The sequence below is a fragment of the Antechinus flavipes genome, chromosome 3, assembly GCF_016432865.1.
Source record: "Antechinus flavipes isolate AdamAnt ecotype Samford, QLD, Australia chromosome 3, AdamAnt_v2, whole genome shotgun sequence".
NCBI lineage: Eukaryota > Metazoa > Chordata > Mammalia > Dasyuromorphia > Dasyuridae > Antechinus > Antechinus flavipes.
The window spans coordinates 611,977,060-612,079,483 of NC_067400.1; the positions used below are offsets into that span (position 1 = coordinate 611,977,060).

General features: G+C 56.2%; 12 protein-coding genes across 26 annotated transcripts in view; 5 read left to right on the plus strand and 7 right to left on the minus strand.

Annotated features, from left to right (window-relative positions):
- KIRREL2 (kirre like nephrin family adhesion molecule 2) overlaps positions 1-4,391 on the minus strand; it is a 5,459-nt gene extending 1,068 nt beyond the window's left edge. The window contains exons 1-14 of the mRNA XM_051990864.1: positions 4,343-4,391; positions 3,785-3,934; positions 3,515-3,664; positions 3,122-3,282; positions 2,750-2,900; positions 2,546-2,651; positions 2,284-2,432; positions 1,932-2,059; positions 1,710-1,842; positions 1,514-1,614; positions 1,201-1,420; positions 884-991; positions 664-773; positions 448-531 (exon numbers count right to left, since the gene is read on the minus strand). Of these exons, the coding sequence (XP_051846824.1) occupies positions 448-531; positions 664-773; positions 884-991; positions 1,201-1,420; positions 1,514-1,614; positions 1,710-1,842; positions 1,932-2,059; positions 2,284-2,432; positions 2,546-2,651; positions 2,750-2,900; positions 3,122-3,282; positions 3,515-3,664; positions 3,785-3,934; positions 4,343-4,391 (1,800 nt within the window). The remainder of the gene's footprint in view (positions 1-447; positions 532-663; positions 774-883; positions 992-1,200; positions 1,421-1,513; positions 1,615-1,709; positions 1,843-1,931; positions 2,060-2,283; positions 2,433-2,545; positions 2,652-2,749; positions 2,901-3,121; positions 3,283-3,514; positions 3,665-3,784; positions 3,935-4,342) is intronic.
- Positions 4,392-19,628: 15,237 nt separating this feature from the next.
- Positions 19,629-23,053, plus strand: PRODH2 (proline dehydrogenase 2). Its single transcript, XM_051988964.1, has 10 exons — positions 19,629-19,887; positions 19,996-20,189; positions 20,304-20,439; positions 20,518-20,604; positions 20,690-20,770; positions 20,883-21,050; positions 21,145-21,311; positions 21,419-21,529; positions 22,540-22,625; positions 22,803-23,053. The coding sequence occupies exons 1-10, from the start codon at positions 19,702-19,704 to the stop codon at positions 22,970-22,972; spliced, it is 1,386 nt and encodes a 461-aa protein (XP_051844924.1). The 5' UTR covers positions 19,629-19,701; the 3' UTR covers positions 22,973-23,053.
- A 3,471-nt stretch (positions 23,054-26,524) lies between these two features.
- On the plus strand, positions 26,525-32,679 carry LOC127556067 (inactive serine/threonine-protein kinase TEX14-like). Of its 3 annotated transcripts, none has more exons than XM_051988922.1 (18): positions 26,530-27,327; positions 27,420-27,534; positions 27,657-27,819; positions 28,102-28,265; positions 28,356-28,416; positions 28,494-28,618; positions 29,048-29,146; positions 29,383-29,509; positions 29,752-29,945; positions 30,528-30,685; positions 30,791-30,984; positions 31,060-31,263; positions 31,353-31,508; positions 31,647-31,812; positions 31,907-31,983; positions 32,273-32,322; positions 32,426-32,463; positions 32,573-32,679. In XM_051988922.1, exons 1-18 carry the CDS (start codon positions 27,195-27,197, stop codon positions 32,593-32,595), a joined length of 2,247 nt encoding a protein of 748 aa, XP_051844882.1. In that variant the 5' UTR covers positions 26,530-27,194; the 3' UTR covers positions 32,596-32,679. The 3 variants fall into 3 exon arrangements, with proteins under 3 accessions (XP_051844883.1, XP_051844882.1, XP_051844881.1); XM_051988921.1 differs by having other exon boundaries at positions 26,531-27,327; positions 31,644-31,812; XM_051988923.1 differs by lacking the exon at positions 31,647-31,812 and having other exon boundaries at positions 26,525-27,327.
- A 47-nt stretch (positions 32,680-32,726) lies between these two features.
- Positions 32,727-42,142, minus strand: ARHGAP33 (Rho GTPase activating protein 33). Of its 2 annotated transcripts, none has more exons than XM_051988917.1 (22): positions 41,955-42,142; positions 40,428-40,525; positions 40,189-40,273; positions 39,897-39,977; positions 39,634-39,768; positions 39,447-39,539; positions 39,021-39,143; positions 38,863-38,940; positions 38,715-38,781; positions 38,569-38,634; positions 38,301-38,450; positions 37,837-37,939; positions 37,604-37,748; positions 37,439-37,521; positions 37,147-37,254; positions 36,895-37,040; positions 36,042-36,183; positions 35,816-35,961; positions 35,657-35,722; positions 34,574-35,206; positions 34,058-34,431; positions 32,727-33,950 (listed from the first exon to the last, which is right to left on the minus strand). In XM_051988917.1, exons 1-22 carry the CDS (start codon positions 41,958-41,960, stop codon positions 33,183-33,185), a joined length of 3,696 nt encoding a protein of 1,231 aa, XP_051844877.1. In that variant the 5' UTR covers positions 41,961-42,142; the 3' UTR covers positions 32,727-33,182. The 2 variants fall into 2 exon arrangements, with proteins under 2 accessions (XP_051844877.1, XP_051844875.1); XM_051988915.1 differs by having other exon boundaries at positions 35,657-35,731.
- A 680-nt stretch (positions 42,143-42,822) lies between these two features.
- On the minus strand, positions 42,823-48,359 carry PROSER3 (proline and serine rich 3). The gene is made up of 11 exons (XM_051988924.1): positions 48,248-48,359; positions 47,991-48,108; positions 46,354-46,505; positions 46,167-46,276; positions 45,939-46,036; positions 45,535-45,629; positions 44,875-45,005; positions 44,506-44,660; positions 43,250-44,414; positions 43,082-43,163; positions 42,823-42,936 (listed from the first exon to the last, which is right to left on the minus strand). The coding sequence occupies exons 1-11, from the start codon at positions 48,256-48,258 to the stop codon at positions 42,840-42,842; spliced, it is 2,214 nt and encodes a 737-aa protein (XP_051844884.1). The 5' UTR covers positions 48,259-48,359; the 3' UTR covers positions 42,823-42,839.
- Positions 48,360-49,835: 1,476 nt separating this feature from the next.
- Positions 49,836-51,062, plus strand: HSPB6 (heat shock protein family B (small) member 6). Its single transcript, XM_051988981.1, has 3 exons — positions 49,836-50,086; positions 50,423-50,545; positions 50,683-51,062. The coding sequence occupies exons 1-3, from the start codon at positions 49,874-49,876 to the stop codon at positions 50,875-50,877; spliced, it is 531 nt and encodes a 176-aa protein (XP_051844941.1). The 5' UTR covers positions 49,836-49,873; the 3' UTR covers positions 50,878-51,062.
- A 53-nt stretch (positions 51,063-51,115) lies between these two features.
- Positions 51,116-57,279, minus strand: LIN37 (lin-37 DREAM MuvB core complex component). 11 transcript variants are annotated; one of them, XM_051988948.1, is made up of 15 exons: positions 55,723-57,279; positions 55,280-55,640; positions 54,810-54,905; positions 54,447-54,662; positions 54,197-54,276; positions 53,900-53,974; positions 53,538-53,604; positions 52,867-52,942; positions 52,544-52,594; positions 52,432-52,461; positions 52,116-52,201; positions 51,755-51,921; positions 51,518-51,658; positions 51,314-51,387; positions 51,116-51,231 (listed from the first exon to the last, which is right to left on the minus strand). In XM_051988948.1, the coding sequence occupies exons 2-15, from the start codon at positions 55,311-55,313 to the stop codon at positions 51,150-51,152; spliced, it is 1,275 nt and encodes a 424-aa protein (XP_051844908.1). In that variant the 5' UTR covers positions 55,314-55,640; positions 55,723-57,279; the 3' UTR covers positions 51,116-51,149. The 11 variants fall into 11 exon arrangements, with proteins under 11 accessions (XP_051844908.1, XP_051844910.1, XP_051844907.1 ...); XM_051988950.1 differs by lacking the exon at positions 54,197-54,276 and having other exon boundaries at positions 54,589-54,662; XM_051988947.1 differs by lacking the exon at positions 53,538-53,604 and having other exon boundaries at positions 53,906-53,974; positions 54,124-54,276.
- Positions 57,280-57,380: 101 nt separating this feature from the next.
- Positions 57,381-58,576, minus strand: PSENEN (presenilin enhancer, gamma-secretase subunit). Its single transcript, XM_051988983.1, has 4 exons — positions 58,467-58,576; positions 58,161-58,249; positions 57,790-57,894; positions 57,381-57,640 (listed from the first exon to the last, which is right to left on the minus strand). Exons 2-4 carry the CDS (start codon positions 58,219-58,221, stop codon positions 57,501-57,503), a joined length of 306 nt encoding a protein of 101 aa, XP_051844943.1. The 5' UTR covers positions 58,222-58,249; positions 58,467-58,576; the 3' UTR covers positions 57,381-57,500.
- A 982-nt stretch (positions 58,577-59,558) lies between these two features.
- Positions 59,559-61,121, plus strand: U2AF1L4 (U2 small nuclear RNA auxiliary factor 1 like 4; the record flags this gene model as incomplete). Its single annotated transcript, XM_051990865.1, is given in 5 exon segments — positions 59,559-59,657; positions 59,974-60,072; positions 60,253-60,340; positions 60,343-60,836; positions 60,978-61,121. Coding segments are annotated over 4 exon segments (396 nt in total), but the record flags the coding sequence as incomplete, so codon positions are not given.
- A 448-nt stretch (positions 61,122-61,569) lies between these two features.
- On the plus strand, positions 61,570-63,140 carry IGFLR1 (IGF like family receptor 1). Its single transcript, XM_051988968.1, has 5 exons — positions 61,570-61,865; positions 61,948-62,138; positions 62,248-62,413; positions 62,489-62,653; positions 62,729-63,140. The coding sequence occupies exons 1-5, from the start codon at positions 61,709-61,711 to the stop codon at positions 63,112-63,114; spliced, it is 1,065 nt and encodes a 354-aa protein (XP_051844928.1). The 5' UTR covers positions 61,570-61,708; the 3' UTR covers positions 63,115-63,140.
- A 216-nt stretch (positions 63,141-63,356) lies between these two features.
- On the minus strand, positions 63,357-78,614 carry KMT2B (lysine methyltransferase 2B). Of its 2 annotated transcripts, none has more exons than XM_051988913.1 (37): positions 78,213-78,614; positions 76,974-77,049; positions 74,793-76,831; positions 74,522-74,635; positions 74,254-74,404; positions 73,871-74,150; positions 73,531-73,586; positions 72,930-73,205; positions 72,581-72,675; positions 72,153-72,251; positions 71,762-71,875; positions 71,474-71,620; positions 71,279-71,374; positions 71,063-71,180; positions 70,851-70,964; positions 70,480-70,664; positions 70,316-70,405; positions 70,104-70,208; positions 69,927-70,000; positions 69,717-69,835; positions 69,524-69,615; positions 69,261-69,398; positions 68,818-68,976; positions 68,466-68,586; positions 68,279-68,357; positions 68,022-68,182; positions 67,072-67,299; positions 65,663-66,947; positions 65,455-65,544; positions 65,266-65,375; positions 65,018-65,155; positions 64,870-64,944; positions 64,594-64,771; positions 64,391-64,498; positions 64,210-64,293; positions 63,991-64,120; positions 63,357-63,913 (listed from the first exon to the last, which is right to left on the minus strand). In XM_051988913.1, exons 1-37 carry the CDS (start codon positions 78,612-78,614, stop codon positions 63,638-63,640), a joined length of 8,202 nt encoding a protein of 2,733 aa, XP_051844873.1. In that variant the 3' UTR covers positions 63,357-63,637. The 2 variants fall into 2 exon arrangements, with proteins under 2 accessions (XP_051844873.1, XP_051844872.1); XM_051988912.1 differs by having other exon boundaries at positions 69,524-69,618.
- Positions 78,615-94,522: 15,908 nt separating this feature from the next.
- UPK1A (uroplakin 1A) lies at positions 94,523-97,887 on the minus strand. The gene is made up of 7 exons (XM_051988976.1): positions 97,821-97,887; positions 97,024-97,224; positions 96,675-96,749; positions 96,183-96,290; positions 95,853-96,032; positions 95,072-95,155; positions 94,523-94,845 (listed from the first exon to the last, which is right to left on the minus strand). The coding sequence occupies exons 1-7, from the start codon at positions 97,884-97,886 to the stop codon at positions 94,801-94,803; spliced, it is 759 nt and encodes a 252-aa protein (XP_051844936.1). The 5' UTR covers position 97,887; the 3' UTR covers positions 94,523-94,800.
- Between the last annotated feature and the right edge of the window lie 4,537 nt (positions 97,888-102,424).

Consider the following 102,424-nt stretch of genomic DNA (forward strand, 5'->3'; position numbering starts at 1 on the left):
CGCATGGGCAAGGCCGAAGCCAGCCACCAGAGCCGCCCCCAACACCTTTGAGGGAGACAGGAAAGCTCCCAGAGATAACAGGGAGACTGGGTGGCGGCTGACAGACCAGGAGGAGAAACCCGGGGTGACCCAGAGACAGGAGCCGCAACCAGGAGGTCCCTGAACTAAGGTGGAGAAGCTTCTGGCTGGGGCTGGAAATTGGGGGGAGGGGGCAGGACAACCTTGGCACACTGGAAGGGGAAGCCCGGAGTAGGAGGGCACAGTGGCTGTGCCGGGACAAAGGAGACCAGGGACTGAATGACGGGGTGAGGGGAGCCCAGGGAAGACTGAGATAGACATGGAAAAAGGAAGCCGGGAGGTGACTGAGGGGGCCCAGGGGGAGGAGGAGCCAGAAGTCATAGACAGAGCCCACGGGTTCCAGGCCCCGCCCCTCACGGCCCCGCCCACCTTGGACTCAGGCCCCGCCTCTTCGTCGCCCGCGAGATCGTTCTGCTTGGGGAGGGACGTGCCGGCGGACTCGCTGCTGGGGACCTGGGGGAGGGGTCGGAGCTGTCAGCGGGTGTCCAGGGAGAGGCCCCCGCTAGGCCCCGGGAGCCACCGCCCGCGCCGCCCCTTCCGGCCCCGAGCTCGCGGGGCTCTCTGGCGCGGTGGGGCGCTCCCTACCCGGGCTTCCCGGCCGCTTTCCTCCTCCTCCTCGGGCGCCCGAGGGCTGGAACCGTCGCTGTCGGTGATTTGCACTAGTATGTCCCGCTTGGAGATCCTGGCTCTGGAGCCTGAGGGGGGGGGGGAGAAGGCGGAGTTCGAGGGCGGCACCTCAGAAACAATGGGGGCCTGAGGGGCAGGGATGGGCGGGGGGAGGGGGAAGGGGGGCGACTACACTGACCTCGGCCTCGGCGCCAGCAGCAGTGGGCGCCCCCCGCGATCAGCAGCAGCAGCAAGGCGGCGGCCGCCGCAGCCACTCCGGCCACGATGCGCACCAGGGGCAGTGGGTCTGGGAGGGGACACAGAGGTCAGAGTTAGGGGACAGTTTGGGACCCGGGGGGACCCAGCTCGGCTTGGAGGAGCAAGAAGCCTGGCCGAGGCTGGGTGCAAGGGAAGGGTCCTGGGGGTTCTGGGGTTTGGGGTGCGTCCCTGGGGAGCGGTCTCCAGGGCTGTGGGCGGCCCGGGGGACTTGGGGAATCCGGGGCCCTCCGTGCTCACCACTGCGGGTCAGGCCAGCCCGGGCTCCGGCCTCGCCCAGGCGGTTGCGAGCGCTGCAGTTGAAGTCCCGGATGAAGTCCGGTTCCCGAGTCCCGGAGATGTGCAGCACCGAGACCAGCCCCCGGCGGCCCCCGCGCGGGGCCCCTGGGGCGGGGAATGTCTCCACTAGGAAGCGGCCTCGAGCTCCCGAGGCCAGGGCGCCCTCGCCCCAGGACCAGACCTGGGCGAGAAGACCGAGTGAGGCTAGGCGAGGGGATCGGAGCTGGGGGGTGGGGGGGCCCAAGGTTCTTCGGGGAAGAGGGGAAACCCTTACCACCGCGTCGGGGGCTGGAGAGCCGAGCACTAAACACTCCAGCCGGGCAGGGGCTCCCAGGGCAGCCGGGGGCGAATGCAGAGCAGTCACTGCGGGGGGGCCTGGGAGGGAGGATTCGAGAGCCAATCAGAGACGGCCCCGTCCCTCGCCCTGGCCTATCCCCTCCCTTTCGTCCTGCCCCCCAACCTCTGCTCACCATGCACAGTCAGTGTTGCCTCCCCCAGGCCGCCCCCCACTCCTGAGGGGCCTGGCTCCGCTCGACACTCATAATTTCCTGCATCCCCCGGCCCCACAGCCGCTAGGCGCAACGTGGGCCCCGAGCCCAGGACCTGGGGAGGCATGGGGAAGAGCCATTAGGGGACATGGCAAGGAGGGAAAGAGCTCAACGAGCCCCTCCCCCCAGGCCCGAGTCCATTACCTTCGTCCCCCCATGGCGGGTCCAGGTCACTCTGGGGGGCGGGTTCCCCTTCCAGGTGCAGGTGAAAGAGGCGTCTTCCCCCACATCCACTGCCACTGGCTCAGGTGGGGAGAGGAGGAGGGGGCCGACTGAAGGTTAAAGAGAGACTATTAGTAGGACTCAGGCACCCAGACCTCCCAACCTCCTCCTCCCAGGCACTGGGACTATCCTCCTCCTGCAGATGTATCCCAATCCTATCAGCCGGACCGAGGCCCAGAGACTTCCCCGGGCCTGCAGGAACCCTGGCCAACTCTGGCCACTGCCGCCATCCCCAGCTTCTTTAGGGATCTCCCCTTCCCCTCCCCCCACTCACACTGCACATCCAGTGCTGTGCTCCGGTTGGTACTGCCCACGGCGTTGGTCACCTCGCAGGACACAGGTTCAGTCAGGAAGGAAGCATCAGCTTTTGCCTCCAACAGAGGCCCCCGAGCTCCGGGAAGCACAGATCCCCCTTTCGCCCACCTGGGGGATAGGAAAGGTCAATACTGGAGAGTCTCAAACATGGGGGGAAGGAGGGGCAGGGAGTCCTGGGACAGTCCCATCAGTGGGGGCTGGGAGCATCTGCAGGGGCTCACCTGTAGCCAGTGACTGGGGGATGGGCTGTTGCTCTGCACAGAAAGGTGACCTTCCCACCCTCAGGCACTGTCTGGGGCTCGGCAGACAGAGTCACCACGGGGGGATCTAGGAGATGGGAAGGGATTGAAGTCAGTAAGAAGGCCGTACCCAGCATCCTTTCCCCCAGTCAGTGTGCAGAACCCACAAGTCCAGCTCTCACTTACACTGCAGGCTGAGGGTGACTTCAGTCTGTTTGCCCCTGGGCAGGGCTGGGCTCCGGGCCTGGCAGATGAAGGAGGCGCCATCATCCCGGGCAGAGGGGGTGATTGAGAGAGAGCTCTCCGCTGCTCCCAAGTTCCCGCTGGCCAGCAGGGTCTGGAGGGGATGTGGAAGAAAGGATTAGGGGTAGTGACCTCGCTGACCCGCGTGGAGGGGATGGCTTAGTTTATTTCTGATTGGTCCCTCTGCTCCCTCCTCTGCTCCCTCTTCTCACCATGACCTCCAAACTTTTGCAAAAGTCTCTATGGGGAATTATTTTCCATTCTCTGACCTCCCTATGCTGTGAAGTAAGAGACGGCTCCAGATTCTAGTCTGACCTGGCTGTAGCTGGCTCCCTCCAGACGAACACCGTCCCGAAACCAGAGCAGCTCAGGGGTGGGGCGAGCGCCACCTCGGGTCCGGCAGGTCAGGTTCCCAGGAACCCCAGCAACTAGAGCCACAGTTGGAGCCCCTAGCACCTCGGGTGCTTCTGGGGGAACTGAGGACAGAAGAACAGTGAACCTTCATCTCATCAGAGACCCCAGCCTCGGCCTAGCAAGATCAGGAATAGTCGGGGAACAGTGCAGGCAGAAACTTCTTGAGTGACATATGGGGTGGGGGACAGTCCTTGAATCCCTCAGGACAAACACACGAATTGGGGGTGGGGTGGGGCTGGACATTTGAGTGGGGCCAAATGCCAGAGTCCAGCTGGAAAAGGGGTCAGGAATTACCAAGAACTTGGAGCCGAGCCGGCCGCGAGCGAAGGGCAGCCTGGGTAGCCTGGCACTCATAGGAGGCTTCATCCCCAAGTTCAACTGGCCCAATGTGCAGATCATGGTGGCCACTGGCCCTGTCTCCTGCGATCCAGTATCGGGACCACCCTGGGGAAGGCACAGAATAAAAGGGGCAGGGTTCCTATGTGGAAATCCCAGCCCAGGCTTCCTTAATCTCCCTAGCAGAGATGTTCAAGCCCCTAAAGTCGCTCCCGAGGTGGTCCTCACCAGGCAGATCCCGTTCACCCCCTAGGGCTAAGCCATCCTTTGTCCACTGAACCAAGCCGTGGTAGCCGCTGAGCGCGCAGGGGAGGATGGCCTCCTCCCCCAGGACAACCTCTAGGTCCTCTGGTTGCTGTGTGAAGTGGGGAGCGTGGCCTGGCGGGGGAGGAGAGAGGAGTCAGAGCTCAGAGAAGCTGAGAAACCCAGCGAGGCTTGGGAATGCCCAGAGCGCCCCCGAAGGTAGGGGTGGGAGCACAGCTGGAGTCCCGGGGTCTGGGATCCTCCCGCCAGCAGCTTCCTTTGTCCCCAGTCTCTCCGACGAGTTTTTCCGGAAGGTGACAGAATTCCAGCCCACCAGGACTAAAGCGTCCGGACTCGGCGCCTCCCTTTTATCCTGGAATCCTGGCAGCCTGAGGCGACAAGGAAACTCGTTTCTGTCCTTCCCTCCCCGAGCCTTGCTCTGAGGGTCTCTCCCACCCCACCAGAAGGGAAAGAACATATGGGGAAACTGAGGCACTGGCCCTCCTCCGGGCTCCTCCTATCCCATTCCGTCCTGTCCCGTACCTGCACTGCAGCCGAGGAGGAAGAAGAGAAGCGCGCCCAGTGGAAGCATCTTCGTGTTCTCGAGCCCCCCTCAAGTCCTCAAACTTTCTGAGCTAATCGCAGCCCCCCCAAAACGCGCGGCCGCCCACGCCTCTGCTCACTCTGGCCCTGCTCTGCCTCCCCCTTAGCCCCCAAGGCTGACTCCGTGACCCCTCGGGCTCAAGCGCCTGGAAGCTCCGCTCTCCGGCTTCCTCCTGCCGGGCTCTCGGCTCGCCTGCCGCTCGCTAAGTCCCCGGGGGCTGGGCCTGGCTCCACACTTAGGCAGCCCTGCTCGGCCCCGCCCCCAGCCGGGCACGCCCCCTCCTCATTGAGAAAACGCTCCTCGAGACGAAAATTAAAGAGTGGGGGCTGAGGAGGGAGAGCTTGGGGAGGGAGATGGGGAGGGGGGAGGGGGAGCCACCTGTCGGGAGGGAGGGCAAGGGGAGCCGTGGCCAGGGGACAGAGGGGAGGGTCCCCACGCAGGACTGGGTTTTAGGGCACCGAACGCCGGGCTCTCGGGTTGGCGCGTGGCCGCTCTTCCGGGCCCGGGGGGAGGAGTTCGTTCAGTTAGTGGAACAAACTCGCTCAGGCAGGGCCCTGGGGCTCGGAAGCCGAGTCTCCAGGGCTCCCCAAGTGGAAAAGGAGATATAAATGTTGCGCTCCTCGGGGACCCAGCCGAGCAGGGGACCGCTGGGACGCGGGGCTATTTTTACCTTGAGAGCAAGGTCAGAGCAGGGTCAGCGGTTTGGGGGGACACTGAGTCTCGGCGATGGGGGGCCTCCCCGGCGCCAGCCTCCCCCGAGCTGCCAGTCTAATCATGGGGACTACAGGACAAGGCTCTCGCTACTAAATTCTGCCGAACCTTTTTTTTTTTTTTTAATCGGGAGCCAGGAATCCCGTCCCCCAGACCCCTTTGGGGCCCTTTCTCAGTCATCCACAGGACTAAGCCGCCCGCCGCTTGTCTCTGGCGGCCGCCCCCCAATCCCTCCACCGCGAGATCCCAGACAGTCCGGTCCCCACACTTCCCTCTGCCTCTTCACTGCCTCCCGGTCACCCGGGAGACACAAGAGAAGTGGGAGGGGCCGGAGACCAGGAGGCTGGGAACCGAGCAGCTTGTCCTGACGCTTCAATGAGGGTCCCAGCCGCGCGTTCCCACGAGGGCCAAAGAGGTCCAGGGGCAGCTGGGACAAGCAGGTGGGAGGAAGGGCGCACATCCCTGAGAAATGCCCGCTTCCCACAATCTGCGAACAGAAGACCAGACACCTGGGTCCCCAGGAAGAGGGAAACGTGGGGTGGGACGGATGCCTCGGACGCTGGGGCAGCGGAGGGGGATGAGGTGGGGGTCTGGACACCTGGGGAGGTTCTGAAGGAGGGTGGGGAGGGGACCGAAAGCCTGGGTCTCTGAGGAGAGACCCAGGCACTCACATGGGAGTGGGGAGGGGGCAAGGGGGCAGATGCCCCAGGCTCGACTCTGAGAGACGCCATGTCCTGCAGGGTCAGAAATCCGGCCTTAAATCACCCGGCTTCATTGGATTTAGCCACCAATCCAGATGCCTATCTCAGTAGTACCCCCCCCCCAGCACGCTGCCCGAGGATTTGGGGATCAGCAGACACTAGACATCTGGCTGGATGCCTTGGTTCCCGAGCTAGCAGGGGCTGGGGAAAGGAGGGCGGTGCAGAGGCTGGAGTAAGGAAACTTGTGAACCAATCTCCCCAGATGCTTTCGCTCCCTGCCCCCCACGATGGAGATGGAAAGAGGGAGCGTCTGGGATGAGGCCCTAGGGAGCCAAGTCAGGAAATAAGCCGTTGCTGGGCAAAGGGAAGGAAAATAAAAGTGCTGGGGGTGGAGAAGTGAAGGGCGGTGGTGAGATGTGATGCAAATCAAAGATGATGAGATTCCTGGCTAAAAGCAAGTATCCCAGACCTCTCTGCTTCTAAGACCCCTGTTCTAGAACCAAACTACCTTAAGATCTATTGATCTGATCCCCTAGTTCCAAATCCTAGTCCTCCAATCAAACTCCCAAGTCCCCAATACCTTTATGCCCCTTCCTACCACCCAGTGACCCTGGGGGGAGCCTCCATTTTCCACTTTGGGAGCTTGGATTCTTGCCCTTTAACAGCTCACACAACAGCCCCAAGAGCCCCTGGATTCTTTAGAGCTGGCTTCCCTGAAGAGCGAGGCTTAGTGTGACTACAAGACATAAGCAAGGGAAAGGGAACGAGGATTCTGGGAGAGATCCAGAGAGAGCACATTAAGAGGGCAAAAATTCTAAAAGAATCAAACATTTGAGACGGAAATCTGAAGGAGCAGTTTGACAGAGGGAAAGTGACATGGAAGGTTTAGAGAGCTGGAAACTGGGGCTCCCTCTAAAAACAATCTTCTCTCAACAGGGGGTGCTAAAAACCTGGGGAGAAAGTGTTCAGGGACGTGGTGGGAGGAAATTGCCAGAAGGGGGTAATGGGGGTGCCCAGAGTGATGTGATTGTGTGAGTAAATCTCTGGGAGCTAAAATGAGAGCAGAAGAGGCTTATCCCTTACAAGGGACCAGCATATGGTCCAGGAATTAGAGGATGTGGGTAAGGGGAGAGACAGAGGGACTGCAAGAAGCAGTAATATTCATTAGTTAATAGTTAACATTTATTAAACTCAGAGACCTGAAAAAACTCCCCATTGACCAGGAAGGGACCTGTCAATCACCCTTTTACCCCCTAAGCCCACCACAGGCCTAGAGATCCCATAACACTTTGTGATGCCAGTTGAGGTCAGGGAACACAAACTAATACATCTATGATCCCTAAGGAAGTTTACCCTAGGTACTGTGAGAACCACAGATCCCTTTCTATAGCCTAGATGGAACTCAGAAATACAAGATTTCCCGAGTCCCCATTGGGCCCAGGAGACCCCACAAAAAGACAGCTGATGGTCTTACCTATGATACAACAACCATGTGAGACCAAAAGGATCTTATAAACACCAAAGTGATAAACATATATAGTAGGGGGTGCAAAATGCCAGCCAAGCAGCCTAGGTGCTCAGTGGGAACTCAGCAATTCCACGGTAAGTCATCTGTGAACCCCCCAGAAATCTCACAGGAAACAATGGAGGAAGCCCCATCTTGTCCCAAAGATGTCATCATAATACTGCTGGAAGTCCAGCAATCACCCAGAAAAGCCACAAAACTGTCAACTGGGGTCAAATCCTCTATAATAATAGCACCCACTGGGGGGACAGCCGAGTCCTAAATCATTCAGAGTAATACATTTGTAAGCCCACTGGGAAATCGAGAATCCCATAATAATATCCCTGGGAGATACCAACCGGACCCCAGAGGTTCTAGAATAATTCCCATGAATCAATGAAAAAAGCATTTATAGAGTGATTACTGTGTGCCAGGACTTGTGCTAAGCATTAGAGGTAATAGATACAAGACAAGATACTTGCCCTTGTCAAGTGTTTACAACACATAAAGGGGAGGTGTGAGAAAATAAATGCTCAAGTGATAGGATTCCCAGACAAAACTAAAAAGAATTCCTGCTTTCAAAGAGCTTACATTCTCCTGGGCAAGAGAACAACTTGTAAACGAAAACTGTTTACAGTGAATAACAATTTGAGAGGAGAAAGAGTACAACTATTAGGAGACTGGAAAAACTTTCCAAAGGAGATGGAAAACACTCAGAAGCTGGACCTTGGAGCTCAATATTCTGAAAGACTTGGGGGAGGAGGAAATACATTCTATGTATTGGGGACAACCTGGGTAAAAACATGGAGGTGAGGTGAGAGATTAAAATCTGCGTTTTGGAAAACAAGTAAGCCAGCTTGGCTATAACAAAAATCATGTGAAGGGAGTTGAGGTGCAATGGCTCTGACAAGGACCCTGTAGGGTCAAGCACCTTTGTGAACCTCCTATATATTAAAGGATCCTATCAGAAATCCCAGAATATTGGACCAAAGACAACAAAACTAGTTTTTTGTTTTAAGGTTCCTCATCCCTCCCCCTGTTTTTAAATGGGGAAATGGGGGACGAGGATTGGCAATAATGATGGCAAAAAAGAAAATGCCCCTCAAGTATTTTTAATGCACAAATGAGAGTGGGAGAAAATTCATCAGTAAGTACAGACAAACAGGAAAATTTTGAAAAATAATATGTTGGAGGCAGCTAGGTGGCACAGTGGATAGAGCACCAATCTTGAAATCAGGAGGACTTGAGTTCAAATCTGGTCTCAGACATTTAACTCTTCCTCGCTGTGTGACCCTGGGCAAGTCACTTGACCCCAATTGCCTCGGCAAAAAAAATAATATGTTGGATTTATACTTTTTAAAAAGTGATCATTGGTTAATTACAATTAGCTAGACTTAGCCTTTTAAAAAAGCCTTTTAATGTAAACTAACGTTTTCAAATACAATTTTTTTGTATTCTGCTTGCATACATGTAAGTGCTCTGTGTTTAAATTCTGAAAAAAAAGTCCAAAAAATTGACAGCTGTGTGGAGGATTGGAGAAGTGAGAAAGTGATGACCGACTAATTAGAATGCTATTGCTATAGTTCAGGTGAAAGGTGAAAAGGATCTGAATTACAGTGCTGACTACTGAGTTAAGAAAACTGATGAGAGATATCTCATGTGGAGGTAAAATCCACAGAATTTGGAAACTGGATATGGGAATAGAGGGAGAGGAAGAGTTGAGGGTTCCAAAGTTCTATGACCTGAAAAATAATGGTTCCCTCAAGAGAGATGGGACATATAGGGAGGGGAGTAAGTTTAGGGAAAAAAAGATAAAAGAGGCAGGAGGTAGAAGAGTCTGTGGGGATAGCTAGATGGAGATGGCAAGCAGGCAATTGGTTATGGAGGACTAGCACACAGAGGGAAATTAAGGTCTGAATATTTAGGAATCTTTGGAGAGAGATAACTGACCCTGTGAGTCGATGAGATCTCCAAAGAAGAATGTGTGGAGAAGGAAAAAGGGGGGGGGCTCAAGAAAGGGCTTTGGAATTTTTGTACAAACAAAACTAATGCAGACAAGATTAAGAAGGGTAGCAATAAACTGGGAAAACATTTTTACAGTCAAAGGTTCTGATAAAGGCCTCATTTCCAAAATATATAAAGAACTGACTAATTTATAAGAAATCAAGCCGTTCTTCAATTGATAAATGGTCAAAGATATAAACAGACAATTCTCAAGACTAAGAATTTGAAACTATTTCTAGCCATATGAAAATATGCTCCAAGTCATTATTAATCAGGGAAATGCAAATTAAGACAACTCTGAGATACCACTACACACCTGTCAAATTGGCTAGAATGACAGGGAAAGATAATGCGGAATGTTGGAGGGGATGTGGGAAAACTGGGACACTGATACATTGTTGGTGGAGTTGTGAACACATCCAGCCATTCTGGAGAGCAATTTGGAACTATGCTCAAAAAGTTATCAAACTGTGCATACCCTTTGATCCAGCAGTGTTACTACTGGGCTTATACCCCAAAGAGATACTAAAGAAGGGAAAGGGACCTGTACGTGCCAAAATGTTTGTGGCAGCCCTGTTTGTAGTGGCTAGGGCTAGAATTTGGAAAATGAATGGATGCCCATCAATTGGAGAATGGTTGGATAAATTGTGGTATATGAACGTTATGGAATATTATTGTTCTGTAAGAAATGACCAGCAGGATGAGTACAGAGAGGACTGGCGAGAATTACATGAACTGATGCTGAGTGAAATGAGCAGAACCAGGAGATCATTATATACCTCAACAACGATACTGTTTGAGTATGTATTCTGATGGAAGTGGATCTCTTCGATAAAGAGCAAATCTAACTCAGTTTCAATGGATAAATGATGGACAGAAGCAGCTACACCCAAAGAAAGAACACTGGGAAATGAATATAAACTGCTTACATTTTTGTTTTTCCTCCCGGGTTATTTTTACCTTCTGAATCCAATTCTCCTATGCAACAAGAGAACTGTTCGGTTCTGCAAACATATATTGTATCTAGGATACACTGTGACATATTTAACTTGTATAGGACTGCTTGCCATCTAGGGGAAGGGGTGAAGGGAGGGAGGGGAAGAGTCGGAATAGAAGTGAGTGCAAGGGATTATATTGTTGTAAAAAAAATTACCCAGACATGGGCTCTGTCAATAAAAAGTTATAATAACAAAAAAATTAAGGCCTTTAGGTTACATCCATTTATAGGTGATAGGATATGAATGATGATCCAGCAAAGGGGATAAAAAGAAGAGGTCAAATAGGGAGAACTAAGATCAGTATTAGAAAAATCTTGGGAGTAAATATATCCAAGGAGGTTTGGTCAGCAGTATCACATATCCCCAAATCGATAGGGAATAAGAAAAAGTCATTGTATTTAACAATTAGGAGATATGGAGGACTAAAACTAGGAGAATATGGAGGGCTAAAAAACTAAGAAGTTTTAGTTTAGTGGTGGAGAAGGGAGCCCTTTTTTATTGTTGTTCAATCCTGTCCACTCCATGACCCCATCTGACTTTCGTGGCAAAGATACTGGGGTGGTTTGCCATTTCCTTCTCCAGATCATTTACAATTGAGGAAACTGAGTCAAACAGGGTTACGGCACTTGCCCAGGATCACATAGCCAGGAGGTGTCTGAGGCCAATTTTGAACTCAGGAAAATCAGTCTTCCTGATTCTAGGTCTGCCATTCTATCCACTGTGCCAGCCATTTCTGCCAAAGCCATTTATTGAATGCTGGGTACTGCTAAGTGCTTTACAAATATTGCCTAATTTGATCTTCACAACAATCTTGCAAAGTAAATGCTATTCTGATCCTCGTTTAACAATCAACTAAGGTAGAGGTTAAACAACTAGGCTGTTGCCTAGGATCACACAGATAACAATTAGTGTTATGGAAATTATGAAGGATAAGAAGTAAGATTTAAGAAGCCCCTTCTGGGTAGAAGTAGTGGTCGATGACATGGAACTATGAAACTTGGCTTGACCTTTGGGTCCTGTTTTTTCGTATCAGCTTAGATCAATGAGTATGGTAGCAACGTGTTGACCTATTTGTAGATTTGCTAGTGGGTTTAGTCTATGGAAGATATGTGTAAAATATCCTAGTATGTTTGAGAAGTTATGTGTATGGATTAAGGATTTGATTGGTATTTTGTTTGTTATTATATCAAGTTCTGTGGCGATTACAATTCCTAGTATGGTTACGATTAGGGCTGAGTTTTGTTAAGGTGGGCATGGTTATTTTAGTTTGCAAAGGGTCAAGAAGTGAGTAGGATATGAAGAAGGAATATAAGCTATTTTTCCTAAGACTGGCATTGAAAAAAGAAGTATGGAAGCCGATAATTTGAGGGGATTGCAGGACTAAGTGAAAAACCATTGGTGTCGTGACAAATATAGAAATATGTTTAAACGAACTGCACAGATTTAACATATCAGATTGCTTGCTGTCTTGGGGAGGAGGAAGATGAGGGAGAAAAATTTGGAACACAAAGTCTTTTAAAAAATGAAATGTTGATATTTAACATGTATTGGACTACCTGTCAAGATGATTGGGGGGGGGGGGAGAAGGGGAAAATTTGCAATAAAAGGTTACATAAGGGTCAATGTCAGGAAAATTACTCATGCATATGTTTTGTAAATAAAAAGCTTTAATAAAAAAGGAATGTTGAAAATTACCTTTACATATATTTGCGAAAATCAAAAAAGTATTGAAAATTTTAAAAAAGAGAAAAAAATTGAACACTGTTGGCATCTTCTCATTGCCTCTGGGATAAGATGCAAAATTTAAGGCTCTTGATAGTTTGTCTTCAGGGAAGGTAATGTAGTGAGATGGAAAGAATATTGTATTTGGAGTCAGGAGAGTTAGGTTCAAGTTCTAGATCAACTATTACTGTGATGTTGAATTTGTCAATTAAAATGAATTTTTAAAAGCATTTATTAAACAGTTATGATGTGCAGTGCTCTGAGGATACAAATAGAAAAAAAGACAAGAGCTTCTATTCTAATGGTATCACAACATATATATAAGGTTTCCATTTTGAATCAAATGGAAAGGTCCCATAATCCTTAGGGTGCAGCAGCAAATTGGAAATTTAAATAAAGGTGGCATTTCATACCATTTCTGATAAAAACCAAGTTTCGATTTGGCAGTGTCTGGGACTTGGGTAGCAAGCATTTCCTTTGCAGTCTTCACTTGCGGGGGGAGCAGCTGCTAGACTTCAGCTCCGAGGGATAGCCAGCTAGAACGATGGCTGAGAGCACTGTGCTAGAAGCGATACTATTGCCAATAGTCCCAGGTCAGGGTCCTGGGGTTTGAGGGGACATGGCAGTCAAGGTTTGACTTGGCACAAGCTATCATCTGTCTCTCCCTTGGGGCAAGTAACAATCTTTTTACAAAATCACTAAATCTGAAAGTTGGAAAGAAATTCAGGGGTCATCTAGGCTATCAAGAAAATAATAGCTGTTATAATAGCTGACAAGTGGTTGTCTGAGGCCTGTTTGAAGGCCTCGAAAGCAGAGGAACCTATCACTTCTTCAGGGAGGTCATTCTACTTTTGAACATCTTCACTCATTAGGCATTTTTTTTTTATGATTATAAAGAGGACTGGGCCTGTTTTTTCCTGATGTATCAGGAGACTCTCCCCTGAACCAGTATGTAATTCAAAGTGAATGGGGATGTAATGGGCAAGTGGCGTAAGGACCCAGTCTTTACAAGCATGTGCAGAATGCTCAGGTGATGCAATTCCCACATGGACTTTGGAGCATGTACAGACATTCTATAACTAGTTCTGGTCTGCTGACCTCATGGTGAAAAAGAGCCTCTTCAATTGGCCACAGCTTCCTAGCCAGAAACGGGGATGTATTTAAAATAGATTAGTTCAACTCATTTCTTTTTTCAACATCTCCCTGTTGGAATTTCCAGCCTGCTGGTTCCAAGGAGAAAAAAGAAACAGTGCTAATGTAAGGGGATGTGCCAAGGGCTCTACCCAGCTAATGTTGACCTATGGTCAGTAAATACACGTTCTGAGTTCTGTGGAAGAATATTAAAAACCTTTTCCATTCAAATGAAAATATTCATAATGTTTTTTCCAAGCTAAAAACTCGTTTCTCTTTTAAGATCCCATTAAAAGGACCCTAAGGTAACAGACCAAAGTCTAGGAAATAGATAAAAAGCTTTAATCAAGCCTCTCATCTTGCCTACCCATCCCCTGAAATGATTGATATCACCATCCCCTTAAGGGCAGTGTCTTCTTTTTCATTCAGTAATTGAGTTATTGGATCAAAGGAAGCTCTCTTAGTCCTCAGGGAGTGATCAAGGAAAGAAATGGAGAAAATGACTGTTTTGGGAGTGTTAACCTAAAACTGTATCTAACATATGATCTTTTCCTTGTTCAAGAATCCTACAAATATTATTTTTAAACCATCTCAGAAGGCACAGGGGGAACTATGCCAGTTAGGATCTTTCTATTATCTAGGTATGATTTGAATATAGAATAATGTGAAAGTTTGTTCTTCAGACTTGTGCCTAAAGTTCACAATAGTAATTTCTTTTTATCTGTGACAATTCTTTGTTTCTATCTTTTTTTTTTTAATTTTAAGTAAAGGATATTGGAGGATACGGTTCTGTGAATCTCAAAACATTAAGAGATCCAGTTGCCAGTAGGTTCAGGAGTGATGCTCATGCTGGAATTTACAATTAGCTTTGAGGTCTAAGGAAGCAATCTTTCAGGACCCGGGACAGCAATATTTGAGAGAAGAGATTGGCCAATCCACTATTAGAGTAGCAATGCTACTACTCTAGGCCTGAACTTGGTGGAATTAATGTTATGTAGAAACTGCATTAAGATTGAGCCCACTCACCCCAGAGACTAAGATGGTAGAGGTGCCAGTTTGCCCCTGAAATATTGAGAAGAAAATTTTGTATTTCTGTTCTTGGTAATGATTAAATGGAAGTACGGTACCAGTATCTGATGGCTAACAGGAGGGAACCACATCAGGCTTTGAGCTCCAGTCCATAGGACTAGAGAAGAGACATCCCAACCTCTCCAGGAAACCCCTAGAAATTGGAAAAGATGTACCCAGCTATCTCTGGTTGGGCAAAGGAAGCTCTCTCAATCTTTAAGGAGTGGTCAAGGAAGGAATTTAAACGACTGTTTTTGGAGAATTAACCCCAAACTGCACCAGAAATCTCAACATTTGCATCAAGTCTAAATTTGGTACTTTGTAGTTCCCATCCACTGTTCCTTGTTTTCCTTTCTATGGCAAAACAGAATAAATTTCCTCCTTTCACAAAATACTTTCAAATACCTGAAGGCAACTCCTCTCATGTTTTCCTGTGTAAATCAAGCCCAGTTCCTTCAGTCACAGAGTCATGATGACCCTTTTGCCACAACACTCCAGGATTAGAACTGACAAAAGCAGGGAACAATTTTCTATAGTTTCCCTATTCCTAGAAGCTATGTCTCCCCTTAAAGCGCACCAATACTGCCTTTGCTTTTGTGGCTACCACAGCACTTATACTGGCTTTAAAGTCCACTAAAACCTTCAGATCTTTTTCTGAACAACTGCTATCTTTCTGTGCTTATCCATCATCTACTTGTGAAATAGATATCTAAGTGCAAGGCTTTTAATTATATCTCTATTTTCAACATCTTCAATTTGGACCAATGCTTATCAAGATTCTTTTGGAACGTTTTTCTTCCCGGGTTATTTTTACCTTCTGAATCCAATTCTCCCTGTGCAACAAGAAAACTGCATCTGCAAACATATATTGTATCTAGGATATACTGCAACATATCTAACATATATAGGACTGCTTGCCATCTAGGGGAGGAGGTGGAGGGAGGGAGGGGAAAAATCAGAACAGAAGCGAGTGCAAGGGATAATGTTGTAAAAAAAATTACCCTGGCATGGATTCTGTCAATATAAAGTTATTATTAAATAAAAGAAAAAAAAGATTCTTTTGGAACTTGATTTTGTCTTCCTCTCCAGCTATCCCTCCCAGCTTTACATTATCTGTGAATTTGGCAAACTTATCATATGTAGCTTTGTCAAGTTATTGATCAAGATGCTAAAATAGCACAGACCTCTCATCTATTTATATTCATTAAATTCTATTTCCTAATTTTAATGATTTTTAAAAACTTCTATAGAAGTCATCTGAACTCTGATCCTTAAGAGTAACTTGACTTGTTCAAGTGGTTACATTTCTCTGATCTTGATGTTCACTTTTTCCATTTCAGATTCACTTGGGAAAGTACCATGAGACATTTTAATTTGGGCTATAAGTGATTTCATTCTGCCACACCATCCAACATATGGTAGATGGGCTGGTGGATGACCTAGCCTTGAGTTCAATCTTGAATTTGAAGTTTTTCTGTCAATAAAAAAGCAAAATTACACTTAGAAATAAATAGGCTTTTGAAATTAGGAAAAAAACCAAAATAGCATGGAACCAAGCAGAGGTTCCTATGGTTCCCTACTGGAAACCTCTCGCCACGCTGGTGCTAAACAATACTTGGAAGCCTGCTATCCAAACAACTCTATCGGGATGTCTTATTATCGAATCCATAGTCCTCCATCTTTTCAAGAAAAGTTAAATGATTGCTCCAGCATCCTTCTCATCCATTATTTTCATCCCAACCCTTTCCAAAAAGGAAATGCGGCTGTCTGAGTGGGATTTGAACTCAGGTCCTCCTGACTCTATCGCTGAAGCACTGTCTAGCTGTCCCAATGTGAAATGTTTTTGATGAAACGAAGCTGATTCTTTGCAAGGTTGTTTCTGTTTTTGACGCTTGCCATTCACATCTTCAGTGGAGAATTTTCCCAGGAATCTAAGTGAAGTTGACTGGCCTCCAGGCTGTAGATTGTTTTCTTCCCTTTTGTATTTGTTGGGACATTTTTCCTCCCCCAGTTTGGGGGTCTCTCATTTTCTGTGATCTTTCTGCTATCGCTGTGGCCAGGTCTTTCACAATCCAGGGATTTATGTCATTCATCAGTGCCAGGAGACTTGAATTCACGGAGAACAGTGAGGTGCTATCTTTCACTGTCTCCTTATCTTGGGTATCGATTCCTTATCCCTTTTTGTTGTGTCATTTCCAGTATAAAAGTCATTTTCCTTTGCAGAGAAAACAAAGAACTGAGCAGCTCTATTTTCTCTTTGTCATCAGTTATCATCACCCGTTCCGCCCGAAGCAAAGGTCCTGTCCTTTTTGATTCTCCTCACCCACCCCGACATAATGGGACTCAGTTGAAAGAGATGGACTAAGCAGACTTAGGTGGCAGGGCCTGTCCGGGCACTTGGCAGGTGTCCCCCGTGACGACAATTGAGGTGCTGCCCTACAATGAGAACTGTCCATACTTGGCTCCCTTTCTCCTTTCTGCACTCCGAGAAGCAGGTTCTCACTTCATTAACTAAAGTAACCAGATGGCAAAATGCTCAATCCCACAGCTAAGTGTTTTCATCAGCACATTATCTAGTGCGCACGTACGGGCTTTGCCAAGGCTAGTGTAGTTTCATGACTTATCACAGGACACCATCTCACAAGCTCTTAAGACTACTCCGGATAGACGTGTGCTTTGGAACATACAAAACTGGCTGTGATTCAGTTTTTATTTAGGGATAAGTGAAGAGAAAAATGGGACACTGTTCTGAAATATCAAATATCAAGGGAGTCCTTGATTAGTTGAGTTCCCTAGTTCACTTGTTGAAGTTATAGTTTTTCATGTATTGCTTGCCATCTAGGGGAGGGGGTGGGGAGGAAAAGAGAAAATCTGCAACACAAGGGCCAATGTTATCAAATTATCCATCATATTTTGAAAATAAAAAGCTTTATAAAAAAGAAATTATAGTTTTTGAGTGTACCCATTTGCAAAACGCTTATATGGTAGATGGGCTGGTGAATGACCTACCATGTGCGCTGAGTTTAATCTTTGTGTAAATTTTCAAATTCGAGATTTTTCTGTCTGCCAATAAAAATGTAAAATCACACTTTAGAAAGACTTTTAAAGTTAGAAAAAAAATAAAGCACAGGACCCAGCACAGATGCCTACGGTTCCCCATTAGAAACCTCTGGCCACGCTGGCGCCAAACAATACTTGGAACCTAACAATCCAGACAACACTGATTCTATCTGAATGTCTCATTATTGAATCCATAGTCCTCCATCTTCTTCTCAAGGATGAGATACTAACAATTAATTGCTCCTTCCTCCTCTTTCTCCCTCTCTCCATCTCGCCTCCAACATAAAACTAGATTATTTTGATTTGACTTTTGTACCTGCCCATCTCCATTCTGACCACCATTTCCCAACACATAGGCAATCCACAACATGACGACACACCCTTTTTCATACAAGGAAACAAAATTCTGGTTTGCTGGTTAAATGTTATTTGGTTGTGGGCAACTGGGTGGCGCAGTGGGTAGGGCACCAGCCCTAAAGTCAGGAGGACCCGAGTTCAAATCTGACCTCAGACACAATACTTCCTAAGCTGTGGAAGCAAGTCACTTAACCCCAGTTGCCTTAGCAAAAAAAATAAAAAATAAGTAAAATAAAATAAGAGTTACTTGGTTGACAAAGTCAATAGGCTACTCTGCTTACAATTTAGCTTTCCTCATCCTTGTAGATTTTACTCAAACTGGTATCTAAAAGTGGATTATTTTCATTTACAACTCGTTTTGCCAAATGCTTTTCCCTCCATCCAAAGAAAGTAAAATTACATTTTCAATGGCCTTCATCTTGAGAACATCCCAGTAAAATATCATAGGGGAGGATAGGAGAGGAGAGACATGGTACTCTAGAGTTACACATTTTAGATTGCTGAAGGTTATTATAGGATTTTGAAGATAAAAAATCCTTTTTGCTCAAATTTAATTACATGAGTTAGTATTTACATTCTACCATTAAAAAACACAATGTATATTTTTAAAAAGTTATTTGAGTAGAGTTTTTTTTTCCTTCTGTTTTCTAAATCTGGTGGTAGAAAGATTCTTCAAGGGCAAAGGAAGACAAAACTTAAGGATCTGGGAAATGTACATGTCGCCAAGCATTTTTCTACCTTCCAATGGCTTCCCGGTGCAAACTTCTGGGAGAAGGCAGATGCTGTCACGAGCAGGTTTTACGTTCTGCCTCTCTACTATTTTCCCCCTTCACAAATTCCCCGTTTAAGTCACCTCTCCAAACTTGGCATTCTATCTCCAGAAATACTTCTCACCAAGGTGTGATGGGTAAGGTGTCCTAGGTGAAGACTTCTCTGATCTCCTTCCTCCCGTTGTCAGTTTTCTTCCATTTCCCCAAATGACCTTGCAGTACATTTGGCACACAGTTTGTATTTGCCTCTTCCCCTGCCCCTGATAGAGTGTGAGCTTTTGCAGGACAGGGGACGTCCTCCTTCCTGGAATAATCCAGGAATATAAAGTGATTTTCACCGAAGAAGTTCTTGATCAGTGTTGAATTCAACTGAGCTTATCTGGATCTCGAGATTCTACGATAGAACATAGGGTCTCGCAATCATATAATGACAGTTAGGAGCTTGAGGGCTTCGTATAATAGTTCTCTAAAGTCCCACCCCGTTCTACACAATCATAGTCTTATGAACCCACTATCAACCTTTGTTTTCAGTCATGTGTTCAATTGCATCTTAACTGTTTTTTTGGCAGAGTGTGATTTGCCATTTCATCTTCCCATTCATTTTACAAATGAGGAAACTGAGGCAGGAAGGGTGACGTGACTTGTCCAGGGTCACACAGTTAGTGACTAAACTCATGCTGTTATGGGTCCCCCCTGACTCTTACCTTGGTCCTGAGATTGAAACAGCCTTTCTCCAATGAACCCAGCCAGAGGACCATAGGGTCTGTCTTTGGCTCTGCTCCTCCCCCTCCTTTGACCGTAGTATTTGAGGTCCAGGATTCTCATTCCTCCACCATTCTTACTGATCTTTAACAAGGCAACTAAAGCTGGGAATAGACTGTCATAATGATGCCCGAATCAAGGGTTGTTCTTCCAAGTTCAGGCTACTTTCCTAAAGAGTTATATAGATATGGGAAGAGAAAGGGCTCATGGGTAGCTTCAGGACTGCTGTCCGGTCCTACCAGCATGTAATAAATAGTTCAATCCAGCATAGAAATCTGGGAACGTATTGCCCCTAAGAATTCTAGGTCTCCTCCCCTGCCCCCCATCCCAAACTTGAACTCTGCCCCAAGTCTGGTTAATGAGTTACCCATCCCCTATCCGCCCACCAAGGAGCCACTGACCCCAACTGTGCTCCCCTCAGTTAATTGGTCATATGCCATCTGAGAGGTGGTTCCATTGATTGCCCTAAGGCTCCCTTCTGTTGAGGCTCGAGTCTGGGATTCAGGCCGAATGCTTCGAAGGGGCCGACTGCTACTGTCCCGGGGGGTTTCCCAGCTGCAGGGTTCAGGAGCCCAGAGGCCCGTTTTGCGGTTTGATGGAGAAGCTTTCCGTCTCAAAAGGACGGGGGAACTAGTCCGGGCTTTGCTGGTGCTTCGGCTCTGCGCGTGGCCCCCGTTGGTCACTCATGGTCTGACGGTGAGTGTCCTTTGCTCCGGCCTTGGGGTCGGCCCAATTCCGATTCTAAAATGGTTCTGCAGTTCTTTTCTGCTTGTAATTCTCTCTTTCCTCCTTCCTGTCGCCTAGCTTCTCTCTTGGTCTCGGAGGCTCCTGGGTTCCCGGCTCTCTGGGGCTCTACTCCGGGCTTCGGTGTATGGGCAGTTTGTGGCCGGGGAGACCACGGCCGAGGTGCAGGACTCTGTGCAGAGGCTCCAGGGACTGGGGCTGCGGCCCCTGCTGGCTGTGCCCATTGAGGAGGAGCCGGGGACGGATCGGGGAGGGTGAGAACGTGGATCCGGGGAGGGGGAAACGGAGGGTGGGGCTGGACAGTAAAAGCTGCAGGGGGGGGGGGGCAGCAGGATCCTGACAACTCAGCGTCTCTTTCTGGTCTGCAGAGAAGCCTGGTACGAGGGCAACCTCCACGCCATGCTGCACTGTGTGGACCTGTCCTGCGGGCCCCCGGACTCCCCGCAATCCCAGCCAGTGCTCATGCAGCTCAAAGTGACCGCCCTGACCAGTGCCCTCCTCTGTGTAAGAGAGCTGAGATGGGGAGGGGGTCCTGGGCCTAAAGCCGACTCCCTGAACCATGTGCCCCCTTGCTCATTTCAGAAGGAACTGACGCTCAGGCTCGGGGAGCCCCACACCGCCAAGGAGCTGAGTCCCGAAAGGCTAGCTGCCGCCATGGAGAGCGGTGAGGTGAGCGTCTCCAAGCACCCGTTGGCCCCCAGCGCTTGGGGACATCTCCCTGAAGCCCCCGAACCTGAGCTCTGCTCTCCCTCAGGACCTCGGGATTTCCAGTCTCAGTTCTGAGCAGAACCAGCATCTCGGAGCCTCCCTGAACCGCTTCCACCGCATCGCTCAGGTAGCCTCGAGCCTCAGTCCCAAGATCCGAGCTCGGGCCCAGTCCTCCTCCCACCCGTGGCCTCCTCCCGGCCCGGCCCCTCCTGACCGCCCCGCACTCTCCCCCTCCACAGTACGCCCGGAGCCGGGGGGTGCGGCTGCTGGTGGACGCCGAGTACACGTCTCTGAACCCGGCCCTGTCCCTGTTCGTCTCCTCCCTGGCCCAGCGCTGGAACTGCCCGGAGGCGGCGGGCGGGGATGGGACCCCCTGGGTGTGGAACACCTACCAGGCCTATCTGCAGGTAGTTCCGGGAGCCACGGAGGAGCGGGGGTGGTGGGAGCCGGCGGGGGTCCGGTGGGAGCGGGCGGGGACCTCACGCCTTCTCCGCCCCCCAGGACACGCACGAGCGGCTGACCCAGGCAGCGGAGGAGGCAGCGCGCAAAGGCCTGGGCTTTGGGGTGAAGTTGGTCCGCGGCGCCTACCTGGAGAGCGAGCGGGCGCTGGCCCGGCAGAGGGGGGCGGCGGACCCCACCCAGCCCGACTACGAGGCCACCAGCCGAAGGTAGGGGGGACGGAAGGGGGGGGATTTGGGAGGGCGGCGCCCCCGGGGAAGGGCCCGGCTCTGCCGGCGGCTCCCGTGTCTCCCTCTCCCTCTTCCCCTTCTCCCAGTTACAGCCGCTGCCTGGAGCTGATGCTGGGACACGTTGGCCGCCGGGGCTCACGGTGTCAGCTCATGGTCGCTTCCCACAATGAAGAGTCTGTGCATCAGGCGGTCAAAAGGTAAAGTGGGGGGTGGGGGGGGCCGGGAGTGTCCCCACGGAGGGGACAAGAGCAAAGACGAGGGGCTTGGAGACTCCGACACTGGGGGGGGGGGGAGGCTGCAGAGGTGACCATTTCAATCCCCTTATTTCAAGGGGGAGAGAACTGGTCCAAGATGCTTCAAGGATCCCCAAGCTTTCTGGGAGGAAGTGGCAGATCTAAAGATTAGGCTGATCTCTCCATCACATCAAGAGAGAGATCTAGGATTCAGGGAAAATGGGTGCAGCTCTTCTGGCCCGTGGGCGCCTTCCTCACCCGACTGCATCGGGATATTCGGTGTAAGGGAAGGAAGCTGGACTGACCTGGCTCAGGGGCCACAGACATTCCTAGAGCTGGCAAGCCACAATTACGTCATTGAACCTCCCCAGTCTCAGTTTGCTCATCTGTAAAACGGGTACAATCTGTTGTCCTTACCCCAAAAGGTTGTTGTAAGGCTCAAATGAGATCCTGTGGCTCTTTTGTTAATATTTTTGGGACTTGACTTTTCTGTAACTGAGTCTCAGTCGGCCCAGCCAATGTGATTGGTACCTGTCAGTGCATGGCTCCGTACTGGGCGCTGGAGAGTCAAAGACAACAATGAACTAGTCTCTGCCAGCGAGGGGCGCGTGTTCTTGGGGGGCATAAAACACGTTCACAGATGGAACACAAAAGCCAGAGGGGGAAGAGAGAATGGGGAAGTGAGGGCAGCGAGAAAAGCTCGTACAGACTAGGGAGGCGAGGCAGGCCTTGGGGACCGGCCCGGGTGGGCGAGTCGAGCTGGAGAGGCGCGGTAAGAGAGAAAGCTCGGTGACGTCCGGGGCTGGATGGTGGGAGGGACAACCCCCCCACCTTGCCCGCAGGAGTGCTCTCCCTCTCCCAGAGCGTGTGCCCAGGGGAACGAGGCAGGCCCACGCTAAGCCGTGTCCCCGGTGCCCAGCAGAGCCCCCACAGTGTTTATTGGAGGATATTAACCTTGCTCTCCAATGCCACAGGATGTCTGACCTGGGCATTCCCCCGGACGGGCCCGTGTGCTTCGGACAGTTGCTGGGCATGTGCGACCACGTCTCCCTTGCCCTGGGTATGTGTTCCTGGCACCCACCAGCCTGTTCTCCACCCCCGAGATAGGCAAGATTCCCAAGGGGGGAGCGGCTTTTTCCCTGAACCGCTCGTGGTGGGTGGGAGAGTGAGGGCCAGGGCAGAGGGGAGGCCAGGGAAGGAAGCAGTCCTGCCCCAACCCTATGTCTCCTCTCCCCAGGGCAGGCCGGCTACGCCATCTACAAGTCCATCCCCTACGGCTCTCTGGACGAGGTGATTCCCTACCTGTTGCGCAGGGCCCAGGAGAACCGGAGTGTGCTTCAGGGGGCCAGGAGAGAGCAGGGTCTGCTGAGCCAGGAACTCCTCCGACGGCTGTCTCGCAGCCCTTAGGGCGTCGCCCCGCGTTTCCACCTCATCTCTGGCCTCTCCTCTCCTCACCCCAACATCTGACATTAAAGATCCCTAAGAAAACCCTCAGCCTCCGTCTACAGCTGGGGCCAGGAAATGCCCTTCACTCGCTGCTGCCTCTGGACCTCGGTCCCTTCCTCTACAACATGGGGGGCTGGGCAAGACCCTGAGGGGGGTCTGCCCCCCCTTTGTGGGAGTAGACGCTGGGAAGCTACCTTGGTTTCTGAGACCTGTGAGGTGTCCCAGGGCAGGGTTTCAAGGCCAGGGTCTTTGCGCCTTCATCGGCAGAACGGGCAGAGGTCTGAGGGGTGTCTGGGGTTCGTGGCTCTAGGCAGCTCCCAGCGGCCCACTCTGGGGTCTCTGGCTGAGGAAAGCCTGGAGGGGTCTGGAGAACGCTAAGGGGACAGCGGCTTCTCAGAACTGAGTGTCGAGAATGCGGGGTACAGCTCCATCTCCGAGACCCTTTCTCAGGGGTTTCTCTCTAGAGGAGGGAGCTGGAAGGTCTCCTGTTCTGTGCCATCCTTGAGGGCTAGCTGATGGAGGCTGAGGGGGGGGGTCCTCCAGGGAGTCAACCAGGGAAAGGATCACTCCATGGAGTCTCCATAAGGAGACCCCCAATGGGATCCCTCTCTCTAGTCTTTGGGAAGAAGCTTACAGGGCAGAAGTTGAGGAATGGATCCCTCTACTGAAGTCCTGAATGAGGGAGCAGCTCAGGTGGTCTATCTGGATCTGTGGGTTCTCTCACTGGAGGGGAGGCACGTTCTCTGGGGGAGATTTAGGGGACCCTGGGAGAACTGAAGAGGCTCAGGGGGAAGCAAAGAGAACTCCCTATGGAGTGTTTGGGGAGGATGTCCCAGGGGATAGAATCCCTTGGGGTCTTTGAAGAAGCTAAGGGGAGAATTGCTCAAGAGAGGGGAGTGCCAGTCTGTGGAGTTTTGGAGGGGATGTCTTTTGGTTTACAAGCTGAGGGGAATCCCTCAGTTTGTGGGGTCTCTGGGAGGGTAGAAAGGGTCTCGATCTATGGAATCTGTGTGGGGTGAGAGGAATCCCTGTTTGTACTCTCCAGAGGATTGGGTATCCACAATCTAGATCTGGGAGGATCCTTTTTAGAGATTTATTCCACAGGGGGATGGGGAGGTGGGGAGTGTGTATGGGGTGGGGGGCTGGGGAGCCTGAAATAAAGTCCTTAAGTTTGGGAGATCTCTGGGAAGGGACTCTTGGTCTGTAAGATCTGAGGAGAATAGGTTTCTGTATGAGGTCTGGAAAGTTACCCTTGGTTTCTAGGGTGGGTAAGGGGGGGACTTCCTGTCTGTTAAGGGGGTCCTTTGGTCTCTGGAGTGGGATAGGAGTGACCCTTGGCTTATGGGATCTGAGGATCTATGGGGTTTGAGGAAGGAATCAATCTATGGCACATGAGGAAATCTCTGACTCAGAGCTGAGTGGGAGGTGGTCCCTCCATCAATGAGTCCCTTTCTGAGGTCCTAGCATGGGAAGAAGGAGGGTTCCCAAGTTTAAAGGTCCCTGGAGGTCCGAAGTTTAGAGAGTTGGGGGAGTTCAGGCTGTGAGATGTGAGGGTACCTGCCTCAGGGATGAAGTGAGTAGGTCCTACAGTATGTAAAGTGAGGTTAAGGGGGGTGTCTCAGTCTGTAGGGGGCCCCTGGTCTCCAGGGTGTGCATGATCTGTGAGGAGGGTCCTGAGCCTATGGGTTGGGGTGAAGGTAAATCCCTTAGTCTGTGGGGTAAGGTGAGGGGGGTCTCTAGCATCTAGGAAGGAGTAATTTCTAGCATAGAGGGGGGTCCTTTGGTCTGTGGGATGAGGAGGATCCCTCAGTCTGTGAGAAAGGATACTGCGGGTCTCCAAGTTAAGGTGTATGGGACCTTCATTCTGTGGAAGCCCGGAGGAAGGTAACCTTTTTTAGGTGGGATAAGAGATCTTTCCAATCTATAGGGTCTGTGGAAGGCTCCCTCAACCTGGGTGGGTGGAGGAAAGCATGGGGAACGTCCCTGAAGTCTGTGGGGTGAGGGGACTTCCTCAGTCTGTGGTTTGGGGGAGGGAGTTCTGGGTCTCTACGTTAGGGTGAGAGGAGTACCCCTTACTTATAAGGTCAAATGAAAGTGTCAGTTTTTGAGGTCTGTGGGGGAGGTGTTCCTCAGTCCGAGATGGGAGTCCCTTAGTCTGGGGAATTAATCAAGTCCCTGACTATGGAGCAAGGTGGAAGGGACCCTCAGTCTCTAGGAGAATGAGAGCCCTTAAGTCTCTAGGAACGATCCTTCAGTCTCTAGAGAGGGAAAATGAGGTGGATATCTCAGTCTATAAAGAAGGTGAAGGGGATCCCTTAGCATCTAGGGAAAAGAAAGAGGGGTCCCTCAGTATCATGGGGTGAGGGGAATCCTTATGTCTCTGGTGGGGTGAGAAGGGGTACCTCCGTCTTTAGGAGGACGAGAACAGTCCCTTATTTGGGAGGGATCTCTCAGGTGCTGGGAGTTGAGGGGGACCTTCAGTCTTTACAAGGGAGAGGGGGGATCCCAGTCTCCAAGAAACAAAAGAAGCCTCTCAAGTCTCTACGGGGATGAGGGGACTCAGTCTCTGAGAGATAAGGGAAATTCCCCAGTCTCTAAGGGGGAAGAGGGAGGGTTCTTTCAGTCTTTGGGCAACAGAGGGGGTATCTCCAGTTTCTGAGGAAGGTCTTTTGAGAGGGTGAAGGGCGTCTTCCAGTCTCTACACAATGGGAGGTCTCATTGCTAAGGAGGGTGAGGGGATCTCGCCAGGCTCTAAGGAGGTGAAGGGGGTTTCTCAGTCTCCAGGAGGATGAGGGCGGCCCTCCAGTGTCTGAGGGGGTGAGGAAGGTCCATCCGTCTCTGAAGGTCTGAGGGAGACCCACTTTCTCAGCTGGGTGAAGGCGTCTCTCAGTCTCTATGGGGCGGGTGAGGGGGAATCCCTCCAGTCTCTGAGGGAGTGTGTGTGAAGGGGCCCTTCCAGTCTCTAAGGGGGTGAGGGAGCGCTCTCAGTCTCTAATGGGTGTGAGGGGGAATCCTCCAGTCTCAAGGGGTCCCTTCAGTTTCTACAACAGAGGTGAGGGGGGCCTCTCAGTCTCTAAAAAGGGTAGAGGGGATCCCTTTAATCTCCCCGGAGGAGGGATGTTCATCTAAATCTCTAACGGACATGGGAGGGGTCTTTTCAGTCTCTGGGGGTGAAGGAAATCTCCAAGGGGGGTGAGAGAGGTCTCAGTCTTTAAGGTGGGGTGAGGTATGGGGGTGAGGGAGACCTCAGACTTTAAGGGGGTGTGGGGATCTCTAAGGGGAAGATGAAAGGTTTCCAAGGGGAATTTAGGGGGGTCCTCAGATCTTTAAGGAGGGGATGAGGGGGTCCTCTCAGGTCTCTAGGAAGCTATAGGCCGAGGAGGAGGTTCTGTCTCTGTCCACCGCGGCTCCGGCGCGTCTGACGTCACTAACGGTCCTCAACGACCCCGGGTCCCCTCGACAGCCCCACCACGTTTCCCCGGCTTCTAGGCTCACAAGCCGCTCCCACTGGGCAGGCGCAGTGCGCGTGTGGGGGAGGGGAGGGCGAGGCGAGCCACGGCGACATCGTGCGCATGCGCCCCCTCTTCTCCCGCCCGCCGCCCTTGACAACGAGCCCAGTCCCCAAACCCAGGTCGGGGCGGTGCCCAAACGGCCGCCCTTCGAGGCTGCTTCCCCCCACATCTCCCCCTACGTCTGTCCCTCTTCCTCGATCCTCCCCCCACTGCCCTCCCCCCAGTTTTTGTGATCCCTCTACTTGAGTGTCCCTCCCCACACCCCGTCCCCTCCTCTCCTTCCCAGAGCCCCTCTTGGGAAACCCCCAGACCCCTCCCCTCTGACCCGCCGCTCCCGGATCCCCTCAGACCCCTCCCCCTTCCAAATCTCCCCTAGGACCTCCACCCTGTCCCTGCTCCTCCTCCGTCCCGCCCGCCCGAATCCCTCTAAGCTCTTTCCTTAATTTCTCCGTGCCCCTCCCACCCCCTGCAGACCCCTCCCTCCATCCCGAGATCCCTCCCCTTACCTCTTTACCTGCCCCATCGACTCTTCCTAGCTCCCCCCCTTTCCCTCCCAGTGACGCCCCGAGCCTCTGTGAACGCACGCTCCCCATGGGCCTTCTGCCCTCCCCCTGTCAGGCTCTCCCGCGTGTCCCTGGCCCGGCCCTGGGCTGACCAGTGGGCAGCCCCTCATGCCCACACTGCCCCCTCACTGCCCCGTGGAGCTGGGCTCCGTCAGTGAGCGGGACAGCCCCCTGGCCCAGCTGCACCAGCTGGCCATCGTGGGCGGCCCCTGCTGGCGGCTGGCCAGGGTCCTGAAAAAAGGTGACCCGCCTGGGGGAGGGCTGGGCCTGGCGGGGGCGGCGGGGAGGCGCCGGGCAGGTCCTGAGGCTCCCCGCCCCTCTTGCGCCTCCCAGGGGTCCAGGTGGATGGGGAAAACTCCCTGGGTCAGACCGGCCTCTTCCTGTCGGCGCTGCTGGGCCGCGCGGGCGCCGTCCGGCTTCTCCTCCGTTTTGGAGCCGACCCCAACCAGTGAGTGGGCGGGGCCCCGGCGCCCCCTCCCCCCAGCCGAGCCCCCTTGGCTCCTCCCCCCCCCCCCCCCCCCCGTGGGACTCCCGGTGACTGGGCTCCCTCTGCCCGTCTCTGCTCCGCAGCCGCTGCTTGGATGGAAGCACCCCGGTGCACGCGGGAGCTTTCTCCGGCCACTGCCAGGTCTTCCTCTGGCTGCTGGAGGCGGGGGGAGACCTGAGGCTGCACGACCAGCAGGGCTGGACCGCGGGGGACTGGGCGCAGCAGGCTGGGGCCGAGAGCTGGCAAGTGAGCAGGGCGCGGGGCCCCACGGGAGACGGGCGGGAGGGCCGCGAGCTGCCTCCGCGGCGGGGCCCGTCACTGACGGGGAGGCTCCAGCCGGGACTCCCCGGGGAAGGGCGGCGGGGACAGCCCCCACGCTTGAGCTGCAGAGGGTGGCCCTGGGGCGGCCGGAGACCCCGCCCTGGCCCGGGGGCGTGCCCAAGGGCGGCAAAGGTGGCTCCGGGTGCTGTGGCAGGGGCCTTTCCCGGGGCGCCCCCCAAAGCTGCTCCATCCCACCCCCTGTTGTAGGTCTTGGAGCTGCTTCGGGAATGCCGAGCCCGAATGTCCCTGCTGGCCCAGGGGGGCGAGACGGCGCTGGCTTCGTCCTTGGGGGAGCTGTGGGGGCTCCGGGCCGGCTCTCTGGGAAACCTGCACCTGGCCCTGTCCTCGCAGCTCCTGCCTCAGGCCGAAGGGTAATGGCCCATGCTGCTCACTCCTTCCCTTCCTTGCCCGGACCCTTCTCCCGTGGCCCTGCTGGGCGCTGACCTCCCCCCCACCCCCAGGTCACTGTGGCCCAACCGGATCCAGCGGTCGCCCCAGGTGCCCGGGCTGGGATTTGGCCAGGTAGGCGGGGGTGCCTGTGGCTGGGGCGGGGGGCGGGCGCCTCCGGGACCTGCTGAGAGCGTCTCTCCCCCCCAAAGCTGAGCAGCCTGAGACCTCTCGGCCTGACGTCGGGGGTTCCCCTGGTTGATCCTGAGGAGCTGCTGCCAGCTCAGGGGGAGCCCGACCGGACCTACGAGTGCGGCGCCCACACCATTATGGTCAAGTGAGAGAGCAGGGAAGGGCCTCGGGGGCCTGTCCATCCAGCGCCAACTCCAGTGACCCCCCCCCAGTGACCCCAACCCCAGTGACCCCCACCCCAATGACCCCAACCCCAGTGACCTCCGCCCCAGTGACCCCCGCCCCAATGACCCCAACCCCAGTGACCCCCACCCCAGTGACTCCCACCCCAGTGACCCCCGCCCCAGTGACCCCAACCCCAGTAACCCCTGCCCCAGTGACTCCCACCCCAGTGACCCCCGCCCCAATGACCCTAACCCCAGTGACCCCCGCCCCAGTGACCCCCACCCCAGTGACCCCCGCCCCAGTGACCCCCGCCCCAGTGACCCCACAGGACCCCACTCCCAGCCCTCCCTGCTGGCCCCCTCTCCCGGGGCCCCCCCTCACTCTTCGATTTTGGTCTTTTACCCTAAAGTCTCTTGTGGAGGGGACACCCGGTGACTGTTCGGAAATTGAAGCCGGCCCCCGCCCGGGCCCTCCCGGACCTGCTGCTGTCTGACCTGAAGCACTGCAGGTACCTCCTGCTGGGAGCCGGCCTGCAGCGCCGCCCCCATCCTCCAGGGGGCCTGTTGGGCACCTGCCCCCTCCCCCCGCCCCGGGCACCGCACTCAGGGCTGGCGCCCACCAGGAGCCTTCCCCGCCCTCGAGCAGCTTCTTCCCGCTCCATGGAGCCTCCAAGGGACCCGCAGAGGGAAAGCCCCCAGGAGAGGGGGGGCTGGCGCCCACCAGGAGCTTCCCCTGTCTCCACAGCCTCCTCCATCACCCCAACTTGCTGCTGCTCATGGCCCTGAGCCCCTCCCCCGACCTGGCCGGCCTGTGCCTCCTGTTTGAGCCCATCCAGGAGGGCTCCCTGCACCGGGTGCTGCACTCCCCCGGGGTGAGCTGGCCGGCCGGGCCAGAAAGGGGCGGGGCGGGGGGGAGGGGAGGGAGGATGGAGGAGCCGGCCTCAAGGGTGAGGGGACAGACCCTCCTCCTCAACCTGGCTCAGAGTGGGGGCGGGGGGGGGGCTGCGGCCCTGGTCCCCGCTCCTCTGGAGACAGGATGGGATGCTGAGGCACCCGGAGGGGGAGAGGCCGTGGCGGGGTCACTGACCGTGCCCACTGCCTTCTCTCCCACTAGGATGCGGCGGGCCCCAGATTGCCCCCTGGATTCCCCCCGGGACAGCTGCTGTTACAGGTGCTGGAGGCCCTGCTCTTCCTCCAAGGCCAGGCCCGGGCCCACGGGGGCCTCAGCTCCCACGCCGTCCAGCTGGTCCGACCAGGGCTGGCCAAAGTCAGCAACCTGGAGCACGGACGGTCCCTGCCCCGGCCCCAGTGAGTGAGCCCAGGGGCCCAGCTGTGCTCTGCCCTGCCCCCCCCGGCCCTGTCCCCTCCGGCACTGCCCCCCCCAGCCCTGTCCCCCACCCTGCCCCCCCCGGCCCTGCCCCCCCCGGCCCTGCCCCCTCCGGCCCTGTCCCCCCCACCCTGCCCCCCCCAGCCCTGCCCCCCCCGGCCCTGCCCCCTCTGGCCCTGCCCCCCCGCCCTGCTCCCCCCGCCCTGCCCCCCTGCCCTGCTCCCCCCGGCCCTGCCCCCCCGCCCTGCTCCCCCCGGCCCTGCCCCCCCCTCCCTGCCTGCCCCCTCCGCCCTGCCCCCCCCGGCCCTGCCCCCCCGCCCTGCCCCCCCGCCCTGCCCCCCCCGGCCCTACCCCCTCCGGCCCTGCCCCCCCCTCCCTGCCTGCCCCCTCCGCCCTGCCCCCCCGCCCTGCCCCCCCCAGCCCTGCCCCCCCGCCCTCCTCCCCCCGCCCTGCCCCCTCTGGCCCTGCCCCCTCCGGCCCTGCCCCCCCGCCCTGCTCCCCCCAGCCCTGCCCCCCAGCCCTGCTCCCCACCTCCCCCCTTACTCTCCCCCTGGGCTCTGCAGGCCAGAGCGAGCAGTTCCGTGGGGGGGCCCAAGGCCAGGGCCGCCTCCCCCCCCTGAGCTGTACCCCTGGCTGCCGCTGGAGCTGATTCGGGGGGACTCGCCCACCCCGACGTCGGACTTGTACAGCTTCTGCATCTTGACCCAAGAGGTCTTTACCGGTTGGTGCCCCCCACTGTCCTCCTGCCCCGACCCCCGCGCTCTGCCTGCCGGCCGCCCCTAACCGCCGCTCACTTTCCCTCCCGCCCCCTCCCACCGTGCTGCAGGGAGCCTTCCCTGGGCTGGGCAAGAAGGCCTGCAGGTCAAGGCGAAGCTGGAGTCCGGGGAGGGCCCGGCCCTCGCTCCCCAGGTTCCCCCGACCTACCAAGCCCTGGTCAAGGCGGGCCTGAGGGTGCGGCCCCGAGACCGGAAGGGCAGCCTGCAGGACGCCCGCTACAAGCTCAGGGTGGCCTTGGCTCAGGTACCGCCCGGGGGGGGGGGGGGGGCGAGGCTGGGAGGGGAGCCAGGCGGCCGTGACAGGGCTGTCGGTCCCCAGGAGTCCACGCTCAGAGAAGCCTCCATGGGCACTGTGGGCAGCCCCTCCTCCGAGCTAAAGACCCCACCGCCGCCTCCCGGGAAGGAAGGCGACCACTCTCCTTGCCCTCCCCACGCGGAGCAGCTGCCGGAGCTGGATCCCAAGGTCACCAGCACACCCAGGCCTCCGTCCCCCAAGATGGCCCCCAACCCCAACCCGTCGGAGGTAATGGGGGTGCCGGTGGGAGGGAGACGGGGGGACCGGGCCGGGGCCACTGAGAGAGGAGGCTCTGGGTCCCTCCGATGCCTCCCTAGACCTTGAAGTCCCCCGAGAGCGGCGGGGCCTGGGGGAACGCCTGGAGCCCCCCGGCCTTGGACTCGGGAAGCAGCCTGACCCTGGGCAGCAGCCTCAGCCTGAGCTCCCAGCCTGAAACGGCCTCGGCGGAGAAGAGGAAGCCGGCCAGTCCGGAGGTAGGGAGGGCCCCGGCCCCCACCTGCCTCCCCCCCCCCCCGGCCCCCACCTGCCCCCGTTCCCCCCCCGGCCCCCACCTGCCCCCCCGCCCCTTCCTCGGGCTCCCCGCTGACACAGCCCCTTCCCCCTCTCAGCAGAGGCCGGCCCTGCTGACCAGCCTGAGGGAGTCGGCCTCCCTGCTGGGCCAGGCCCAGGGCTCCCTGGAGAGACTGGAGAGGAGGTTCTCGGCCCGGATCCGGGCCCTGCAGGATCTGCTGGGAGATGGCCCCGAGGCCTCGGCGGCCCCCTCCACCTGCCCCCAGAGTGAGTCGGCCGAGGGCCCCCCCTCCCCGCTCCTGCCTGTCAGTCATCGAGCCCCGCCCCCATGCCCCCCTCACCTCTTCCCCCCGCTCCCCAGGTGCCCGAAGTTTTCAGGAGTGCATTGACCTGGCGGCCCAGGCCCGGCGACTGGACAGACAGGAAGGGAGGACGCAGGTAGGGAGTGGGGGAGGGGGGGCAGGCAGGGAGTGGGGGAGGGGGGCCCAGGCAGGGAGTGGGGGAGGGGGGGCAGGCAGGGAGTGGGGGAGGGGGGGCAGGCAGGGTGGCATTTTGAGGCGCCCGAGTCCAGCAGCCATTAAGCGGGGCGTGTGGGGGCCCACTGGCCACACAAGATGACCGAGAAAAAGTGGCTACTCTTGGGAGCTGCCCTTAGGAGGCGCACTGTGGGTGTTTGACTAGCATGAAGCACCTACTGTGTGCCAGGTCGTGCCCCCTTCCTTCCCAGGTCCTGGTCCCTGAGCTATCCAAAGAGAGCCCCTTCACCAGCCTGCAAAAGTAAGCTCCCCTTCCTTCCACTTTCCCGACCTGCTCCATCCAAGCATTTCCAACTTGCTTTGGGGTCTCCCTCCTGACCCTGACCTCGTTTCCCCACCCCCAGGCTAGACCTGCTAGAGGAGATCATCACAGAGCTACAAGGTGAGGTGGGGGATGGTGATGGTGTGGGTGTGGGTGAGGGGCCCACTCCCCACCCCTAACGGGGTTTGTCTGGCTCTGCCGTCGTGACCCCTCCCACTCTGCCCCTCAGGAACCCCCAAACCAAGGAGCTGAGTGTGGATCGCCCGGCCAAGTCGAGCTGGTGTCTGTCGGCCACCTGACCCCAACCCAATAAAGCTTCCCCCGCCCGCCACCTTCTCCCTGCCTCTGACTCTGTCGCGATAATAGCACCAGACAAGGCTCCCTCTTGGTTTTCACTTTTATTTGTTAATGTTAAAATCTGCTTTTGGGCCGGGGCCGGGGCTGGGCGGGACTCTCAGACACGCGCACACGCACACCCCCAGAGCCCTCCTGGGCACACATTCGCAGCTGCACGTGGGGGGGGGAGGGCATGCTGGGGGACGCTGGGGCTTGGGGGAGATGAAGTTCATCTTGTCCCAATTAGTGCAAGAAACCCCAGACGTGTTGGGGGGGGGGGCAGAAAAACTACGACAGGTCAGGAGATCGGAGATCACATCAGAACCAGTTTACAAAGTTAGAAACTTGAGTAGGGAAAAAATTACAAAATGGATTCGAATTGGGGATGGGGGCCCCAGGGCCAGTGATGGCAGGAGGGTCCGTGGTCATCAGCAGGCACACCCAGCTAGGGCCCCAAAGCTTCCCATTCAACATTTTACAAAAAGGCGAGGGGATCTCCAGCCTCAGCAGTAGCTGTGAGTCTGGCCCTTGGCATGGAGGGTCCAGCTTGGGGGCGGGAGGTAGGAGGGTGGGGGGCCAGCCCCCTCTCCGTGTCCATCGCCGACATTTCCATATGGGACCCCGCGAGGAGCCTGGGTGGGGGTCCTGTAGAGGAGGAGGGGATCCGGAGGGCCCCAAGGTCGAGGAGGCCGGGGCCCCCAAGGTGAGCGCTGCTTGTGAGGGAGGCGAGGGGCTGGGGGGCCGGGGTCCGAGCGACTTCGGGGGTGGGCGGGAGGGGAGGAAGAACAAGAGGAGGAGGTAGGGGAGGGCCCTCCCCCACCTAGGGGCAAGTTGACGTAGACGGGTTCCAGGTGGGCCGGACGTCGCCGGGATTCTTGGGGGTGGTAGCAGAGGCGGCCGTGTTGGGAAAAAGGCTGCAAGGCCGGGGGGTAGGGGTGAGGAGGGGGGGGAGGGTAGCAGAAGAGGAAATCGGGAGGACCCTGGGGCGGGGAAGCAGTGAGTCCCTCGGGGGCCTGGTGGAAGGGGGCCCAAGGCCGAGGCAGGCCCGGATAGGGAGGGCCCTCGGCCCCACTGATCTCATAGTACAGGCTTTCCCCCTTGTCGGGGGGCAGCGTGGGACCGCGGGGAGTCCTCCGGCTGGGGGGCTGGGGGCTGGGCCTGTAGGGAGGAGCAGCGAGGGAGTGCAGAGGGGGCTTGGGGGGACCAGGGAAGGGCGAGGGGCGCTCCTTGGGGTTGGGAGAGGTCACAGCAGCAGAGAAGGAGGCGGGCACCTGCGGAGGAGGAGGAGGAGGCGTTGAGGGCCGGCCGACACCTCCCGGGGGTGCGAATGCGAGCACAGCTTTTGGGGGGCTGGCCGGGGCCTTTCGTGCTCACTCACCTGGGCAGGACCTCGTCGTTCCCTCCGTGGGGGGCCAGAGACATGGGGGCGCAAAAGGCCGCCGTCGCTCTGCTGCCGCTGCAGGGAGGCCGGGGGCCCCAGGGCTTGGGGACTGGAGCTCCCCATGGAGTAGAGGGGCCCAGAGCCCCCCGTCCCTGGGCCTTCCCCACCGGCTTCCAGGGACAGGGAACGTCGGAAAGGGGAGCGAGGGATGGGGGGGACTGTGCCCCCCAGCTCCTGCTGGCGCTGACGCTGGGCCGCCCTCTGAGCCCGCTCAGCCAAAGCGAGGGCCATCAAGCGGGCCGGATTCTTGGGGGGTGGAGGAGGGGCCCCTCCGGGCCGGAGGAGAGACAGGGGCACAGGTGGCCCGGGGCCTGCACGGGGGAGACCACACGGGCCTGGTCAGGAGTGTGGCAGCAGACACAGGTGGGGGCGGGGCGCGGGGGGAGGTGGGAGCCCGGGGGGTGGGGGGTGGAAAGGAGGGACCCCGGGGGGTGGGGAGGGAAGATTACTCACTCAGTGACCCCTGCAGGTCTCTCTGGCAGGTCAGGGACAGCTTGCTCCGGATCTCCCTCTGGCAGCTGTCGCTCAGCTCACTCTCGGCACTGCGCAGCAGGAGGGGGATGAGCTGGGGAGCCGGGGTGGCAGGCGGAGGGGAAGGCGTGGCAGGGGCACCGCCCCCCAGCAGCTCGAGCACCGCGGGGGGCACAGAAACGGCCACCGGCTCCGAGATGTCCAGGGCGGTGGGCGGGGCGGGGCTGGCTGGGCCCCGGGGAGAGCGAGGGGGGGGGGTGGCTTTATGGAAGAACGAGCCCGCGGGGGCTGGGGGGGCAGGACTGGCGGGAGGGGCGGGGTCCCCAGGGGTGGGGCTGCTGCAGCGGAAGGTGAGGGGATCGAAGTCGAGGCCCCTCAGCCCCTCCAGGCACCGTGGGGGGCTAAAGTCCAGGTCATCCCCATCGTCCAGCCAGGCCGAAACCCGGTGGGGGGGGGAGCCCACCAGCTCCCCGCTGCCCACGGACGAGGTGCTGGTGGAGGAGGACGATGACGAGCTGGAAGAGAGGCTGTCGCAGGAGCCGGCCGGGCCCGGAGCCACGGGGAAGGCGTCGCTGCTGGAGCGGGGCCGGCGCAGCCGGTGGAGCCTCTGCAGGCCTGCGGGGGGAGGCGGGGGGCTGCTGGCCCCTGGCGGACCACAGACCTCCCTCCTCCCCTCCAACTCTCCCAAGTCTGCCCACGTGGAGACTCCCCACGGGGCTCCTTGTCCGACGAGGGCCCCAGACAGAAGCCGGCTCCAGGAGCGGAGGGCCCATCTCTGGGTGCCCACTGCCCCCGATCCTCCCGGAGCGCACCCCGTCTCCCTGTACCCCCGCACTGGCACACTTAAAATCAGTGCTCTGGAGTCAGCCCGGGGGTCCGGGTTCGAAGCCCTCGTCGCCACTCTCGCCATCCCACCGGACACCTGTTCCAGGCTCTCTGTGGCCCTTCCGTCTGGCTCCCAGCTCCCCCTCCCGCTCTCCCTGGCACCCCTCCCTACTCCGCTGGGCCCAGAGCAGGCGGCTGCCCCACCCCCCTCCCCGGAGCCCGGGCCCGGGGGATCCTCACCGGCTCCGCTGGTCTGGGACGACAGCGACTCCTCGCTCTTGGCCGCCCGCAGCGGGGCTGCTTCCACTGGACCACCTAGGAGTCAGCAAGAGCCAGGAGGAGAGTGTTGGGAAGCCCACCCCATCCCCACCCCGTCTCGGGCTCAGGCTTCTCGCTCACCTGGGGGCGGCTGGGACCCCTGGCCAGCTGCACGCCAGGGCAAGGGCTTCTTCCGGACCGAGGAGGGGCCTCTTCCCAGGGCAAAGAAGGTCTTCCAGCTGCTGCCCCCCGGTTTCCTGCGCTTCTCCCCAAAGATGCCCTTCCTCCTACACGGCACAGGGGGGTGAGATGGGCCGGCCTCGGGTCAGGGCCCCTGCCCTCCTCCCCCCGTCCCGGGGTCACTCACTGGTCTTCAGGTGAAGGAGGAGCCTTGGCCCCCTGTGCGGACAGCCGACCCTGGGACCGAGCCTGAGCCTCCTCCAGGGAGAGGAGGCGGGTGGAGGGTCCGCCGCCCACAAGGGACTTGGGCCTGGAGAGGAGACAGCGACCTGGGGGGAGGACGGTGGGAAAGTCCATCAGTTGAGCCAGCCATCCCAGGGGCCCTGCAGGCAAAGCCAAGCGCAGCCCCCCTCCCCCCTTCCCCCCGGGAGTCCTGGCAGGCCAAGCCCCCGGCCAGGGATCAGCAAGGCAGGGACCCTGGGGTGGGGGGAGTGGGAGCGGGGGGCCGGGGACATCGGGGGAGGGGGAGGGCATCAGCGACAGGCGAGGAGGAGGCAGAGGCGGCAGCAGCTGCAGGAGGAAAGCCGCTTCAGTTACCTCGGGAGGGCCCGGCCGATGATCCATGTCCCGCAGGGGTCCGGGGTTTGTGGGGCGGGGGTGGGAAGGAGAGAAGGGGACGTGGCGGGGGTTTCTTGGGAAAAGGTCATCTCTAAAATGGGGGGAGAGGGTCTTCAAAGCCAAGGGAGCTGGGAATCCCAGTCGTATACCATCGATCCTATCGGCAGCCCCCCTCCCCCCCAGTTTCCCCTGGTCCCAAGGGGGCCCCGAGGGAGCTAAGGGAGGGTGGTGGAGATGCAGCGTCCGGGACCAGTGGGGGATCCTGAGTCGAGGAGCTGAAATGAGAAGGAGGCTGGGGAAGGGGGAAGGGGGCCGGGTTCTTGGGGTCCCGGGCCGAGCTGGAGGCTGGCAGAGATCGTGGGGCCCGCCCCGCCCCCAGCCCGCGGCCTCCATCTCCCCGAGCGCCCGGGAAGCCGGCGTACCTGCAGGATCCAGGCCCGCCGAGGCGAACGTGTCGCTGAATAAAACGTCCACGTGGCTGAGCAGGAACTCCACGACCACGGACTGGACCCGGACCTCGCGGAAGGCCGCGGCGCCGCCCAGGCCCACCGACTCCAGCTCCATCGACCTGTGGGCACCAGGAGGCGGGGCTCAGGGCGGCCGCAGATGCAGCTCAGGCAGGGGGGGGGACTCGCGGCGGGGGGACCCGCCTCCCGGGGCTGGGGCGCACTCACCGGAGCAGGTTGGGGGCCCACACGATGGCCAGGTTGCGGGCGTGCATGCTGGTGTTGGCGCTGTGCTGAGCCATGCGGGAGAGGTGGCGCAGCAGGTACTCCAGGGTCCTGGGGGGGGAGCAGGCGCACTCACTGACCCCCGCCGCGCCGAGCCCTCCCCACTCCCCACCCGGCCCCGCCCCAGCCGGCTCTGGCCCCGCCCCAGCCCGTCCGGCCCCGCCCCGGCCCCGCCCCAGCCCGTCCGGCCCCGCCCCAGCCGGCTCTGGCCCCGCCCCTGCCCGCCCTCGCATACCGGTAATGAGGCGGGGGCAGCTGCTGGATGACATCGTGAACCCGGACCAGCCGCTCCTCCTCCCCGGGCACGGACATGGCCTCCTGGGGGAACAGGGCCCGAGTGAGCGCGGACCGGGCCGGGGCCTCGGGCCGCAGGATCCCCATGCGACCCCTTCCCACTTACGCTGAATTTCCCGTAGAGCTGGTAGGTGAGCAGGGGGTTGGGCAGCTCTCGGAAGTAGAGCTTGCAGAGGGAAGAGACGCTGTGGATGTCCTGGAGGAAGGCCGGTCCGCGCAGCTCGGGGATCCGCTCGCTGTCAAACTCGTGCCTGAGGGCCGCGGGGGGAGAAGCTGGGACCTCCCCAGGCCCGGCCCCCCCCCTTCAGCCTCTCCCCGCCCAGCCTTCGGCCTCCTGACCTCAGTTTCTGGATGTTGGAAGAAACGCCCGAGAGGCGGTAGATCCCGTCCACAACCCCGTGGGCCTCGATGAACTCTGAGCAGCAGCGCAGGACTTGGGGAACTACAAGGGGGAGGGCAGAAGGGAGCACCATCAGGTGCGGGGGATGGGGAATAGACAAGGGGTTGGGGAGGACAGAGCCAGGTAGAGAGGGATGCCCCATGGGGGGTGGGGGAACCTCCAGGAGGGCCGTGTGTTCATTTCTAAGATAGTGACAGCTTTAGCTGAGATCTGCATTCAAATCCTGCCTCTGGCCTTGGCTAGTGACCATGAGGCATATCACCGAGCCTCAGTTTTCCCATCTGTAAAGTGGGGGTCATGCTTCACGAGATTACCAAAAACAGCCAACGCGACACTGTCAAGTGCTTTGGGTGACAGAACTAACAGGGTGGGACCCCCGGAGTCGGGAGGGCCGGGAACTCACCGTCTTGGCCGGAGTTGCTGAGATGCTCTCCAAGGTCGCAGCCGAAGACGCGCTGCCGAAGGATGCCCCGCTGCCTTAGCCGCTGCCGGGACGGGCGGGAGCGAATGAAAGAACGCAGGAGGCCCGCGAGCTTTCCTCGGGGCCGGGGCACTGCTCAGCGGGGGTGGCGGCGGGAGAGAAAGAGGGGATTCAATGTCAGGGAGAGCCACGGCCATCGAGGGCGGGGGGTCTGGGGTGGGGCCCAGGGGATGGCAGCCCCACTTGTTACCTGCTGTTAGAGAGGGAGGGCCCTCCCTTAGGGGAGCCGGGATGCCGGATGTGGGGCCGTCGGGATCTGTGGGGGAAACCAGCAGCGATGGCTCCAGGTCCCACCCCTCCCCCACCCTCTCCCTGGCACTGCCCGCTCCTGGTTACCAGCTTTGACCCCCAGGCCCGGTCGTTCAGTGAACAGTTCCACACACTCACTGGGGAAGAAACCGACCTGAGGGAAAGGGCCAAAAGCCAAAGGTCAGATGGTCCTACCATCCCTCAGGGTCCATACCCTCCCCTACCCCTTTTCTACCTGGAATCCATGTTTCCCACGCCACCAGCTTCGGTCCTCAGTGGGCGGCATGTCAATCACAGAGACGATGTCACCAACCTGAGAATGGGGAGCAGTGGGAGTCAGGGGGGGGGCAATGTTCTGAGCAAGCCCTGCAGCCCCTTCCCCTAAAACATCACCTCAAAGGACAGTTCATCCGGGGCCTGGGCCGTGTACCGTTTGACCACGTGCGCCGCAGCCACCGCGGGGACGTTCAGGGAGGCCTCCTCGCTGAGCAGCAGCCGCCGGCCATGGTTATCCAGCTGGGAAGGAGCAGGAGGTGGAGGCGGGGACCCTCACACGGCCTCGCTCCCCTCCTCCCGCTCCATGTGGCCCTTCTGCCCCCCCCCTCCCCCCGATTTCCCAAGCTGCGTCTGACCCACACCCTGGCTCCTTCTCCCCTTTCCTGCCTCCGGCCCTTCCCACAGCCCACTCTACTTCCTTCCCCGCTCCTACTCTCTCCCTCCCTCCCTTTCTCTCTCCCCTCTTCTCTTCTTCCCTTTCCCCTCTCATCTATCCCTCCTTTCCCTCTTCTTCTTCTAAACGCCCCCACCTCCCACCCCTACCTCCATCCAGGTGAGCACAGGGCCACAGTTGAGGTTGCTGTCCACCAGCCCAGAGAGGGTCTCGAGATACTCGAGGAGCAGGGGCACCAGGAGCTGCGTGGGGACGAAAGAGGCCTGGGGATGAGGTGGAGCCAAGGAGTCCCCCCTTCCCACCATTGCTCCCTGGGGCAGGGGGCGGGGGCTCTACCTGGCTCCGGGAGCCCTCTGGAGCCGGGGGCAGCTCTGGGAGGCGAGAGAAGCGCCGGTCAAAGATGCAGCGGTGCAGGTGGCTATCCAGGGAGCGGAAATCTTCATAGCTTCGCAGAACAGGCCAGGACCGGCCCTGGGGGAAACGGGGGCAAGCAGGGACCAGTGACACTGTGGACCTTCGGCTGGAGAAGGTTCAAGGGCCAGAAGCTGGGATGAATTGGGGGCAAAGCTAGTTACTGATCGGTCGGGGTAGGGTCTCACCTGACAGGTCACCTGGACCCCAAACACCAGCTCATTATCACTAGGGAGATTGGAGCCTTCGCGATCTGGAGACAACAGCAGCTGAAAGGGGAAATCAAGGCCCCAGGGCCCAGGACTCGTGGGCCTTCCAACCCCGCCCTCACCCCAATGCCTGAAGCCGGACAGACACCTCACAAAAAGGGACAGAGCAGGCAGGGGGGAAAGGGGCTGCTGGTGGGGGAGAGTAGAGGGATGGGGGTCAGCTTGGGGACACCTCATGCTGCCATGGCCAGAGAGGGGGGACCTTAAGTACCTGAATGTGGCCAAAATCGACGTTCTCATAGTGGAAATGGGCACAGTCAGCCAGCCGGGGAAAAGGGCCCCGAGGGGCAGAGACCCTAGGGGTGCAAGTGACAAGTCACCCGGAGCGTCGGGGCTCAGGCCCTGAAGCTGCATTTAGAGCCGTGATCTCCTCCAGAATCGGGGAGACCTTGCAGAGCTCAGGAGGTGCCCTCACTCCGACAATCCCAAGCAGCGCCCACCACTTCCTACCTCTTGCCAGGTTTCCCTTTCACGTTGGAGCCCCCCGAAGGGGGTAGGGGCTGCACCGGCCCCTCCCCCGGACCATCCAGGTTATCTGTGCTTCTGGCCTGTGGGAAGAGAATGAGGCCTGAGGAAGTCTCCCCCGGAGATCTCCGGGCCCCAGGGCTATCACCAAGTGGCCGCAGTACAAAGGGAAGTCCTCAGGCCTCTCGGGGGGCAGCGAGGGGACCCTCCGAGCAGGAGCCGGCCCTCTGCGACGAGATGCCGGGAACTGCTCAGCAGGGGCCCGGGAAGGAGGTGCTATTATCCTATTTACAGATGAGGAAACTGAGGCAGAAGCAGGTGTCAGAGGCAGGAGTGAGATTCGCACCCCAGGCCCTGCGCCATCCACTGCACCACTGGCTGCTCCATGAGATGGAACAGGAAGGGTTAAGAGGGGGAACACAGGAAAGGAGATGCTGCCCTACAAGCCCAAACAGGAGAATGTGTGGACAGAGCAGGGAAAATGAGGGGTCATAAGGAAAGGGGGGCAGAAAAGCCCAATCAGGAAGAGACAAGAGGGAGGGCTGGGCCCCGCCACAGCTGGAAGGCAAGGCTATGAGGGCACTGGAGACCCCCAGGGCAGAAGGGCTGCTCAGGGCCTGGGGCTGGGAGTGGGTGGGAATGTGCCGGCAGGCGGCCAAGCAGAACCAAGGCTGGGCTACGGGCAGGGTGGAGACCCTGGGGGGATGGAGATCTCAGAAAGGGGGGAGGGAGACCCCGGGAGGGAGAGATGGAAACTCCAGAAAGGGAGGATGGAGACCCAGGGAGGAGGCAACAGAGAACTCTAGGAGTGGGGGACGGAGACTATTAAGAGAGAACAGAAACCTTGGGAAGAAAAAATGGAGAGCCCAGGAGGAAAGGATGGAGACCTTGGTAGTGGAGGATGGAGGCTCCAGAAAGGGAGGATGAAGGATGGAGACCCTGGGAAGGGAGGATGGAGGCTCCAGAAAGGGAGGATGAAGGATGGAGACCCTGGTAGTGGAGGATGGAGACTATTAGAGGACAGAGACCCTGGGCAGGAAAGATGGGAGAACTTAGGAGGGATGGATGGAATCATTGGGGGAGGGGGGATGAAGACAATTGGAGGAGAGGAAGGATGCAGACCCTGTTAGGGAAGGCTGGAGACTTGGAGAGGATGGAGGTGGCCGGTGGGAAAGATGGGGACTCCAGGAGGGGAGGACAGACTATTAGAGGAGAGGAGGGAGCCTCCAGGAGGGGAAGATGGAGACCGTGGATAGGAAAGATGGAGATCCTGGAAGAGGAGGATGGAGACCGTGGTAAGGGAAGACGCCTCCACAGACTCTGGGAGGGGAGGGCGGAAACCCAGGGAGAGGAGAGCAGATACGCACTAAGGGGGGAGGAGGCCATGGGAGGAAAGGACGAAGACACGCTGAGGGAGGAGGACGCCCTGGGAGGAGGACGGAGGCCGCCGAGTCTCCGTGCCCCGCCCCGCCCCCACACCCGGCAGCTGGACACCGCCCCCGTCCCGCTCACCACCATGGCCAGTCGTGTCGCCACCACCGCTGCCGTCCCCCTGTCACTCCGGGCGGGCAAAGGGCCCGGAGGCAACAGGCCGCGCTCCTACTCCTCCTCAGGCCGGGGCCTCCTCCTCCGCTGCCTCCGCAGCCTCCGCCGCCGCCATGGCGACACAATGGGGAGAGGGGTGCGCGGGCCGAGGCCACGCCCCTAACGGCCCCAACGGCCGGGCGCGCGCGCGGAGGGCGGGGACTACGAAGGCGCCAACCAGCTAGAGGAGAGCTCAATTCTAGGCTCCGCCCCGCAGAACTTTCATTGGCCGGCGTTTCAACTGGCCCCGCCCTGAAGAGCCCGCCCCTCGGGAGCTGTCCGCCTGGGCTGTCAAACAAAGCAGCGCTTATGGAGGGGGCGGGTGGCCGAACCCCGAGGGGAGGGGAGTGCGGCCCTGGGAGCCTCCGGAGAGGCAGCATGGCGCCCAGTGTGGGGAGCGCCCGCCCCCGGAGTCCGAGCCCCTTGCTCTGAACTTGACTACGTCATTGACAGTGCCTGAACCCGCTGGGCCTCAGTGTCCCCATTTGTAAAATGAGCGGGGCGTCTTCCGAGGCCCCTTCCTGCTCTATCACAAGGGTCGCTGACCGGCGGACCCACACCACTCACCAACCTGTGGCCTCCCTTCCCCTTCAACTTCGTGGCCCCGGGGCCTCAGCCCCCTTCCTGTGCATTGTTTGCAAGCTGTAATAACTCCCTCCCCACTTTTGCCCCTCCTCCCCAAATTCACTGCCAAGATCTAGAGGGAAGGTGCCACAGGAGGGTCCCAGAGGCGCCTCCTGGGCCCAGGCTCTGCCCACCCCCTGCCCTTCTCCCTCACTGAAGAAAGCAAGTCAGACACAATTCATAGAGCATTTATTCCTTAATCCTGCGTCTGCTGGAGGTCTCTGCGGGGGAGCCGGGGCCCAAGTTCTCCGGGTCCATGACCTTGGACAAGCGCTTGTCAACCTCCCTGAAGGGGTGGGAGGAAAACGGATTATGGAGAGGGGCTGGAGGGCCGGGACAGAGGAAGGCCCTGAGGTTTGAGCCGGGAGGTCCCAGGGCAGGGCTGGGGGGCTGGGACTGAGGAGCTGTCTGGGAGGGCACAGGAGGGTCACCTCAAGCATGACCGAAGCTCTGAACGCCTGGCCCGGAGCACCCGCAGCAGGGCATCCTCTTCAAATTCTGTCCCATCTGAGTCTGGGAAGGACAGGAACAGCGCTGCTCTGGATGCCCATTCCAGGATGCCCCCATCCGAACCCCCAGGCCCTCCCTGATGCTCTCACCTTCGGCAGCTTCCAGCAACCCGGAAGCCAGAGCTAGCAGCTCCCTGGAGGGCGAGGCCTCGGCAGGAGGAGGGGGCATGTCACAGGGGGAGGGGGAGTCTTCTGAGGGTCCCGAGAAGAGGCGAGCAGCCACCACCTGCTTGAGGGCCCCCCTCAGCAGCGGCCCAGGCTTTGGCTCGGGCCTGGGACCCCGAGCCTTTCTGGGCTTGTGGTCACGCCTCTTAGCCTCAGAGGGGCCCCTAGAACTTGGGAGAATGGCCCCAGACCAGCATCTTGGGCAACCCGTTTCTGACATGGAGTGGAGAAAGAAAGGGCTCCGACAGAGGGAGAAGGGATCTGGCCCCGAGGGCAGGGGACTTGGCTGAGGGGTACAAAGAGGCAGCACAGGGCTCAGGTGGGGAGGATGGGGGGAGGCTGGAGGAAGATGAAGGGGGATTGGTGAGTTTGGCTGAGCATTGAGAGAAACTGAGGGGTTTAGCTCATGTGGAAGGCTCTGCTGGGACCCACAGCAGGGGACTGGGGGGCTCTGCCGGGATCCACAGAAGGGGACTGAAGGACTCTGCCGGGACCCACAGAGAGAAACAGGGGTGCTCTGGTTGGATACACAGAGGGGGACAGGGGGGCTTTGCTGGGACCCACAGAGAGAGGCAGGGGGGCTTTGCTGGGACTCACAAAGGGGGACAGGGAGGCTTTGTTGGGACCCACAGAAGGGGACTGAGGGGCTTTGCTGGGACCCACAAAGGGGGACAGGGGGGCTTTGTTGGGACCCACAGAAGGGGACTGGGGGGCTTTGGTGGGACCCACAGAGAGAGACAAGGGGGCTTTGCTGGGACCCACAAAGGGGGACAGGGGGGCTTTGCTGGGACCCACAAAGGGGGACAGGGGGGCTTTGCTGGGATCCACAGAGGGGGACTGAAGGGCTCTGCTGGGACCCACAGAGAGAGACAGGGGGGCTTTGCTGGGACCCACAGAGGGGGACAGGAGGGCTCTGCTGAAGGTCACAGAGGGGGACAGGGGGGCTCTGCTGAGGGTCACAGAGGGGGTCTGGGGGGCTCTGTTGGGAGTTGCTGAGAGGGGCCAGAGAGGTCAGCTGGTTGGCAACAACAGGTCCTGGGACATACATCTGGCGAGTCTTAGGTGGACCGTGGCTCCTAGTCTGGGGGACCTAGGGAAGGAACACAAAGATCTTGGAGTGGGTGTGCCTCAGCCGTCTTTTCCCATTCCCCTGGGTCCCCCGGGCCTCTCCTACTGCGTACCAGGGCCCTGCTGGGGAGCCAGGACTGTGCCTGGAGCCCATGTGCGCATTCCTCCCGGGCCACTTCCATCTTCCTCCGGAGGCGCCACTGGAAGAGGATGTCATCCTTAGGGTGGCTCACAGACGGCAGAGAAATTCGGGTCCGTGTCAATGGGGCTGTGAGAAAGAGCTCGGGGTTCAGGCCGAGGCCAGGGTGCACGTGCCTGTGTGTGTGCTTGTGCATGTGCGCGCTCGTGTGCCTGTGCCCGTGTGTACTTGTGTCTGTGGGTGCACACGCGTGTGCCAGTGCGTGCACTTGTGTGTGGGGGGGTGCTTGTGTGCAATCTTGCATGTCTCTCATGGGCCTCGGGGGGGGGGGTGTCAAGCTCACATGGTTTTCTGAGGTGGGGGCCTGATCCAGGGTCAGAGGTGAAAGGTGGCGAGGAGGAGGGGAGGCCCTCAGCGCTGACTGGAATGGAGATGTCTTCATCATGGCTGCCACTGCTGCTAGAAGCAATCTCACTGGGGGAAATGAGAAAGATCGGCGGGTTAGGGAGCCTGGGGGGTGGGAGTATCCGAGGGGGAGGGGGCTCCACAAGGCTTTCTGAAGTTTCTCCTACTCCCAGTCTGCCTTAGGCTCAGGGCATCCAACCACTTCTCCCCATAAGGAGCTTCTGCTCTAAGTGGGGAGAGGTTTGCCGTCACAAATACTGTCACAGCACCCCATCAGGTAGACAACCATTAATGTCCCCATTTGACATTTGAGGAAACTGAGGCAAACTGGGTGAAGTGACTTGCTTAGGCTCACATGGGATTCTAGCAGGAAGAACATTGGGGAGAGGGGCACAAAGTGTGGGGGCAAGAGATGGAGGGCCAGCCATGCTGTGGCCACCAGTCAATTAGGAGTGAAGGGAAGTAAGGACGGGAAGAGGCACAGGGGCAAATGGGGGGTGCGGTTACATGCCAGGCTGAGGATGTACCACAGCTCTGGAGGAGGAAGGGGAGGAAGACGGGCGACAGAGGGGGGAGCTGTGATGAGAAAGGCAGCCACCTCCGGAGGAGAAGCTGGGCTGCCCTGTCCTGGAGACTCAGGGTCTCGAGGTCCAACGTTGGGGTGTCGGAGGCTCCCAGTGGAGAAACGGGGCCCTGGGCCAGAAAAGGAATGATGGCTCTAGCCCCAGGGAGCCCGTTCCTCTCATCCCAAAGGGTGTCCAGCCCCATGGCCATTTCCAGGAAGAATTGCTAAGGGGAAAGGTCCAGAACCTGGGGGCATCCGAGGCCTGGGGCCAGGGGGTGTCCAGAGCCAGGCTCTCGGAGGCTTAGGTCCCACTTCCAAATCCCTAGTCCCATTCTTCTCCCAGAGGAAGTTGGGGGAGGGAACACACAGTAAAACAAATGTGCTTAGAATTCTGAGGCCCCTCAAGCCAGGGCCGTCTCCCCGTAACCTGCAGTCACCTGGCGAGGCCCTGATGTGCACATTTCCGTCCAGGAGGATCCCGTCCCTGGCGGTGAGGTCCGGCCCGGGCTGAGGCCGCCGCCTCCATCATCCTCATCTGCAACAAACACAATCCCCAGCATCCCTCCCTCCCTGGGGGGCCGCCTCCACCCGCCGTCAGCCGAGAACACAGGCTTGCTGTGGGTCCCGGACAGAAGGGGTCCCTGAGAGGGGCAAGGGGCAGGTACCTGCCGAGGGGTCGGGGGGCTGCAGCCACCAGAAGCTGGCTGCGCTGGGGCCCACCGACTGTCGCTCCTGGCGGCTGGTGGGCTGGGCCTGCCGAAACCGGGCCATGTACCTGGGAGAGGAGGCCGGGCTCAGTCCAGGGAAGCTCCTGCCCTCTCACCCTCCCAATTTCTGGTTCCTCCTCCTTACTTGGCAAGCACAGAGTCTCCTGATTTATCTGTCTGTTCTTCAGAGGGGGATGAGAGGCTTGTGGAAGGCCATGATTCGTTAAAGTCTGGGGACTTGGAGGCTGGAGGAGGGGGTGGGGGGCTGCGCTGATGTGCTCGCGATGGATTTAGGACCTGGAGGCGAGGAAGGAAAGCTGGAGCAGAAGGGGCTCCCTCCTCCCAGACCTTGCCAGTTTCCTGGATTAGCCCTAATTTCTGACCCAATTTAGAAACTGTCAGATTGGGACCCTTCCTATTCTTGTCTCAGAAATCAGTAATCCCTACGCCACTGGGGGGCAGTCTTGGGTTCCCATTGCCTACTCCAGGTGTGAAGGGTGGAAAACTTTTGCAAGATTAATGGGAGAGAGCTGGGAAGGTGACCTGTTCAAGGTCACACAAGTGGCAAAAGGTAGAGCTAAGATCCGAATCCACCCCCTTCCATACTAAATCCAACGCGAAGTTTCCATCACGTGCTCCATTTTCCTCAGGACATCTCATGAGCCCAGAATCAGGAGGTTATTCTCCTCAGACCCATTTTACAGATGGTAACATTACACTTTTGCGTTGGAATGCCTGAGGGATCACATAGCAGATGTCAAGACCTTCACGCCCAGTAAGTAGGATCAGCAGCCATGGGACCAGAGGAGTGAGCAGGGAACAGAGGCATTTGTGCCCCAGGGGAAAGGTCATTCACTGGACCTGGAACCAGACTCTTTGGGACTCAGTTTCTTCCTCTGCCAAATGGGGGATGGGTTAGATCACTGCTGTCACTTGCAGCCTAGATTCCATGACTCTCTGACTTAGCCCTTGGCTCCAGATCCTGCTCCATAATCCAATTTAATTAAGTAGCCATCATGTGGAGAACTCTAGTGAGCCGGGACAGCCAAGTCCCCTGTCCTTTCCGAGCTTCCTGGGAGGATCCGCTTAAGTGAGGAGCATGCCCACTGAGCCCCCTGGGCCTTCTTCCCTCAATCCGCTGCATCTCCCTGCCCTCCCGCGCGCACTGCTGTCCCTCCCCCACCTGCCCCTCTCCCGACTCCAAGCACTTGTCCTGGCAGCCCCTTCTTCCAGGACCCCCTCCCCCCTCATCCCTGCTTCCGGGCTCTCTTCCGGCCTCCGGCCTTTCCCAGGCGCCTCGGTCTCGGCGCCTTCCTCGGGGACGGCCTCCAGTTCTCGGATCTTTGTTTCTACCTGGTTATTCGCACACCGCTCCTCCGGAGGGGGTAGGGAGAAGACTGACTTTCTCTGGAGACGCCCACTAAATGGGTGCGCGGGAAGGAAATGCTACTATCGATTGGCTCCTGAATCAAAATCCTAACCCTTAAAACGTTACGTCAATGAGGGTCCTTCTAAGAGGGTGAATCCCAGGGAGGGCAACCTCCGGGCTGGGGTCCCTCGGGACCTAGGGGCTCCACTTCAGAAACTGAGGGGAGGCCCGCGGCGTCGGGCGGCCTGCAGGGGGCGCCAAGAGACATTTGGTTTTTACATGGGGAGGATGACCCGGACTGTGGAGCCCCGCTTTGAAGGTGGAGGTCGGGGATCTGGGACCCACCGCCCAGGGGCTCCAAGGGCGACCAAGTCTTCCTCCCAGAGCCACGCCCCGGGGGGGAGTGTCCTCACCTCGGCCTGGGCCCTAATTCCACGGCCTCGCTCTCGTTCAGGGGACGGGTAATAATAGCTCCGCCTCTTAGGAGCCGTAGCTTTGCAGGAGCTGCCCCGGAAGGAAAATATGGCCAGGCTGTTAAGGAGATAAAGGGGCCAGGTTAGGCGGACCGAGAACGGACTACGATTCCCAGGAGGCTCTCGGGCCACGTGGGAATAATAGTTCCCGCCCGGGGAAGCGCGCCCCTTCTAAGGGACCGAGGCCCAGTTCTCACCTGTTGTCCATTCTGCCGCCGCTGCTATCACCTCCACTTTCCTCTCTCTTCTCCCGCCTCGTAGCTGAAGCGATACGTTGCTAAGCAACAACCTCAGACCCGCCCCCTCTCGCCGGAAGCACCGAGGCGGGAAAAAGAGCGGCCCGGTCACCACTCAACCTCCGCGAGATGCCGCGCCCAGATGCGCATGCGCAGACAGTGCGTTCGTCCATGCGTGGGTTTTATTTCTGCGGGGCGGGGCTTTGGAGAAAGGCTGGCGCCATGTTATTGGCTACTCCTCTTTCTAGGCCCGTAAATAGGTAATGATTGACAAGGACTGGGCTGCGGCCCTCCGCGGTGTCCTAGATGTCCTCTGGAGGATTCTGCTCTTTTTGGGGGGCACGGCCCTTACCTCCAGCGGTCGTCCCTCCCCCCATGCGTGCTCCTTGCCCAGATGCCGCCGTTTCCGAACTTCCCGCTGCACCCCTCCTCGGTCCCCCACCATCACCCCGTGGAAGTCCGTAGCCCCCACTTCGGCGGTGGGGAAGCCGAGGCCCGGGAAGCTTGGGTTGGGGGCGGCGACCGACATTCCTGGCTGCTGGGCCAGCGTGCCCACAGGTGGCGGGGATCAGCAGCCTGTGCTATTTCTGGTCCGCTCCACATGCCTCTGGCTCCCGGCCAAGGGGTACAGCGCGTCCCGGCCATCTTCCCTCGGGGCCATGACTCACCGCACCTGGGGAGGGGGCGGTCACGGGACCCCTGGGGTCCCGAGATCCAGCCCAGCCTGGCTCGGGCCTTCTGGGGGGAGCAGCTTGGAGGACCCCTAAGAGGATCAAAGCTCTGAGCCACTGAGGGGCGAGCCTGGGCACTGCCCATCCATCGGAGCTGTGCCATCTCCACCCCCACTCCTTGGATGGGCCTGGGCACGGTCCTGAGGTGGGGGAGGGCTGGACCTCTTCAAAGCCCAATTGTCTCTGGAAGATTCTCTGGGGCCCGGGGCCCCATCCCTGCTCCTCCCCTCCAAAGTCCTGGGAGGCTAGGAAGTGGCAGAGGGGCCGGACACCGGGGCCCTTGGATAAGGAGGAAGCCCCCCCACTCCACATGCCAGTCTCACCCCAGCCCCCACCCAGGCAGGCCCCAGATGGAAACAGGACTTGCCAGGCCTGATGCGTCACTGCCCAAATCCTAGGCAGCTTAAAGGGGCAGCAGCCTGATGCCAGGGGCCTCTCGGGGCCCCTTCAGGGAGGTGCGCCCTTACCCTGGGACCTGCTCACTCCATTGGGGCCAGAGCTGGTCAGTCCAGTGCAGACTCTGCCCATCCTGGTTTTGTTCGGTCCTCCCACAGCTCCCACCCGAGGCACACCCCAGATCCCTCTGTCTGTACCAAATAGGCTTCCTGGTCTTTGGGGGAGGGGGGCCCTGGGGGTCTCAGCCAGCCTTCTGGAGAGGCAGAATGTGCTGGCTTCCGTGTCTCCCCCCCTACTGTGGGCATCCTATCAGGGGCTCTCCCTCCTCTCCAGGCTGGCAGGGAACTCTCCAGAATCCTGCTCCCGGGGGAGGGAAGGGGAGGGACTGGGAAGGCGGGGGCCTGGTATAAAGGGGCCAGGCCGGGTGCCTGCTGGGGACTTGCTGCTGCCCAGCCTGACCATGGAGATCCCTGTGCCCATCCAGCCGTCCTGGCTGCGCCGCCCAGCTCCCCTGGCATTCCCCAGCCTGACCACCCCCAGCAGGCTCTTCGATCAGCGCTTTGGGGAGGGTCTGCTGGAGGCTGAACTGGCTGCCCTGTGCCCACAGGCTCTAGCACCCTACTACCTTCGGGCACCTAGCGTGGCCCTTAGGGCTGATCCTGGTCCTGGAGAGGTATGAATCTTCCCAATGCCACCTCGGGCCAAGGAGGGCATGGCTCCCCCTTCCCAGCCCCTACTGTCCTGACTCCTAGGGGTCTTTTTGTTGAATGCCTGCTCAGCTGGGGGAGGGGAACTTTTTTCAAGGCCAGGGAAAACTCCCCCCATTACCGAAGGGCCCCCAGTCAGCTGGAGAGAATCTCTGCTCAACTTCCCTTTCTTCTTGAGCGCTCCCCAAGACCGACCCCTCCCCAGGAGACCCCTTTGGCATTAACCCTTCTCCCTGTGCCCAGAGACCAGTGTGGCCCTCCCTTGGGTACCCCCTCCGAGCTCCCTCTCCCCTAACCTACAGGGGACCCTGGCCAAGGGGGAGTTCTCCGTGTTACTGGACGTGAAGCACTTCTCCCCGGAGGAGATCAACGTTAAGGTGGTGGGGGGGTATGTGGAAGTCCATGCCCACCATGAGGAACGCCCGGTATGTTGGGAAGGGGGGCAGAGGCCCAGCAGGGCCAGGTTGGGGGGAGCAGAGGAGAAGGCGGGGGGGAGGGAAGTGAGGAAGGGTGCAGGGGCATGAGTCACCCCGGCCTGAAGAGGGGCGCTATCATATTGCAGGATGAGCACGGCTTCATCTCCCGGGAGTTTCACCGCCGCTATCGGCTACCAGAGGGGGTGGACCCTGCCACGGTGACCTCAGCCCTGTCCCCTGAGGGGGTCCTGTCTATCCAGTCCTCAGCCGGCACCTCAGGGACCCAGGCAGCTGAGCGCACTGTGCCCATTGCCCAGGGAGCAGCGTCTGAGGCAAAGTAGGAGGGGCACTCTCCTTCAGCTCTGACCCCGCTGCCAGCTAAGTCTCCCTGGGTGCTGCCCCCCATCCCCAATGCCTACTCCTGCCCCCCAGGTCCCCCACCCTCCTAGCTCTGTCCTTCCCAATGACCAGCCCCAGCTCTGGAGAGTCCTTGCCTCCAGGACCCAATAAAAGCCCTGGACCTCTCTCCCCGTGGTGTCCGGTCTGTGGGCCTCGCAAGAGGGAGAGAGCAGATGGAGGTGCTGGGCTGGGGGACGCTTTTATTGGGGGAAGGTCACTGGCGCTCATACATCTCGCGCAGGATCTTCATGCTCTCGGAGTACCGCAGCTGGTTCCGATGGGAAGCCTCCTTCCACCTGGGGGACACAGGCTGTCAGGGCCGGGCCGGCCTGCGGGCGGTGGGGGGTGGGAGCAGCTTTGGGGCTGGGGGCCACATACCTCTGCCTGATGCGTTTCCAGCGCTCCATGTTGCGGTAGATGAGGGAGGACATGGTTGGGGCTGTCTCGGGGGGCTGCGCAGAAAGCGGGAGAGCCAGAGTCAGGCTGGGGAGCTGCCATACAAGCATCCTCTTCCCCCCATAGGCCCAAGACCTGGTCCAGCTCTTCCCGAGAGCTCCTAGAGGGGCTCCAGCATCCACTTACCGGGTCTTCAGAGGCCTCCTGGCCCTCTGGCCGAAGTGGGGAGGGGATCCTGGGGCTGGGGGCTTCCCCAGAAGGGCAGGGGGCGGTGGGGGGCGGCAGCTTGTACACGTCTCGGCTCTTACCGTTGGTGACCTCAGTTCCCTTGGAAAAGAACCGGCCCCAAAAACCCGTGTCAGGTCTGGCATGGGGAGGGCAAGGCCCACCTTCCTCGCTGCCCCACAGCCCCGGCGTCCTCACCTCCTCATCCTCCGGCCGGGGAGCTGGGGGAGGGCTGGGCGAGCGCTCTGGCTCCCGCACCGAGGGGCAGTTGCGCATCCAAGCCCGGCAGATGGGGTAAAGCGGCGTGTTCTCACTGAACTGGGCCAGGTCCACGCTGCGGTCAAACAGCTTGATGGTGTAAGTGTCTGGGGGGTGAAGGGCGAAGGTCACAAGGACGCCAGCGAGTGCGGGCTGGCCGGCTGACCCCTCAGCCCGGCTCTGCCCCCCCACCCACTGGCCCACTTTATAGACGAGGCCGGCCTTGGACTGGGCCTCGGGCTTCCTGCCGGGCCCGGGGCTGCTTGTCCCCGACAACGCCCTTCTCACCGACCACACTCACTGGGTCTCTGCTGTCCCCCCTCGGCGAGCCCATCCTCCATCTCCTTCCTCTTCTTCCTTCTGTGATGGGGGAACCGAGCTGAGGGCCTGTGAGGGAGAGGGATGGAGAACTGACTGGACAGAGGCTTGAGGTGGACCCGGCCTAGGGGGCCCGCAGGGTCTGGCTAGGGGCCCAGGCCAATGCCACGGTCTATTGCAAGACAGCAGAGGGGGCTGGGCCGGACAGGAGTGGGAGGAAGGGAGACCGGGATAAGGGGGAAGAGTGAAGGGCGGCCCCAGAGACAGAGCCCGGGCAGAAACCGCCCCCCCAAGCTTACCGTTTGCCAGCTGAGGTGAGAGAGCAGTCCCTAAGGGAGGAGAGAGGCAGCGTCACCCCAGCCCCGGAGCATCCCACGCGGCCCCTCCCCCCAAACCTGGCCAGCGACCTACTTGCTGTGAGCATCGGAGGGCGTTTTCCCGGCCTCCTCCTCCAGCTGGTCCCTTTGGGGGAGACAACGACCGAAGCTCAGAACCGAGGGCCGAGGCTCAGACGGCCTCCAGAATCAGCCCGCTGTGCGGCTGGACAGCTCCGGCCCCCAGAGGCTGGAAGCCCGCCCTCTGCCTGGGCTGGACCCTGGGGATCAGGCGTACGGGTCTCCCCAGTACCTCACCAGCCCTAATCACCGAGCCCCTCCCTCTCCCCTCCCCCAGAGGAGGCTCTGAGACGGACGAACTTCTGACCTCAGCCCGGCCCCCAAAGCTGCCCCCCTCACCGGTCCACGTCACTCTTCTCCAGCAAACACTGCAGGACGGCGTCCAGGTGGTTCCTGGCTTTGGACATCTCCAGCTCTGAGGGGGCAGAGAGCGGTCGCTGCCGGGAGGCCCGTGGGCGTGGGGCAGAGCAGGAGGAAGGGGGGGCGAGCGGCCCCCACCGCCCACGGATGCTCCCCGAGGTTCCAGCCGACCCTCCCACACAGGAATCCTCAGCGCTCGCTCCCATCTTTTCCTTCCTCCCCTAAGTCAACCAGACGGAGGCCCCATCCCCCCTTCCCTGTGGTCCCGCATGAACCCTGACATCTTTCCCTCCTGCTGGGAGTCTCCTTTGTCCCTCCTGGCCCACTCTCCCGTGGGCCCCTGGAGCTCCCTCCCCAGATTCCAGGAGCCAAGAGGCTCCCCTCGGGGTCTGTGCCTGGGAGGGAAAGGACTCAACCTGTCTCCAGGAGGCCCTTCGTCCTCCCCCTCCTAGCAAGTCTTAGTAGGCTTAGGGCTTCTTCCAGCAAGTATCTCCCCTTCTCTGAAGAGGACAGCTCTCTTTCTGAATCCACTGCTCCCCAATGCTCCCTCCTCCTCCTCCAAGCAGCCACCTGCACCTGCCATTGCTCCCATCTTCTGGGGTAGTGCTCCCCAATGCTCCCTCCTCCTCCTCCAAGTGAGCCACCTGCACCTGCCATTGCTCCCATCTCCTGGGGTAGTGCTCCCCAATGCTCCCTCCTCCTCCTCCAAGCAGCCACCTGCACCTGCCATTGCTCCCATCTTCTGGGGTAGTGCTCCCCAATGCTCCCTCCTCCTCCTCCAAGTGAGCCACCTGCACCTGCCATTGCTCCCATCTTCTGGGGTAGTGCTCCCCAATGCTCCCTCCTCCTCCTCCAAGTGAGCCACCTGCACCTGCCATTGCTCCCATCTCCTGGGGTAGTGCTCCCCAATGCTCCCTCCTCCTCCTCCAAGTGAGCCACCTGCACCTGCCATTGCTCCCATCTCCTGGGGATGTCTTCCATAATGCTCCCTCCTCCTCCTCCAAGCAGCCACCTGCACCTGCCATTGCTCCCATCTCCTGGGGGCAGTCTTCCTCAACGCTCCCTCCTCCTCCTCCAAGTGAGCCTCCTACACCTGCCATTGCTCCCATCTTCTGGAGTAGTGCTCCCCAATGCTCCCTCCTCCTCCTCCAAGTGAGCCTCCTGCACCTGCCATTGCTCCCATCTCCTGGGAGCAGTCTTTCTCAACGCTCCCTCCTCCTCCTCCAAGTGAGCCACCTGCACCTGCCATTGCTCCCATCTTCTGGAGTAGTGCTCCCCAATGCTCCCTCCTCCTCCTCCAAGCAGCCACCTGCACCTGCCATTGCTCCCATCTCCCGGGGGCAGTCTTCCATAATGCTCCCTCCTCCTCCTCCAAGCAGCCACCTGCACCTGCCATTGCTCCCATCTCCTGGGGGCAGTCTTCCTCAACGCTCCCTCCTCCTCCTCCAAGTGAGACTCCTACACCTGCCATTGCTCCCATCTTCTGGAGTAGTGCTCCCATCTTCTGGAGTAGTGCTCCCCAATGCTCCCTCCTCCTCCTCCAAGTGAGCCTCCTGCACCTGCCATTGCTCCCATCTCCTGGGAGCAGTCTTCCTCAACGCTCCCTCCTCCTCCTCCAAGTGAGCCACCTGCACCTGCCATTGCTCCCATCTTCTGGAGTAGTGCTCCCCAATGCTCCCTCCTCCTCCTCCAAGCAGCCACCTGCACCTGCCATTGCTCCCATCTCCCGGGGGCAGTCTTCCATAATGCTCCCTCCTCCTCCTCCAAGCAGCCACCTACACCTGCCATTGCTCCCATCTCCTGGGAGCAGTCTTCCTCAACGCTCCCTCCTCCTCCTCCAAGTGAGCCACCTGCACTGCCATTGCTCCCATCTTCTGGAGTAGTGCTCCCCAATGCTCCCTCCTCCTCCTCCAAGCAGCCACCTACACCTGCCATTGCTCCCATCTCCTGGAGTAGTGCTCCCCAATGCTCCCTCCTCCTCCTCCAAGTGAGCCTCCTGCATCTGCCATTGCTCTCATCTGCTGGGGGCAGTCTTCCTCAACGCTCCCTCCTCCTCCTCCAAGTGAGCCACCTGCACCTGCCATTGCTCCCATCTTCTGGAGTAGTGCTCCCCAACGCTCCCTCCTCCTCCTCCAAGCAGCCACCTGCACCTGCCATTGCTCCCATCTCCTGGGGGCAGTCTTCCTCAACGCTCCCTCCTCCTCCTCCAAGTGAGCCTCCTGCATCTGCCATTGCTCTCATCTGCTGGGGGCAGTCTTCCTCAATGCTCCTTCCTCTTCCAGGCCACCTTCCCAGATTGCTGTCGCCTCCTAGTCCCGGCAGCCCTCCCGGATCGCTTCCTCCTCCCCGGGGGTCCCCGGGAGCCTCCTTTGACCATCCGATCCTCCCTTACCTGACTTTTCCACTTTCACCTTCACAGGGAACATCGTTCCGGCCGGGCTCTGTTTCCGATTGGGGCAGCGGGGTATCCAGCAGTGCCCCGGGGCGGGGACGGGGGCAGGGGTCAGGGGTCAGTCCGGGAAGTCCGGGGTCAGAACTGGGGCCAGCCACGAGGCAGATCAGAGTTCAGGTTTGGGAGGAGAGCCTCTCTCTCAGGCCAAGTAGTCTCACCTTCCCGGCCCAGGACCTGGGGATGGGCCGCGGACAGACAGCTCTTCACCTCCGTCTTAGGCCACCGCAGCGGCTTAGGTCCCACGGTCTCACCCTTGCCCGCCCGCCCGTTGCTTCCATTGGGCGGCGTGGCCGCTCGTCTCCTGAATAGACCAATCAGAAGTCTTAACGGCCACCTCCCGCTCGAAGCCCCACCCCCAACCATTCTTCCGGAAACCAACTAACGTCCTCCGGCCCAGCCGCGCGGCGCCTCATGGGAGGTGTAGTTCGTGCCCCGATCTTCCCTTCACGTGTCCTCTGAGCCTGGCCGCGCGAGGCACTATGGGAGGCGCAGGCTGAGACTGCCGCCACGGTTCCTGGGACTTGTAGTGCCAACGGCTTAAAGGGGCTCCTGGAAGAAAAGGGAAGGAAAAACGCAATCTCGCGGCAGTTCTGCGTTGCTAGGCAATGGATGCCGCCTCTGAGCAATGGAGCAGCGGCGCAAAGCTGATTCCTTGTCTAGGTTCATTTTACTGACGTGGCGAGTGAGATTCATGGGGTGGGGGCATTCTGCTGCCAAGGGTCACCCCTTCAAGATCCCAGCAGCCGAGAGCCGAAAGGAATCGTGCAGCCGAACTCTCCCCTCCCCCGCAGCTCACTGTGCACTTCTTTCTGAGCCCTCTTCGCCCCTCCACGGTCCGCCCACGTGGAGCAGCCGTTGCCAGAGTCCAGCACTCCCAGTTTAAACCCCGCCAACAGCCCAAGTTTCGCTTTCCTCATTTATCAAATGAAGGAGTGGCCGAGGGCCAGCCCCTCCGCCCCTCCCCCCATTCCTGGAAGTCAACCTCTCCGTTCTACTTCTCAGAAGCCCCCACTGCTTCTCCTTCCAGGCTCGCCTCAAATGCCACTTCCTCCATGAAGGCTGCCGTGACTATCGCCCGTCCTCCCCCGCCCCCGGGGGTCAGCGCCGTCTGGGGCATCCTTCCCAAGAGAATGTTAATTGGGGGTGGACCCGGAGACTAGCGCCCTGTCTCGGGCAGAAATGGCTGGCCAGCAAGTGGCCGGATCTCTTTTGTAATTGCCTATTTTATATATTCTCCGGGGTAGCTAAGTGTGGAATGGATAGAACTGGGGGGGGGGGGGGGACCTGGAATCAACAAGTCCTGAGTTCTAACCTACTCCCAACCACTTCCTGTCGGTGTGACCCTGGGCAAGTCCTCTGCACCTTGTCTGCCTCCATTTCCTCATCTGTAAAACGAGCCGGAGGAAGGAATGGAAAACCCCTCCAATGTCTGCCAAGAAAACCTCAAATGGGGTCACAAAGAATCAGATTACAGAACAAGAAATCCGTTCTCTATACATTTGCATGTTCTCTAGCCTAGTGTTTCACAGGTTACTTAACCAGTTCCTCTACTAATGAGACCCAGTCACTAACTGGGAAAGTCAAACCCAGACTGGAAGGACTGGTCCAGAGTCACTAGGTTCTGGTTCTAGGTCCAGGCCTTTCCCTCCTACAATATTATTCTTTCTCCTGTGTTATCGAGGGGCCGGATCCCTAAGAGGTCCGTGGGTAAATCATGCTGTACAACACCATGTACAAGCTTCCCATTGCTGAGGCACTTGAAAGAGATGCTAGCTGACCTCTTGTGGTTTGGATCCTTACTCAGAACCTTCCCAGATTTGAGATTCCATGATTCTAGGGTGTGATCTCTCAGGGATTTGTTTCTATGTGAAGTAGGGAGATCCCACCCCTCCCAGAAAAAATGGGAGTAGGGATCAGCAGTTCTCATGAAATATGCCTTTTTTTTTTAATTTTTATTTGGGAGTCTCAATGGAGGCTACAGGGAAAAGTGGGAAATTAGTCAGGGATAGATGTTCTGGGTAGCCATTCCGGCCAAATAAAAGGCTGGGGATATGAAGGATATGAGATTTTTCTTCATCTTTGGAAATCATACTGGTCCAGCGCTAGAGATAAGGCGGGTGAGAAGGGCACCAGGCCATGAATTGGCAGAGGCTCGAGCTTATCAGGGTATCCCCAAAGGGATGGTGAAGGAGAGATAGTCGCCCAGGGCACCCCAGCGGGCACGATTGATCTGGAAGATGGTGATCCAGGAGGTCAGTGCCACAAGCCAAAAGACAAGCCCCAAGGCTGAACGCCAGACGTCTGGAAAGGAAGAGATAGAGGGAAGAAAAAAAGGGGGGGGGGGGGAATCAGGTCTTGGCTGGCCAAAAATTGATTTACCACTTGCCCCACCAGACTAGTGAGGGGGCCAGAGCGTCTCTGCCCTCACCCCGGCACCTCCAGAGACTTACAGCCCTTGATCTGCCCCTGCTCCTCGTAGGCTGGCGCCAGGAAAGCCTCTCGGAAGAACCACAGAACGTTAACCAGCCAGAGAAAGGGCAGGAGTGCAAACCCCCCTGGAAAGGAAGGAAGGGGCATTAGTCGGGCCATGGTGGGGACACTAGATGGGCCACTCCCTGGGGTGGGGCACTAGCAGGCTCGTCCCTTCTGGGGGCAGTCACCGCGTTGGCTACTCCCTCCCGGGGAGCATTCGATGGGCTCACTAACCAGGTCATTCCCTGGGGGACGGGCACTAGTTGGGCCGCTTTTGGCGGGGGGCGATGGAGGAGGAGGGCTGAGCCCCCTGGGGTCGCCGCGCGCCCCTAGCCCGTGCCCACCTCACCTAGGTAGTATTTCCGGCAGAGGTTCAGCTTCTCCTCATTGGACACCCGTTCCAGGTTCATCCTGGTCCAGGAGGAAGATGAGGAAGGGCTGCAGGGAAAAGGAGACGAGTCGGGATCTCCAAACGTCCCCCGCTACCGTACTGGAGCCCCAGTCGGTACAAGTCACTCCTGTGGCGAGTGAACGGGCTCCGAATCAGCGAGAGGAGGGGCAGGAACAAGAATGCCACCCCCGACCCAGAGAAGGGAGAAGAAGGGGGTGAGGGATTGGGGCGGGGGTGGGGGGGTGGGGGGGAGCAGTCCTCTACCTTACTGTAGCTTTTCCTTCCTCCTTCTTCAGTACGCTTGCGCCTAGTGCCGTCGGGGCTTCTGGGACTTGTAGTCCATCCTCCGCACGCACGCGCCCTTCCCTCACTTGTAACCCTGAGACTCTCTCGGGGAGCTCTCTTCTCTGCCTCGCTCTCAGGTTCAGTCTCTCTCGCCTCGCGATTGGCTGGGAAAGGCGGTCCGGGGCATCTTTTCTGCGCGGCACCTCCCCCTACTCTCTGGACTTCAATTCCCAGGGATCCTCACCTCAAAGCTAGCCCGGAAACGTGCTCTGTAACCGGAAGTGACGCATGAAGCAGACAGGTGGAGGGAGTCGGTGAAAATGGCTGAATATCTAGCTTCGATTTTCGGGATAGAAAAAGACAAGTGCGAAACGATAGTGGTGATAGGAGGGGTGGTCGTGCTAGGGACCCAGCCACTGGAGTCCCCGGGGAGGGGCGGCATTGGTCTCCTTTAGACAAGGTGCTGGGGTGAGAGGTCCCACTAGGTAAGGGAGGAATGGCAGATCCCACTAGGCAGGGTCCTGGAGGGGGAGGGGGAGCATTGGGGGAGGGGTGGCAGGTCCCACTTGATGGGGGAGGGGTGGCAGGTCCCACTTGATGGGGGAGGGGTGATAAGTCCCTTTGATAGGGGAGGGGTGGCAGGTCCCACTTGATGGGGGAGGGGTGGTAAGTCCCTTTGATGGGGGAGGGGTGGCAGGTCCCACTTGATGGGGGAGGGGTGGCAGGTCCCACTTGATGGGGGAGGGGTGGCAGATCCCACTTGATGGGGGAGGGCTGGCAGGTCCCACTTGATGGGGGAGGGGTGGCAGGTCCCACTTGGCAGGTCCTGGGGAGAGGGGAGACTGGGTCCTTTGATGGGAGAGGGGCAGCAAGGGCCTTACCACCTCATTCACCCCAAACTCTCGCACTTTTTTCAGGATTAACTGCTCCTTTTACTTTAAGATTGGGGCCCCGTGCTCGCAACTCCACAATAAGCTCACATTCAGTCAGGGGATGGCCCTTCCCAGCCTTGTTCACTTCCCCGACGCCCCCTCTTCCCTCCCGCTGCCCCTGCTTTGGGCCCCTGGCTGACCCCTCTTTCCCACCTCATCTCCCTCACCTCAGCCATCGTGCTTCTCAACCTGTACCGGAACCCTCAGAACACGGCCCCGACAGCGGACGGATCCCACTGTGAGGACTGGGCTCGGGACGCCTCTGGAGCGGGCAGGGGTGGGAGTGATGGGAGATAGTGGGAACCCCACCAAGCTCGGGAGGGGGGAGCCTTTGGGTTGTGGGGGTGGTGACATAAAAGACTTGAATGTCAGAACTAGGGAAAGGCTGGGGAGGGGGTTGCTTTAGCCCCAAGACCCTTTTCACCCCTGAATTCCCAGCTCGTGTCACTGAGGTAGAGGTGCAGGAGCACCATGACGGTTTCTTTGGGGTGAGGGGAGCTGGCCCTGGGGGGGCTCCCTGAGCCTGACTGCCCATCCCTCCCTCCCTGCCGCAGGAAGCGATCACGGAGCTGCAAGAAAAGTACGGGGAGATGGAGGATATGAACGTCTGCGATAACTTGAGGGACCACTTGGTGGGCAACGTCTACGTCAAGGTGTTTGAGGCCGCCTGCTCTTGGGGCCCTTGCTCGCTCCCAGACCGGACCCCTCCCCGACCTCTTGGATTCCCCAAGCAGTCTCCTTCGCGGGGCCCTGGGCCGTCCGCCCCTGCTCGCCAGGGCCTCGGGGGGACTCCCGCTCTAACTCCTGGGCCGGCATCTTCCTTGTGCCCCCAGTTCCGGCAGGAAGAAGACGCGGAGCGCGCTGTGACCGAGCTCAACAACCGCTGGTTCAACGGGCAGGCCGAGCTGTCCCCCGTCACGGACTCCGGGAGTCCTGCTGTCGGCAATATGAGATGGGGTGCGGTGGTGAGGGGCGGCGGGCGTGGGGGGCGAGGCTGGGCTGCGGTTCCACCTGCCATCTGATGCCACAGTGAGTGCACCCGGGGCGGCTTCTGCAACTTCATGCACCTGCGGCCCATCTCCTGGGACCTTCGCCGGCAGCTCTACGGCCGTGGCCCCAGAAGAAGGTATCGGGTGGGGCGTGATGGGAACGGGGATGCTGACCCCTTTGCTTGACCCGCGAGCCCCTGACGCCTTTCCCCAGGGGATCCTCGCCCACAAGACCCAGAGGGGGACACCGGCCTCGAGAAAGGAACCGACGACGGTCTCCGGACCACCGTCACAGATGCTTCTGAGACCCCGAGCCCGGCCTCTGCTCGGCCTTTCCAGGACAGAGGTTGCTGTGGTCTTCCCCACCTGACTTCTGGGGACCCACACGGGAGGAGCAGGAACCCCCCCTTCCCCCAATAAAGTATCTGGTCTGTCCTTTGGTGTCTCTGCGCTTGGGGGGGGGGGGGACTGTGCGCTGCAAGGGCAGGGGCTGCGGCCGTTGGGGCGGGCGGGGAGCAGGTGTGCGCCCGACTAGCTGGGAGGTTCTAGGTGTACCCCTCATTTTACAGAGACAGAAACTGAGGCCCAGAGAAGTCTTCCAGAGTCCAGCCGGGGCCACCCCACCCCCACCCCCACGTGGATGACTGGCTCTGCCCGGAAAGGGAAGTTAAGGGAGGGGCTGGGGCTCTGAACCCGCGGCAGGACCAGCTTCAGGTGCCAGGGTGGGGGTAGGGAGGCTTGGGGACCTTCTTGGACCCCTTAGGACTTTCTGGGCCTGGGGGAGGGGAGACCACAGGCTCGATGGGCCGGATTTGTTAAGGGGAAGGGTTTCTGGGGACATGGCCGAGGCCAGTTTTAGGGACAGGGCCCCACAGGGTTGCCTGGGTCTTGGAGGCAGGAAGTTGAAGGGCGAAAGCTTGAGTCTTTGGTGGGGGGACAGTGTTGGGGTCCAGAGGCTGAAGAGCCCCGGGCCTTGGTTGGGGGAAGAGTGGGTTGGGAATCCCAAAGAGTGAATGGGGAGGGGAGGGGCAAGAAGCAAAACCTTCACGAGAACAGGTGGGGTCTGGGTGGAGAGGGGGTGTTGGGCAAGAAAGGAGCCATTTGAGGGGCACTGGGGGGGCTACAGGAGGGGTTCCCAGTGGGGGATGGGTTGCTCAGAGCCCAGCCTGTTCCTCCGGCCTGAACAAGCACCATCTGGGTGGCGGGCGGAAACTCGGCTGAGGTTTTCTCATAAAGCGCTCAGTTCCCTGGTTCCCTCTCCAGGGAGGAGCGGTGACTGGGGCACAGGCTGCAGCCGCCCATGGGGCTCCGCCTCCTGCTGTGGGGGGCCACCCTACTGTCCGGGGCCTCGGGCTTGGTCCCCGTCTCCTGGCGCTGCGGCTTCCTGGAGTACTGGGACCGGGACTACAGATGCTGCAGGCGCTGTGTGGAGCGCTTCGGACCCCCCAGATGTCCAGGTGAGGGACGGGGCCGAGCCAGGGCTGTGTGGGAGCCCTGGCCCACTGGGCATTGAGCCTCTCTTCTCCCTCCTCCCCTCAGATTACGAGTTCACCCGCCACTGTGGGGTCACTGATGAAGGCAATCAGCTGGATTTCCCCTATGCTCGGTGCCCACCTGGGCTGTGCAACAGGAACTGGGCCGAGCAGTGCGGGCAATGTCCGGACCAACCTCTGCCCTCAGCCCAACCCCCTGCAGCCCGGGATGGACACCTCCAAGTCCGCTGTTCTCCAGTAAATCCCTGGGGGGGACGGGAGGGGGGACGGGGACGCACCCATACGGCGACCTGCTGGGATGAAGGCCACCAGCCTCAAAACCTGTGACCCTTTTCTGCCTCCCAAGAAACCCATACCCTCCAGGAGACGGTGCCAGCTGGAAAATACAACGGTGCCCACGATGCCCACAGCTCCCATGGCACCCACAACATCCTCATCTCCGAGCCCCCGAGGTCCAGGACCGAGCTCTGGGGAAGGCCCCAGCAGGCCGCCTCCGTCCCCGGTGCCTCCTTGTAAGTGCCACAGCGCCCCCTCCCCCCCTCCTCCGTCTCCACAGCGGGGCTCACACCCACCAGAGTCTTTTTCAGTCTTTGCAGGGAGCACGGTCTGGTACGTGGCGGGCGCTGCTGCCCTTCTGGCCGGAGGCCTGCTGCTTTGGGCTGCCGTGCAGACAGGGAGGTGGAGGGCCGACACCAAGAAGGCGGCACAAGCTGGAAAAGTCTGGAAATTCTTCCCCTTAAGTGAGGGGTCTGGTGAGTGGGGGGAAGGGGGAAGGAGTGGGCATAGGGCTCAGGACTCCCTTGTTACCACGTCCCCTTTTCTTCCAGTGCCCCCCACTTTGGCCCGCCAGCCCCTCTCGCGACTTCTGGACGAGCTCGAAGTGCTGGAAGAGCTGGTGATCCTGCTGGACCCTGAACCCGGGCCCTGCGGGGGTTCTGCCTGGGGAACCACTCGCCATTTGGCTGCCCGCTATGGGCTCCCGGCCTCTTGGGCCACCTTCGCCTACTCCCTGCGGCCAGCCCACTCCCCGCTCCGTGCCCTGCTGGAGACGGTGACGGCGCGAGATCCCTCGGCCCAGCTGGGACAGTTGGCCCACCACCTGAGCCAGCTGGGGCGTGGTGACGCGCTGGGGGTGCTGCATAAGCTCCTTCAGCCGCCCCCTCCCCCCAGCCCGGCCTGGAAGCCCCTTGCCATGGGGACGGATCCTTTGTAACAAGAAATAAACCAGGCTGTCCCTGCGCTCTGGCTCTGCGTCCTAAGTGGGGGAGGGGGGCACGCCACAAGACCGAGTGCAGGGGTTCTGGCTTTACAGACTTGGGAACCGAGGCAGGGCTGAGGAGGGCTCCGTATGCCATCCTAATGGTAGGGACAAAAAGGCCTGGCAAAAGCCCAGGGCCTCAGGGCCCTCTCCCATCAGCATCGCCCTCCCCCTCCCCCCCAGTCAGAGGCTGTGGATCCAAACATTGACGGACTTTATTGTGGGGGGAGTCCCCCCTGGGACCCCACCTTTTAAATAAAAAAGTGCATAGAAAAGAAGGGATTTAGAAACCTTTGTACAATATATCTACATCCTGGACCCTGCAGGCAGGTGCTAACTGGAAGAGGGCAGGCAGGGCTCCCTGGGGACACGTGCTGAGGCTGGGGGTGGGTGGGGGGGAGAACAAGATGGCCAAGGACACGGGTGGGGTCCCCTCAGGGCCAGGCCAGGGGTGACAGCTTGGGCTGGGGGGGGCGGGTCAGTTGAGGAAGCGGCGACAGCGCTTGGCCCCACAGTTGCAGGGCAGCTTGTTGCTGGCGTCCTCGATGGGGAACTTGTAGTCGTAGGTGAGCTCCTCCCCCCGGAGGATGCGCCGGAGGGCAAAGATCACGATGTGCTTCTGGCCCTCCACGTGGATCACGCGGGAGAAGCAGTTGGGCTCGCATGAGTGGTTGATGAAGCGCGCCGCGTTGCCGTGCATGGTGGCGTCCACCACATCGAAGTCGTCCATGCGGAACATGTAGCACCCGATTCCCTGCCGAGAGGGGCCGCCTGGGTGAGCCTCAGCTCACGAGCCCCCAGCCCGGCCAGCCCACGGACCCCCTCACCCACCTTGCCATCGTAGAACTTCTCGCGCTTGTCAGTGAGCACCGAGCGGATCACGATGCCCGAGTACTCGATGACCATCTCTCCCGCATCTATGTTGCGCTTACAGAACAGACCCCGGCCGTGGATGGCCGACCTGCGGGGGCGGGGCACCACTTACTTGTGGGCCCGCCTCTGGCCACAGCCTCGAGTCATCCCCAGAAGCCACCAGCCCCCCCCCCTTACCTGTAGACCCCCACGGCCTCTTTGGACGTCTTCTTGAGGTGCCGGAAGCGCATGGCCATGGGCAGCTCCAAACTGGTGGCACGCCTAGGGCAGGGAAATAGGCAGCCGCCCGCTCCAGGCCCACCCCCGCTTTTCTGTGGGGTGCCCCCACCCCCGCCTGGACTGCCCCCCCACCCCATACCTGGTGGACCTGAGCTGCACCTCGTCCTCCTCCTCGTCACAGGCGGCCCCCTCGGGCAGCACGCGATGCTGGGACGCCAGGAAGTTGAACATGTCGAAGGTGCATTTCCTGAGGACACAGGATCCATGCTCAGTGGGGAGCCGCTCCCCAGCCCCGGGGTCAGCAGCCACCTCCCCAGAGGGCCCGGAGGCCTCCCTGCTCACCGGAGGTAGACTTCGGCGCGGGCGGCTCCATGGGGGTTCAGGGGGGGCTCTTCCTGCCCCTCCCCCTGCTGGTGGTATCGGAACTTGTAGTGATGGCAGCGCTGGGCGCCGGGGAGCTGCTCCGCCAGGAAGATCACGGCGTCGTGGTGAATGCCCAAGAGCCGCGCGCCGCTCATCCCTGGGCCACAGCGGGAGGGGGGAGGGCAGGGGCGTCACCGGGGGAGCCTCCCTTCGCTCTGTCCCCCCACCCACTCCGCCTCCCAGATCCCAGCTCACCACTGAAGGAGAGATGCCTGAGCCGGGCGTGCCCACGGGCCTCCTGGACTTTCTCGATCAAGGTGCGCCAGGCGCCTGCCAGGAGGGGTCTGTTAGCACCCATGCCCCGCCCGCCCGGTCCCCCAGGCCCCCAGCACCCCCCACTCACCTTCCAGGCTCTCTGCTTCCACACTGAAGCCGTCTTCGCTGCTGATCTCAAAGCGAAGGTGGGGGCCCGCCCGCCGGGGCCCTTGGTTCTCCTTGTCTTCGGGGGATGGCGGATCGTCCTCTGAACTCGATGCCTCACCTGCCGGCCCGAGGGAGGTGCTAGCCACAGCGTCCCACATGGACCGCATCCCCTCCCCCCCAAAAGCCTTAGCACTCCCAGCCCATTCCCTTCCAGGGGAGGCGCCCTACCTGAGTAGTGGTGCCACTGGGGCTCAAGCAGCAGGTCGGGGGGCCCTTCGGAGACCTTGGGGAGGCTGCAGTCTGGCAGCGGGAGCAACGGGGGCCGGTCGGGGAGGGTCCTGGGGAGAGGAAGACGACGATCAGGACTCACAGAGGCAGAGGCCAGGATGTGTGGGGGAGAAGAAAGGCAGCACTTACATGGGACTCTCCCCCCTGCTCGGCTCCCCGGGGGCGTCCAGGTCCAGGACCCCCCGCACGGTGGGCGTTTTCATGCGTACTCTGCTCAGTCTGGTAGGAAGGAAGGGGCCGGCGTTTGAAGAGAAGACACGGCCCTGGGCCTGTGGCTCCCTCCCACCCTCTCCCCTCCCCCCTCCCCCAGTTCCTTTTTGCCTCCATCACCACTCACCCACTGCCCAAGGTCCCCACTGGTTGGGGGGTACTCTCGAGGGAATCTCCCTCCCCATCCAGCCGGGGGGCCTTGTTTGGGGGGGGTGCCGAGGGACTGCGGCCAGCGAAGGTTGACACCCTCTTGACTCGAATGGCCGGGCGGGGGGGGCTGGGGGGCCCGCTGCTCAGCACCAGGGTCAGCGATGGGGGAGGTGGGGGTGGAGGGCGCACCACCCCCACCACAGGCAGCACACTCAGCAAGGGCCCGGGGGCGAGACCCCAGGCTGGGCTGGCAGTCGGAGGGGTCGGCGGGGGCCGTTTAGGCAGAGGCGGGCCCGGATCGCTCTCCCCGGCCATTTTCACAAACACCTGGCCCAGTTTGTTTACAAGAATGATCTTGGAGGCAGCAGTTTTGGGGGGCTCGGGGGCGGGGCTGAGGCTGAGGACTCGGACTCCGGGAGCCCCGGGAAGCCAGGCAAACGTCCGGGGGGGATCGGCTGGGGCGGGGAGCGGAACAGGGGGGGCCTGGCTGCCATTGGCCAGGGAGGGCGGCGGCAGGGGGGGGTCTTCGCCAGGGCCGGCCCCACCCTCACCAGCTCCACCTAGGTTCTTCAGCACAAACTCCACAATCTCTGAAGGGAGGTCCTCGGGCGGCCTTGCTCCATCCCCTCCTCCCCCCCCACCTCCTACCCCTCCCACTCCTGGCCCCGAATTGGGGGCTTCCTGGCCCCGTGGCTGCTGGACAGCCTCAGCTTCGCTGTCTGTGCCATCGTCCACTCCGTCCAGTTGTTCGATTCGGGGGGTTCCAGGTAGCGGACCAGGGGGCGGGGCGGGGCCAGGCACCACAGTGGGGGGGAAGTGAATGTAGTGGGTGGGGGGGCCGGCCTCCTCCTCCGAGCTATCCCCCGGGGCCCCCCGGCTATTGCCCCCAGCCCCCTCCGCCACAATCTCCTCCTCCTGGAAGGGCTCGGACCCCAGCAGGCTGGCCGCAAAGTCCAAGTCGGCCGCACTCAGCCCCGGCACCACCTCCATGTCCTCAAAGTCAGGGCCCAAGTCCTCAGGAGGAGGTGGGGGGGAGGTGGCTGGGCCGGGGGGAGCCAGCTCCCCTGAGGTAGGCATGAGGGCCTCGAGGGCTGAGGTAGGAGGGGGCACCCTGAGCTGAGGAGCGGGCCGGGGGGGCGGGGAGGCCCGTCGGGGTGGCAGCCGGGACGCCAGGGGGCTGGGACGGCGGGAACGTCTTGGGGGAGCCGGGAAGTCAGGATCCCCGACCGTTGGGATGTGGTGGGACAGAGATGATGGACTTCCTGGAAGGGAAGAGACCACGGGACAGCTGACCCTCCCGTCCTCAGGCTCCCGAGGTTGGGCGACTCTCCCGTCCCCACGCTCCCAGGGGCCGCCCACCCTATCAGCGGGGGCATTCACACTCACCGGGGGAGGGCAGCGGCCAGCAGGAGACGCCTCCTAGGGGCCTTCGGGAAGGGGAGTAGTTGGGCACTTTGATTCTAGCCCCTGAGACAGACCGTGGGGCCGGGGAGGGGGCGACGCTTGGCTCTGGAGGAGGGGGTAAGGGGCCCGTGCTCTGGGCAGGGGAGTAGCGCTCAGGACCCTGGCAAAAGGTGTCAGGCCCTGGTTGGGGGGGCTCGGCTCCCAGCAGCTCTGAAATCACATGACACACAACATCAGGGGAAGGGGAAGGTGTCCTCCCCGTAGCCGTTAACCTGTGGCACTCCCTTCCCTGCAGAGCCCCAGGGGTTCAGAACCAAGCTCTCTGGCACTGAGACACCTCTGGGCCCTCCCCAAGCCCAAGGCTCCCCAAAAGTACTCAGCGCTTCCTCGGAGGCCTCTGCCCGGCCCCCACTGCCGGGGCCTCCCTTTGGACTGGCCAATTACAGCCCGTCTTTCTCCCGCCTGTCCCATTTCCAGCACCGAGGCTCTCAATCCCAACCTCTCCCCTACAGATCCCTCTGTCTCCGATCCCTCTGACATGACCACAATCATCTTCCTAAGGCATGAAATGTACCCTCAGTCTCCACCTCTTCCAGCTCCATAAGGCTCTGGGCTTCCCACTGAACCACACTAGCCCGGCCGGCCCCGCCCACCCCCGCGGTCTGCCCCCTGGCAGACATTACAGCATCTCCCCTTTTACCAGTCTCTGTCCTAGCCCCCTCCTCCAAGACCCAGCTCGAGGCTGCACCCCCGCACCAAGCCTTCTGTGAGGACCTATGACCCCGGCCCCCGATACCAGACTGTCAAGAGACAAACAGCCCGGCGTCCCACCCACAAGGGCTACCACGGAGCTGGATGCGGAGCCGAACAGGGGACGGGGGCTGCAGAAGGTGGGAGGCGGCCTGTCCCTAACGGGTGAGGGCAGGGCATACCTGCGGGGGGGATGGGGCTGTGCACGATGGTGCGGTTCTCCTCCGCTGCCCCGATGTGGTCAGGCTCCTCCCGAGGGCCCCGGGGTCGATACTCGAGGATCCGGCACCGATACCAGCAGCGCCGCCGGGCGTCCACTGTGCTCCAGTACAGACGCGAGCACCTGAAAAGCGAGGAGGAGAAGTGACCGAGAGGGCTTGGGGCCTGGGGCCGGCTCCCGGTGCCTCCCACACACCCCTGGTGTGCCCGGGCCTCTCACTGGTAGCCAATGGGAAAGAGTCTTCCCTCGCAGTCCGACAGGTCAGAGAGCGTCCCCAGTGAATCGATTCGGATAGAGCCTGCGAGAAGAGAGCAACAGGCTGAGCGTTGGGAAGGAGCCAAGGAGCCCAGTGTCCCGAGGGAGTGGGGAGAGAATGGGCACTTAAGAGAGGGGGAGGGGGTCTCACCAATGAGCACGTTGATGGCATCTGGCTCCAAACCCGTCAAAAACTTTCGCTTGAAACTGATGCCCTCGAAATCAACATAGACGCGGCGCAGAACGTCAAAGCCATCGGGAGTCACGATCTCCTAGGTGGGGGAGAAGGGCGTCAGGAAGCTTCGCAGCCCCCACGCTGCAGTGCCCCCGGTAACTGGCCGAAGGTCTTGGGGGTGGGGGTGGGGGTGGTGATGGGGCTGGGGGCAGTTAGAGGGCCCAGGTCCGCAGAACATGATGGAAGGGGGAGACTCAAGAGAGGACCGGGCCAGCTCAGGGGAGACGGAAGGGAGAAAAAGCCCCTCTCCCGAAGGCCACAGCCCCACCTTGCCATCCAGGAGGTCCGTGTGTTTTTGGCAAAAAACCTTCTTGTCATCCTGGAAGATGCAGCAGCTGGCGCGGGCGCACATGAAGTGGAAATTGCTAAGGCAGGAGGACAAGCAGCAGCCCACAGTGGCCCCAGGCTTCAGGCACAGCTCACACCTCTGAAAGGACAGCAGGGATCATGGACACCCCGGGACACTCTCCTCCCAGGCCCTTCGGCCACAAGCCCCACCCCGGTCGGTCAGAACCCTGCGGCTTCCAGGTGATCCCCGAGGGCGGTGGGCAAAGAAAGCCAAACAAGCATTTTCCTTTTAAACCTGATGGTGATCCCAAGAAATAGGAGTCGTGGGTGGGATTTCCAGTTTCATTTTTGGACTAGGTAAAAGGCTGGCGCCACCACGGTGGCTGCCAAGGTGCCCAAGCCCAACGCAGCCCCGGTCCTCACCATCTGCCGGCCGCGGGCCACAGCAGCGTGAACGTTCTTGAGGGAGCCATCGTTCTCCTCAAACACTTCCGCTGACCAGATGGCACAGTTGACGTGCGTCCACTCGTTCTGTCCGATGTACAGGAGCCTTCCAGCCTCCTGGGTGGGGGGCAGAGTTAAGAAAGAAGAGGAGAGAGGACCCCAGAAGAGGAGGGTCCTAAGTGAGGATCCCAGGGTGGGCTGGGGGGCTGAGCAATGCCCACCTACAGAGCCACCTGTCTTACCTTGGAGTCGGCGTCCCCGTACTTGAGGCAGAGCGCACACTGACGAGGATCCTCCAGGTGGGACTCCAAAGCAGGCTCCTTCGTCTGCACGGCTGCTGAGTGAAGAACACTGTCAGGGCTGCAGCTCCAGTCTCCTGGCCGGGCCTGGCCCCGCACCCACCTCTAGACCCCAGGGGCCTCTCCCAGCCTCTACCTGGGACGGCGCCCCCCCCGGGGGGATGGCTGGGCACCGGCGCCTCAGACTCTTGTTGTCTCCACTGAGCATAGATGTGATCCGCCGAGGGCGGCAGGACGGCGTTGGGCAGGACACCGCTGCACAAAGGATGGGAGACAATCAGCGCCCCGGGGAAATACTCCCGTGGGGCGGCCCTTGCCTCCCCCCGGGCCTCAAAGCCCTGCTCACTTGGGCAGCCGGGTGTTCCGTCTCCAGTACTTGGGATCATGGGCATCAAACCAGCCAAAGGCAGACTCCAGGAGCTAGGGAAAGATAAGGGTGGAGGGCGGGGGCGTCAGTAAGGTGACCCGAGCAGATGGAGGGAGTGCTGGAGCTCTTCCCCACTTCACCCTTGATCCTCCTCACCTTCAGGAGGAGCCCTTTGGCCTGCCCCACAGCCCGGCGCTCAGGGGCATCTCCTTCCTCCATGTGTCTCATCAGGATCCCTACTACGTCTTCCATGAAGCTGTGCTGTAAAGGGAGGGGGGAGTTAGGGAAGGTCCCTCCTTTAGTTCTTCATCACTCCGAATCCCCCAGACTCCCTCGGCCCATTCTGGGCAGGACTGTGAGCCCCTTACCACGGAGCTGTAGTGCCCATCTTCAAAGAGCTGGCTCACGGCCCGGAGGTCGCAGGGTCCTCGGTGCAACTGTTCCCCGTCCTGTCCACACTGCAGCGGTATAAGAAGTGAGCGCCTCCCTGCAGGGGCCCTCTTATCTAGCCCCAAGAGAAGCCCCCCCATACCTGGGTGCACTGCAGCAGAGGTCCAGTCACCTTGGAGCTCAGTAGCCCTTGCAGAACCTGGTGCAGCCCCCCCCGAAGAGCCCCATCCAGGGCTTCTCGCCATCGGGGAGGGGCTGTCCCAGCACATGGCCCACATGTGTATAGCACCGAGTCTGGCAGCCCAGACAGAATCTCGTAGCCCTCGTCTGAAAGTGGGCAGAAGGACGAAAAGGTCAGGGAAAAGCCCAGAGCCAATGGCCCCTGGCAGCCCCGAGAGTGAACCGCAGGAGGCTGGGGGAAGCTGTGCCCAGGGACCTTCCCCCAAGGGGAAAGGGGACTGGGGGATCACCAGAGCGAGCAGGGCTGGGGTCCGGGCTGGTTCCCCCACCCACCTGAGAGGCCCTCGCACTTGGCGTGCACCCAGTGATCACACTGTGCGCACTGCATCATCTTGCTCTCGTAGTCGTTATCCTCATAGCAGCGTGTACAAATTGGGCAAAAGTTTCCTGGGGGAAGAGATGGGGGTTCAGAAGGGACACTCTCTCCCCACACGGTCTGGGCAACCTCCCCTTCCGGTGAGTCCCCACCCCCAGAGGCCCTCTACCTTTCTCATAAAGCTGGGTACAGCCCGGGCAGAGACTACAATCCCCCGACCACTCGCTGTCCCAGTTCTTCCCCGGAGCCGCTCCGCAGCTTTTACACCGGACACAGGCCGAGCAGATCTGAGGAAGAGAGGAGGAAATCAGTTTGAGGCCGGCCCAACGGCGCGGTCTGAAACAAGTGGCCAAAGCACGGGGATGATGGGGCCCAGACATCTCACCCAGTGACGCCTTTTTCGTGTGGCCCGGGTCGGGTAGCTGGGCCCCAAACAGGCGGGGTGGTAAGCATGGCGGCAGCGCTCACACTCCAAGAGGTGCTGTCGGGGTTTAAGATGAGAGGAAAGGTCACCCTCCTGGGATCTGGCTGCCAACCCCCCTCCCCCCCCAAGCCCACTCCCCGGGGCCCATCCTCGCACCTTGGTGCTCCGGCCCTTACGCCCACAGACGTGGCAGAACTTGCACCGACGGCAGCACCAGGTGTCGTGGTGCTGGGGCAGCGGCCGTTCCGCCTCCTCCAGGCAGAAGGGGTGGAAAGGGTCGCAGCAGACCTGGCAGAACACCAGCTGGGGAGAGAAAAGACCATGTGGCCACTGCCCAGGGAAGCAGAGGGGGCGCTGGGGGGCCGAGGAAAGGAAGCAGGAGACGTAAGCAAGGTTACGCTCGGGAGGGGCGGTGGCCTTGGAGGGGCCGGGGTGGTCTCAGACCTCATGTAAGCCTTTGCTGGCACATAGCAGACACACGAGGGGGGGACCCCCAGGCACAGAAGTGAGCACACTCAGACCACCCATCAGCCACACGTTTTCCAGGTCACAGTCCTCCTGGAAGGAGGAAGAGATGATTGCAATCAGAGGCAGTGAGACCTTTCCTTCCCCCGCCTCCCCTCCCAACTCCTGGCGCTCACCCTATAAACCCTGGGAGCCTTTCACCTCAACATCTTGTTCAAGACACCACCCCCGCCCACTCGTGCTTCTCATTCCAAAGCCGGGAGGCCAGATCTTCCCGCCCCTCCACCTCCCCCAAACCCCGCGCTCAGAACTAAGGCCCATCCGGCGCCTGCGTCTCGGACCCTCACCCAAACCTCAGAGTCCACTCTACCTTGAAATCCACACGGACTCGGTGGATGCCATCGGGAGATTTCTGCTTTCCAGTCCAGCCATTGGGGAAGGAGGCAAAGGGTCCGGGGGCAGAAGTGTCCTGGGGAGGGGGGTGGGAGGGAGATGGGCCTGGAGGCAAGGCAAGGACAGCCAGGGTGGGGGGAGGGGATCCTGGCTGCACCCTTTTTTCTGTCCTAGCTCCCTAACCCTCCTCCCCAAACTGGAGTGGCATGGGTGCTCCCGAGCTCCCTCAAGATTTTCTTTAGAGCCCAGCTCGATGGTTCCCTCCCATCTCCCTCTATAACCCGTTCCTTTGGGTCCATAAAACATACACTGGGAGGGGCTGCTGCGGCCTGTTCCGGTCTCCCTCCCCCCGTCTTAAAAGCTGGGCCCAGGGGCCCTTTCCCAGGCGACAGAGATGAGGCTGACCTTTTCCAGACGCCGCCGAGCCTTAAGCTGCACCACAGGCTGCAAGGTGGCCTTTCTGGGCCGGCTCTGCTCCTCCGGCTCTAGAAGGGGCAACTCTAGGGGAGAGAGGGAAGGATAAGACCTCTAGCCTGTTCCTCACCCCTCACCCCTCACATCCTCTCCAGCTATTTAAGAAAACCTGGACGTCTCACAGCTTGTGCTCTTTGCTCCCACTGAGTCGGAGAAAAGGCCGACTCTACAGAACTACAGAATAAACCCTTCCTTGTGCTAATAGCCCAGAAAAAGGTCCGTCCCTTCGGTCAGGGAATTATGGGAAACAGGGAAGGCCGGGGAGGATGACGGCCCTCACCATTTTCTCGGGGGGCACGGCGGCGAGAAGCTGAAGGAACACCCGGGTCAGAGTCGTCCGAGTCTTCGAAAATATCATAAGAAGGCCGCTGTTTGACGCAGCGCCGGGCTGACTTGCGCTGCAGAAGGGGATCCTGCTCCTCAGGGCCAGGTGGGGCCACTGCCTCCTCCCGGGGCCCTCCGCCCCCTGACGCCCGCCGAGGCCCAGGAGGCCCAGGAGATGCTTCCAGGGATTCGTCGGAATCCCAGGGTAGAAGGGTCTTCACCATTGTGCGGCCTGTGAGAGCGGGGAGATGGTGTGGGGTATAAGAAGCACGAGCATGGGGAGTTGAGGGGATAGAGAGAAACAATCACAAAAGGCAAGGATGAAGTAGAAGGGAAGAAGTGGGAGAGGAAAGGAATGTGGAAATGAGGAAAAGATGGGGTTCAGAGAACAAAATAGGAATGATGGAGAAGAATGGAGCTGGGGCAGGGGCGGCCTCCTCCCCACTCCAGCTCCCGAGGTCATGGCTCTGCCTAAAAGTATTTTGGGTCTGGGGGCCTTTTTTTTTTTGGGAGGGGGGGCGGGTGAGGCCAGAGCCTTTCTGCTGGGGTCACATTACCTTTCTTGGCCAGGCGCTCCATCTTTCGGGCCTCAATCTTATCACACTTCCGGTACCTGGGAAGGGGAGCGGCCCATCACTGGGGGAGGGGACTAGAGATCAGGTGGGGAAGGGGAAGGCCAACCTCCGGGGTGGGGGGGGAGCTCACGCTGCCTTCTGAAGTGGCCAGCAGGACCAGGCGTGCACTAGGTGCTAAGATCCTTCAGGTAACACTTGGGCAAAAAGGGTGGGAGCAGGGACCTCAGGTGATTCACAAAATGCTGGGGGGGAGGGGAGGTCACTCACAAGCATCAGGGGGGTAGGACCCCAGGCAGAAAGGAGCAGCCCTACAGTAACTCACACACAGCACTGCTTTTTGGTGTTGGGGCCTCCAAACTTGGGTTTGTCCAGACAATTGACACAGGACCCACAGTCTTGCAGTCGCAGGCAGCCTCGACAACGGCCACACCGTGCCATCCTCATCTTCTTGCCCTGGTGGGAGGGCAGGGACCGTCTCGGGGCATGGGGCAGGGTCCCCCCAGTCCCTGTGGACCCCGAGCTCCCCCCCAGGCCAGCTGGTTCCACCTTTCCCCTTCGGGAGCGTGACGGGATGCCTTCGGTCTCAGAGGCTGAGGATGTATCTGCAGAGATAGGAACGAGCGGCATCAGGCCCAGGCAATCTCTTCCCCGGCCTCAGGTTTTCTTCTTGGCTCAGGGGGACCCCGACCCCCAGCCCCTTCTCACCGTCAGCCGCAAGGTCGTGCCGCTCCCGAAGAGGCAGGGCACTGAGCCGAGGGACGTCCTCGGGCACCATGGCCCGGGCCTGGCCCAGCGCCACAGCGGCGTGCCGACACACGTGTTTGATTCGAGGGCCCTGCACCGGAGACTCGGGACCCTGCGGGACAAGCAGAAGACACGATGGGCCCTCTCCTCAGCTGGCTCTCAACCCCCTGGCCAAATAAGGGTTTTCTCCACCCTCCTTCCCCGCAGCCAGTCCCGGGCTGGCGCATACTGGGGGTCTCTCCTTCTTGGCTTCCAGGAACTCGTCCTCAGACTTGACTGCTCCTCTCTCAGGGCTCTGCTTGAGGGTCCTCACAGCCTCTTCCACCTTCATTCCAGGGCTTGGCTGATAGGGAGGGGGAGAGATGAGGTCAGGGTGGGGAAACCATGGGTCTGAAGGTCGGATGCAGGAGAGACCTGAAACCCTGAGCCTGAGAGGGGAGCCCAGGTGGGAGAGCAGGAGACAAGGAGCCCGAAGGGAACAGGAAAGGAGGTCGTCTCACCAGAATTGGGTGGGCCCCCTTCTGCTGGTGCTGCTGCTGATCGATCTTAAACAGCTGGACTTTCGCCTTCTTGAGAAGACTGAACATCTTCTCTTCTACTCCAGAGAGAGGAAGCGAAATCGTGCCCCGAGCACAGAGACTCTGCTCCTCGGGGGGAGGGGGCGGAGGCGCCTGTGGCTGCCCATTGCTAGGAGCCGGTGAGCCTTGGGGGCCCTCAGCCTTGGTGGGGGTGGCTGCGGAAGGGCTGAAGCAGGGCAAGCTGAGGTGATTGGTTCGACTCCCTGTCCGTGCCTCAGGCTCTAAAATCGGTTCATCGGCTGGGGGAGGCTCTGGCTCAGGGGGATCGGGGGCCCCGGGCAGGGGTGTGGCTAGCACAGATTCATAGATCTTCAAGTGGGCTTCACTGGGAGTGAACTGGGGAGCTCGAAGCAGAAGAGGCCTCCGGGTTGGGGTCATGGGTGCTGGTGGAGGGGCTGGTGGAGGGGCTGGTGGAGGAGCTGGAGGTGGAGGTGGGGCTAGCTCCAAACTCAGTGAAGTCCATCGGAACGTGGGCTCCCTCAGGATAGAACGTCTCTTTTCAGGAAGAGAGGCTGGTGGGGGTGTTGGTGATTGGGGAGGTGGAGAAGGGGTAGGAGTAGGGGTAGGAGTGGGAATAGGGGTAGGGGTAGGGGTAGGAGTAGGAATAGGGGTAGGGGTAGGGGTAGAAGTAGGAGTAGGAGTAGGGGTAGGGGTAGGAGCAGGAGTAGGAGGTGGAGGTGGAGCCGGAGCTGGAGCCAGAGCCGGAGCCAGAGCAGGAATGGGAGCAGGAGTGGGATCAGGAGCTAGAGTTGTTTCTTGGGGGGCTGGTGCAGAGACTTCGACAGGGGGCCGAGATGGGGGGGAAGCTTCAGTCTTTGGGGGTCGGGGGGCCTCTTCGTCCATGAACCGTCGAGGGGTCTTGATGAGACGGGAAGATCGGGCACTCACCACAGGCATGATAAACTGTCTAATATTTTTCAGGAAAGTGGTCCCCTTGGGGGGGGCTGTAGGACTGTCTTCAGGAGGCCCTGCAGGAGGGACAGGGGTAGGGGGGGAGCCACCTTCTGGCCCTGCTCGGGCCGCCTCCCGTTCAGCTCGCTGGGTAGGGGTCAGGGGAGGCCGGCCTCTTTTTCGAGATCTAGTAGCTGCTGTGGCCAGGGGAGGGGGCGTATCTCCCTCCTCCTCAGGAGCTGGAGGGGGTGGAGGGGGTGGAGGTGGGGGAGGGGGAGGGGAAGGTGGAGGAGGGGGAGTAGGCAGAGGAGGTGGTGGTGAAGGTGCCTTTTCTTCCTCTTCCTCGGTCACCTTCTTCTCTTCTTCGTCTTTTTCTTCTTTTTCCTCCGGCTGCCACTTTGGATGTTGCTCCTCTCCTCGGTCAGACCCAACTCTACCTGGAGGGACTCCCCGGCGGCCCCCCCTTCGACGGCCTCGACCCCGTCCTGGCTCGGGTCCCAAGGTCAACTGTCCCATCTTCATCTTTTTAGCCTTTGAGACGAACTTGAGTAGGAGAGGGAGTCTCCCCCGGCCACGGCCCCTACCTCCTCGGCCCCCACGGCCCGAGTCCCCTCTTTTGTGACTCCCGGGGCCAGTGGCCTCTCGGTGTCTCCAGGCCCCAGCACGTCGACTTCCCGGGACTATGGGGAGCGCGGCCTTGGGAGTCGCCGCGGCCTTGGGAGTCGCCGCGGCCTTGGGAGTCGCCGCGGCCTTGGGAGTCGCCGTGGCCTTGGGAGTCGCCGCTGCCACCGCTGGCAGCTTCTTCTTCTTCTTCTTCTTCTTCTTCGAAGAGCCCGGTGGCCGGCCTCGAGGCCGACGAGGGGTGGGAGATTCGGAGACTCGGCCCCGAGGACTTGGCGGGGCCTGGGCCCGCTGAAGCAGCTCAGCCAGTACCTGCACCATCCGCTCTTTGCCAGTCTCGCCCCGTCTCCGGGACGGGGCCTTCTGGGGGGGAAGGGCCACTTCGGCTGGGCGGGGAGGTGGAGGGGGGGTGGTCCTGTGTTTGCGGCCCCGGCCTCTGGGGGTTCCACCTGTGGGGAGAGTGGTCGTTTGTGGAGATGGATAACGGTGAACCCAAAGCACGAGGAGGCAGGAGCTGGAGCCGGTGAGAAATTGGGACCCGTTATGGAGATGCTTTTCTAGAGGACTGGAAAGTCTCTGCCCCTCACTCACCTTGCTGGGACCGCAGCGCAGAGCGCAGGGAACTGGGGGCCACATCTTCATCTGAGTGGAAACCCAGAAACTCCTCCTGATGGAGGGGACCAGGAGTGAAGGGAGTAGTCAGTGCCAATGAACCCTCCTCCACTTGACCCCGCATTAGGTTGTACCCCACTTCCACCTGCGCTAGCCCCAAACCGGGAGAAATTTGGGAAAGCAAAGCAGGATCCAAGGAAGGCTCCAAGTCTTCCCTGTACTCCCTCTCTTCAATTCGTGGCCCTGAGCCCTTCCAGAAAGGAATGGCTTCTGCTAGTCTAGGCAGAATAAGCCTAAACTCAGGGGCTCACAGCGGCATTTGCCTACAAGTGGCTCCAGTTCAGAAAAGCTCTCCAAACAGAGCCGGGCACTCAGCCCCCCCAAAGACAGGCACAGGGTCAGAATCCGGCTGGGCTCCAGCCCAGGCCCACAACACCAGGACAATGCTCGGCAGCCCCTCGGGCTAAACATTACAATCAACCTCAAGCTTCCTGAGCCCCCTCGGGCTAAGATGCAGCCACAGTCCCAAACTGCACCTCCGAACAAAGTCCCGCAGACTGGGGGAGGGGAGGGGAAGAGGGAGGGGGAGGGGAGGGGGGTGGGATCTACAGCCAGCCAAGCCTTCAGAGACCTCGAACTTCCTGGTTGTCACTTTACATCTCCCCATCCAAATTCCCTGGGAGGAATCTTCCTTATGCCTTCATCCCCACCCCAAATTAGAAGGCAGGGAAACTGAGGTATCAGCAAGGCCAGGAGGGAGTTTGGCCAAGGTCACAGGGCAAGCCAAAGGCGTTCAAGAGATGAGGATCCCGGGGTCTTCCCAACCCGGGGTTCCACCCACCAGAGCCACGCTGTTTCTAACAACTCCCGAAGGCTGAGTATCCCCAGACATCCTGCTCTGTTTTCTGTGTCCCCTCCCCCCCCACAAAACCCCCCGAGCTTCTCAGACACTAGCGGGACTCACTGGGCGCTCCCCCTTAGCTCCAGCCCCCCTAAGGAGCCAGCCAGTCCCCACCACCCCAACCCCCAGGCTAGCAGCCGGGCCCTCGCCTCGGTCTCCCAACTCTGGTCCCCTTCCTTCAGCCCCCACCCCGTCCCTAGCAAGGCAGGGCCTCCCCCACGCCAGTCCCCTCCCCAGCTCTCCGAACCCGGGTAGGGGGGAGGTTCCTCCCCCCTCCCCCGGGGCGCTGCCGGCCCCTCTCGCCCCAGCCTGCTCACCTCCTCCTCCTCGTTCTCCTCGTCAGTGCTCTCCTCCACCTCCTCCTCCTCCTGCCCCTGGCCCGGGTCGGACTCCTCTTGCAGGCCGGCCCGGCCCCGGCCTCGGCCCCGACTCCGGCTCCGGCCCCGGCGAGTGTGCAGTCCCTTCCACAAACGGCGGAACCGGCGCAGGCCCCGGCGGAGGCCGAGCAGGCGGCGCAGGGCCGTGTCCTCGCCGGGTTCCGCTCCTCCAGCCCCGGCCGCGCCGCCGCCGCCTCGCCGCAGGGCCACCCGGGCCCGCTCCCCGCCGCCGCCCCGCCCGCAGCGGCCCCCGCCCCCGCCGGGGCCCCGTGGCCGGCCCGGGAAGCGGCCCCGCGCCGAGCCAGGCCCCGGGCAACCGCCGCCGCCCGCCGCCGCCGCCATCTTGGCACCGTGAGAGGGGCCGGGGAGGCGGGGGGAGGGGCGGCCCGGGCGCAGGACCGGGGGGAGGGGAGGGGGCGGGGCAGCCCGCGGCGCACGACAATAATAAGCGCCACAGCGCCCCGACCCGGCCGGCGGGAAGCGGCGCGCCCAGCCCAGCCCCACCAACACCTCCACCAGCACCTCCACCTCCACCTCCAGCAGTAGCAGCAGAGCAACAGCACCACCACTACTTCCACTACCACTACCGCTTCCACCACCGCTTCCACCACCACTACCACCGCGGGGCACCACGGGAGCTAGAGCCTGACGCGCCGCCCGGCCCCTTCTGCTCCCCGCCGGGAAGACAGAGGCCTGGGGTCTCAGGGAGGAGCAAAAGAAGTGCGGCGCGGGGGCCGCTGGGAAATGTAGTCCCTCCACCTCACCGCTTCCGTTAGCCACGGGAAAGGAGCCGGGGGCGGAGAGTGGCCGACTACGTGCTCCCGAGCAGGGCACTAGAGGGCACGAGGTAGACCGATGGGGGGCTCGGAGGCCGCTGGTACATGTGGTCCTTCTTCCCCACCAACTCCATTGTTCTTCCCGGCTCAAGCTTAGCAGGGCGGACTACAGCTCCCAGGGGGCAATGTGGCCAAGAGGAAAGAAAAGAAGGGCGGAGCGACAAAGCACACGAAGTGTGAGAGCGAACCGCCTCGGTTTTGCGGAGGGAAGGACTTGGGGGGGAAAAGGGCGTCAGACCCCCACGCACTGGGGCCCCGGGGGCTGGGTTGGCGGCTTCGCGTGGAGACGCCCACTTCCCCCACCGGGGGAGAGCGTTGCCAAAGTTTGGTGAGCGCGGGAAGCCCCCAGACCCTTCGGGTCTGCTCGTGGTGCCGAGCCGGCTGGACACTTCCTTAGAGTAAGAGGCATCTCCGCCTCCTGCGGGCCCTCCCTCCCCCCGCCACTGCCAGGGTCTCGGGTGACGCTGCTGGGGGAGCCCAGACCCTGTCCCCCAGGAAAGCGACCGAGGGTCTGGAGAGGCGGGGGTCACAGGCGCGATGGTCGGGGGCTGCTCGCATGCGACCGCTAAGTCGGACACACTTTTCCTCTTCCTCCTTAATTCTCCTTAATCCTCCTCCTCCTCCTCCTTCTCCTCCTCCTCCTCCGAGAGCCGAGGCTCTGGCAGCTTTATTGCCTATCCGCATCCCCTCCGGCCGCGCCAGCGCGCCCGCACTGAGGCAGGCAGCCGAGGAGAGCGCCCCATCTCCGGGCTTGGCCGTGCCGCTCCAGTGCCGTTTGTGGCCAGAGAATGGGGGCACAATGAGAAGACGAGGGACGGTTTCTGGAGGAAGACTAGAGGGAAGCGGCCTGGACGGCCCATCCAGGGGGCAGTTGTCCCGGTGGGCAGCTCCGAGTGTGGGCCCGCCTAGGAGCCGTGTTGGGGCAGCTAGCCTGGCACAGTGGACACTGGTAAGGGTCCGTGCTGTGTGTCCCGAGGTGCTTGGCTGCGGCAGAGAAGTCCCGGGAACGCTGAGGGCGGAGGCGACGAGATTAGGGCTTCTCCCCTAGGGAAGTCGGAGAAGCACAGGTGAAAGGCTGCGGCCGGGCTGGCCCCAGGCCCAGGTACGACCATTTGGGCCGGAGGGGAAGGGGGAGCAGCCTCCTGGCTCTGTTCTGCTCAGAAGGACCCCGCCCCTCCCAAGATGGAGAGGAAAGCATGGACTCCCTAAGGCAAGACACCAAGTACCTTCCCAGACTCTGCAGCGAGTCTCCATCTTTCCTCGTCTGGGCCGAGACCCCTAGGGGGGACATGGGCCCTGCTAACGTGTGGGGTGAGCAGCAGCCTCTGGGGAAGGTCGAGCGAGGGCTCCGGGAAGTCCCTGGGGCTGGCCGCCAGGGGGCAGGGCGAGCACGGCGGGGCCTGCCCATGGGGATCCCAGCTCTTACCTGCCCTGCTCCTGCGCTCAGAGGTGGCCTCCATCCTCAGTTGGAGGGACCTGCTCGAGCCACGGGGTCTTCCCTCTGCCCATCCGAGGGGCTTGGCCTGCCAGTAAATGAGAGGTGCCCAGCCCAGGCCAGGAATGGGAGAACTTAGTGAGGCAGGGGAGGGAGGAAGCATCCAAGCCTCTGCTCCGAGTCCTGGCTACCAGAACACGCTCTGCGGATTCTTTCCTGCCTTATCTAGGCAAAAGTGCCTTCGTGGCTGCTCCTGACATTTCCATGTTCTGTCCCAAGAGCCTCCCTCTTGTTCCACCTCCCCAAACTCACCTCTGTTACTAAGGCCACATTTCTCCTCAACTCCAGGGACTGGGGTGCTATGGGAGAAGGGGGTCCCATGGCCTCTGAGCAGCCTGGCCTGCTGCTGGGGGCATGGAGATAAGGGGCCTCCTCAGCCAGCCTTGGGAGGTTCCCAGACTCTGAAGACCCTTGGGGAGGGGTCTCTGCCAAGGGCCCCTGCCTGTGGCTGCATTCTGTGGTAGATTCTCCTGCTGCTTTTAACGGGACCACCTCCAGGCTCACCGGCTCTTCTCCCACCTTCTAGGAGATGTGCTTGATCTCTGCCCATCATTAAAGGGTGTCCCCAATTCCAACCTTTTGGATCCATCCTTCCTTCCTCTTTCCTCTCCAATTGGTTCTTGCTTGTCCTGGGACTGTTCCAGGCCCTGATATCCCTTTTTGACCTCTTTCCCAAGAACCCTCCTGCACTCTACTTCCAGGGTCTCTGCACCCGAGCCCCAGGCTGCCTGGAAGAGGACCCAGCTCTCCAGGCCTCAGCATCAGGGTTTCCCCATCAGCAGTGCAAAAAGTGGGCAGAGATGGGAGGGCCGATGCCCTAGAGGTCCATCACTCTCTCCGGGCCAGCTGCTGGCTCCTGTTTGCCAGTACCAGGCTGTGTGTGGCCTGGGAACTTGTGTGTCCCACACTGACTACAGCATCACGAAGTGCTGCCCTTAAGAGTAGCTACTGGTCAAACTAGTCCGTCTACACCATGGGGGCTAGGCAACTGCACTGAAGGCAAGGCCACTGCCCCCTGTCCAGGGAATGGACTCACAAACTCTTGGAGAGAATCTGCAGAGTGGGGAAAGGCCCAATGAGGGAGTTGTTGGACCAGAGCCCCTAGGCCTGAAACATGAATAACTTGAAAAGAGAAGAATTCTGTCACCTACCAAGAGAGGAAGAGTTAGAACTGCACTAGGACTGATGGAAGCTAGATCTTACTGAGGGGTTTTAGGGAGAGAAGACACCATAACAGAATTTTTGACTCCCTCAGTAAAGTACAGTCCCTCTGTAGTTCAGACTGAGGGAAGAACATGAAGTTTTCCGAAGCCCTAGAGGATAAGAGGGCCAGGATTCCAATAATACAAAATAAGAGATAAATTTTGAGGGAGTTGGGAGCTCCTCCATCACTGACCACCAAAGCACAGCTAGCAGTCACTCAATATTCATTCCTTTTAGAAGTCGGGTGGTAGATGGAAAGGAATTGCTACTTAGTGACAGAAATGGAATCAGGCATGAGGTCAGAATTTCCAGGGGAATAAGATCACAACACTTTCAAGGAAAACCCTGGAACTGAGGACTCCCCAGCATTGAATTAGAAAGGGGATGAGCTTCTATTCTTAGGGAGTCAGGAGAAAAGGAGAAACTGAGTTTGGGAGATCAAAAAAACCTGACCCCAGGGAAGATCTGAAACCAAAAAGAAGAAAAAAACGAGACTGAAAGCAGATTTTCATTAAAGACAAAAAAAGACATTTGCCGGGATGGAAGCTATTATTTTCCAGGTTTAGAGAAGGGTGAAAAGATTGAAAAGGCCCAATGCTCCAAATGACTTTAAATTTAGTATTTTGTGAAAGAAAAATGAGAATGAAGAAATGTGACAATCATGCCTCTTACAAAAAGAAGAGGATATTCTGGATAAAAGTCTCTTTCAGAGACAAAATTATCTTTATGGAAAGGGGGATAGAGTATTGGATAGTATACAAAGACTATTAAGTGGGTTTTAGAAACAGGTATAATGTGGGGTTGGGAAAGTAGATTACCAGTTGGAGATAAACAATTCAAGCCTCTAAACTACTCTTAGAGCTTCTGCTCCCCAGACCTCAATTTCTATTGGCTCCACCTACTTCCCTTGGGCCTCCTCATTGGATGTCCACGTCTTACTCTCTTTTGTTCAAGAAGGAGAATTTCACACCCTATTATATGCCTGAATATCAATTTTTGCTACTAGAATCACCTACTTTGTGACCTTGAGCCCTTTTCCTAGGGTTGACAGCAAGTTTGTAGTTGACTCTGGGTTAGAAAGATGGAAATTATTTATACTCTTGGTCCTGAAAGGGACATAGATTCAAAAGAATGGACACAAGTCAAATACAAAGTGATCTTATCCCTCATGCTGAATCATACTGAATACCTCTGGATCAAGATTTGCTTAATGAGAATGTTCCTTATCGCCTAAACTCCACAGTTGGTGAAAAGAAATATTGACCAAATGGCCTGACTTTAAACTATCCACCAAATTCTGAAAGAGAAGCTCCAGGGTAGAGTTAAAATGTCTCAATATTCTCATTTTCTGTCTCTCTCTCCCACTCCCCGCCCCCCCTTCCCCCTCCCAAACACAGCTCAAGGTTTCTTTTACTTCCTGGACAAAAGGCATAGCTAGTACTTTCTGATACAGGATAAAAAAGAAAAACTCAAATTACTTATGCTTTCTTCTATTTCTTACCACAAGCCCCTCAGACTTGATGTTCCATCCTAAGACCAGACCCCTGTCCTTCCAACCTTTTTGCCAGTTGTATCTTTCTTCCTAGCACCCAGCTGTGAACAAGAATGGCTTTAAGAGTCCCACCTCCTCCCACATCCTCGTGAAAATTCTTTTGAGAGTAGGCTATTTTGTCCTTTTATCTATATCACCTAGCACAGTATCTTGTACAAGGGTGACTAGTTCTTGTTTGTTTGATTGAATTATTATTATCTAGATTAATTTCTTTTTTTTTTCAGATATTCTCTCCATTTTCTGCTTTCTTTGAAGAAAGTTAGTTTGTCTTCTACCTGTCATGAATAATTAAATTGAGTGTGCCACTGGAAGAGAAGATAGGGAAAGGCAGGTGCAGTGAGGAAAAGAGTAGTGGTTCTGAGTCAGTTGAGGGGGAATGTGAGTCAGAATGAAAAAGGAAAATGCAAATAGGCTATCTATACTCATTTGCCCCTCCCTTGAACCTCAGAGATTTTCCTTTACTGTGCTTTTGACTGTATCCTCTTACTCACGAGATCCAAGTAAAGGGACACACTCACAGAAACTTAATATATTGATCAATAAATCCATATACACAGAATACAGACATAGAGAATCCTCTCCAAAATATGCTAAAAGATATGAGAAGAGAGGAATCAAGAAAAGGAAAGGGACAGTTGTGACAGCTTGGAAAAAAACTGGGAAAAATACATGGGGGTGATTACCCCACTCTGCCCGCCCCGCATCATGTGCCAGTGACTCAAGACCTTTGCTTTTTTGATCTAGAGATTTTAGGGGCTGTCCCCAAAGAAAAGAGTACCCCCCTTACAAATTATACCTGTAGGAACAAGAATTACCACCCTGGGATCCTAGGATGCCAACACAGGATAGAGCCTATGACACAGACAGCAAGGGGACTCTCCTCTAATGGACACAAGACCTCAGAGAACAGGAAATCCCATGGGTAAAGACCCATATTTCACTGGACTAGGAGTATAACAGGATTTTCATACTAGTTCTCCCACAAACTAGCTGGGCCTAATTCAATAAGCATATGTTAAGTGCCTAGTATATCCATTTTGTTTTTACCATCATATTCCTGCCAATTGTGTGTCAGGTCTTTGAGGGCAGAAATAATTTTCTTTGATTCTTCCTATAACACTTATTACACAGTATCTAAAGGTAGATTCATGAGAGAGAACTGCTGGTTGAACTGAAATAAAGTGGGGACAGAGCTTAGGAAAGAGATGAGAGCTGAATACTGGGACAGGGGAGTCATAGGAAGAAAAAAGATGATTGAACCTGCAGGTGCTGATGAGATCACTAAGAGTAGAAATAGAGAAGGACCCAGAGTTTTGGAATACAACTAAACAGAATGGAGGATGATGATCCTTCAAAGGAGCCTGAGAAAAGTCAATCAGAAAACTAGAAAGAATCAGAACAAAAAACTCGGAACTGAGTACCCCCAGGAGGAAAAGGAGCTGATAAACAATGTTGAATGCAATGGTCAAGGACAAGGACTGAAAAAAGGGCATTAGGTTTAGCAACTGAGATATTGGTTTATTTTCTTGGAAGAAGCCATTTCATTTCTAAACTGAAAGGAAATAACCAGCTCCCTCCCCAAAAAAAAAAAGATATGAAAGACACTTGTTCCACTATTATAGAAATAGAAGGTCCACAAAATACATCGAAATTATTTGGGGGGCGGGGTTCTCTTTTGGGGAGGAAGATAATAGAAAATTTCTAGGAAAGGGGAAAGAACAGGAACATGGATAAATTTAGAAATGTAAAAAAACCCCAAAAATATGTCATTAATTTTGTTGTTTAACAGAAGGCTTTTGTGACAGTACAAGAAAGAAATGATGAGGACAAGAACTAAGATGAAAGCTTCATGAGGGGAGAGAGCTTTTAAAAGATGTGGGAAAAATTATCAAAAGATGTAGCAATGGATTAGCCATAGGGGCTGAGAGTGAAAAGCTGAGGATGATACTGAAGTTTTGACTAGGATGACTGAAAGGATGATAGTGCCTCCAGAAGTAGTAGGGAAGTTTGGAAGAGGAATGGGTTTGGTGAACAATTTCTAGTTCTGTTTTGTATCTATTGAGTTTACTCAGATACTACACAACATTCACTTCATAATGTCCAAAAGGAGTTGGCTATGTGGAACCGAAGCTCACCAGAAAGATTAGGGCTAAATAGATCTGTAGAGATGTTACTTGCATTCACAGACCAGAGACTTGGAAGGGTACACATAGTCACCATAAATGGATAAATATCTAGCAAAGGGTAAAATAAGTCCCCTACAGCTCTAAAGATTATATGAGTCTAAACTGTTCGGTTCTGCAAACATATATTGTATCTAGGATATACTGCAACATATCTAACATATATAGGACTGCTTGCCATCTAGGGGAGGGGATGGAGGGAGGGAGGGGAAAAATCGGAACAGAAGCGAGTGCAAGGGATAATGTAAAAAAAAATTATCCTGGCATGGATTCTGTCAATATAAAGTTATTATAAAATAATATATAAAAGATTATATGACTCTAAATGGAGTTTAATATCCCCAACTATGTCCATGGGGGCCCTTTGCTTCTCACCTTGAAGTCAGTAATACATTGAGGCCCTTTTAGTCTTAGTTGTGTTGTTCTGGGACAGTGGCAGGAAATTGTATACCTTCGACGGTGAGCTGCTAGTTGTCCCTGGAAGTTCTCACTTCCCTCACATTCTCAATAAGAATTTACCTGCTCGTGTTTCTACTGGGCTTATACCCCAAAGAGATACTAAAGAAGGGAAAGGGACCTGTTTGTGGCGGCCCTGTTTATAGTGGCTAGAAGCTGGAAAATGAATGGATGCCCATCAATTGGAGAATGGTTGAGTAAATTGTGGTATATGAACGTTATGGAATATTATTGTTCTGTAAGGAATGACCAGCAGGATGAATACAGAGAGGACTGGCGAGACTTACATGAACTGAAGCTAAGTGAAATGAGCAGAACCAGGAGATCATTTTATACCTCAACAATGATACTGTTTGAGGATGTATTTTGATGGAAGTGGATCTCTTCAATAAAGAGAGCTAATTCAGTTTCAATTGATCAAAGATGGGCAGAAGCAGCTACACCCAAAGAAAGAACACTGGGAGATGAATATAAACTGCTTGCATTTTTGTTTTTCTTCCCGGATTATTTATACCTTCTGAATTCAATTCTCCCTGTGCAACAAGAAAACTGTTCAGTTCTGCACACGTATATTGTATCCAGGATATACTGTAACCTATTCAACATGCAAAGGATTGCTTGCCATCTGGGGGAGGGGGTGGAGGGAGGGAGGGGAAAAATCGGAACAGAAGTGAATGCAAGGGATAATGTTGTAAAAAATTACCCTGGTATGAGTTCTATCGATAAAAAGTTATTTAAAAAAAAAAATTTACCTGCTCTGCTATTTTCCTAAAGAGGAAGCCAGAAACTCAAAGGTTCTGAGAACCTAGTCCAGCTTCAGCCTCATGGGAAGAGGAAATAAGGATTAAGATACTAAGGAAGAACCTAGGCAGGCAAAAGCACACTGGAAGAGGTAGAGGTGGGTGGGGGTCACAAATATATTTCACAAGCATTTTCCATAGTTTGAAATATTTCACATGGGCTTGAACCAAGGTAGTTAAACAGGAGTGTGCCATGCAAACCTGAAATGCATTCTGTCCAGGGGTTCAGAACCACTGACAGCATATCTATAGGAGCCCAAACTTCCAAAGAACTACAATCAAAATCATACCTTTTGAGCACAACCTGATTTAATTCTGTCCAGCTCTAGACTCTCTCCTGAGCTCTAGTTTCACATTGCCAACTGCCTAATGAACATCTTGAATTGAATATTCTGTAGGCACCTCAAACTCAACATATCCAGAACAATTCATTACCTTTACCTTCCCCAAGTCCCCAACCCTACTCTTTTTCTAATTTGCCCATCACTGTTCAGGCACCACTACATCCCCAGTCGCCAAGGTTTTGACTTTTCATTCCCACTCAACCAACATACCTAAAACTTTGCCAAATCTTGTGATTTCTACCTTTACAACATTTCTCCCATATAAACCCTTTTTTTTTCAGTCATATAACCAGAACCCTAGTTCAGGCTCTCTCAATTGGACTATTGGAATGGCTTTCTAACTGGTTTCCTTGTCAAAGGTCCTTTCCCCATTCCAATATCAATTTTCAACTCAGCATCAATAGGACTTTTCTAAATCAAGGATTTTCAATATTTTTTTATTTCAAGGACTCTAGTAATCTGATAAATATAGGGTAATGTTTTAAAATGCATAAAATAAAGTATATAGGACTAAAAAGAAATACTATTATCTTGAAATAGTTATCAAAATATTTTTAAAAAAAAGTTCACAGAGCCAAATGAAGTATCCTTGTTTTCAACTGTAGGCCTGATGCTATCATCTCCTCAATGAACTCCACTGATTATATTAAAAATAAAACAGAAAGTGCTCTTTTTTGTCATTTAAAGTACTTTATAATCTGGCTCTTTCCTCCCTTTCCAGGTTTTTTTTTTTTTTTTTTTTTTACACTTTATCTTCTACACACTTTTAGATCTAGCTACATACAGTGGAGTATTTTCAGTCCCTTAAACTGGACAGATACCATCTCTTTGCATTTTCACTCGCTGTCTCCATCTGACTAAAATGATCTTCTCCCTCATCTTCTGACTCAGTTTCTTTGGCTTCCTTCAAGATTTGGTTCAAATTTCACCTCCTTCAGGAGGTCTTTGTCTCAATCCCTCTTATTCTCCCCCCACCCCAGTGACTTCTTTTCTCAGATTGCCTTCCATCTCCTCTGTATATAACTTCTATGTACCTGTTTAATAACAAGGTGATTTCTCCATTAAAATTTGAGTTCCTTGAAGGACAAGAGTATTTTTCTCTTTCTTTTTCTCCTTACTCTTCAAAAAAGTACCTGCCTTCCTTTAAGTATGCTAAAAATCCCACCTTCTATAAAAAGTCTTTCCTGATTCTTAATCTCAGTGGTTTCCCTAAGATTACTCCCAATTTATCCTGCATATATTTAGTATGGTCCATTATACTGTGAGTCCCTTGAGATCAGGGACTGCAAGTATTTCTTGTCCATTGTATCACCAGAACTTAACACAATGTATGGTATATAAAAGGTGCTTAGCTAGCTGAAGGAATGATTTAATAAATGCTTGCTGACTGACTAGTTGGCTATTTGTTATACAAAGATTCTTCAGGGTAAAAAAAGATTCAACATAAATATTATTTAAATAATTAATGGCAGGCCATGCAAAGTAGACTGAGTTTACAGAAGTTCAGTTTACATTTATCCTTTCTCAGAAATACATCTATTTTGGTGCAGGGGATAAAGCACTAGCCTTGAAGTCAGGAGGACTTGAGTTTAAATCTGACCTCAAACACTTAACACGTCCTACCTGTGTGACCCTGGGCAAGTCACTTAACCCTAATTGCCTCAGCAAAAACTAAAACAAAACAAAAAAAAAAAAAAAAGAAAAGAAAGAAAAGAAAAGAAAGAAATACATCTATTTTGCAAAAAGATGTTTTCTTAGATCTTTTAGAGAATAAAATTTGCCATAAAGTTCCATGAAGGCAAATGGAAATGTTTGACTCCTAGTAAGTTGATCCAGAGTGTGCCAGAAAAGGGATAGAACTAACTTCTTTCATTAAATTGCAACATAATAATTGCCACCTGGTATAGGTGAGCCATGCCTGAGCTGTACCATTACATCCCTAGAGGTTCAGATGTGGTCACACGATACCACAAATAATGCCACCTAGTCATACTCTCAAGGGAAGTAACAAAAAAAGAAAAAGTAAGAAGTAAAAGAGCTCTAGCAACACTAGATTTCAAATGGTACAACAGGAATAGTCAAAACATTTGGTACTGGCTGAAAAATAGAAAGGTCTATCAATAACATATTAGTAGATAACATATAGATGCAAGTAAACATGGTAATCTAAATTCCAACTTCTAAGATAAGGAATCACTATTTAGTAAAAACTGCTATAAAACTGAAAAGCCATTTGGTATAACATAGATCAACATCTTATATTAATGAAGTAAAAATGGATATATTACTTAGAAAATATTATAAACAAATTAGAGGAGAAAAGAATAATTTAGCTTTCAGATCTAAGGTTAGGGAAAGAGTTCATAACCAAAGAGCTAGAGAAATCATTGAAGACAAAATAGACAATTTTAATTACATAAAATTAAAGTTTTTGCAAAATCGATAACATGACATTAAAATGAGAAGAAAAGCAATTAACGAAAGGAAAGTTTGCAGAAAGATTCTCTGAAAAAAGTCTCATTTCCAAGATATATATAGAATAGATTCACATGTATAAGAACAAGCCTTTCCCAATTGATAAATGGTCAAAGGCTATGAATAGGCAATTTTCAAAGGAAAAACATCCAAGCTATCAATAACCATATAAAGTGCTCCAAATCATTATTATATGCAATTTGAGGCAACTCCAGCTTTACTGCATACCCAACAATAAAGATGGGGAAAGAGAGGAGGAAAAAAAAGAAAACAATAAATGTTCCAAGAGACTGGGAAAATATACACATTACTACATTACTGGTGGCTGTATGGCCTTACCTAGCCATTCTGGAAAGCAATTTGGAATTATGACTAAATATTATTACTAGCCCTATAACCTCAGAAATCAAAGAAAGAAGAAAATAATATATAGGTACAAAAATATTTATAGTGATAAAGTACTGACTGCTAACAGACTGTCCATTATTTGAAGAATGGCTAAACAAATTATGACATATAAATGCAATGGAATACTATTGTGCCAAAAAAAACCACCCCAAAACACATAGTTGAAAACATGGTTTCAAAAAGCCAAAGAAACCTGAGAAGTGAGCAGAACCAAGAAGACAATTTTTGTTTAGATATACACACAGAATAATGTAAAGAAAAATAACTTTGAAAGACTTATTAACTATGATCTGACATCTCCAATGTCACAGTACCAATTATGAAGCATGAAGCGTCAAGATGGACTCAAGATTCAGAATGAGACCTATATTGTTGTATACATGCAATGTGGGAATTCGTTTTGCTTGATTAGGTGCATTTGTTTTTATTGTTTTTCTTTCTTGTCTGATTTTCTGTGATCCCATTTAGGGTTGTCTTGGCAGAGATCTGAGGTTGTTTGTCATTTCCTTCTCCAGCTTATTTTACAGATAAGGAAACTGAAACAAATAAGGTTAAATGACATTTCCACAGTCACACATCTGGTAAATGTTTGAGGCCAGATTTTAACTCATGAAGATGTAAAAAGACAGAAGATAGGAGGTAGAGTGCCATGGGTGAGAAAGAGGTCGTTTTGATAGTGTTGCAAAGTACAGAAAGGTAAGTAAACTGTCATGAGAAGTTGGAGCCAAGTTATGTAAAGCTTTTAAAAGTTAAAGAGACTAACCTATATTATTAAAGGAAATAGTGGATACTGGAGCTTATTGAGGAGCACTGAGTGATATCAGATATATACTTAAGGAAACTTACTTTGCCAGCAGTGTGGAGGATGGACTAGAATGAGGAGATATTTGAAGCAGAGAAATCAATTAGGATGCCATTATAATAGGCAGAAGATGGTAAGGTCCTGGACTAAGGGAGTAGTGGTCCAGATCCAAGAGATGGGTTAGAGGTAGAAACAGCATGACATTAGCAAGTGAATGGGTAACTCGGGTGGCAGAGAGAGTAGGGGCAAGGTTACAAAAACCTAGAAAAATGGTGATCTCTTCAACAGAAATAAATTTGGAAGATGAGATTTAGAGGGAAAGTAATAAATTCTGTTTTGGACTTATTGAGTTTGGATCTTTGGGACATTCAGTTTGAAATGTTAGTCAATTAGCAATGCAGGAAGCTCAGGGGACAAACTAGGGCTGGATATAACAATAGCCGTCTGGGCCCCTGGTATAGAGAAAACAATTAGACCCTTGGAAGATGGTGAAGTGCCACGAGAAAAGGTGAGAACAGGGCCAAGGACAGAGATCTGGGGAACACAGTTAATGTCAGGGATAGGGACAGAGTCAAAGCAGATTGAAAAGGAAGTTACACAGGCAGCAGGGGAACCAGGACAAAGTGTCGGGGAGATCCAGCGAGGAGGGCAAAGTGTCAAATGCAGCAGATGGGCCAAGAGGGACCAGGAAGCCAACAGTTAGGAGACTATCAGCCCCTTGAGAGACAGCTGGTTTGGGGAAGGTTGGAAGCAAACGAGGAAGCCCTGAGAGGAACCGAAAGCAGCCCCCTGCACTCGGGCTGCTCCGTTCTCCAAATCTGCCATTTTCGTGCTGCGTTCTGCTCCACCAGGGCTCGGGTTTCGTGTTTGCCCTTTGCCCCCAATTCGCCGCTCGCTTCGAGCCAACCACATTTCCCAGATGCGCACATCCGTCACTTAAGTCCTTCCTGCGCTCTAGCCTGGCGCTAGCTGGGACGCAAAGTCGGGCAAAAAGCCTAGCTCCTGCCTTCCGCCGCCGAGACCGTGCCGCGTCCCGGTAATCTCCGAAGGCTCCAGCAACAGGGGGCGGAGAATGGGGACAAGGGCGGCATTCCAGGCCACAGACGCCCCAGAACCAAGAGGCCCAGAGCTAGGGAGAAGGTGCTCCGAGGTCACGGAGGAGACCCCCTCCCCCCATGGCACCTTAGAGACCCTCTACAACAACCACCGCCTTTGATGCACCGCTGCCACCAAGACTCTCCGAGCTCCTCCCCTCTCCCGCTCTCAGCCCCCCCTCCATCTAGGCTCTCTGAGGCCCCCTCTTCCCCCCACACACAGCGAGGCTCTCCGTCCCTCCCCACCCCGAGGCTGTCCCGACCTCCCCCCCACACATCAAGGCTCTCCCGGCCCGCCCATCTAACTCTCCGCTCCTACCCCACACATGAAGGCTCTCGACCCCTCCCCCCCATAACGAGGCTCTCCTGGCGTCCCCTCCCACACCGTCCCCGCCTCGTCCCAATCATAGGGAAGGAAGGAATTTAAAATTTGGAGACCTCACCGCCACGGCCTCGCCTCCTCCTCGTCCTCTGCTCCGCTGCTCCCTAGTCGAGCCGGGCCTCCGCTCCGGGGCCTCGCCGCCGCCGCGTTCCCATAACGGCCCCTCGCCGTTGGGCCCTTTCCCGCCTTTTCTCCCAGGCTCGCTCCCGCGCTCTGGCGGTTGGTGGAGAACGACAGAGAGGGGGAGGGAAGGAGGGCTGGGTCTCTCCAAGCTTAGTCCCAAAGTGCCGTGAGAGTCCTGAAGTCATCGAAAAGCTCTTCCGGGATAGTTTGGCCGTGTCCTGTTGTGTGCCCTGCTATCTCCCTTCCTCTCAGGTTAGAGTGGTCGAAATGGTGACAGAGGTTTCTTTCCCGCCAAGATGAACGGTCCCCTCTGTGATTGGTTGAGGAGCTTGCACCTCGGGGCACGTGAGGGAGAGGAGGTGGGAAAGAGATAGGAGGAGGCAGCCCTCACTGCTTCCTCTGATTGGTTGCAGAACTCGCACCTCTTCTCCCTATTGGCCGAGGTTAGTGGAAGGGGAGGCGGAGACTGTTTTGCGGTAAATGTGTCTTCCAGTTAAGTGACTGGAAGTTGTCCCGGTCAATAGGTAAAAGAGGTGTATGTCCCGGGATCCCCTTCTCCTGCCTCGGGCCGGAGGGAAGCAGGCTCGGGCCACTCAGAGCGGGGCAGAAGGAGGCAGATGCGAAGGAGGGCTCTCCGACCCCATCTAGGCCATCGCTCCCTTTTGATTGACAGATGGGGAGTCCGGGGCTCTTTCCGCTGCATTAAGCAGCTTCTTGTGGCGTGCCTCGCTCCCGCAGTCCCAAGGGCCTTGTGCCAACTTGAGTGCGAGGTGCAGCTGTTGGAAGAATGACAGGCAAAGCCCGACCTGCGTGTAGCGTGCGGCGAGTGCAGTGTGCAGCACGCAAGGCCCCTGCCCCTCCCCCCCAAGGCCCCCCAGCGCTGAACACTGGGAAAGGCGCCCAGGGGTCCAGCTCTCTCGTTTCATCAGCCTGACTGTGGCCCCCCAAATTTCCCGTCCATTCCCCTCCTCTCTGCTGCCTGCCCGCTTCATTCTTCACTGAGCCGGCTCACTGCGCCCAGGGGCCAAGCCGGGGCTTTGGCTTGGGAGAAGAGGGAGAAAGCTGGGAAGCCCCGAGCCTGGGACCTGCAGCCCCGGGGTCTCTGTGTGATGTATGTGCGTTTGGGCTCCTCACCTGTGAAAGAGGCTCCCTATTGGGCAGGGCAGCTTTGAGGCTCAGAGGAGACACGGGCTACCTGGAGAGGAAAGCCCTGGATTAGGAATCTGGTCTGTCTCATGGGTGGAGGATCCTGGGTCCAAGCCTTCCTGAGCAGGCCGCTCTTGGGAAAAGCGGGGGAGGCCAGTGAGTGGTCTGGGGACTACTGGGGCCAAGATGTGATGTATCCACTGGGCTCGTCCATTCCTTTTCCTTCTCTGCCCTTTGGCTTCCTCCACCACACGTGGATCATCTTTTCCTATGACATACAGCCTGGCCTCAATGCCTCAGCCTTAGCCATGGAGGATCTCTGACACGAGTCAAAAGTTTCAGCCTTTTGAGCCGCACATTCTGAAATTCCTCCAGAAAATATCCAACCCGTACCAACTAATCCGGTTCATCTGCACTCCCCGCAAAAAAGAAAAAAAAGCTGTCATTCAACTAGCCAGTCCAATTCCAATGGTTACTAATGAGATATAAGGAAGCTAATCATGATTGGTGAAATGAGCGCTCATCAGCCGGGCATCAAGCTATCCTCTGGCTGAGTCAATTCCCCAAGTCCCACCTTCTGTGCTTATTCCAGAAAACAGAGGTCTGGCCTTCAGGACCCCCTTTCCCCAGGGTCTGAGTGCTGTGCTCCCCTTCCCCGCCCATGCACACTGGCTCCCTCCCCTTTGCTCCACTCCCCTTTCTCACTCATCTCTCCTCTGCAGCAGCGCAGAGCTCTCTAACGGGAACAAGAAACAGGCAAACCTGTTTTACTCGTTGAGGGTGGGTGGGAGTAGCCAGCCCAGAGCATGACTGTTCAGCCCCACTCTTGGACATGAACAGGGCCAGCGAGGGAATGTAGCCAAACTGGAAGTAAAGGATGAGGGCCCCGACGAAGCTCCCCACCCCCCACCCCCTTCAGCCCGGAGAGCCTTCCAGCCAGAACAAACCAGCTCAGAAGGAGAAAAAAGAAACCTTTATTTCATACAAAATAGGTTCAGGCAGACAAGGAAAGACTCATGACTGTTAGTGGGAACTAGGGGTGCTTGGGGTGGAGGAAGAAAGGGAATAAAATAGGACCAAAAAACAGGAAGGAGGAATTTAAGGAGAAGAACAAATGAGGAAGAAGTTCGGTGGGGAATCTCTTTCCAAGGAGCCCACAAAAGCATCCATGGGGCCCAACAGGAAGGGATGCTTCTTCTAGGGAGGAGGGACCCGCTTCTGCAAGGATCTCAGAGTATTGTGTAGTAGTACATGGCCAACAACATCACAGGCAGCTGAGGAAGGAGAGAGGAGATGGGAGTGAGGAGTGCGTGCTTACAATCATACTCTTCCTCTGCCCAGCCCCCTAGGGGAGAGGGAAAAGGGAATCTTCTGAAGAGAGTTTGGGTTAAATGGAGAAATAACAATTAACTCCAACTTCCCCCAGTTTCTAGAGCACCCCTTCCCCAGCACCCTTCAGTACTGGTTTTTGCTTTCCCAAATCTTAGCTTTTTCTCTCACCGTCCACATAAGGATGGCAAATCCAAACCAAGAGATACCCCAGGTGTAGCTGTCGATGGCATGGCCAATATGTTCAAAGCAGCCCTGCGAGGGAAAGGTACAGTGCTGGGGAGGGTGGGTGAAGCAATAGTGAGGTGAATTTATAGCAGCTCTTTCTGTGATGGCTAAGAAATAGAAATCGAAGGGATACCCACCGCCTGGGGAATGGCCAAACAAGCCGTGGTATATTAGCATAATGGGATATTATTGTGCTATAAGAAATGATTTCAGAAAAACCTCGAAAGACATGAACTGAAAAGTGAAGTGACCAGAATCAGGAGAACATTGTACACAGTAACAGCAATATTATAATGAAAAATTAAATGATTTAATGATTCTAAGCAATACAATGATTCAAGGGACTTATGATGAAGCGCACTATTCTGTCAGAAAAAGAACTGAGATTGTTTGAATATATACTGAGGCGTGTTCTTTTTATCTTTCATTTTTTCCTTTTATTCACATCATGCAAAATGACTAATAAGAAATCATTACACTTAGATAACCTATATCTGATTGCTTATCATCTCAGGGAGAAGGGAGAGGGGGAGGGAATGATAAAATTTAGAACGCAAAACTTAAAAAAAATTTAAATATTGTTTTTTAAAATTTATTTTATAATAACTTTTTATTACAGTTAAATATCATTTAACATGTAATTTGAGGATATATGTATATATGCATAAGATGATTGATAGAAAAAAAAAGCAAAAGTGGATTGAAAGGCAAGGTCTATTGGTACCTTGGTGAAGATGTAATCTCGGTGGCCAAGTCGACATCCCTCCTCGTTGAGGGGGTTGAAGTTGGCATCCCTACGGCAACACAATGGGGGCCAAGGGAACTTGTCCTCTGAGGTGGCCTTCCGGAAGGCTGATGTGAAGTTCACCCAGTCTAGGGGCCCCGAGGTACCACAGCATTGTTGCTGGAAAGACAGGGAGACAGGAGGAAATGGCATAGGACAAGAGACTCCATGTAATGTGGACCAGTATCTGGCACAAACTTGGGTTTCAAAACATCCCAACTTTTAGATGCCCACGTTACCCTCCTGCTCACCTGAGGGAGTCATCCTCACCTCAATCATGACTCGATCCCAGAAACGAGTCAGTTCCTGACCCTGATCCGTGGGATCATTGTATAATGTCAGCATCTGTTTGGTAATGAGGGCTGGGTTGGACACCATCTGTGGTAAGAAGAAGAAAGGAGGCAGAAGAAAGAATGGGCACTTCCCTAGAACCAGGAGAAGAAAAGTTCCTCTGGGAGGTCATACCAGCCCCTCTCCCTGCTCTGCCCTGCACCTGGCTGCCAGGCCTCCGTAGGGGTCCTTAACACTTTGTGTCCTGGACCCTCGGGCAATTGATGACCTGCAAATCCCTTCCTAATCTGCAATCATTAAATGCACTAAACAAAATGTCTCTTATGGTGCAGTAATTATTAAAGTCTTTTAAACTACAAAGTCACAGACTCTAAGTTAAGAATCTCTGCTCTGGCCCCATATTTCCTGTCTCCCTCCACAAACACCCTCTACCTCCTTTCCTCCACCCCTTCAATCCTCCCAGGTGCTCACATAGTCTCTGTGGGTATATGACGTGATGCTTGAGGCACATTCAAACACATAGACAATCAGCATTAATACCAGGTACTAGAGAGGAGAGAGAAGAAAGTCACAAAGGAGGGGAACAGGAGCTGGGATGGTGGGAGTGGGGACAGAGCCCGAGGAGGCTGGTTTGGGGTCATCATGTTTAGATGGTTCGGTTTAAAAGGGAATGGATTTAGATGGGAATGGTTAGCTGGAATTCGATCAGCAAACTGTGGTTCACAGGCTCTTGGAATTAATCCCATTGGAGAGAAGGGAAGACCCCCACTAAAGGCCATTTCTGTTATTACCCATTTCCCTCCCCACCCCACTCCCTGACCGTGAGAAGCATCCCTCGACTGTGGCACAATACTGCTCCTATGCCAAAGCTGGCCACCACAAAAAAGGAGAAGCCGGTGAAAATGGCAATCCAGGCCCCCGCGAAGACGTCATCCTTGCCAGAGGCCCCGAGCAGGGGGTAGACCCGGTACTGATCGGCCGTCACCCAAACAGTCTCTGCAAACAGCGCCAGGCCTGACATCTAGACCAAGGGATCAAAGGGGCACTCAGAGTCTCACCCCCTTTGGTGCCCCTTGAAATCTCCCATGCCCCTCAACTCCAACCAATCCAACAATAATTACTGACCACAAGCCTTGCCACCTATTCCCCTAATCTTCTTTCTAATACCCACTGAAATGCTTTATATCACCTGCCCTGTTTTGGGATATGTTCAGACCACATTTGAGTGTGTGTATATATATAGATATCCATTCTCCCCTATATTTTCATGAATATGATCCCGTATTATCAGACTGTAAAGCAAGCAGATCAATATAATTTTTTCCTTTGACTCAGCTAATCCTGTTTTCCCTTTATACCAGCTCAAATCCCTTGCTAAGAATTTCATCATTGCCAAATGAAGGTTCTGGGCAGTTGGCAGTAGGGCAAAGGGATCCTTGGTCCTGCATCTCACTCTTAATATTGCCCCACTAATCCCTGTGCCCTGGAAATTTTCTCTTCTCTTTCCCATAATCCATTCTTGGATCCCTAAATCCTCAATTTTCGGATCCAGAGCTATTCCCCAACCCTATCCCCCAAGAGAAGACAGAGAGATAAAGGGCACTGGGATTTATTTACCAGGATGATGATATTTCCAAGGACCAGTAAGCCCACCACACCTGGGGATCCTTTCTCTGCTGCCATGACTCCCTGAAACACATGTGGAATTGCAAGGATCCCGTCTCTATTTTGCTGCTCAGCTTCTCCCCTGCAGTAGTCACCCCAGTCCTCCCAGTCCAGTTGTGTCTTTCCCCACAAGTCCAGAACCCAGATAGTTATTCTGCTCCCCCTCTGCTCCCTGCTCCCATCTCCTTTCTTACCCTTTTTATGGCCCGGTGATTGTCAGTCTTTGGTGGGACCCCAAGGCAGCTTCTTATATCACCTAGAGGGGTGTGTGTGTGTGTGTGTGTGTGTGTGTGTGTGTGGCCACACCCTGCATTCCCTTTCCTTTGGACAGACTGGGGCAGAGTGCAACACATCTCTAGGTTTTCTTAAGGTTTAAAGAATCTGAAAAATATTTTTTATTTGATTTTTAAAAACTTTATTTAATATTTTCCCCCAGTTATATTCAAAACAAATTTTTTTAAAAAATTTTGAATTCTAGGTTCTCTCCCTTATCCCCACCCACAATTAAGAAACCACTTGTGAAATTATGCAAAACATTTCCATAAAAGTCAAGTTGTGGAAAAAAATAACATAGATCTCTCATTCTAATGAAAATAAAAACTCTCAAGAAAAGTTAAATTTTAAAAAGAGAAAGAGAGAATGCTTCAATCTGAAGTCAGATACAATCAGTTCCTTCTCTGGGAAGGAATAGGATTTTTCATCATAAATTTTTCAAAGTAGACATGAATCAATGTAAGACTGAGAATAGCAAAGTCATTTTCAGATGGTCATCCAAGACATTGCTATTACTTTGTATATAGTATATAGTATATTTTACTTGCATATAGTATATATATATACTTGGCTTGAGTTAATGGAGGACTTTCCAGGTCTTTTTTTTTTCCTGAGAGCATCCTGCTCATCATTTCCCACAGAACAATATTTTATCATCAACACACACCATAGTTTATTGAGCTGTTTCCCCAATTGATGGGCATCCTCTCAATTTCCTTTTTTTTTTTTTTTTTTTGCCTTTAGAAGGGAGTTGCTATTAATATTTTTTGTATTTTCCTTTTATTTCCCTGAATCTCTTTTGGTATTCATACCAAGTAGTGGTGCTGTTAGGTCAAAGGATATGCATGAATGTATAGCCCTTGGGGATAGATCATATCTTTTGATCATTTTGATCATTTATCTATTAGGGCTTTTTTGTTTGTTTGTTTGTTTTAAATAAATTTGACTCAGTTCCCTCTATGCTTGAGAAATGAGGTCTTAGAGAAGCTTACTTTGAAATTCTTTTTTATGATTTCTTTGGCTATTTCCACCATTTATTCTCTTTCTCCTTGGCCCCAGTCTCTTCTCAAAAGCATTTTGCTACTGACCACTCCCTCCCCAATATGCCCTGTCTTTTATCACCTTTCTCCCAGCCCCATAATCCCATTCCCTTCCTATTTTCCTGCAGAATATGATAGATTCCTATGCCCTTATTGAATATATATGCTGTTTCTTCTTTGAGTCAATTCTGATAAGAGTAAAAGAAAATTTTGGTGTTCCTAATACAATGGGCATGGGTGAGAGATGAGAAGTTAACTAGAAAGGGGGGCTATAGAAGATGGGTGTAGGAGAAGTGGGATTTGAATTCCAAGGCAACCAGTTAGAATGAAAGAATCTTTTTTCAGGAGGGGGAATCCAGATGGGACACTTTGAAAGTAAAAGATGGATTTGTTTTTAGGGTCTGTCAAGAAGGAACCATTGGTTTGGGGAGTATTGAGGTGATAAATTTATTTCTCATTCCTTCTTTCTCCCTCCCCACAAACTTTTCCTAGACCCAAAATTCTAGTTTATAGAGTTTAATTGAGTGTCTCATTATTTTAAATGGAATTTCTCTTTCTATCTCTTCCTGATGGCTTTTGTTGGTAATATAGTTTGTGTAAACTTGTACCACATGTTATAACCCACCGAAGCTAGTATAGGACCTTGAATAACAGCAAGTATTCAATATTTTTTCCTGTTTTATTGTATAAAGTTGACAAAAATCAACAAATGGACATTTCCCTATAAAAAAGAAAAAGGAGATTGCATATGAAACTATGAATATTCACCATGTATAGCTTTTTAAAAACATTAATATAAAATAAGATTTGAGCTAATATTTGTAAATTTGTGTATTTATATGCAAATATGAATATTTGTAAAATGCTTTTGCAAACCTTAAACGACTACATAAATGCTGGCTATTATTATTGTCAACATTATTTTATTTTTTTCCTTTTTAAGGCTTTTTTTATTTTCAAAACCTATGCACAGATAAATTTTCAACATTGACCCTTGCATAGCCTTGTGTTTCAGATTTTCCCCTCTTCCCCCAACCCCTCCCATAAATGGCAAGCAATCCAATATATGTTATACAATCAACATTGTTTTGTAATTATTATTTTGAATTTAGTATGGTTATTTCCATCCCCTCCAAACTTCTTTATATGTATTTTTTAAATGATTCACTGGGTGTACTTTTATTTCCCATAGAGTCCCATAAGACAAATGTACATGGTGGCTGTGAATGAAAATGTATGCCTTTCTTTGTACCTCTGGTCAACCATCTCTTCCTGAAAAGGCTCTTACCTTTTGATTGGTCGCGGCATTCCTTAGAGCTCTGAATCTTTCCAAGTTGTTTATTTTTTTGCTGTTTTTGTATAATTGTAATATATATACACACAATAATATAATTGTATAAATTCTTCCCTGGATTCTGCTGTTTTGGTCCTGCATCAGCTCACACAAATCTTCTGAGATTTCTCTAACTGCATTCCTTCTGCCATTTCTTGGGGAACAATTATGTTCCATTACGTTGATAGACCGTAATTTGGTCATTCCCTAGGTGAGGGACGTCCCTCCTATTTTCAATTCTATGTTACAAGAAAAAGGCTGTTTCCTATCCCCCTTCCTTCAGGATTTAGCTCAAATCCTTCCCCTAGAAGAGGACCTTCATTCTGAGAACACTTTCTATTTACATCATACATATCTTGCATGTATATTGTTTGCATGTGTCTCACAGATTAGATTGTGAGCTTCTGGAAGCTCGCATTGTTTTTTCCTTTCTTTGTATTCCTCGTGCTTATCATGGGGTTAGGCATATATTAGGTGCTTAATAAATACTTTTTTTCTAACCACAAATATTTTGTATATAGGAGACCTTTTTCTCTTTTTTTCTTTTTAATCTTTCTGGTAGTGCTATCATTTGATCAAAGTAAGCACAAAGTAGTTACTTCTTGGGTATAGGTCCAAATTACATTCCAGAATGGTTGAAACGACTCAACACCACCAGAACATTAGAATTTCAGATTTCCGGTTAGAAAGCACCCTAAAGGTCACTAACTTGATTCCCCCTTTTATAAAAATGAGAAAACTGAAACCCCCAAAAACCTAGTTTCCATAGTCATGCCCTTGGCCACTGCCACTTCCCATGGGGTCTCCTCAATCCTAGGCCGAGCTTCCACAATGCCTTCCCACTCCTATTTAATCAATGTCAGTGTGTTCTCCTCGCCCAGCTTCTGTAATGTTCATTTTCATTTTTGGCCATGCTAGTCAATCTGACTGATGGGAGAGAGAACCTCAGAGTTGTTTTTACTTTCATTTCTCTTATTCTGAGTGAATCAGAAAATTTTTTTCATAAAGTTGTTGATCTTTTGGTAACTGTTTGTTCTTATCCTTTCAGTCAATCAATCAACATTTATTAAGCACCTGTTATATTCGAAGTACTGAGGATACAAAAAAAAGACTTTCAAAATAAAGTCGTAGCCCTCAATGAGCTTACAATCCAATGGGGAGAGAGCATGCAAACAAATATATACAAACAAGATAAATAGGAAATAATTAACAGTAAGAAGATACTAGAATTAGGAGAGTTTGGAAAAGGCTTGCTCTAAAAAAAAAAAAATAGGATTTTAGGAAGAACTCAAAGAAAGTCAGGGAAACCAGTAAGAGGAGTTGAGAAGGGAAAATGTTCCAGGTCTGGGGAACAGCCAATGGCACGAGGCCATTAAAGCTCATATAAGATAGAAGAAGATTGGAAAAGTAGGAGGGGATGCCAAACAGAATATTTTGTATTTAATTCTGAAAGCAGTAGGGAGCCACTGGAGTTTTTAGAGTAAAGTAGGGATGTGGTGGTGACTGGGTGAACTCTAAAAATTGTGTCTCCTTTAGTCTATAAAATAGTCACTGAAACTGTGTCCCCTTTGATCTGCAAAAGAAGAGAGATTGGGGTTTCCCAGGCTCCAAAGAGTCTAGGAGAAGGCATACTTCCCGGCTGGGCTTTCATTTGATTTTACAAGTAAGTGTTGATTAGTAGCTTTGGAGAGAGCAGTTTTAATGGAATAATAAGGTTGGAAGTCAGATTGTAGATGGTTAAAAACAGAATGTAAGGAGAAGTGAGAGACACCAATTGTAGACCTTGACAGCCTTTTCATAAACAGTGTTTGATGAGTTTAGCTACAAAGGACAAAAGAGTATAGGATGATAGTTGGGAAGTTGGGAAAAATAAGGAATTTTTTTTCTAAGATAGGGGAGAGAGACATGAA

Coding starts and splice junctions, on each gene's coding strand:
- ARHGAP33 (XM_051988915.1), bottom strand. Junction 39,144..39,446: donor CTGTGCTCACCTGGATGGAG/GTAGGGGTGGGA, acceptor GCTCCTTCCCAG/CTGGATAACCATGGCCGGCG. Junction 38,451..38,568: donor CCCTCCCTCTCTAACAGCAG/GTAACAAGTGGG, acceptor CCCGCTGAGCAG/TGCCCCGGCCCCGAGGAAAG.
- PRODH2 (XM_051988964.1), top strand. CDS start 19,702: ATGCTTCGAAGGGGCCGACTGCTACTGTCCCGGGGGGTTTCCCAGCTG. Junction 20,190..20,303: donor CCGGGGACGGATCGGGGAGG/GTGAGAACGTGG, acceptor TCTGGTCTGCAG/AGAAGCCTGGTACGAGGGCA. Junction 21,312..21,418: donor TACGAGGCCACCAGCCGAAG/GTAGGGGGGACG, acceptor CCCTTCTCCCAG/TTACAGCCGCTGCCTGGAGC.
- HSPB6 (XM_051988981.1), top strand. CDS start 49,874: ATGGAGATCCCTGTGCCCATCCAGCCGTCCTGGCTGCGCCGCCCAGCT. Junction 50,087..50,422: donor CTGATCCTGGTCCTGGAGAG/GTATGAATCTTC, acceptor CCTAACCTACAG/GGGACCCTGGCCAAGGGGGA. Junction 50,546..50,682: donor CCCACCATGAGGAACGCCCG/GTATGTTGGGAA, acceptor ATCATATTGCAG/GATGAGCACGGCTTCATCTC.
- PROSER3 (XM_051988924.1), bottom strand. Junction 45,630..45,938: donor GCACATCAGGGCCTCGCCAG/GTGACTGCAGGT, acceptor TTTCTGGCCCAG/GGCCCCGTTTCTCCACTGGG. Junction 44,415..44,505: donor GGCTCCCCAGCAGGGCCCTG/GTACGCAGTAGG, acceptor TTCCTTCCCTAG/GTCCCCCAGACTAGGAGCCA.
- KMT2B (XM_051988912.1), bottom strand. CDS start 78,614: ATGGCGGCGGCGGCGGGCGGCGGCGGTTGCCCGGGGCCTGGCTCGGCG. Junction 77,050..78,212: donor AGGAGAACGAGGAGGAGGAG/GTGAGCAGGCTG, acceptor CCCCTCCATCAG/GAGGAGTTTCTGGGTTTCCA. Junction 68,358..68,465: donor TGCCATCAACGTGCTCATTG/GTGAGACCCCCT, acceptor CTCTTCTCGCAG/GCTCTATCCGAATCGATTCA.
- LOC127556067 (XM_051988921.1), top strand. CDS start 27,195: ATGCCCACACTGCCCCCTCACTGCCCCGTGGAGCTGGGCTCCGTCAGT. Junction 28,417..28,493: donor CCGGGCTGGGATTTGGCCAG/GTAGGCGGGGGT, acceptor TCCCCCCCAAAG/CTGAGCAGCCTGAGACCTCT. Junction 30,686..30,790: donor GACCCAAGAGGTCTTTACCG/GTTGGTGCCCCC, acceptor ACCGTGCTGCAG/GGAGCCTTCCCTGGGCTGGG.
- UPK1A (XM_051988976.1), bottom strand. CDS start 97,886: ATGGCAGCAGAGAAAGGATCCCCAGGTGTGGTGGGCTTACTGGTCCTT. Junction 97,225..97,820: donor TTGGAAATATCATCATCCTG/GTAAATAAATCC, acceptor CCCTTGGTCTAG/ATGTCAGGCCTGGCGCTGTT. Junction 96,750..97,023: donor GTCGAGGGATGCTTCTCACG/GTCAGGGAGTGG, acceptor TCTCCTCTCTAG/TACCTGGTATTAATGCTGAT.
- PSENEN (XM_051988983.1), bottom strand. CDS start 58,221: ATGAACCTGGAACGGGTGTCCAATGAGGAGAAGCTGAACCTCTGCCGG. Junction 57,895..58,160: donor CTGCCGGAAATACTACCTAG/GTGAGGTGGGCA, acceptor CTTCCTTTCCAG/GGGGGTTTGCACTCCTGCCC. Junction 57,641..57,789: donor GCAGGGGCAGATCAAGGGCT/GTAAGTCTCTGG, acceptor CTTCCTTTCCAG/ACGTCTGGCGTTCAGCCTTG.
- IGFLR1 (XM_051988968.1), top strand. CDS start 61,709: ATGGGGCTCCGCCTCCTGCTGTGGGGGGCCACCCTACTGTCCGGGGCC. Junction 62,139..62,247: donor TCCAAGTCCGCTGTTCTCCA/GTAAATCCCTGG, acceptor CTGCCTCCCAAG/AAACCCATACCCTCCAGGAG. Junction 62,654..62,728: donor CCCCTTAAGTGAGGGGTCTG/GTGAGTGGGGGG, acceptor CTTTTCTTCCAG/TGCCCCCCACTTTGGCCCGC.
- LIN37 (XM_051988948.1), bottom strand. CDS start 55,313: ATGTTCCCTGTGAAGGTGAAAGTGGAAAAGTCAG. Junction 52,943..53,537: donor GGAGATGGGAGCAATGGCAG/GTGCAGGTGGCT, acceptor CTGCCCCCTCAG/AGCTGGAGATGTCCAAAGCC. Junction 52,462..52,543: donor CCCTCCGATGCTCACAGCAA/GTAGGTCGCTGG, acceptor CTCCTCCCTTAG/GGACTGCTCTCTCACCTCAG.